Source organism: Ambystoma mexicanum, chromosome 3q, assembly GCF_040938575.1.
Source record: "Ambystoma mexicanum isolate Mex_15411 chromosome 3q, UKY_AmexF1_1, whole genome shotgun sequence".
Taxonomy (NCBI): domain Eukaryota; kingdom Metazoa; phylum Chordata; class Amphibia; order Caudata; family Ambystomatidae; genus Ambystoma; species Ambystoma mexicanum.
This window is the reverse complement of record NC_090926.1, coordinates 87,589,268-87,733,446: the sequence shown is the minus strand read 5'-3', so window position 1 is coordinate 87,733,446 and position 144,179 is coordinate 87,589,268.

Below are 144,179 nucleotides of genomic sequence, written 5' to 3'. Positions count from 1 at the left end.
TATTTTGTGATGGCTCATGTTTCAAATTACCAGACGGCAAATCCACTGCTGCCTATGCTATCACCACTTTGACTACTGTTGTAGAAAGTAAACGAATCCCACATAACTCAGCACAAGCCGCAGAAATAATCACCTTGACTAGAGCCTGTGAAATATCTGGAGGTCTTAGTGTAAACATATTTACCGATAGCCAATATGCATTTGGGATAATTCATAACTTTGGACGTCTGTGGGCTGAGATGGGTTTCTTAACATTGCATGGCACGAAGATCCAGCATGGCACTTTGATAGTGTAGTTGCCAGCACTCGCACCCCCAAACAAACTAGCAATAATGAAATGTGCCGCACATCAAAAAGTGACGGATGACGTGGGAAATGGAAATGCTTTTGCAGACCGAATTGCCAAGCAAACTGCAAATGACGTGCACTCCAAAATGTACATTCGAGATTCAGCAAAATAGGTCACTGACACATGCGTAATGGAGGAAGGGAATGGTAGCGTAAAGGAAATTCAGACAGAAGCTACTCCCGAAGAAATCAAACAATGGTCAGAGGGTCCCGCGGGACTAGACAATAAGGGTTGTTGGCATGAGCATACCAAACAAAGATGGATGTTACCCAACGCATATGTTACCGCCATAGTCACCATGGCACATGGTCTGACACATATACGTGCAAAAAAGATCTGGGCGCTTTTAGACCCTGTCTGGTATAACGAGAACATCCCAAAGGATGCTGAACGAATTGTGCAAAACTGTATGGTCTGTCTTCAGCATAACACTGGAAAGGGAACACTGACACCAAAAGGCAGTTTTGGTCCTCCCTCCATGCCATTTGAAGTGATACACTTTGACTTCTTTGAGATGCAGCGTTGCCAGAAAAACAAATAAGTCCTGGTGGTAATTTGTGGTTTTAGTAAATGAGTTGAAGCCTACCCACTGAAAGATTGTATAGCTATGTCTACAGCCAAATCCATGCTGAAGGAGTACTTCCCCAGGTTTGGGTTGCCAAGAGTAATTTGGTCTGACAATGGCCCGCATTTTGTTGCAGCAGTAATACTGAAAATATGCGCAGGCCTGCAAATTGACGTTTTCACTCAGTGAGGTATACTCAGAATGCCAGACTTGTTGAACGTCACAACGGTATTCTGAAGAATAAACTTGCAAAAATATGCGCCCAAAGCAAATCTAAATGGCCAGATGCCTTGCCCTTAGCCTTACTCTCAATGCGGACAACTGCTCAATCAAGAACAGGTCTCTCGCCCTATGAAATCATCATGGGGAGGCCAGAGAATGTATGGAATGTACCTAGGCCCAAGAAGTTGAGTGACATAGAATACCCTTTGTTGGCCGATTACTGTTATGAGTTGACTCAATACTTGCGTTTGATTCATCAGCAGGTGTGAGAGGCTCTTCCTGCCAAATTCAAAGGGCCAGGTCATCGTCTGCGGCCAGGGGACTTGGTGCTCACAAAAAACTTTGATCGAAGAAACTGCCTTGAACCTCGGTGGAAGGGCCCCTTCCAGGTCCTCATGGCCACGCAGACTGCAGTACGTGTCGAAGGCTGAAAGCACTGGATCCATGCCACACAAGTTAAGCAGATCCCACTACCTCTGCCCTACGACAAGTGGGACGACAAAGACATCGATGACTCCATCTCTCAGAATGCATCGGCACTGATTGACTCCCAGAATGCCAAGCCTGAGTTGAATCTACTTCCTGAGCCTGAAGGGCCTGGGGAGCTTGCAGAGCCATCTTTGCTGCCTTCCCTATTGTGTGCATCATCCTCCGCCAACGCTGTCTCTGCATCTAAACCTGTTTCTGGAGACAACAGCGTTTTGTTTTCTGATCACTCCCTGCTTGTTGCAACCAGGTACAATCTGCGACCATGTGACAAGAAGAATGCTACAACTTTGCAGTAGCCTTTATCTTCAGCCCTGCCACTTGAAGGGCTGGGGAGAGGGGCTAGGGAAAGGGAGCATATGAGCCAGAAGGAGGCACTGACACGCACTTTCCCGGTGCTTTTTGAAGGTGTAAGGTCTTTGGTCCTTGTGGGGACAAGCAAAGTCATTGCTCCGACACCTATGTGATCTACTTGTGTTCTGTTTGAACCAACAAATTGAATGATACCTGAATCACGCCAGCCCCCTCATCAACCCTCTGCTGGAAGTTCAAAAGAGGGCAAGGGGTTGGCAAGGACAGACAAGCTGCCTACAGAAAATACTAACAGTGCGATCAGGTGCTGCCTATGAAGAAACTGTAAGAGTTCAACAGTGAAGCTCTAAAACGGACCCTGAGAAACATTTAGAGAACTATGACTCCGTTTGGGGCCACCCGTACAGACAATGCTGATGACCAGTTTGATGAAATTAGACATGTGCAAATGAAACAGCGGTCCTTGAAGGCCAAATGTATATTGATCACAGTATTTTCATGTGTTGCAATAGCTCTGATAATCCTGTTATGGTATTTGGAGCACTTACACCTGCTTGATACTATGCTACCAACTATGAGCACGACCGCAATGGTTACCCCATGCATCCTTTCTCATACTCTCCATCCTCGGGATGTTAAACATAGAGGGGGTTATGACAACAACACCCTCTTGCTGATAATGAACGCTGCACATGCCATCCTGAACAAAACAAACTGCTGGGTTTGCTCACATCTAACACAGCATGGGGAAAGAGGGCTGGGTTGGTACATACATCCTCTCCCACTGACTACGCCCTGTTATGCCTCTCTTAAGGTGCTACATTTTGGAAGATGGAATGATAGTGCTACAGGGAACTTTGATGGTATTAACATTAATGATTTTGAGAGACTTGTATTGACACCATTGGGTTGTTCGACATATTCAGACAAAAGCAAACCAAACATTCCATCCACCAGACCTGTCGATAGGCTTTCCAGACCCTATCAATCTATGATCACTCTTAAGATGGCTCCCATGGGCAACAGGGATGCCATACCACCCTCCTACACAATAAACCATAGCCCACACTCTGTTCCGTTTTGTATGCAAAAAAATGGCACTCGCCAAATGGGCAACTTTGATCGGTGCGCAAATACTGCTGTTTTAGGGCATGAAGACAGACCATTGTACATAGGGGGTCCCGTTTATTTCATATGCAGGGATGAGGCATACCCATGGTTACCCAGGGATTGGGGAGATACATGCTACTTGGGGATACTCTTTCCAGGAGTATATCTTGCAACTACTTCCGAAATTTCAAAAGCACGACCCCAGGCAGACAGATGGTGATACAGCCTGGGAAATGTTTGGAGATGTGGCAAAATCTTTTGTACCCTTCTGGGGACAGGTAATCAACTTGTACAACATTAGGAGATTGGCCAGAGTCCTGGAGAAGATGATTAATGAAACAACAGACATAATGTATAATATGAGATTAGAGCAAAAGGCAATCAGGCTGGTGGCCCTTCAAAATAGGATGGTGCTTGATATCATCCTGGCAGAGCATAGTGGTGTATGCAAATTAGTAGGGTCCGCATGCTGTGTTCTCGTACCTGACTCCTCCCCCACAATATTTAAAGCAATAAAAAGGTTGCATTTACTAAGTACAGAAATTCATGTCCCCAAAGGTGATTGGAACATTGATGGCTGGTTCTGGAATATGCTAAAATCCTGGGGTTGGAAGATATTCTCATTCTTGGCCATACTACTCAGTATCATACTATTCTGTTGTTGCTGCGTGCAATGTCTACCTGCCATTTGCACCATGATACGGGGTAGCTGTGCGCAGGCTGTCACAAAGATCAAGCTGAAACCCGAACTGTCCCAAATAACCAACAATGCAATGGTAGCATAAGATGCCACAATTAAAGAATTCATGTCCATTGACATTTTTGATGAAAATGATTCAGGTTGTTCTGATGACGACAGCTCAGACACTTGGTCTGAGGAAGATGCAGTTTTTGGGGGATTCTCTTGGCCTAGGCCAAAAGAAGGCTTTGTAGAAATATAAATGCAACTATGCCGTCTGATTATATGTTGGCCTAAGCCACTCGTATCACTTTTCGCATCATGAAACAATGTTGCAACATGTGAACCTGAAAATCATTGCTTGAGAAGCCATTTTGTGTAAGGAGGCCATTTTAATTTGTTCTTCTGCTCTCTGCACATTGAAAATATATAAATTCTGGTTTCAGCTTGAGCACAGTAAACGACCGCTGCTTGAACCTTGAGTTGTTTACATAGTTAGGAATACCAGGCTGCTACATGATTTGTTTTGTCTTATAATGAAAGAACCTTGAAGCTGTACATAAGCATGAATAATCTGCAAAACCAGGTGCCGTTCTGTCTACTTAGGCCATTACAGCAGGCAGCTAGAAAGAATTATACATGGCTGTATGTTCTCCCCCGCGGGAGTTGTTATTAATTTCTGCTTGAGAACTGTCTGACGTTAGCACAGGGAGATAACATTGGATGGCAAGACAAGGAATGCCACCTGATTATATTGATCATGATATGTTTTCCTCCATCCAGATGCACCCGGCTCTCAGATAGTAAATTGTCTTGGCACTGGCAATAAGAGTGTAGAATGTTTTGGTATAATGAATTACGCAGTAACCCCTTGAACCCTAGTCTGATGTCTGGACAAAGGGGGCCGGGCAATACCTTCTAATGCTATATATGCGCCTGATGTACTTGTGCTCGCTCTCTCTCTCTCTCTCTTTCTCTCTCTCTCTCTCTCTTTCTCTCTCTCTCTCTCTCTCTCTCTCTCCTCACTGTGTCCTTTACATTGTTGGGCGCTGAGATCCATTTGATCAAATGCTAATATTGAATAAATATATTTGAGTTTGGATCCTCGTAACTGGCGTGTCATTAGTATATGGTTGGATGCCTTAATTTCGGTCTTTTGATCCGTCATTACAACAACAACATAGAGAGTGCTGATAAAATTGAAATATGTGGTTTGCAGCTGGTCTGCAAGTGGGCATTACAAGAAAACTTTGAAAGCACACAGCATTGTAAGTAACTGCCAATTGATGTCAGGGGATGAGATAAATGAGAGTACAATTATTCAGTTATGCAGGGTAAGTGGCAGGCAGCCTGTTCAAATGCATTTGTGACAGAGTTGCAAATGCACTCTACAAAATGTATGCATACCTATAGTTTGTGCTGATGGATGCAGAGGTGGATGAATATGGAAGCACAAATCTTGTAGAGTTTTGCAGTAATTTTTGATGGAGGTGCTTTTTAATTACAGGAGATCTGTACTCTGAGTGTTCAACAGTACATCTAAAGTGTTGAAATGTGCTGACAGAGTTAGATGTAGAGTTGTTGCCTGTGATTGGTGGATGGTTGTGTGACTGCTTAACAGTAGCCAATGAGGGAGTGCTGCAAAGAGTGAAATGGAAAGGGAAGAAGGGTTGCCCCTGTGTTCCGGGGTCCGAGAACACCACAGTATTTCGCGGATAGGGCGTGCCACATCCGGGGCTTCTCAGCATGCCTGGCATGGAAATGGACTATGGGGATTAGCCAATCAGGTGTTTAGGTTGTGCTTTACAAGAAGGAAGAGTAGTACCTTTTCTCATTGATTTGTTGGTTGTGTAGTGAAGATGGCTGTTGTTGGATGGAGGCAGAGACTTATTGTTCGGATAGTGGGAGATTCATTTGTGTATGACCTGGAGAGGTATGACCAGGGAAGAGGTGTTTCTGGTGATCTTGGGAGACATGGATACTTTTGGTAGTCCTGATGTTTTGGTGGTGCAATGTGGAGGAGAACATTTGGGCTACATCAGTGCTCCAAGTTTGGTTCCTGCACTGAAGTTGTTGGTAGAAGAACTGATGCTGCTTTTCCCTACTGCAAAGGTGTTTTTTTTCTGCAAAATACCACCTAGAGCACAATGGAACAACCCCTATGGCGTTAATCCTCAGCAAAATGCTGAAAGGTGCCTCATTAATAGAGGCATGGGTGTTTTTTTTGGCAACATCCTGAGATTTCTGTTTTCTCTGATGACAACATTGATTCCCTTAGTGTGCACTATTTTACCACAGATGGTGTTTCGTTTTCCATCCTTGGAAATGCTAATTTTTTTGTAATCTAAGGGATGCTTTGCAGAGGTTGATGTAAGGCAGTAAGGAGGAAAGGAGGAGAACCCCCCAGCGCCCCCAAAAAAGGAAAACAAAAGGTGTTTGTTTAATAGCACCTACAAATAAAAAGGCTCTTTTCAGAGCCACCACAATAGAGGAAATGTCCTACCCTGGGTTAAACCCCCCCCCTTGATTTGGACGATTTATCCTCAAACACTGCAGTAGTTCGTGGATCGCACGTGCCACATCCGGGACCTTTAAGGATGGCAGTCATGCAAAGTGGACAGTGGAGGCCAGGGGATTGTCCAGTAAGGTTCCCTGGGCGTGGTGTGCAAGGAGAGAGTGTGGCAGAGGCTCTGTTTGCTGAGGGGAGTGCAGATGGCTATGGCTATGGCTGCATGTTTTAGGAGGCAGAGTGTCTGGATTTTGGGGGACTCTTGGATACATTGGTTGCAGGTGTATGCAGAGCGCTGTGGAATGGCTGCACATCTTGATTTCCTTCATGTGGATGTGCACTGGTATGGAGTGCATGACATGAAGTGGCTGGATTTGCTTCCCCTTTGTGCCACTTTGGTGATGCAGCATCATCCAGCTATTATTATAGTTCATTGTGGAGGAAACAGTTTAGGCCACGTTAATGGAATGTCTCTGCAGTTTGCGATGAAGGAGGCACTTGGGAAAGCATGGACATGTTTCGCAACTCTCGAGTAATTTTTTCACGCATTGCCCAGAGACAGATATGACTGCGCTATTCTTCATTTGGTCCACAAATGGAGAAAGCCAGGCGCAATGTTAACAAGGCTGTTTGCACATTTTTGTGAGACGTTGGTATGTCTTCCTTCCACAATGAAAACATTACATTTTGTAGCACCAACATTTTTCACAGAGATGGTGATCATTTTACTGATGCTGCGGAATTGTCAAAATGCTTTGAAGCCCTTCATGCAAATATAGCAAGCATTTGCGTATTAGGTGTTGGCCACTTCAAACCTTCAAAAAACAAAATAACAAACAAAAAGGCTCTTTTTAGAGCCACCACTTTCTCCTAGAAAAAAGAATGCAATGGGTACATGCTGCCACCACCTGAATGTTTTGGAAGTCTGCAGACTACCGCACTGTCTGTGGACTTCGCCGACAGCGCAGGGGCCTGTCCATTTCATTGGCACTTTTATTTTTAAATTGTGAAAAGCGGCTCTGAAAAGAGCAATTATTTTGTGTGTTTTCTTGTTTTCATATTTGTTTTGGTATTTTTTAACATGACACACAAGGAAGGGAGGGAAATGGAGGGTAGGGAAGGGGCACCAACTACAGGCACAAAGGGGCAGGTGGAGAGCAGAAGATGTTGGGTGGGCCTCAGGGCACTTTTCCTGATGCTCCCAGACCATAGACTCGAAAGCATGCTGGAATTGCTCACCCCTGCAGAATACTGTGTCGCAGTACATACACAATAAAGTGACCTTTGAAAGGTAAGGGTCTACTGTCGTATGTATGGCCTGCAAGGCTGAGTCAGGGATCCGCTGTCTCACAGGAGTGTCCCTTGTGGTGACAGGAGCAGATGGTGAGTATGCTGCAGAGGAACTCAACCTACTACCCTGTTCGAAGCGGACAGCCATCTAAACTGCTGCCTTGTGGTTGGACCTCAGGTGTGCCTGTATGGAGGTGGTGCCATAGCTTTACAGCCCAGGTTTGCAGTGACTGAGTACCATTTGGCACACATTGCAGTGAACCTTGGCTGCACAAGCCTTGGCTACCCCCCCAGTGGTGGTAAAGAGCCTCCACACCCAAGAGTCACCTTGGCAGCTGGTAGTGGGGACTTCCACTACCTCATCCTCTTCTTCTTCTTGTTCCCCCTCTGCATCACCATGCCTGTTCCCCTCCCCAGGCCCTCCAGAAGATGGTGATGATGCTGGTGGTGGGGGGGATGATGAGGAGGCAGTAGCAGCAGAGGCAGCAGTAGATGCCATCCTTCAGAAAATTTGAGTTGAGCAAACAGGAAACCAGGAAGCAGCAATCTGGTGTAACCAGAAATCTGCCACAGTGCTCTGTCCAGGAAATCCCAAAACAGAATGAGGAGCAGCACTGGGTTGTGGCTTTTTATAGGGGTACTTGGGGGCACTCCGCAAAAAGTCGTGCTCTCCACAAACACTTCAAACCACAAGATGGGCTCAAAAAGTTCCAAAAAGTCTCTAGATCGTCAGAGGCATGGTATGGGACCTCTGCAAGGGTGAAGATTCCCAGCAAAAAACTTTGGATTGCTCAGAAAAGCACTTTTTGGTATCCAGGGGCCCAGATAGTGTTTGCGAATAATGATCGATGCTCAGCGTGGGTATGGTCACATGATGACGTCGTGAAAATTTGTGAATGGGACAGCTGTCTGTAGGACACCTATTGCGTGGGATGCAATGTGCGTATGCGCCTATGTGTCCGTAGGGCAGGCCGGGGATCCCCAAACGAATTAAAAGTGTGACACGTGCTGTGGACCTTGCGGACAGGCGTGGTTTTCGGAGGGCATAGGGGATCAGATGCGCATGTGCCCAGGTTTCCATAGGACAGGGGCGGGACCCCCAAACTAATTAAAAGCACGCCACAAATGTATGAACCTTGAGGACAGGTACTGTGTTCGGAGGGCAAGGCGATCAGATGCGCATGTGCCCAGGTGTCCGTAGGACAGGGGCGGGACCCCCGAACTAATTAAAATTTGCGAACAAATTTACAGACCTTGCGGACAAGCGTGGTGTTCGGAGGGCACTGGGGGTCGGATGGGCATGTGCCCAGGTGTCCGCAGGACAAGGCATGGGCCCCCGAATCATATAAAGGTGCGTCCTGATTTTACAGACATGTCCAGACAGGTGCGCTGTCCGTAGGACACTCCATTTTGATTACAGAGAGGCCAGACAGTCGCACACTCCGTGGACTTCTAATGGGGCTTTTTAAAAAATAAAACACACACACACAGCAACAGTAAACACATACAATTTATTAAGCCACATTAAAAACATTCCATTAAGAAAGGGAAGGGGTAACGGAATGGGAAACATACACAGGGGATGTGTGGTTTTCCACAGGCTGGTTATCAGGGGAGGAAGGGAAGGAGATCTTATCATAGCATCTCTGAGTGCAGGACATTTGTGGGGAGGGTTGGCTGGGGAAGGGGTACAGGTGCAAGTGGGGCAGTGGTACTTTATATTTCCCATTATATTTCTCTCTACAAACAGTTTCAAGTCGGCAAAACTGTTGGTGCATTTTTGCCACTAGGCTCACTAGTTCATTTCCCACAGTGGGAGTTTGGGTTTGTAAGTGCCCATTCACTTGTGGAGCAGCTGGTGTATCTGGGCCATTCTCTTCATGCATAGTTTCTACTGTGTAAAAAAAGAAAATGTTTAAGTTACATGTTAAGCAAAGTGCATTAATGTTCCTACTTTTTAAATTGCACTGTGTAACATTACAGTTACTATCTTCACTCATTTAATCAAGAGGGAAATTCTCCTCAAGCCACTCCAGGATGCTTGCCAATTTTGTGCAAAAAAGAGCATTTCACTAGGCATGTACACAGAGCAAACTGCACAGTTACAGGAAGAAATATAGAGCCTAATTCACAGAGTTTTTGCCAAAGGGGTGTTGGCATTATAAATCACTTCTGTGAATTAGTCCCATAGTGTACTTACCACTTTCTAGTATGGTTCTGCTGTTGCTATGTTGCACCTCTCCCATTGGCAGTTTATTCACAGGGTATATGCAAAGCAGCAATGAGGTAATACTGTTGGATGCACAGGTTATTTTACTGCTTGGTGCATTCCATTAAGTTGCACATCCTATGTAATTGCACTGTGTTGCTCTGTACACATGTTCAGTTTCTTTGATGCACGCTACAACAATATAAGGCAACCCCTGAACTTTTGGGCAGCGTGGATGTCCGCGGACAGTCCCATAGTCGGCGGACACTGTGGCTATTACAATGACCAAGGGAGTCAGTATGTTGTATGGTACATGTATACAGATCAAGGGTATACTGGTAAACACCTGTGAAATTAAGTGAAAACTTTGTTAAAAGGACATTATGGTTAAGTTGCACTCATAAAAACCTATCATAACCACTGGAAAACGTACGTGAAAAGGATATTATGGTTACAAGTAAAATCAAAAACCCCCAGAAATTCACCAGTTATGGTAAACTAAGCAACCATAGCTTGCGCCACCACCGTGCACTGCTAAGACTAACACCCATGTCATCAAAGATGACATCACAAATTACATTGATTACATATTTTACTTATTTTGCGCCGCCACTGATTCTACACTACGTACCTCCTCTTCATCCCAAAGAAATAGAGGTGTAGGAGAAATCGTGAATATAGCCAGGTTACATGTCTTGTATACATTGTTATATGCCACATGTAGTACAGGACACTTGATAGACAACACAAAACTACAAGGCACAAAATGCAACAAAAAAACAAGAACTGGATGGGCAACTTCTGAATTACATGGAGACATGCACACACACACACACACGCACACACACACACAAACGGACACTGAAAACTGACATTTGACATGTCACAATGCTCACATACATACACAGGTGCACACTCGCCTTCACAGAGCAAATGCACACTGCACACACAATCCCTCACAAACAACTTTACAACATGTACACGCACACACTAACACAAACACGCACACATTGCATGCACACCCTCTCAGATGACATGCACACCCTCACACCACACCTTCCCCCTTACACTGCACATATATTCAAAAAGAGGACTACACCGCCTCTGGCAACATAATAAAACAGAAAAAAAATATCACATTTATGCTGAAATCGGAGACCCCTGGCCTGAAGAAGTTTGAGACGCAGCACTTAACCATTAAGCTACAATGATGTTGATGTTATTGTTTGTGGCCTAGTGGTTAAATGCTGGGCCTTAAACTCTGGCAGACTGAATGTTTTTTTTTATTTAACTAATTTAATTTAATTGTATTAAATGAAAAGCAACTGAACTGGGAGGTGGCAAGGTTTGTTGCAGTGCAGTCCTGTGATCTTATTTGGCATGAGGGAGTTTAAAAGTGGCTGCAATGTCAGCCAGGTCCAAACATCCCTTGCACCAAAATAACAGCACCGGAATGGTTTTAGTGCTGAAAAGGGTATGCCGATATGGGCGGTGCAGCAGAATGGATGTGCCAAATCGGGCCGCGCCAAAATGATGGTGCCGAAAAGGGTTGTACCGCTTGGAGCATACTGCTTAACTAAAGTGTGTGCTCCATGTTAAATAATTTAATCTCACAGCGCATTGCCTAAAACAATTGTGAGTTCTCAAAGCCTGCAAAAAGAAAGCCAATGGTGGCTGGTCTGGTAGTGTTTTAAAATGGACATTGGGCACGACCAAAGACAATGCCCCTGACCATGGCCGAAGACCATGCCAGTGGTCTGGAAGCATTCTAAACATCTATGGAATAACAAAACCTGAAATTCAAGGAAACATCTTTAGATGTAGGGACGTTAAGGTGAGCAATACATTGTAAAAAAAAACTTTGAAATGCAAGGAAAAACCTTTAGTTGCAGGGGCATTAAGCTGAGAACTTAACACAGCAAAACACCTGAAATTCAGTTAAAGCCACATGACCACAATGATGACATCATATATCACCCCACTGATGACATCACTAATTACATTAAAACAGTAACTGGCATTAAGCAGGGCCTTCAGTGATGGTCAGTGTGCATGGCGAAATATATTTTAACACATAAATGGGTACTAGTCATGGCCTTCAGGTATGGACAGTGGTCACACCCTTCAACCAAGTTCACTGAATATTTGAAAACACTAACAGGCTACCAACCATAGATTTTGGCCTTTGCCAATTGATACAGCTTTCAACTGTGTCCACTATATATTATGTACACTGGTCAGACACTAGCCATGTATTTTAGCTCAATGCTGGCCACTGGCCACAATCTTTGGCTCTGCCCACTATATATTCTAACATATAAATGGTCCATTAGCCATGCCTTTGACCTTGAGCAGTTTGTACATCTTTTGGCCATGTCCACTGTATATTTTAAAATTAAAAAAAGGCAATAAGAAATGGCCTTTGGCCGTGCCCAGTGTGTATTATACAGCACTAACCAGCCACGAGCTATGGCCTTCAGCCATGCTCACTGTATATAATATACACTAACCAGCCAGTAGCCATGGTGTTCAACTCAATACTAGCCAGTGGCCAAGGACTTTGGCTGCGCTGACTGTATATCCTAAGACATTCATGGGCGCTAGCTATGGCATTTAGCCATGGCCACTGTCCACAGCTTTCAATCGTGCTCACTGTATATTTTGAAACAGTGATGGGCTTTAACCATGCACATTTGTATTTTTGAACACTAACCGACCATGAGCTATGGCCTTTGGTACTGACCAGCAACCCCAGCCGTTGGCAAAGTCCAAGACCTAAATTGATATTAAGGTAATCAAACTTTTGATGAGATAACTTATAAATGATGTTATGTCTAATTCCATTATTGATGTAATCAGTTATATTCAATGCAATTAGTGTTGTCACTAGTGAGGGCATCAGTGATGTATTTGTAATGTCATCAGTGTTCTCATACAACATGTAATTAGTGATGTCATCAGTAATGTGATCTTTGATATCATCATTGTGGTCATAGGCTGCACAACTAGGGGCACACAGTTAAAGTGGCTTTAGCTGAATTTCACGGGTTTTGTTGCTTTAAGTTCTCCCCTTAAAGTCCCTGCAGCTGACGTTTTCTTCCCTGAATTTCAAAGTTTTGGTTACAATGTATTGCTCACATTAACGTCCCAGCAACTAAAGTGTTTTCCTTGATATATATATATATATATATATATATATATATATATATATATATATATATATATATATTGAAAAAAGAGAAGAAGTGGGTTAATGCACAGTCCGAGATATTGGATCCACTAGTCTTGTCCTACAGTCCCTCCCATGCCTATAACTATACATCAGTGAGAATAGATCTATTCAAATTCCCGCGCAAGTTGAAACTCAGGAAATGTTATGCTACGCAAGTTAAGGACACCAGACATTCTAAAGAATGGTGATCAAACATATCCACTGATACTTCATTTTGCCAAGAGACATGGAAACAATGTAAAAGACATGACCATTTGTGACTGGCACATGTGCCACAAGGTTCTAGGTCATTTGGTCGAATATAAATGGTCGACAGGACAATTGGTCGACACCAAAAGGTCGACAGGTCAAATGTTCGAATGTTATTTTTTTTGTTTTTTCATTATTTTTTTTTTGGGGGGTCCCCCCCAACCCCTTTTTTTTTTGCTAAAAAACGCTTTTTTCCCTAAACGAAAAACTTCCAAATTATATATAAAGAAAAAAAAAATCGACCATTTGACCTATCGACCAAATTGTGTCGACCAATTGTCCTGTCGACCATTTGTCTGTCGACCATTTGACTAGACACCGTGCCACAACACAAGAGGCTTGGTAATAGAGAGCTGAAGTTGCGCTAGCTGGAAGCTAAACTAATTTGTAAAGATGACACTTGGAAACCAAAAGGCCTTAACATCGACACAGAGTTATATGCTTTCTACATGAATGAGAAATATATGAACATTCATAGCAGTAACAGCTTGAAGGTTTTGAATGACATATATGTGCTCCATTTGTGAATTCAGCATTATATGATATAATTTAATGAGGTTTCTGAAAAATCGAGCTTTGAAAGTTTCGCCCTCCATATATTTCCTTGTATGTGTGTGTATATATATATACATCATCAAACAACTTTATTCAGCCTGAAAGGCCAGCAGAGTGCATCCTAAAAAGCAGTTCTAATACATGATTACAAAAAGACACGTCAAAGAAAAAACAACAAGACCGTGCAGAAGACCAGGCCCTCCATGAGTGCCCCTGAACAGATCTTTTTGGCCAATGATCAGGAACCATCCTCCCCTTCCCTCTGGTAGCTCCAGTAGCGCCTCGGGCCCAGGGCAGTTAAATTTGCCCCTGAAAGGGGACTAAAACCAGAAGGAACTCCTGTGGGGCACACAGAGGCAGATATGGGAGATGCACTGACTGTGATGCCACTTTTCCCTGCCTGCCGGTGGCCGTTGCAGTTGACCAATACGTCCCTTGTCAAATGGGCATCTGCAAAAACCAGTTTGACAATATCCAATTTGGCTGAAAATCTAGACAGTCTAGAGCACTCCAACAGAGAACACCTGGACACAAACCCACACTGTCACACTCATGCTCTTGTCTCACCTGTTTGTCTTTTGAAGTATTCTTTCTTGGATTTGAAGGACTTGCTTTTTTCCTGGTCTTTCGAGACTTGTACAGGAACGGACGATTCTCCTCCATCGCCAGTATGCAGGTGTATGGATGCTGTTCAGATTCCTGCCTTAGAAGGATGGTAAGATTTGAAATGTTCAGAGTTCCAGGAGGGGTTTTGTGGGTATCAGGCAAATTTCCAGGAACAATCCAGGGTCCAGGAAGGAGCAGGGTACTCGCAGGAATCAGGAAGGTGGAAATCTGAGGAGCAGTTCAGAACTTAGCCCAGGATCCGGGAAGGGACAAGAGGCTCGCACCAATCCGTGAGGTGGAGAATGCGAGGAGCAGTACAGCACTGGATACCAGGAAGGAAGGGAACGGTACCACTGGAGCCAAAGGGAGAAGGAGGCGGAATAGGAAGGATAACAGAGTAACGGCTTGTCGGTACAACAATGCGGAAAGTTAGCGTTGAGACACGCAGAGCCGCGGGGGTGTGTATGTTTTCTAGGAAGTGGCAGACATAGCTAGAACACTAGACCGTGGCTTGCCTAGCAGCGTTGACCATGTTGGTAGTATACTGGACATGATACTACGGTGCTTCATACACCATGTTTTCCAGAAAGGGCGGAAATTATAAATCATGACACATACTCCCCACCACCCTCAACCAATGTAGATATTTATTCCGCAGGACGTCCCTTGGCTCTCTTGTGCCAGGCGAAGGTTTTGGGACATTTTACGAATTCCCCTGGCGTGGTGAGTAGGCCCAGGCCCCCAGCCCCCCAGAGCATCCGATCTTTATTTTACTTGTGCTTTAAAAAGCACGTGCAGCGCACTCGACGACTGCTTCTCCCGGCAAGCCCCACTGCTTCCTGACTCCCTGTGCCCGCCTCCCGCACCACCCCCGCGACCGGATTGGTGCTTGGAAGCACCCAGCAACAGAGGCCCTAATGACCCTGCTGGCTCGCCGCACCCGCGCCATTTACGAATTCCCCTGGCGTGGTGAGTAGGCCCAGGCCCCCAGCCCCCCAGAGCATCCGATCTTTATTTTACTTGTGCTTTAAAAAGCACGTGCAGCGCACTCGGCGACTGCTTCTCCCGGCAAGCCCCACTGCTTCCTGACTCCCTGTGCCCGCCTCCCGCACCACCCCCGCGACCGGATTGGTGCTTGGAAGCACCCAGCAACAGAGGCCCTAATGACCCTGCTGGCTCGCCGCACCCGCGCCATTTACGAATTCCCCTGGCGTGGTGAGTAGGCCCAGGCCCCCAGCCCCCCAGAGCATCCGATCTTTATTTTACTTGTGCTTTAAAAAGCACGTGCAGCGCACTCGGCGACTGCTTCTCCCGGCAAGCCCCACTGCTTCCTGACTCCCTGTGCCCGCCTCCCGCACCACCCCCGCGACCGGATTGGTGCTTGGAAGCACCCAGCAACAGAGGCCCTAATGACCCTGCTGGCTCGCCGCACCCGCGCCATTTACGAATTCCCCTGGCGTGGTGAGTAGGCCCAGGCCCCCAGCCCCCCAGAGCATCCGATCTTTATTTTACTTGTGCTTTAAAAAGCACGTGCAGCGCACTCGGCGACTGCTTCTCCCGGCAAGCCCCACTGCTTCCTGACTCCCTGTGCCCGCCTCCCGCACCACCCCCGCGACCGGATTGGGGCTTGGAAGCACCCAGCAACAGATGCCCTAATGACTCTGCTGGCTCGCCGCACCCGCGCCATTTACGAATTCCCCTGGAGTGGTGAGTAGGCCCAGGCCCCCAGCCCCCCAGAGCATCCGATCTTTATTTTACTTGTGCTTTAAAAAGCACGTGCAGCGCACTCGGCGACTGCTTCTCCCGGCAAGCCCCACTGCTTCCTGACTCCCTGTGCCCGCCTCCCGCACCACCCCCACGACCGGATTGGTGCTTGGAAGCACCCAGCAACAGAGGCCCTAATGACCCTGCTGGCTCGCCGCACCCGCGCCATTTACGAATTCCCCTGGCGTGGTGAGTAGGCCCAGGCCCCCAGCCCCCCAGAGCATCCGATCTTTATTTTACTTGTGCTTTAAAAAGCACGTGCAGCGCACTCGGCGACTGCTTCTCCCGGCAAGCCCCACTGCTTCCTGACTCCCTGTGCCCGCCTCCCGCACCACCCCCGCGACCGGATTGGTGCTCTGCGCGGCCATAAGGAACACTCCAGGGCAGCCCCCTGCCTGGCAGCCCCTGCGGCTAAGGGCCCCAAGGCCAAGGGCGGCTCCGACAGAGGCGGCTCCAAGATGTGTCAGCAGGTGTCCGCAGGGGAAGCCAATAAAGCCAGCAACCAACAGACACCACCAAAACCGTGAGTGTGGTATGGGTAGGGGAGTAGAGCAATCACTCCACTCCAGAAAGCCCATGCCACTCTATCTTACCCCCAAATAACATTGATTGCCATAATGTTAGCATGTCCACTCCTAGATGGAATTGTGAAAGTTAGCATGTCCACTCTTAGATAGAACTGTGAAAGTTAGCATGTCCACTCCTAGACAGAACTAAGAAAGTTAGCACGTCCACTCTTAGATGGAATTGTGAAAGTTAGCATGTCCACACTTAGATGAAATTGTGAAAGTTAGCATGTCCACTCTTAGATAGAACTGTGAAAGTTAGCATGTCCACTCCTAGACAGAACTGTGAAAGTTAGCACGTCCACTCTTAGATGGAATTGTGAAAGTTAGCATGTCCACTCTTAGATGAAATTGTGAAAGTTAGCATGTCCACCCCTAGACGGAATTGTGAAAGTTAGCATGTCCACTCTTAGATAGAACTGTGAAAGTTAGCATGTCCACTCTTAGATAGAACTGTGAAAGTTAGCATGCCCACTCCTAGACGGAATTGTGAAAGTTAGCATGTCCACCCCTAGACGGAATTGTGAAAGTTAGCATGTCCACCCCTAGACGGAATTGTGAAAGTTAGCATGTCCACTCTTAGATGGAATTGTGAAAGTTAGCATGTCCACTCTTAGATGGAATTGTGAAAGTTAGCATGTCCACCCCTGGACGGAATTGTGAAAGTTAGCATGTCCACTCATAGATGGAATTGTGAAAGTTAGCATGTCCACTCTTAGATGGAATTGTGAAAGTTAGCATGTCCACCCCTAGACGGGATTGTGAAAGTAAGCATGCCCACTCCTAGACGGAATTGTGAAAGTTAGCATGTCCACCCCTAGACGGAATTGTGAAAGTTAGCATGTCCACCCCTAGACGGAATTGTGAAAGTTAGCATGTCCACTCTTAGATGGAATTGTGAAAGTTAGCATGTCCACTCTTAGATGGAATTGTGAAAGTTAGCATGTCCACCCCTGGACGGAATTGTGAAAGTTAGCATGTCCACTCATAGATGGAATTGTGAAAGTTAGCATGTCCACTCTTAGATGGAATTGTGAAAGTTAGCATGTCCACCCCTAGATGGGATTGTGAAAGTTAGCATGTCCACTCTTTGATGGAAATGTGAAAGTTAGCATGTCCACCCCTAGACGGAATTGTGAATGTTAGCATGTCCACCCCTAGACGGAATTGTGAAAGTTAGCATGTCCACTCCTAGATGGAATTGTGAAAGTTAGCATGTGAAAGTTGCACTTAGAAAGTGTGCCCTACAGCCTCTCTGTCAAGCTTAGAAATGTGCCCAATAGCCTCTCTGGCAAATGGAATTTAGAAGTGCGCCCAAGATCCTCTGTGAAAGATGCATTTAGAAGTGTGCCCAATAGCCTCTCTGACAAATGGAATTTAGAAGTGCGCCCAAGATCCTCTGTGAAAGATGCATTTAGAAGTGTGCCCAATAGCCTCTCCGTGAATCTTAGAAATGTGCCCAATAGCCTCTCTGGTAAATGAATTTAAAAGTGTGCCCAAGATCCTCTGTGAAAGATGCATTTAGAAGTGTGCCCAATAGCCACTCTGTGAAAATTGCATTTAGTAGTGTGCCCAATAGACACTCTGGAAAGCTACATTTAGAAATGTACCCAATAGACACTCTGGAAAGTTCCATTAGAAGTGTGCCCAATAACCCCGCTGTGAATTTAGTAGTGTTCCCAATAATCACTCTGTGAAAGTTGCTTTTAGAAGTTCCTAATAGCCTCGCTGGAAAACTGAATTTGGAAGTATTCCCAATAGCCTCGCTGGAAAATGGATTCTAATAGTGCGCCCAGTAGCCTCTCTGTGGAAAATTGGATTTAGATATGGGCCCAATATCCTCTGTGAAAGCTGCATTTAGAAGTGTACCCATTAGCCACGCTGTGAAAGCTGCATTTAGAAGTGCTACCAATAGCATCTGTGAAAGTTGATTATAGAAGTGTATCCAATAGACACTCTGGAAAGTCGCATTTAGAAGTTTGCCCAATAGCCTCTCTGGAAAATTGAATTTAGAAATGTGCCCAGTAGACGCTCTGTGAAAATTGCATTTAGAAGTGTACCCAATAGCCTCTGCGAGAGTTACACTTAGAAGTGTGCCCAGTAGCCTCACTGATGAATTGAATTTAGAAATGTTCCCAATAGCCTCTGTATGGAAAATTGTACTTAGAAGTTCGCCCGGTAGCCTCTCTGGGAAAGTTGATTTTAGAAGTTTGCACATTGAAAGAGCATATAACCACTCTTACCACACCCCACGCTTACCCTCCCCTTTACATCACCACTCAACTAGAACACAGTGATACTATGACACCATTCGGTATAACTGTTCTCATACGAACATCCGCCGCTTACTCCACATCATTCTTTGTAAACACTGCCGGTCTCACACCCCCAGCCAGGCGTTTTCCTCAGGCCTAACGCAGCCACATCCGTTCCGGATAAATCCTGCCTGAACGAACACATTCTCCTGATCTCTCAACCACCACACCTACCAATAAGAATCAGCTATCACACGTGTACCGCACGAGCTGCACACATATCCGGTGCACACATGCACCTTTTGACTCTCCCTACTCTCTCTACTGATCTGAACTTCGGTTCCCAAGGGCGTTCAACCTACCAGCACCTTCAGACCATACCAATGGTATATAAGTGCAAAATAACAATAACAATAACAATAACAACATCATGGAGTAGGACCGTAGAACTACTGCAGCCTTCAAATGTGTGATGCTCCGACCAAGGCCCCCCCTGACCAGGGGTTAGGGCACCAACCCGCCACCTCACTGGGCGCATGTTTCCCTGGGCTACATTTATTCTTCACTCATTCTGGTTTAGCCAATTAGAAGATAGATTATTTGCCGTTACACATATTTTTTCATGGATTAGTAGTGTGCGGCATGTCCATCAGGAAATAACGATCTATGGAATGCCATTTGAGATTCTAATATTGACTAGTTTTGTTGCACTGTGCACTTTGTTGGGAATAAGAGATTTATTAAGGTACCTGGTCACTATGGATCATGATGTAACTCAAAATGATACATTTGGAGCAACAGGTATTAGTACATGGATGCATTTGCACTTTAGACCCTATAGGCACTATTGTACTTTATAACATTTTGCGTAGCTAGAATGCTTTCCTTAGACAATTGCATCTTGGACATTACTGATTATTAATTGTTATATGGTGTTTTCGATCTGTACATTTTACACCAGTTTCGTTTTTTCAATGCTGTCATCTACACAGGAATAAAACATTATGCTATTTTGCACAGAACATGCATAGAAGGAATATGAGGCAATTTTGCACAGAAGTGCTAGCACTTTAAGTGTTGCATTAGATAATATATACTGTTGTGAATTTAGGAGAAATTGCTATTTATAAAATATATGCACTTGCACTTTATCAACTTTTAAATGCAATATTATGTGATCCCCTCTTTTCTCCCTTTATCAATCTACAAGGCACTTCTTTTTAGAATAAGAGGTTTTAAATTTTGCAGTTTTTGCATATTCCTGTGACTCCATACTTGAGATTTTTAATAACTTTTGTAATTGATAGATGTCGCATTAGATGGTGTGCCAACAAATCAATACTTGAATGTGGTTACAAACTGTCGCTTTACAGCAAAGTCGTTTAACAAACACAGCAACGTAAATAATGGAGTGGTTGCCAGTATGTGAAATAACTACAAACACGATGTTATACCTGCATACTTGCCGACCCTATCGATTTAGGCGGTAGGATACTGCTTTTTAAGCAGTCCTACCGCCTACTGATTTTTTTAAACCAAATACCGATTTATTTTGTAAAAAAAAAATATATATATATATATATATATATATATATATATATATTTCATATTTTTATTTTTTTGCCCACGCCAGCTCGGGTGAGTCTTTCAAGGGCTTTCAAGGGCCGAGCTGGTGTAGCGGGAGAAGGCACGGCATGCAGGCTTTTAATATCAAAGGCACCCACGGCGGTGGGCTAAAAGCACCCCTCCGCTGCGGGTGCCTTTGGCAAAAGGCACCATTAGCCCCCCACCACGCCAGCTCGGGGGGAGTCTTTCAAGGACTTCCCCGAGCTGGCATAGCAGGAGAAGGCACGGCATGCAGGCTTTTAATGTCAAAGGCACCCACGGCGGTGGGCTAAAAGCGCCCCTCCGCCGCGGGTGCCTTTGGCAAAGGCACCATTAGCCCCCCACCACGCCATCTCGGGGGAGTCTTTCAAGGACTTCCCCGAGCTGGTGTAGCAGGAGAAGGCGCAGCATGCAGGCCTTTGATGTAAAAGGGGCCCACGGCGGTGGGCTAAGTGCGCCCCACCGCCGCGAGTGCCTTTCACAAAAGGCGCCTTTAGCCCCCCACCACGCCAGCTCCGGGGAGTCTTTCAAGCGCTCCCCCGAGCTGGAGTGGTGGCAGAAGGCGTGGCAGGTGCCTCATTGTCATTGAATGCACCCGTGGCGGCGGGCTCATTCAATGACAATGGGCTGATGACGCGTCCTATTCCCATAAATGCCAACCCTCCCGATTTAGGCGGGAGACTCCCGATTTTTTTGTGAAAAAATACTGCGATTTTTCACGTTCTCCTGCCTCAAATGGTTATTTCCCCAATGCGTTCCTATGGGGAAATTGTTGTCGCCGGTTTTCTCTGTAGAAATCTCCCTCCCAGGCACGTCAGAATGTTGGCTTGTATGCCTATTCCTATCATTACCTCCTCGTCTGACTATTTTTCAACCTTTAAGATTCCTACAGATTTTTGGTCACAGAATGTTGGCATGTATGTACCTGTAGACATGTGCTCCATTATAATGCATTGGGGGTGAACATCTGCTGGACTCATTCATATGAACTTCACCCGCAGTGTGGACTTTTGCCGTATAGAATGGGAATTTTAATCCCGACACAATACAGCAACAACTATTAGATCAGCGCACTGGCGCTTTAAGATCGTGTTTATTTTTAGAAAGACATGTTTTAGTGAGGCGAATTGGCTGGCAAAAGCCTGTGCGGCAGATTGAACGCATTTTATCAGCTTTATAATTGAAAGCCATTCTATGTTAATCAAATGAAAATATGAGTGCTATTGCACATTATAAGATGGCAGGTCTGTTATTTACAGGGGCCATAGAGTCGAGAGATGATTCTAGCATTGCAGTATACACATGATGTGCACTGCCTAGCAGGGTGGAGCCAATCGCTAGCCTCACGAAAGCTATAAACACACTAACAAACAAACGCACGGAATACTTACAAGACTGAGGAAGCTCACGAGTTGAGCGGAACGCTTGGCGGTTTCCACCCGCTGTGGGTGAGTGCTGCAGAACCCCTGGTCTGCCTAATTTTTGGTAACATGTATGTTGCTTATGAACTATGCACTTTTTTGATTCAATAAAATGATTTTCAGAATACAGCTTGATCTAGAGTGCTTGGGGGATGTTTTGATGTTTTGTTCACAGTGAACCAATATCTCGGACTGTGCATTAACCCACTTCTTCTCTTTTTTCAATATATTGAGCATAGCCTGCTCTAAACCCATTAGAACCAGCCCTGTAAGTAGGTAGAGTGCATCCGAAAGGCTAAAACTTATGTTTTCATACATATATATATATATTCAGTGAAAAAAACGTTGTTAAGGGGACGTTATGGTTAAGTTGCGCTACTATAAACCTATCACCTTTACTGAAAATACTACAATGAAGGAACATTACAGTTAAGGTGGCCTACTAAAAACCTATCAAATTCAGTGAAAAACTTTGCTAAAGGGACGTTATAGTTACTTTGCAGTAACAACAACCTATCCATATTATGCTTACAAGTAAAACCGAAAAACCTCAGTGAACTGGATAGTCCAGCCCCTTTGATGAGCAGCAATTAACCTCGAGATGGATGGGGATGCAGACCTTACTCATACATCAATAATGGAGCCGTATCAGGAAGTTGACAAAAGGAAGACTGTTTTAATGTCAATTATGTAAAACAGGTAGCATAACGAACATCACCTCAGATCTTCAAACTCAAAGTACTTTAAGAAAAAAAACTGCATTTTTATAAGCAAAATGTGTCATCAATGACGTCTAAATCACATGTGTACTAACGTCATCCTACGTGGTAAACTACAAAAACGTATAAGCATGGGCTATTGGTTCACAGTCAACGTCTAAGCATATGTTTATGTTTAGGTTTATTGAATTTATATGCCGCTTTAAGCCTAAGCGCTTTACAATATAACAAGAGGTACAAAAGTGAGAGAAGCATATTTACAAACATGAACAGGTCATTAGAACAATAAGTAGAACTATTTACAAGGGGGGGAGAAGGTGGGGGGAAGGTAAAGGGGGGGTGAAGGCAGTTACAGTGTGGGATTTGAGATGGGGGAGGGGTGCGAGGGGAAGGGAAGGGGGAGTGATCTGGTATCTTCATTGCCCGTAAGTAGTATTTGTTACTAATTTAAGGTCAGAGGGGGAGGAGAGAGGATGGGGGAAAAGAGGGGGCAAGGGTAGGAGGGGAGGGGTAGGGAAGGGAAGTCAGGGGGGAGTGAAGAAGATGGACTTTCAGGGAGTGGCGGGTGGATGAGTAGATACAGTGGTCGAAGTGAGCGGGAGCGGCTGGGAGCGGTGCTGCTCTACTTTCTTAAATTACGTTTTACAGCTCCTATACTTTTATTTTAAAAAGAAACTGTTCCGGAACAGTTTCGTTTTAAAATAACAGTGTAGGAAGAAGTTGAGACTTGCACTTTCAGTGCACTACATTGAACTTTCTCTTAAACAACAGGTGCATGTCTTTCGGGGTTTGTATTGTGTGTGGGAAGCGGTGTGAAGAAGGGGTTTGTGGGGAGTGGGTGCAGGCTGGCAGGGAACATACCTCCACTACTTCTTTTCATGCACTTCGACCACTTAGTAGGTAGGGGTGGAGCGGATAGAGAGTGGGGGGAGTTCCAGTGTAGGGGGGCCAAGAGGTGGAAGGAGTGGAAGTGTGAGGAGGCACATGGGGCTGGGGGTACAGTGAGGAGGTAGAGGTCTGCTGAGCGGAGAGACAGGGTAGTTGAGTAAAATGAGAGGAGGGAGAAAAGGTAGGGGGGCGCCAGGTCATGGAGAGATTTGTAAACAAGTCAAAGGAATTGAAATTTCAGTTGTGAGAGGAAGGGAAGCCAGTCAAGTTGAGAGAGAGAGGAAGAAATAGAGTCTTGAGGGCCAAGGAGAAATAGAGTACGGATAGAGGAGTGGTAGATGGATTTTAGGGGAGTTAGGTAAGAGAAAGGGAGTCCAAAGAGGAGAGAGGAGCAGTAGAAGAGGCGGGAGAAAATAAGGGAGTAGATTAGGAGTTTGGAAGCATGGAATGTGAGAGAGAAGCGGATCTTGCGGCTGTTATAGAGGTGGTGGCGACAGGCTCGAGAGGTTAGAGAGATGTGGTTGGAGAAGGAGAGAGAGGAGTCGAGGTGGAGGCCGAGATTGCGGGCATGGGACGATATGGGGAGGTTGGAGGGTGGAAAGTGGATGAGGGAGGGGAGAGAGTGTTAGGAGGGAAGAAAAGCACCTCAGTCTTGTCAGTATTGAGGGAAAGAAAGTGGGATGACATCCAATCTTTTATGGTCGTGAGGCAGGGAGAAAGAGTGAGGTGGAGGTCAGATGTGAAGGAAGAGAAGGAAAGAAAGAGTTGGTTGTCATCAGCGTAGAAGTGGTGGGAAATGCCGAAAGAAGAAATTACTGGGGAGAGAAGGGAGGTATAGAGAGAGAAAAGAAAGGGTCCCAATACGGAACCCTGAGGGACGCCATAGTTCAGGCTACCCCAGGAGACAGTGAAGGATCAACAGGAGAGAACAGAGTCGTTGAAGCCGAAGGAGGACAGAGTGTTAAGAAGTAAGGGGTGATCTACGGTATCAAAAGCTGCAGAAAAATCAAGGAGGATGAGAATTGAAGATTGCTTAGCCTAGCGAGCAGTGAGGAGAGAGTTGAGGACATAGGTGAGGGCAGTCTCAGTGGAGTGTTTAGGGTGGAAAACCAGATTAAGAGTTGGGGAGGAGGGAGTGGGATGAGACGAAAGCAGAAAGTTGAGAGTAGGCAAGGCACTCGAGGAGCTTAGAAATAAAAGGGAGAAGGGAGATTGGTTGGAAGTTGGAGGCAAGAAGAGGGTTAGCTGAAGGTTTCTTCAGGATAGGGATTATGGTGGCATGTTTGAAAGCTGAAGGAAAGGTGGCGGAGGATAGACAGATGTTGAAGAAGGTGGTGAGGTAGGGAATAAGTAGGGGGCACATTTTGTTAATGAGGGAGGTGGGGATGGGGTAAAAGGGGGCCGCAGTAGGGTGAGTTTTGGACAGGAGGTGGGAGACACATGCAGGTGTGATAGTCGAAAAGGTGGACAAGTTGGCAGAGCTGAGAGAGGGGCAGGGGAGAGGGGGGAGAAGGAAGAAGAGGATAGGAAGTTCTGGCGAAGAGAGAGGATTTTGGATGAGAAGAAGTTGGCGAAGTCAGAGGGAGTGAGGGGAGAGTTCGTGGAAGGGTCCGAAGTTGGGGGAGAGGAGCTGAATGAAGGTCTGGAAGATACGGCGAGGATGAGAGGCTTGTGAGTGGAGGAGGCTAGAGTAGTACGAGCATTTGGCAGATGAGGGGCAAGAGTCGTAGAGAGAGTGATGTGAGAAATAAGAGGATTGATTAGTCAGATAAGGGGATTTAATCCAGTGTCGTTCGAGGCGTCGGAGGAGGATGCGCATGTACAGAAGGTGTGAAGAGAGCCAGGGTTGGGAAGGTTTGTAAGAAAAGGAGAAGGGAGTGAGAGGATAGAGTTGGTCAGGACTGGAGGTTATAGAGGAGGACAGTGAGGTGATGGCGTCAACTGCTGAGAGGGAAGCGAAATCAGAGAGGGGGGAAGGGAGGAAGAACATGAGTCGTGGAAGAGAGTATTAAAGTTGGGGAGGTTGCGACGAGAGAAGGAGGGAGAGGTGGGGGAAGATAAAGGGGGAGGAGTGCGGGAGAAGGAGAGCAAGGCGTGATCGGAGAGATAGTTGGGAAGAGACAATACAGGGGAGGAAGAGTAAGAAGAGAGAAATATGAGATTGAGTGTGGAGCCAGAGGAGTGGTTAGGGGGGTAGGAAGGGGAGAGAGGAGGTAGGAGTCAAGTAATTAAAGAAGAGGAGAAGAATGAGATGTGGATGAGAGAGGGAGGTTGAAGTCGCCAAGGACTGAGAGAGGAGTAGGGGAAAGAGAGATGAGAGAGAGAATATGGTCAAGGTCTTCATAGAAGGAAGAGAGGAGGTCAGGAGGTCTGTAAATAATTAAGAAGGAGATCACGTGAGGATAGGTGAAGGATTTGAAAAGAAATTCAAAGGAAGAGAAGGTGGGGAGGGTGAGAGTAGGGGATGAGGAAAGACATTTAGGGTGAAAAATGAGGCCGACGCCGACCCGCGACCAGAGGGGCGTGAGACATGAGAGAAGGTGGAGGAGGAGGTGGAGAGAGACGCAGCGACTGTGGATTTGAAGAGGGGGATCCAAGTCTTGGTGATGCAGAGGAAGTGAAGATTGAGTCGGAAGAACTGGTCAAGGGTCGCAGTGGCTTTATTGCAGATGGAACATGCATTCCAGAGGGCAATTTTGATAATGCTAGAGGGGCTAGCAGTGGGGAGGTGGATAAGATTGGGGTGGGGAGGAATAGTGCGGGAAGGGAGGGGTGGGCAGGGGGGGAGATGGGAGGAGGGGGTGGACATTAGGATGAGGGGAAGGAAGAGGAGGAGGAGGGAGAGGGGGAGGGAGATGGAGGGAAGACGACAAAGGGAGAGACAGATGGGGTGCATGGCAGAAAGGGGAAGATGTAAATGCTGGTGGATGTGGGAGAAGTGAGGACAGCAGGGGCCAGGAATAGGGGATGCAACAGAAAGTGATCAGGGGGGTTGGAGAGGTCAGCAGAGCAGCAGAGCATCCAGGGCAGAGGGCAGCAGAGCTTCCAGGCCAAAGGGGTGGGTGGTGGAGGCTAGGAGGAGTCCCAAGGGGTAGGGACAAGAACGGCAACAGCAGGGGCCTAGAGTAAGGGTTGCGGCAGGGTGCGGTCAAGGGCAGCTGGAGAGATCAGCAGGGCAGCAGAGAGTCCAGGGCAGAGAGCATCAGAGCGTCTATAGAAGAGAGTTCAGTGGCAGAGCCAGGAGGGGGCAGTAAGGCAGATGCTCCTGCAGGTGGTGGACTCGGGAGAGCTTGCCAGGGGCAAGCGGCTCAGCAGGCGGGGAATGAAGACCAGTGACAGCACCCATACGCTGGTGGTACCGGCGAGGGGCACAGTAATGTCCTGGGAAGGGCAAAGCAGCCTAGAAGGCGGTAGTGAGGCAAAGTTCCTGTGGTCGATGGGCTCAGGAGAGCGTTGGGGCTGGCCCAGCAGGTGGGTGAATGAGGGCCAGATAGTGGCCCGGAGATGGAGCACGAGGGTGCCAGCCACACCCAACTACTGGTGGTTCTGGCGAGGGGCTCTGCAGGCGGACAGTCCTGGGCAGGGTGAGGTGATCTCGCTGGTGGTCGTGAGGCAGTGGCTCAGCAGTTGTTGATCTCAGGAGAGTGCCAGATGCAGGGTGGGGCAGTCCGACAGGTGGGCGAGTGACGCCCAGAGGGTGGCCAGGAGGCAGAGCACGAGGGCACTAATAGTGCTCAGGCACTGGTGGTTCAGGCAAGGCGGCTCAAACCTGGGAAGGTTGAGGCAGCTCAGTAAGTGGGCGACTGGATCCCAGAAGGTGGTTCAGAGGGTGAAGGTGGGAGAGGTTTCTCTGTCGGGTGTCACGGCAGCAGCCATGAAGCAGGTGGTATTATGCTCCTGGATTCTACTGGTCAGTGCAAATCCATATGGGGGAGCACAACCCGCCACTCACCTCACCTGGGATCAGGCAGTTCTTTGAATAGGCTCCTTTGCCTATAGCGCGTTTGCCTGGGGTGCCAAAAGAGGGGCCTTCAAAATCACGTCCAGGGTCCGGTTCTCTTTACCAAGTGCTCGGAATGGCACAGTGCGCCTCCTCTGAAAAGAATATATGTAGATTATGGAGGTTTTGGGTTAGTGCATCTATGAGGGGATCAGCAATGGGCTCCTGTTTTTGTGTTAGCGAGAGCGTGGTTCACACATTCCGGTTCTCTCCTTTTGTTGGTGTCTCTTTCCACATCTTTGTGGGGTCAGGGGGCAAATACGCATGGGGTTGATAGTCTGCATGGCAGAGACGGCTGCAGAAATGTTGTAGAGGGCCGGCTTCCCTACGAGCCAAGTGCCGTGTGTCTTATGGAACTTCGTGGGCGTGTACAAAGTTGCACCGCTTACCGCCGCCTAAGTGTGCACTGTATTTTAGTGATAAGGGTCTTTGCGGGTAGCATTCCAGCAGGGAGATTAGCTATGTATATGATCCATACTAGTCTAAAAAGTGCAACTATGTGATTTGTTACTTAACATCAGGTGGGGCAACTAAGCACTTCCAAAAAATGACCACTAGGAACGTCACTAAATACACAATGTCCCGTTAGTTTACACACTATAGGACCCCTGAATATGCAGGTCCTCTACAATTGGTTGGCACTTTTCCACCTTCAGTACTTTTCCACCTATGTTAGCAGCCTGCAGGCTGGCCATTCAGATGCTAGTGAGGTTGCCTTAACTTTAGCACCACCAATTAGCATATCAATCCATTATCACCTCAGTGTCAACTGTGGCAATAAGACCCGAGGCGACGGGCCAATACCACCCCAGGTAATGCCCCCAGGACCATAGTTAAAGGCCTGAGTGTAGTGATGGCCTTAACGAATCCCCGGGGGCATTACCGTGGGCGGTATTGGCCTGCCGCCGAGGGCCTTATAGCCATTAGACCTTATAGCAATTACTACCTTGGCACGTTAGACCAGGGTACTAATGGCCTTTTTTTCTGTTTCGAAATGCTGCCGCGTTTCGGAACAGAAAAAAGAAAAGAAAAAGAAAAAGGTGAAAAAAAATGCCCACCGGGAAAAGGAAAACATAATCCGTTTTACCTTTCCATGGCAGCCATCGGGAGTGGACGTGCTGGGAACAGAAATGTTTCCAGCGCGTTCACTCCCAAGAAAAAAAGAAAAAAGAAGGTAAGTGGGGTTGGGAGGGTGTGGAGGTGATAGTTTGCGGGGGAAGGGGGTGGAGAAGAAAAAAAACATACCTGAGTCCCCGGCGGGGACGAAGGCAGCCTTCAGCCATGGGGAGACTAGGAGCAGGGATTGCCCCATTTCAAGCCTCCTCATTGGCTGAGGGGCTGCCATGCCCCTCGCCAGGAACAGAGTACCCGGCACGCGCGGGATGCACTAACGTTCACAGGAATACCATGTGGTATGGCTTGGAAAAGAGCCAATCCATACGTAGTATTACCAGTGTACAGCGCTCTTCTGGTACTAATGTCAATTAGGCCTTTGAAACTCATCCTTGAGAGTGTTCTTAGCTCTGAGAAAATTAGGGAGTGAGAAGCACAGTCTGCCATCATGCATAGGTGTGAGCATCTCGTTCATCCAACTCCATGCTTGCTTCTGACTAGAGACCATTAAATCGAGCCTTTTCATGTATTTTGATATTATTTTCTAATTGACCTCTGACGTCTTCCTTGTTATGTTCATTCCTTTTCAACAGGAGGTTTGTTCTGTCACACGATTTTGGATCCAAAACAAGTTTACTCCAGTTTTGATAAGACCTTGGCTTCTTGGCTCTCTCAGCCTCACCTTTCACTAATACTCTGTAATTCAATGTCTGCTTTTAAACTGCAACACACTGAACTGAGGCCTTTTTGCTAATGTCCAACCTGCTATAATATGTTTAGTGCAAACATCCATAATTCTCTCATTCCTATGTATGTATACGTTGGCGCATGCCGCAATATATTTACTATAAGCTTAGAGCTAGCTTCACGATTCTTTTTCTGCTTGTGTTTCTTCTGCATCTGTACACATGTAAAATGATTTAATATCACCATCTTTTTCTGTGGCATAAGCTTCTTCACCTTGAGCCCAAGATGTCACTTATACTTGCTGCTTTCTTGATGCCTTATAGAATATCTGCATTCTCTAGTCACTGCATCTCTTCTATGTACTTCATCTTCAGCTCCACATAACATATAATTGGCAATGGTTAGTGATACTAACATTCATCCTTGCCGTTTATTGGCTCTGCTTCTTCAGGGATTTTATTCAGATGGCCATCATATTTCTTTGTATGCAGATATGGTTTTATCAATGGGTACATTGGCTCCCAGATTTTCTTTGGTACTGTCCCTTTCACTGGTACTGGACTGAGTCCATATTCTGCTCTTTGTCGATTCAGCTGTTCTGTATATGTCGCATACTCTGGTTTCCAGCATACAGATAAAAGGGGTGGGTCGATTGAGGTGGGGGTACTTAGCTCCTCCTCTACACCCCCCCTCTGGGCAATTAATCGACCACTCCCACCTCATCCTTCACATCCAGGCAGCTTGGCCTGAAGAACAACTTCTTTGGGACCCATGTCTTTATGACACCCTTCAGGCATCCTGCAGTTTTCGCATTGTCCACTTGGACTATAGTAGATCCATCTTCCCCTATATTTATTATGATTCTTCGGATTCAGGAACATTGTCCCCTCAGGTGCATGGATACTGCCATTCACAAAATCTCTGATTTCTTCATCTGTCAGGTCTTTGGGATTCCATCCTGATTCGACATTGATCATAATCTTCTTCCCTATGGCTTTCTTTGCTGTGTTCTTGCATTGTGAGATTATTATCTTGATAACACAACATCCAAGCAATATCATCACTACGAGGGATCCAAGGAACTTGTCTGCCATCCATTGTGGAACCCAATAGAAGAGTGATCCAAACCAGCTATTATCAGCAATGTTTTCTTCTTCCTCTATCATCTGTCAAGGTTCCATCTCGTCATCATGAGAAGGTATAAATGTGCAACATGATTCTCCGATGTTTGCACAAACACCTCCATCCATTGCTATAGTCATAATCAGGACGTATCTGTTCCGAAGAGTCATCAATCTTATGGCTCTCATCTCTTCTCTGATTGCATTAAATCATTTTATTGTCAATTTAATTGTCTGCAGCATTTCCCATCTGGTGATTTGTAGCCACTTAGTGTTTGCTCCAACCTGGACAGCTGGCATGAAGATCATGAAGATCATGAAGATCAACTTGAATACAGATGAGTTCTGGCTAAACAGCCTGTGCTCGTATAGAATGGCATCGAAAGCTTCTATTGACTTCGCTGAGAAATAGTTTTCTCTCTTAATCCTCTTTATCAGCTCCACAGATCTCTTCTTCCACAGGTGAGCATCTGCCTTTGGGAAATCGTCAATGTGCAAATCATTCTTTTGAATCACCTAAGCTGGAACATGGACATTCACCAGTGTGCATATGCCTCCTCAATCTGCAGGTAGTATGATATAGGCTCTGGCTGCACTAGCTCAATAATGATCCATGATCACTGCTGTACCGTGTACCATTCCTGGAACATCAAAGATTCGACCAACATTTTTATTTTCTCCAACTTTTCTTGTGCTATTATTTCTGAAGCACAGCTTTGAACTTTTCCAATGACACTATCTGTATGGGTCCTCCTCTGTCTTCGACCCATGTCAGCAGTTTAGCAAGTCTTGGCCATAATGGCTTGCAGCCATTCTGCACGATGTCAATGACTGGTTTATAGCATCCAATGATCACCCAGGCTCTGTAGATGACCACTCCTTCTTCCCATTCATCGGGTGATAACACAGATCCCCAGATCTGCATTTGGCCTCTATTCTTAGATCTTCGAGCATCCTGTGCAGATTATCCTGCAACCTCCAATTTCTTATTCACTTCCCATCTGATTCCAGACCATTTTACTGCACGCTTCTCATATCTGATCACATGATTCTTGGTGTGGCTCTGTTTCTTGTCTTGCTATCTTGCACATAGTCATCTTCATCTGGATATGTCCATTCAGTTGCCCATTTAAGGTAGGCATCTCGACCCATGAACTGAACTCTGGTTTTGCAAAGCGCTATGTGTGAAAAACAATGAGTGGTCTGGTCGTCTATTTCGATAGCTATGAAGATTTTAGACTTTCGCATAGTGTATGGCAGAAGTGCACACACAAAGCATTCCTCATTGGAGGTCCTTCTTTTTACTTATTTCATATTCTGGCTCTCATCTCTTCTCTGATTGCATTAAATCATTTTATTGTCAATTTAATTGTCTGCAGCAATTCCCATCTGGTGATTTGTAGCCACTTAGTGTTTGCTCCAAACTGGACAGCTGGCATGAAGATCATGAAGATCAACTTGAATACAGGTGAGTTCTGGCTAAACAGCCTGTGCTCGTATAGAATGGCATCGAAAGCTTCTATTGACTTCGCTGAGAAATAGTTTTCTCTCTTAATCCTCTTTATCAGCTCCACAGATCTCTTCTTCCACAGGTGAGCATCTGCCTTTGGGAAATCGTCAATGTGCAAATCATTCTTTTGAATCACCTAAGCTGGAACATGGACATTCACCAGTGTGCATATGCCTCCTCAATCTGCAGGTAGTATGATATAGGCTCTGGCTGCACTAGCTCAATAATGATCCATGATCACTGCTGTACCGTGTACCATTCCTGGAACATCAAAGATTCGACCAACATTTTTATTTTCTCCAACTTTTCTTGTGCTATTATTTCTGAAGCACAGCTTTGAACTTTTCCAATGACACTATCTGTATGGGTCCTCCTCTGTCTTCGACCCATGTCAGCAGTTTAGCAAGTCTTGGCCATAATGGCTTGCAGCCATTATGCACAATGTCAATGACTGGTTTATAGCATCCAATGATCACCCAGGCCCTGTAGATGACCACTCCTTCTTCCCATCCATCGGGTGATAACACAGATCCCCAGATCTGCATTTGGCCTCTATTCTTAGATCTTCGAGCATCCTGTGCAGATTATCCTGCAACCTCCAATTTCTTATTCACTTCCCATCTGATTCCAGACCCTTTTACTGCACGCTTCTCATATCTGATCACATGATTCTTGGTGTGGCTCTGTTTCTTGTCTTGCTATCTTGCACATAGTCATCTTCATCTGGAGATGTCCATTCAGTTGCCCATTTAAGGTAGGCATCTCGACCCATGAACTGAACTCTGGTTTTGCAAAGCGCTATGTGTGAAAAACAATGAGTGGTCTGGTCGTCTATTTCGATACCTATGAAGATTTTAGACTTTCGCATAGTGTATGGCAGAAGTGCACACACAAAGCATTCCTCATTGGAGGTCCTTCTTTTTACTTATTTCATATTCTGGTACAAAATGTTATTTCCCAAATGTGCTGTACTGTCCAGGTAATCATTTAGCTTAAAATCATCTTCTTGAGTGTTTCTTTTAGTTCTCATTCTCCTCATGTGACCTTCCATAATCATATCATGAACTGTACCAGCATAACTCCTTCTTTCTGGATAAATCATAGGCACATCTATCAGTGGACGGGTACACCTACATGGGTTCCCTGGGTAGGAGGAAGTTCAGAGAGTTTCATCCTCTCACCATACCATTTAGGCCTAAACATGTCTTTTAAAATCTCCATGTGTGTTTGTCTTCTGGGGATTACCTTTGGGTCATTCATCCAAGGATCAGGTATTTTTGCATGCATTATCTGTATAGGAACATTGGGGGTCATTCCGAGCTTGGAGGTAAGTACAGGGCTTTACCGGCATGGAGTAAAGAACAAGTCCGATCTGGTGAAAGACCGCTAATTGCGGCGCATTACGACATCGCAGTCACAAGCTTTGCGCCATGCCGGTAAAGTACCTAGTGGCATGCCGCAAAAGGGCCCGTAAAACCCCCCACCGGCATGATACGTGCCGTACTTAACAATACCGCCATTGAATCAGCGATGTCTGCAAATAATGATGGCCATAAATTACGGCTACCGTAAATTATGGCCACCGTTAAATAACGGAACCGGAAATATCGTCATCGCACAGAATGGGAAGGAGCGCGGTGGCCATCTTTAAAAACACAATCCATTGCCATCCTCATCAGGCAGCACCCTTGGGAGCATTCTGACCACTGGAAAAGGCAATCACACTGTTAGGGAGAATTCTCTGTTTAGGCTGAATTTCCTAACCTAGTGAGTCCCCCAGCAGCTTTGCTGGATTTCTGGAGTTTGTTTTTTCCATCCTGCCAAGAGTGTGACCCTTTTCCTCTCACTCTTGGACATGTATGTGTGGAATTCCTTTGAATTGTCAATGTGTTCGATGGGCTATGGGGTCTTTTACTCCATAGGGTCTCATAAGTTTTTCTATGTGTGTCATCCCGCACCTTACGTGTCGTGACACGGGGGCACCCTAGCTGGTCCCCCCACCATAGACTCCATACCCGGGGACTGACTACCGTCTCCCCGGGCATGTAAAGTCACCATTGGCTTTACTAGACCTAAATTTGCTAACAGAACTAGTACCAACCATCTTATTATGGACGTGCTAGTAGGGGTAATTCGATTACTCCTGGATCTGTTACTCGAGGGGGCACGGTCCCGTCCCTCCTCGTCGAGTTTTGGCTGGTGGCAGTGGAAACTACTTGTTATGTTCGACCCCGAGCATAACCCTATGGGATTCGTCCCATTGTTGAAGATTGATACTGTTTTTCGTTAATCTCCAACGTACCACCGATCTACTTATCTTAAATAGGTTTATCGAGTGGTATTTTCTGCCAGAACTCGGGTTGTAAAATGGCGTCTGTGTTTTTCTCTGTGACTCCTAAACCAAAGGTTGAGCCCTTTGTTCCACTTTTGGCGGGCCTCTGGACAGAGACCCTCCAAAGTGGCGCCATTCTGTCTGGGTTACCTCAGGGGTTTGGGAGGGGGTTTAGACACCCTGGACCGAGTTGCCTTGCCAACTCAGGTCGCACTCTGAAGTGATTGGCCCAGGTGGTGAGCCTTCCCGCTCACCACTTAGCATGTGTTGATTGACAAGCTAGGCTGAATGAATGGGGGACGTCTGCATAAAAGCAGGGTCTTTGGGACTGGATCTTCAGGAAGTCGCCACTGGACCTAAAGAATCCGACGAGGGTAACGCTGAGTCGACCTGCACGACAACACCTCCGGTGAAGCCCTGCGGAATCGTCTCACAATCTCCCGACGACAGAAGAGATCTCCCTGCCGGAGAGGCTCTTTCCCTGGCTGGTGGGAACAACCAGTCTTCTTCTTCTTTGTGCTTTTTGGTTGCCCAGGACGCAGTGGTCGAATTGCCTGTGCAGAGCACCCGGCAACCGGATAGCCACTACTCCTGCACCGTGATCGAAAGGTGGTGCCTTGTGACGAAGCACTCCGCGGTTGGTCTCTTCCCTGGTGGTGCACCGGACATCTTCTCTTCGACGACGAGAGCATCTCTTCTCTTGGCCAAGACCCGTCGTGCATCCACCACCAGGAACAACTGCCCCCGTCGGAGCTGTCTTCCACAACAAGGTACCGTAACCGCCTGGCTTCCCTTTTCGATCGGTTCGTGTGAGGTATCTGATTCCTCTCTGTTCCGTTGGGTTGCCTCCAAGCTTTATTCACTCTTTGTTCTGAACTGGTTCAACCTGTCGCTAACCAATTTGCTACACAAGACTTGAATGCATCACCCGTAGAGACTTTCCAGGACATCGTGCCTTGCCTCTCACCGAGTGGGCCTGGCCGCCGAACTTTAGTATCTAGTGTGATTAATGCTTTCTTGCCTTGCATTTTTACCTGCTTCAGTACGAACCGTGTTGACTTCGTTACCTGCCTTCTCTTCTCTCCCTTCCTCACAAAATATTCGAGTGTCATCTGGGTTGAGGTATACACCTCTGTCTGAAAATAAGTGGTGCCGTAGGACCTAGAGTTGTCGATATTGTGTTTCGGGGGATTGAGCTGTATTCCATTCTGCAGAGTAATTGTATTTTGATTTGTTTGCCGTGGTTCACTTTAGTATTTTTCGTAGACGTTCTGTTATTAATAAATAACTTACTATCTTTATACTAAAGCCTGGTTGCGTGTTTACTCGTTTTGCTGCGAAGAATTACCCTATCTTGTATACTCCCTATACTGACCAACTTTTCTTGAGAGAAGTCTGACTGCTCAGCCACAGCTACCAATTGGATCTGTGTGGTACAGACTGCTACCAAGTGGGTTCATCGCAACACCTGTAGTCCTAAATCTTTTGCAGTGGTCCCAGAGGGAACTGCACAGGTTTCCGCCTAACACTGGTGTACAGCGGTGGGATTAGTATCGAGTATACAGTTAGAGTGTTTTCGACTCTGTAGAACGACTAACCACAAAACTTTACAAAAGCAACTTTCAAAAAACATGTCTACGATGGAAATTTACAGCCAAGAGTCTTTGTCGGATAAAAATACTGAGAGTCTGCGAGCTCTCTGTAGACAAGAGAATCTTCCTGTAAAAGGCAAGAAGTTAGAACTGATAGAGAGATTGCTGGCGAACCAAAGTCTGGGTACTGGTTCAGAGGAACCAAACTCTCCAGCAACTGTAGATAACAGTAATGGTGTTGATCTGAATCGTAATTCTGATGATAGCGATGAAGAGGCTGACGAGGACGGCGAGGCTAACGAAACTGTCTCACCTGTTCCTCTACCTGCCTTACCAACTGTGCCTACGGGGCCAATACCAGGTCCCACAAGTAATTCTGCTTATTTTGAACTTGAAAAAATGAAGCTCGAATTAGAACATGAACGGTTCTTGGCTCAAGCTGAGCAGAGGCGAGCTGAGTTAAGACTCAGGGAAATAGAGCTTAATCATGAGTTACAAATGAAAAAGTTGTCTATGGAAAATGCTTCTCTCTCCTCTGGTTCCTCTAGGAGCTCCAGTCCCAAAAGACCCCGGATGCCGAAGGAATTAGTGGGTATGTACGAACCGAGATTGGATGTGTTGGATTGGTTGAAACTGTTTGAATACAATCATGGGCTCCAGGACATCACCGGGAATGCGTTGCTTCCCTGGTTGTTCTCTAGGCTTCCTCCTGTTGCGACTGATGTGGTAATGGAATTGGGGGAGGTGGATAAGACGGATTACGAAAGTGTGAAACTAGCTTTGATAGCTAGATTCGGGAAGACCCCTTCCCAGTATCTTAAGAGGTTTAGAACCCTCAAAAAGCATGATGGTACCCCTTGGGCTACCTGGGTGAGTGAAGGGTTGAAAAACTTAGAGGGATGGATTAAGGGTTACAAAGTTGACACTTACGAAGGTATGCGAAATCTTTTTATGTTGGAGTCGATTTATGATGCCTGTTCTCCTGAGCTCAGACAGCACTTGGCTGATTCGAAGGAATTAGATTCCAGGGCTCTAGCTAAGGCTGCTGACTTGTGGGTTGCCAACCGGGCTACTCACAAGGATTCTGGGGTAACTCAGAAAAAGGACGAGGGAAAACAGCCTAAAAAAGACTCAAAGGAGAATTCGAATAACTCACATTCCAAAGAGGGCCCCAAACAAAACCAGAAGGGTAAGCCACCGGGAAAACCACAGCAGAATAGTGTGTCTTCTGGTGCCAAACCGGAAGGAGGTCAGAACAAGCCACCATTCCAGAAAGCATTCGGGAAATGCTTTGTTTGTGGCTCGACTGATCACGTGAAAGGAGATCCCAGATGTAAGGGTAAACCTTCAGGGGTCCAGCTTGTCTCCTTAGCCTTCGCTCCAGAGGAGGAAGTCCAAATGGCAAGTGGAAACTTTCTACTGCTAGCTGACGAACCCATTGGAGTCTCAGCCAGCGTTTCTTTAGTATCTCTGGGGTTGTGGGAACAACAGAATTAAGATGTCTATAATTCTATCCCCGATAATACTAAAGAGTATTATAAGGACAGTGTCCAGGTGAATGGTCAGGAGACGCCTGCCATTAGGGACACTGGGGCCAGCATAACTGTGGTGGATAAATCGTTTTTTCAGGCTGAGGATGTTGCTAAGGCACCCAAACGCCTCACCAAGTTAGCTGGAGGGTCTGTGCAGATGCTTCCCCAATTACCAGTTCTCATCCAGTGTAACAACATGACTGTAAAGATACCTGTCAGCATACAGAGTGAGGTACCAGGACGCGTACTGTTGGGTAACGATTTGAAAACTCTCGGAGTTGTATCGCATACTCCCAGACCTCCTAGTAAACGGTTACAGGAGCTAACCAGACCTGCAAGAGAGAGGACCCTGCGCGGTACTCTCGGGGAGATGATGAAGAAAGAAATCACTCCTGCTCCATTGGAAATGGCGGCCGCTGTCTCTAGGAACACAGAAGTCAAAGGGAAACCTAAAACCTCTAAACCGAAACCAACAGCCCGCATTCCAATGCAGCCGACACGGACTTCCCCGCGGTTGTCCAACGTCGCACCCGTAACTCCACCTCCAGCTGAGGCTGAGGGGGAAGTACAACCCTGTATGGTAGAATTAGACTCTGAAGAAGAGCTAATAGAAGGCCAAGAACTCATTGGAGATCTGGATCCTGTTGACCATCCTGAGCTGCAGTCGTTACTGGCAGAAGGTGGACCCAGCAGGGCGGACTTCAGTAAGGGACAGAGGGAATGTCCAACTCTGGAAGGTCTTCGCCATCAGGCAGAAACTCAGGCTGAAGGGCAAGAGCCTGGGAAACATAGGTTGCACTGGGAAGATGGCCTCTTCTATAGTGAACCGACCGAGTCTGCACCTGGAGACTACAAACGCCTTGTAGTACCCCAAGGGAACAGACCACAGTTCTTGCAGTTAGCCCACGAGATTCCTTTGGCTGGTCACTTGAGTTTCAAGAAGACTAAGGAAAGGCTCTCACTCTACTTCTATTGGCCAAAAATGGGGGCCGAAGTAGAAAAACACTGCAGAAGCTGCCATACCTGCCAGATCTCTGGTAAGGTTGGGTCCAAGAATGTGGCACCGTTAGTGCCTCTTCCCGTTGTGGGAGTCCCATTTGAGAGAGTAGGGATTGATATCGTTGGTCCCCTTGATCCTCCAACCTCCTCAGGCAACAGGTTTATACTTGTTGTAGTAGACCATGCTACTAGGTATCCTGAGGCAATTCCTATGAGGACTGTTACAGCTCCGGCTGTGGCTAAGGCCCTCCTTGGTATTTTTACTAGGGTCGGATTTCCTAAGGAAGTTATCTCTGACAGGGGGTCAAATTTTATGTCCCACTACATGAAAGCCATGTGGAAAACCTGCGGGGTAACTTACAATTTCTCAACGGCTTACCACCCACAAACCAATGGGTTGGTAGAACGGTTCAACCGAACCATGAAGAGCATGATAGGTGCTCTAGAAGAACCCCTTAAGCGTAAGTGGGACCTTCTATTGCCATGCCTTCTTTTTGCTTATAGAGAAGTCCCTCAGGAGGGAGTAGGCTACTCTCCCTTCGAACTGCTCTATGGTCATCCCGTCAGAGGTCCATTGGCCCTGATTAAGGAGGGGTTGGAGAGTGCTCCTTCCCCCAAGCCAGTCAGAGTGACTGACTAGGTGATAGGTCTCCGGAGGAGAATGTCGCACCTGATGACAGAAGCAAGCGATAACTTGAAAGCTGGACAAGCATTGGTCAAGCACTGGCACGATCAAAAGGCTAACATGGTTGAGTTCGCTCAAAACCAGCTTGTTCTTGTTATGATCCCCACAAGGCAGAGGGCCTTGCAAGATAAATGGATGGGACCCTACCGAGTAGTGGGTAAGCTCGGTGAGGTTAACTATCTGGTGGACTTGGGCAACCCCAAGGAGGCTCCGACAGTCTTTCACACCAACCGACTTAAAGCGTATGTCTCACGACCTGACGTAGGAGCGTTGCTTCTAGCATCAGCCGAGGAAGAAGAAGAGAGTGAAACTCTTCCGGATCTCCTCAGAGGCTTACCTTTAGATGAAAACATTGAAGGAGTAAATCTCTCCTCCAATCTGACGCCCGAGCAACAAGAAGAGTGCAAGTCTATGTTGAATCAGTTTGCCTCTCTGTTCTCGCTCTCACCAGGCTTAACCCCTTGGGGCCAGCACGAGATACTTACTGGTGACTGTCTGCCTGTAAAAAGCAGAGGATATCGCATGTCAGAAAACGTAAGAACCCACATCAAAGGTGAGGTCAGCAAGATGCTTGATCTCGGGGTAATAGAGCCCTCTACTAGTCCATGGTCTAGCCCAGTTGTGTTAGTACCAAAAGCCGGATCTAAAGAACTTAGATTCTGCGTGGATTATAGAGCTCTTAACGCAGTCACCACGACTGATGCCCATCCTTTGCCAAGAACAGATGAGTTGGTGGATAAACTTGGCGCCGCCAAGTTCCTCAGCACATTTGACTTGACGTCAGGCTATTGGCAAATAGCCCTGACCAACCATGCCAAGGAGAAAACTGCATTTTCTACCCCCGTTGGTTTATACCAATTTACGGTAATGCCTTTCGGACTAAAAAATGCACCTGCTACGTTTCAACGGATGGTAAACCAGGTTCTAACCGGGATGGAGGACTTCTGCATGGCATACTTGGATGACATAGCAGTGTTCAGCAATTCCTGGGACGAACATGTAACCCACCTGAGAGATGTTTTGCAGGCTCTTGGACGAGCCAATCTGACCATAAAGGCGAGTAAATGCCAAATTGGACAGAGTAAGGTAGTCTACCTTGGGCATGAGGTAGGCGGTGGAGAAATAAGGCCTTTGCTCAGTAAGATTGAAGCTGTGCAAAATTGGACAACACCGACTACTCAGACTCAGGTGAGAGCCTTCCTAGGCCTCACCGGGTATTACAGGAATTTCATAGAGAACTATGGGACCATAGCTTCTCCACTGAATGTCATCTCCTCGCCCAAATTCCCTAAAATGGTTAAATGGAACGAGGAGTGCAATCAGGCTTTTGAAAACCTGAAAAAGGCTCTTTGCCAAGCCCCAGTACTCAGAGCTCCTGATTACCGCCAACACTTCATTGTGCAGACAGACGCTTCCAATGTAGGGATAGGTGCCGTACTCAGTCAACTGGATGGGAAAGGTAGGGAGCACCCCGTTTGCTACATCAGCCGCAAGCTGAAGGATCCTGAAACAAGGTGGGCAACAATCGAAAGAGAATGCTTTGCTATCGTGTGGGCTCTGAAGAGGTTTAGGCCGTACTTGTATGGTTCTACTTTTGTTATTCAGACTGACCACCAACCCTTGAGATGGTTAATGCAAATGAAAGGGGAAAACCCAAAACTACTGAGATGGTCGATCTGCCTGCAAGGGTTCGATTTCACCATTGAGCACAGGTCAGGGTGTCACCACCAAAATGCTGATGGTCTCTCTAGGATGTATATCATTGACTAGAGGTATGAGATTCATCCAGGAGTGGATTAAATCCTCCTGTCCCTTAGTCTGGGGGGGGCGAGTGTTAGGGAGAATTCTCTGTTTAGGCCGAATTTCCTAACCTAGTGAGTCCCCCAGCAGCTTTGCTGGATTTCTGGAGTTTGTTTTTTCCATCCTGCCAAGAGTGTGACCCTTTTCCTCTCACTCTTGGACATGTATGTGTGGAATTCCTTTGAATTGTCAATGTGTTCGATGGGCTATGGGGTCTTTTACTCCATAGGGTCTCATAAGTTTTTCTATGTGTGTCACCCCGCACCTTACGTGTCGTGACACGGGGGCACCCTAGCTGGTCCCCCCACCATAGACTCCATACCCGGGGACTGACTACCGTCTCCCCGGGCATGTAAAGTCACCATTGGCTTTACTAGACCTAAATTTGCTAACAGAACTAGTACCAACCATCTTATTATGGACGTGCTAGTAGGGGTAATTCGATTACTCCTGGATCTGTTACTCGAGGGGGCACGGTCCCGTCCCTCCTCGTCGAGTTTTGGCTGGTGGCAGTGGAAACTACTTGTTATGTTCGACCCCGAGCATAACCCTATGGGATTCGTCCCATTGTTGAAGATTGATACTGTTTTTCGTTAATCTCCAACGTACCACCGATCTACTTATCTTAAATAGGTTTATCGAGTGGTATTTTCTGCCAGAACTCGGGTTGTAAAATGGCGTCTGTGTTTTTCTCTGTGACTCCTAAACCAAAGGTTGAGCCCTTTGTTCCACTTTTGGCGGGCCTCTGGACAGAGACCCTCCAAAGTGGCGCCATTCTGTCTGGGTTACCTCAGGGGTGTGGGAGGGGGTTTAGACACCCTGGACCGAGTTGCCTTGCCAACTCAGGTCGCACTCTGAAGTGATTGGCCCAGGTGGTGAGCCTTCCCGCTCACCACTTAGCATGTGTTGATTGACAAGCTAGGCTGAATGAATGGGGGACGTCTGCATAAAAGCAGGGTCTTTGGGACTGGATCTTCAGGAAGTCGCCACTGGACCTAAAGAATCCGACGAGGGTAACGCTGAGTCGACCTGCACGACAACACCTCCGGTGAAGCCCTGCGGAATCGTCTCACAATCTCCCGACGACAGAAGAGATCTCCCTGCCGGAGAGGCTCTTTCCCTGGCTGGTGGGAACAACCAGTCTTCTTCTTCTTTGTGCTTTTTGGTTGCCCAGGACGCAGTGGTCGAATTGCCCGTGCAGAGCACCCGGCAACCGGATAGCCACTACTCCTGCACCGTGATCGAAAGGTGGTGCCTTGTGACGAAGCACTCCGCGGCTGGTCTCTTCCCTGGTGGTGCACCGGACATCTTCTCTTCGACGACGAGAGCATCTCTTCTCTTGGCCAAGACCCGTCGTGCATCCACCACCAGGAACAACTGCCCCCGTCGGAGCTGTCTTCCACAACAAGGTACCGTAACCGCCTGGCTTCCCTTTTCGATCGGTTCGTGTGAGGTATCTGATTCCTCTCCGTTCCGTTGGGTTGCCTCCAAGCTTTATTCACTCTTTGTTCTGAACTGGTTCAACCTGTCGCTAACCAATTTGCTACACAAGACTTGAATGCATCACCCGTAGAGACTTTCCAGGACATCGTGCCTTGCCTCTCACCGAGTGGGCCTGGCCGCCGAACTTTAGTATCTAGTGTGATTAATGCTTTCTTGCCTTGCATTTTTACCTGCTTCAGTACGAACCGTGTTGACTTCGTTACCTGCCTTCTCTTCTCTCCCTTCCTCACAAAATATTCGAGTGTCATCTGGGTTGAGGTATACACCTCTGTCTGAAAATAAGTGGTGCCGTAGGACCTAGAGTTGTCGATATTGTGTTTCGGGGGATTGAGCTTTATTCCATTCTGCAGAGTAATTGTATTTTGATTTGTTTGCCGTGGTTCACTTTAGTATTTTTCGTAGACGTTCTGTTATTAATAAATAACTTACTATCTTTATACTAAAGCCTGGTTGCGTGTTTACTCGTTTTGCTGCGAAGAATTACCCTATCTTGTATACTCCCTATACTGACCAACTTTTCTTGAGAGAAGTCTGACTGCTCAGCCACAGCTACCAATTGGATCTGTGTGGTACAGACTGCTACCAAGTGGGTTCACCGCAACACCTGTAGTCCTAAATCTTTTGCAGTGGTCCCAGAGGGAACTGCACAGGTTTCCGCCTAACACACACCCTGCAGGAATGCCAAAAGCTCCAAAGAAGACGGCAGACCGGCTCCGCAAGCAGCGATTTAGCCCAGATGAGTTGCAGGCCTTGGTAGACACACTGCAGGAGCACGCTGACATTGTGTACAGCGCGGACATGCGCCGAGAGCCGGTGCTCCGCAAAAAGAACATCTGGGCACTAGTCGCCCAGAGGGTAAGCGCAGTTGGCACCAGCCCCCGCACACCCAAGGAGTGCCGCAAGTGGTGGGATGACCTGCGGTTGAGGGTGCGGAGCATCCTCTCTGCCAACCGCAGGCAGGCACTGCAGACCGGAGGGGGCCTGTAGGGTATTTTGTGGAGATTTGGGGCCTGACGGTATTTTCTTACCGCCGAAAAATAACTTAGCAACAATCACTCCTTGTATTCAGATTGGGCCATGAACAACAATAATACAGTGGACATGCATTGTTTCAGCACCCAGACATGCGTATTTGGTATGCGTGGTTGGTATGCGTGGTTGGTATTTTGGTGAGCATAATTCCCTTGTTTTATTTGTGGCCCCAATATCCAGAATCCCTTATTTTTGCTTAGATTTTTCGTGTAATCACTAGAGAGACCTCAGGCTTGCATTTCTGGAACACCACATTTTCATTTTTAGTGTGCCACCATGGGCAATTTCTCTCTGTCTTATCTACGGCAGCGAGCTATCATGTGGTATTTTCACTATCTTATATACGGTAGTGAACTATGTCCCGGGCCTCCCTTTTTGCCTACTCATAGACCTCCGACAAACTACAACACACACAGTTAGTTATAACTGCTCATACTGAATTACATTGTGCACACGGCTGCAACCAAATTTGATGTTTAACTACCTTGAAAATGACAATTGCACTGTCTAAACATCTCCCCACATCATCAGCACTGCTTTGGTAAATATAAAACACACCACCCGTCTGCTTTCAAATATTTTTGTGTATTATAAAAGTTGCATTTAAACACGATCTCACTCTTTACAGAAATAAATAAAATACCACAGTAACAGCATTGTCTGTGATACACTGAAAAGAGAGTGGCGGAGACAAGAACTCAATTTGCAACATTAACATGTGATTAAAGCACAGGAATCTCCTTTCCTACACTGACTGAATATTCTCGTACACACTCAGCCCCCACACTTCTGTAATTACCTTATCTGTTCAGTTTTCTTCAGCTCTTCTCTTTCTGAATGTGGCTCCCTTGAAGATTAACCCCGGTGAAAACAAGCGTCTTTCGTTCTCAAACCGGGGTTATTGCCTGGAACTCTCAGCTTTTGCAGCAGGAATGCTCCAGCCAGGAAAACAGGTCCTTCTCCCAGCTCTCCAAATCCCGACTGTCCTCCCCCTCTCTTCAAACTCCCCCCAGCAAAACTCTCATCACTGCCTCTAGCATGATACTTGCTATGACGCTGCTCCAATCAGAAATTAATCATGCCATCTCCTCCCTCTCTACACAATGGCTCCTTTTTACAGTAACCATTTGTAACCAACTGATTTCCTGTACCTTCGAGCTCTTGGCTTCCTGTAGTTATGTGGACAGAGCAGCAGAGAAAAAGAAAAAAAAATGAATGTGCGTTTAAAAGTTCACTTTCAGAGTAGGCCTATTTCTGCAGTGAAGACACATTTTTATTAGTGGGTTATGTTAAATGCAGTTTTATTAGTCAGGTTAGTTATTAATAATGTTAGTTATTAATTTTCAAATGTGTCTCTTGCACCATAGGCATTTCAGGTGAAAAATAGTGTGCATTTTTGAATGTGCACCTGTGCTTTTAACTGTAAAAATAGATTTGCATCTTATATGTTAAAATCGTTTTTGACTGAATAGCCTGTATTTACTTATATGTCCATATTAATCTGGTAACACATATAGCAATGCACCACACCCATGTGGTGGTGCTGCATAAAAAAAAATTGCTACCTGTGCAGTAGTGCTGTACTCTGTGCTGTAACACGCCAAATATCCTTACATACCCTCCTTTTGTTTTTAGAACTTGGTTACAATCCAAGCCAATTCCTAAACACAACTTGTTCTTTTTTTTCTTTTAAAATGCATGTGTATTGGGATATCTTTCTCTTCCTGACGTAGCTAGTAAAACCAGTAACATTTTCATTTTTACTGATAGCACAATCAACCGTCGACCCATGATTAGCACCAGGACAGCCAAACCCACTATTGAGCGTTCCCCCCAGGTTCCCCAATTAAATCTTTCCACTTCTATTATCCCCAGATTACTAATTGTAATATTATTTTTTCTCAAATTCATTTTTATAACATGTCTTTCTTTGTGATTCAATAAATATTCCACATCCGGATCTATTGGAAAAGTATCCCTTTGAAAAAAATCGATATTTTCCACTTGGCTTTCCCAAACATCATTTGTTACATGAAACAATGTTAACCCCCCAATTGACACAATTGTATCCTTTGGAACCTGTAAATAAAAAACATTATATTTCACCTGTTTAACCACGTATGTTCCATGGTTTAAATGTACTCCCGTCATGTTCTTTAAACAGGTGCTGATCAACCATTTACCTCTGACCATCTTAGCCTGTGCCATTTCTTCACTACCCATATTGCTAATAATCACTTCACATCCCTCTGATATACTTGGGTCAGATTTCAAACCACAAATAGCATCTGTGGCATCAGGAACAAACGGTTTACCTGGACACATATAATTTTGTTCTTTAAACTTTACACATGTTTCCAGGTTTGGTATTAAATAAACTTCAGGTTCCCATGACTGAAATGCCACCACTTCTGGAGTCTTAATCTTAATAAATTTGTCCTCTTGCCAAAATCCCACGTTGTGTACCCACTTCGTTTGATAAATAAGTTCAGGGGCTACATATGGGATGCATAGCAAAAATCCGATCTCTAGTCTTTCCAAGTCCACATATAACGGCATTGCATTACCCATTTCGAATGCAATTTTTACCTGTATTATATCAATTTCCCTCCTGGTCAATCTTTCTATCATTTGACGAATAATATCCTGCGAAACAAAATACAAGGGGATATGTCCTTGAATCAATTGTGAAACTGCAGTTTGAACTTCTCTCATATAATTCGTTAATAGTCTATCAACAGGACTCATTATGTTCAATATTTCATTTAAAGTTCTGTCATGCTTAAGTATTATTTTAGTCGCCCGTTGCATTACATCCGCTTGTTCATTTAGAATGATTGCAGTTTCATTTATGAATCTTACTTGTTCATCCAGTCCCCCTCTAATTCCATCTAATGTTTTTTGTATTATTTCTAGGTCAATACTCAGTTGTTGCACTTTAGTACTCAGTGTTCCTACCGAAATAGAATTGGATGTTGATATTGTGGTACCTATTATGGCTCCAACTATAGACATTACCAATGATATCGCGAGCATCACCGCACCTCTCTTTCCTCTCCTCTTCTTAATGTCTGCTGAATTCACAAATGTCTTTTTCCAATTGCATTAATATATCTCTTATTGACTGCTTAGTGTCCTCTTTTCTTATTTCCAGCCACTCTTTAGTCTGTTCAATCTTAATTCCGGTATTGTTCAAGTGTTTTTCAATCAAAATCTCAGGATTCAATGGTATGCATATATTTTGGAAAATCATCCTTCTATCACTCATGATGAATCCTGGTGCCTCTTCCACCGCGATACCAGATGCTGGTCCAGGTTCAATGACAACCTGTGCTTCTGAATTCTTGAAGGTCCCTCCAAATATCATCATCATTAACCATATCATCGGTATCATCTTCAATGCTGATCGCTTTGCAGCCTTGGTCTTCACCCCTCTTTGGGGCTTTCCCGGAATCCGTCCACGTGGGCTCCAGGACTCCATCGTCTCCCGTGGGCTCTGATCCCGGAACCTCCTACCAAATAATGTTAATTTTCTAAATCAAATAGAAAATAAACAAATTAAGTACATAGCACAATACTAACTTCACCCTTTTGCCAAAAATAAAACATGCTTGGTAAAAATATTTCGTTTTTTTTTTTTTTTTTTTCTGAAATTAAACACAAGTTAAAAGAAAAGAAGCACATATAAAACAGCATTCAATATTTAATACATTTTCTCTCTCTGCACACCAACCATGAGCTTCCATTATATATATTTGTTTATTTATTTATTTATTTTATATTATATATGTTTACATATATTACAGTGTTTATGTGCCATTATAACAATCAACTTTTTAACTTCTTTGTCACTGCCTCCTGGTTACACCCATTTATTTTCTCTTTTTGTGTTCAAGGGACTTTATCTGTTTCTACATGCTCAAGCTGCCTGATCTCATGTCTGGGATGGCATGGTTTGATTTGATTTACATGGACAAACTGCTCTATTGCCGTTTCACCTTCATTTTTCAAAATTGTATAAACTACAGGAGAGACCTTATCTATAATTCGAAATGGCCCCTGCCAGGCTGCTAGAAATTTAGAATTTTTCTGTTTACTTTTTCCAAAATGAAACTTGTACACCTGATCCCCTACACTGTATTCCTTTACTGATGTCTTTTTGTCATAATAAGACTTTGCACTGTCAGCAGCTCTTTCCAGATTTCTCTGCACAAAAGCAAATGCATGTTGCAAATGCCTCCTCAGTTCATCAATATATTCATGAACTGTGGATGCACTCACAAGTGTCTGCTCATGTGTTCTGTATAGTAGGTGTTGTGGTAACACCATTTTCCTACCTGTCAAGACCTCATGGGGGCTAACACCTGTTGCTTTGGCAGGAGTTGATCTGATTGCCATCAAAACCAACGGTAAACGTAAATCCCAGCTGGAACCTGCTTCTGCCACAAATTTCTTTAAAATATCCACAACAGAACTATTGCTTCTTTCAACTGTACATGAAGACGCCGCCCGATATGCGATATGTAGTTTTCTTTTCACACCTAGTATTTGCCATACCTTACTCATTAGAATACTTGTGAAATGACTTCCTCTGTCTGACTCAATTCTTTGTGGCAACCCAAACCTTGAGAACACATGGTTCACCAGCAATGTGGCTGCTGTTTGCGCACTACAATCTGGTGCAGGAATGCATTCAATCCACTTCGACATCAAACATACCACACTCAAAATATAACGGTGTCCCCTGCTCGACCTTTTTAAAGGACCTACATAGTCTATTTGCAAATCTGACCATGGGAGAGTTAGGCCTCTTTTCATCAATGGTGCTCTATGCATTGGTGAAGCAGGTTTAAATTGGGCGCATACTAGACATCCTCTAGTATATAATTCCACATCTTGGGACATATGTGGCCAGTAAGCATAATCTTTTAGTATTTCTAATGTTTTTTGTGAACCTCTATGGCCTGCAGTTATGGCATCATGTGCATGGTGTAGCATTAGTCCTCTGAATGAAAGGGGTACTACCCACTGTATTTGTCCTGTTATGGACTCTCTAATCATGAGTCCATCCTGTAATCTAATTCGTGTTTTGTTCTTTAATAGCACCCTCAACTCTTCTTTTCCCATACAATCATTTTCTGTTAAAGAATTTTGTTCGGGATCTATCAAATGAATATAATAGATTCCCAACATTTGATCATTCTTTTGTGCCTCAATCAAATCTTGGTCTGGCGTGTCATGACTCCACTGCACCACCGGTTGATCTACCTCCTTTGGTGCTTTAGAACGTGTGACTGCATCAATTTGTATTTCACTCATTAAATAATCAATAGGTAGCAATTCTCCCATCACAGCCCCAATCTTAGCCAGGTGGTCTGCCTTATCATTTCCCTCCTTATCCTCTCCTGGTGTTTTTAAATGCCCACAAATTTTTCTCCAGTATATTGTTAACTTATTCTCTGACACCAATTTGTCTATGGCTTGTATCATTTTTCCATGCTTAAGTGGCTTTTTGTTGTATGTAACCATGCCTCTTGCTTTCCAACCAGGCAAATACTCCACAAAGCTATTCCGTGCATAGTCAGAATCAGTCACCAGGACAATTTCACTGAACTTTTTATCAACTGCAGTAGCAATTGCTTTATAAATGGCTGCCAATTCCGCCACCTGACTGCTCCTATCTCCAATCCTCATCCCTATACTGGGGACACCTTCACATTTCAACCAGACATTTCCTATTCCTGCCACTAACTGTTTATTACTGCCATTTTCAATGTGAAAAGCACAACCATCCACATATACAGTTGGCAAATCCTTGCATGTTTTTTCATCAAAAGCTTTGTGTGGTGATTGTTCAAATTCCTGCAAACTAGTTTCCACTTCCATTTCATTTGGTATTTGTTCAGCTGCACAGTCATGTAAGTCAGCTAACCCTTGAGCAATTGGGTTCTTTTTATTTTGTCCATATCTCACTTCTACGGTAAAACCTTGTAATGCCAGCGTCCATGAAGTGATTCTGGATTGCGCTAGATTACCTGATCTAATTCTTTTACTCTCTAAAAATTGCAAAGGTTGGTGATTTGTTTCAATAATCACCTTTTCTCCCTGAACAATGGGGCAGAAATGTTGTAGCGCCCACACAGTGGTAATAGGGCCTTTTCACATTCATTAAATTTCATTTCAACTTGGGAAAATGCCTTACTTGCATATGCAATGGTTTTGTGATTCAAATCGTGTTTTTGTGATAACACTGCTGACATACAATGTTCAGAAAAACCTATTTCTATAAAGAAATCCCTGTCCTTTATGGGGTATGCTAAACATGGTGCCTTTACAAGACATTCCTTTAATTTAGCCACTGCATCAGACTGCTATTTTTCCCATTTCCAGGGAGTATTCAGTTTAAGCAGTTTAGTCAATGGTTGAGTGATTTCTGCATAATTTTCAATGAACTTTCTGTTATAGCCTGTCATCCCTAATAAACTTTTTACTCCTTTAACATTTTTAGGATCTTTTAATCTTTGTATGGCCTCTATTTTCTTCTTTTGTGGATTTAGCCCATGTTCAGTCACTTCATGCCCTAGAAAGTTCACTTTTTTCTTGCACCATTGTGCTTTTTGCAAAGATACTTTGGCGCCTGCTTTCTGCAATTGGCTAAGTACATGTCTTATTTCATCAAAATGGCTTTTCAGGCTTTTATTTTTTATCAGGACATCGTCCACATAAACTATTGTTCCTCTTTCTGCTGCATCCGGCATGGCCTTTCTCAAAAATATGCCAAATTCACTCCCACTATTGATGTACCCGAACGGAGCTCTAAGCCAGGCATATTGAGTCCTGTCAAATGTAAAGGAAAATAAATGTTGTATCTCCTCTGCCAATGGCACGCACCAATATCCAGAGGTGAGATCTAATGTGGTAAATACATTTGAACCATGTATCTGAGCTAGGCCCTGATCAATGAATGGCAGTGGCCATCTAGATACTGGTACTCTTTTATTTAACTCTCTCAAGTCTGCACACAGCCGCCATTGACCATTTGGCTTTAACACACCTAAAATAGGTGTATTGGATGTGCTATGAATGGGCCTGATGATTCCCCGCGATTCCAAATTTTTAATAATCTCTGCCAATGATTCTAAACATGCCAGCGGTAGTCTATACTGGCGTACAAACACTGGATTTCTGCTAAACCCTTCTGGTAGTGTGGCCACATGTAAATCAGTTAAACCACAATCATAAGCATCTTTTGCAAATACATCCTTAAACTCCATAAATATCTCCCTCAGATTGTCCCTATCTTCATTGCTTTCACACGCATTCGCTAATGAGATCTGCTCTTCTACCATTTTGGAAAATTCTGGAAAATCTTCTGGTAAGGGAATCTCGGCGCTTTCCTCTAACTGTGTGGCTGTGTCTTTTTGTAAAGCTGCCACTTTTAAATATTTTGGCATATCAGTTTCCACTTAAATGGGCTGATTTTCTGTTTCATTTTCATTTAAATTAAATATTATGCAATCCTCTTGATGGCAGCACACTGTCTCATTTGAATCATAAGGATACACAGAATGAATTTTAAATATTCCTTTAGGCTGAGAGTCCAGGTGTTCTGGCAACTCACCCTTGGCATCTACATACTTTTCAGGAATATTTCCAATCACCATGTTATTTAAATCTGCCGTATAATGTGATTTTTGTATGGCCATTCCTAATGGGGAGTTTTCCTCTAAATGAATATCCTGACAACCTTTATTATTTACCATAATTTTTACAGATCCTTCACCAATATCTACCAATGGAATGTATTCATAATCCAGGCCTTGCTGTTTTATGGATTCATTCAGGCATACAAATGCATCAGAGCCTTTCATCTGCTGTCCATTTTTGCATTTCAGTGTTATTGCAAACTGTTTTGTAAATGCAGGAATAATAGTATCTTTCCTCATTTGTAATTCGATTGCATAAGGAACCAGTTGTGCACAATGATAAGCCCTTCTTTTGTCTTCAAATTCAGGTGCCGGACCACCTAGGCGTGACCATATTTTTTGATTAAGGAAATCTAACACCATACACATTCTGTGCATGATGTCATTGCCCATGTAAAATTCATTTTGTGCTCCACTCACTATCCATACATTATGGTAAATTGTTTTCTGCCCAATGCTAATTTTAAGCATGCATCTGCCTGCAATTCGGTTTTCAAAGTCTGGACTGTCCAACCCAGAAACATATTGGTTTTTAATCCTACGTCTCGGGATTTCTTCCCTCTCCATTATTTTTTGCAACAATTTCTCATTAATGAAACTCCTTTCATGTTCAAGCGCTAAAGTGGCTTTTATTGTTTTAAAATAGTCATTTATACCAACATGAACCCATGGTTGCTCATCTTCCATGTGTATTTCTGCCAGAGTGGTAATGTGTTTTTTCTGAATCTGTTTTAGGAGCAATATTCTGTTTGCATGTTTTCTCTTTTAAATAAAAACGTAATGTGTGCTCATCTATGGCAGTCTGCCAATTTTTCCTTGGGTCCAAGTATATTTGTACAGGTAGTTTTTCATCGTCGCTCTGCATTTTGTCTTGACACATTAATATAACAGTGACACTAGGTATGCAGCTATTCTGGAGATATACCTCCACAGCATCATTTGTTTTGGCAACGGTGTGACATTCATTTATATTGCTGTTTTGTGATTTTAGTTTCTTAGGCGTCAATGGTTTTTTGGTTAAGGACCACAGCACTCCATTCACCCCATCTATTAGAGGAGACAATCTTTTCAGACAATCTGTCCCCATCAGAAATGGAATTTCACAAATAGATGTGCTCAATACCTCTTGTTTCATTCTGTGCTTTCCTATTTTTATGTCAACCTCAGTTACACCTATGATGGGCACCTCCTCCCCATTAAAGATATGCACTGGGCCTTGATTTTCCTTCACTGTGATCTGACTCCGTGGGGGTCTCCCTTCATTGATACTCTTTACCAGCTCCTTGGACATAATTGTGGCCTGTGCGCCAGTGTAAATCATAGCAAAGGTGTGGCATTTTTCTTCTACAGTGATGGGTGCATAATATCTGTCCTCAACTTCCTCTAATACACATAGGAAATGTGAATTCTTACTGATTTCAGGGCTCACCTTTCTCAGGTCTTTTTCACTTTTGGCTAAACACATTGGTAAATGGAAAGACATTTTTCCCTCCTTTTTACCCATTTCTGCGCGAGAGACTTTATTCATTTCTCCATGATCAGAGGTTTTTTGGAGTGTGGCCACTGTTCGCCCATCCATCTGGGTAACATCAGAGACCACATTACATACTTCCAACTGAACATGTGTAACAACATCATTCAGCAATTTGTCATTTTTTAATTCTGTGCATTTGTGATCATTTAGTGTGATACCAGCCCTTTCAGCCTCTTCAAAAATATGTGGCTCAAAGAATTCTTCAGGTGATTGACTTGTACCCTCCTTGTGAGTATTTCCTTTTTCTGTCTGTGTTTGGTCATTGTTTTGCTTGCCCAGGGAAGGAGCTATAGCATCCCCACTTACTCCCTGTCCACTGGTATTCCCCATGCATGAGTCATTTTTCTTAAGTCTGTCCCTTTTTTCTTTTGGAATTCCTAATGTTTCTTTTTCATTTGTACAAATCTTTACTGTTTTATTTAGCTCTAGGTTAAACCGTACCTCTTTTTTAGAAGTATTTGCACTTTCTGTCACAAGTTCATTTACTGGCACTTTCACATTTAATCCATTAGGCATCTCAGAGTCATTTTGGCACTGCAGTTATCATGAGTACTTAGTCACTTTTCGGAAGCCCCCCGGTCATTGCTATGGCCATCAGCCCCCTCTTTGGAAGGTTGTTTTTGCGCTGTACAGAGCTTTCCTATTTGCTCAGCTAACATTTTCACTTGGGCCTCAAGGCACTGGAACCTTTCCATCTCTCTAGGATCCTCTTTCTGTGATCTAGGTTGATATTGGTTGTTTTCCCCCTGATTGGATCTATTCTGATACCTCTCAGGTGAATGATGTCAGTTGGGATGGTTTCTGAACTCTTGATTCATTTGTGGAGGGGAGCGGGTTGCACCCATCCTTTGATTATAGTCCCCTGGTGGGGAATCATTGTCCTGGCGTGGATTGTAGTTCACGTTTTGCCTCATGTCCTGTCTCTCAGATTGTGGGTACTGGCCCCTAGGTTGATTTCCATTATCAGTAAATCGATCCACATATCGGGGCCTATCCTGATTACCATATATCATGGTGTTGGGATCAAATCTGCTCTGTGTCCCCAATGACTGGTAGGGACCATCATTTCTTTGATCTTGATTTTGTCTCTGGTTATTGTTCATACCTGCCATATCAGGCCGATATCCTACCCGGGGTCTGTCCCCTAAATACCTAGGGCTGATGTAGCTCTCTCTATTACTAGGATCATGTGATTGGAACATTGGTACAGGAAATGGCGATCTTTGTTGATTACCCCTTTGTTCAGGTGTCACATTATTTTTACCTTGGCTTTGAGCAGACTCAAGGGACATTTTGGCTGACCTGATTTCCATTACTGTGGCTGAGGGTTCTTTAGATTTAGGTCTAGTATCTTTCATTTTATCACTTTCTCTACCCTGACAATAGAGTACCTCATATAGTTTTGTGCTTTGATGTACAATCCATTCAAGGGACTTGTCACGGTCAAATTCACGGACCAATTGTGATATGATGTCTTTCTGTAGCCCATAGAAGTATGCAGTTTTAAACTCATTGGAATTTGAGTCAAAAGATACATCAAAGCGAGAAAATGCTCTTTTTAAGTCTTGTAAAAATTGGCGAGGGGATGTATTAGGTCCAGCAGTAATTGTGTAAGCGACTTTCTTTGCCTCCTGCAATGACTGAAAAGGAGAAAAATGACGCCTAATTTCTTTTTCAAACTCCAACCAAGTCATATTCTGCTGTTCATTTAATCCCCTTATGATGCTGGCCGTCGGGGAATCTAAAGTTAAATGAATATATTGTCTGTACTGTTCCTTAGGTATCTGGAGTGCTTTAAAAATGTCATGCACCGCTTCTAAGTGATCCTCAATGCAGCATTCACCTCCCTTTTTAAATGGTTTGATCAGGGCTTTAATGGATTTCATTATTTTTATGGGGCTACTTGTTGCAATGCATGGAATTGCACTATTTTGTGATTCAATCCTATTTTCAGGTGTATGAGATTGGTGGCTGCCCCCAATGGGAGTATCAAATCCCCCAAGGGCGCTGCAACCAAGTTCAGTCACCGGCCTAGTCACTGGAGCACTAGCCCTTTGGGCAGAGCTAGAATTCACCTCCACTCCATTGAATGTGGTACCCTGCCGCCTCTCCTGGGACCTGGGAATGCACATTTGCTGTTCTAAGTCCTTACACTTTTTAAGGAGTCTGTTGGCTTCATTTTGCAAATAGTTGTTTTCATCACTCATCTTATAAATCACCTCCTGCATGTCGTACATTTGCATTTGGCATTCATTGAACTCTTTATTTCTCTTGTCTCTTTCTTGAATCATTTTAATCATTTCTTGTTCTGCACTCTGGAGATCACATTCCTTTTCACAATGTTCTTTTTGTAAAATCTGCATTTCTGAAACAACCTCATCTTTATCCTGTCTAATGTGGTCCACTAAGGCTTTTAAGTGTACCAATTCTTGCTCACTATCCTCAAATTGTTTCTTGCTTTTGGATAACTGAGTATCAAAGTCTCTGCATTTTAATTGCATGTCTTTTTGGCATACATCCAATTCTGCTCTCAACATTTCCTGATTTTTACTTGCCCCATCTAATTCAGTCTTTAATCTGTTAATTAACTGAGTATCATTCTCCTGCATTCGCAGGGACTTATTTAAAATAAACCATATTTTGCCGCATAGCCGTATTAAACAGTCTTTCTCTGCACTTTTATCGGCTGCATTCAATAATCTTGTAAGGCAGACCTGAATTATGCTGCCTTCTGCAAAAATATTGTCTAGTTTTTCTTTCTGCACCTCACCCTGAATGCGTTCACGCCATTCTAATGTGCTATTCGATGACCAATTTCCATGTGCAAACAACTTTGCCTCTAAATATTGCACTAGATCTGAGAATGTGGTTTCCCTTTGTGACATTCTGAAATTCGTTTTTAGTGGCACACTGCTATTATAAAATGGGTTCCCTTTAATTTGCAAATGGCAGTGTGAGACACGCTTGCCACGCCCAGTAGGTACTCTATGATCACTTTCCCGGCCTGCAACGCACCATAAATATGTAGGGTATTTTGTGGCGATTTGGGGCCTGACGGTATTTTCTTACCGCCGAAAAATAACTTAGCAACAATCACTCCTTGTATTCAGATTGGGCCATGTACAACAATAATACAGTGGACATGCATTGTTTCAGCACCCAGACATGCGTATTTGGTATGCGTGGTTGGTATGCGTGGTTGGTATTTTGGTGAGCATAATTCCCTTGTTTTATTTGTGGCCCCAATATCCAGAATCCCTTATTTTTGCTTAGATTTTTCGTGTAATCACTAGAGAGACCTCAGGCTTGCATTTCTGGAACACCACATTTTCATTTTTAGTGTGCCACCATGGGCAATTTCTCTCTGTCTTATCTACGGCAGCGAGCTATCATGTGGTATTTTCACTATCTTATATACGGTAGTGAACTATGTCCCGGGCCTCCCTTTTTGCCGACTCATAGACCTCCGACAAACTACAACACACACAGTTAGTTATAACTGCTCATACTGAATTACATTGTGCACACGGCTGCAACCAAATTTGATGTTTAGCTACCTTGAAAATGACAATTGCACTGTCTAAACATCTCCCCACATCATCAGCACTGCTTTGGTAAATATAAAACACACCACCCGTCTGCTTTCAAATATTTTTGTGTATTATAAAAGTTGCATTTAAACACGATCTCACTCTTTACAGAAATAAATAAAATAGCACAGTAACAGCATTGTCTGTGATACACTGAAAAGAGAGTGGCGGAGACAAGAACTCAATTTGCAACATTAACATGTGATTAAAGCACAGGAATCTCCTTTCCTACACTGACTGAATATTCTCGTACACACTCAGCCCCCACACTTCTGTAATTACCTTATCTGTTCAGCCTGAGTTTTCTTCAGCTGTTCTCTTTCTGAATGTGGCTCCCTTGAAGATTAACCCCGGTGAAAACAAGGGTCTTTCGTTCTCAAACCGGGGTTATTGCCTGGAACTCTCAGCTTTTGCAGCAGGAATGCTCCAGCCAGGAAAACAGGTCCTTCTGCCAGCTCTCCAAATCCCGACTGTCCTCCCCCTCTCTTCAAACTCCCCCCAGCAAAACTCTCATCACTGCCTCTAGCATGATACTTGCTATGACGCTGCTCCAATCAGAAATTAATCATGCCATCTCCTCCCTCTCTACACAATGGCTCCTTTTTACAGTAACCATTTGTAACCAACTGATTTCCTGTACCTTCGAGCTCTTGGCTTCCTGTAGTTATGTGGACAGAGCAGCAGAGAAAAAGAAGAAAAAAAATGAATGTGCGTTTAAACGTTCACTTTCAGAGTAGGCCTATTTCTGCAGTGGAGACACATTTTTATTAGTGGGTTATGTTAAATGCAGTTTTATTAGTCAGGTTAGTTATTAATAATGTTAGTTATTAATTTTCAAATGTGTCTCTTACACCATAGGCATTTCAGGTGAAAAATAGTGTGCATTTTTGAATGTGCACGTGTGCTTTTAACTGTAAAAATAGATTTGCATCTTATATGTTAAAATCGTTTTTGACTGAATAGCCTGTATTTACTTATATGTCCATGTTAATCTGGTAACACATATAGCAATGCACCACACCCATGTGGTGGTGCTGCATAAAAAAAAATTGCTACCTGTGCAGCAGTGCTGTACTCTGTGCTGTAACACGCCAAATATCCTTACAGGCCCAAGTTCCCCAATGAAGTTGATGGCATGGGAAGAGACATGTGCTGCTCTGATTGGAACGGAATCCATAGAGGGCGTCGGCGAAATGGAGTGCGGGGCACCATCGTCCGCCAATGGAGGTGAGTGTCCATAGTCTACACTGCCAATGCCAATCACATGATATATACACTCCCAGGGGCCGTCCAAGGCATCTTGTCATGCTGCCCACCCCCCATCAAAATCTTGTTGAACCAACTGCCACCCAAGCTACGCCCAAGTGCAAGACATAATGCACATCTCACACAGTGCACAAACTGGCACATCCCATGATGCACACTGTGCAGCTGGGTGGCCAGTGTGCGAGTCAGACTGCAGAGTACCAGGCCTGGATGAGTGACTCCGACACCTACGTACATATCATACACATGATTATAAAGTAGTGCTGTTGCATACCCAAAAGGCCACAAACCCCAAATGAGTGAAATGTGAATGTAGCCATTAATGTCATTAGCGTCTCAAACAATCACTCATGCCGTCCTTCTCTTTTACCCCCACAGGCAGTGACAATTGAGAGCGGGGAGCCCGAGACCAGCTGTCCCTCCACCTCCAGGGGCAAAGGCAGGGTCTGCCGCATACCAGAACGGAAGGACACACCCACCCCGGCTCCTCAAAGGCCCACCACCCCCATCCCTCCCTGCATCAGCGCAAGGTATATCGACCAGCCTAAGGTTAGAGGAGGCTAGCATCGCTGGGGAGGTGGCAGCCAGGGCCCCCCTTGTAACCGTGGACAGCCCCTTGTCCATCTGTGGAGCATCAGAGGAGGAATCAGACCCCACCGTCCACACTCCAGAGCCCTGCAATTACCCCCAAGTGTCGTGCAGTGACTCATGGGAGCCTGACACACCTGGCAGATGTGCACGTGGTGAAGCACAGGAAGACGCCAATCCCGTGCCCAGTCTCCCAGTCGAAGCCCTGTCAGAGCATGTAAGCCCAATCCCCTGCAGGGATGACACCACGTCAAATGATGCACGGCGTGCGGCACAGCTCACTACACTCATTACTGAGCTGATGGAAGACAACCGCCAGAGCAGGGTGGAGTGGATTGACGAACTAAGGGCAATGCGTCAGGTGGTAATGGAAACTACAAACCGCCTTTGCAAATTCCTTGGACGCATTGCAGATGCCCTTGAGGCTGCGCGTCCCACTCAGCCTCCTCAGCAAGAGGACACCCCCTCATCCGGTCGCTCAACCCCGGCAAGCCAACTGCGACGTTCTCTACGAACACTGCGCCGCTGGGACATGCCTCCCCCGGGCCCCGGGAGCATGGAGTAGTTAGCATAGCTGCCACATGTGGCCTTGATGGACTGTGGCATGGTGGTGAGGCACAGGCACCACCTTCAGTTGAGGGGGGATAGCGGTGTGCATTTCGTTGATGCTCACTATATCATCATTTCTCAGGCCAACTATGGTGGTGATGGTTTCACAGTCAAGCTGGTACAGGGTGTGGATCTGCTCAGGGGTAGCTTGAGGCACCAGACCTGATGCGTGGGAATGGAGGCTGCTGGGGTGGTGACGTTGGCTGCACTGCTGCTGTATGCCAGGCCTGTCTCACCCTCCTTCTCCTCCTGTGTCTCCTCTGTGGTGGGGCCTAGTGTTGTTATTGCAGTTGTGCCCTTGTAAGCAGGGCCTCCTGCTTCATGTACTGCTACCAATATTGTTGTCATCCTGATGTGGGAGGGGGTGTGGTGTGTGGGTGTCAACCTTTTCTGCTGTGGCAGACTCCATTGGCTACACCAGTGCTGATTGTGTGGACCTGTGGCTCTGGAAACTACTGCTCAGGGTTCTTTACACCTTCTCTGAGATGCCTGTATGTACTCCATGCCGATAAAGTACTTAGCGGACTTGAGGAGGCCGTTATTTACGTGTGCGTGTTCCTTGTGATCAGATCCTGTTTACGTCATGCCGCTAATTTCGGCATGGTGTAACGCACGCGTGACCCAAGATCGCTATTTACTGCATCGTACTTTACGGTCTGGTTGGTCGGAATAGGCCGTAGTGGTAAAGGATGCCATAAATCACTTACCGGCATCCTTTTTCCCTTACCTCCAAGCTCGGAATGACCCCCATTGTCTGGCAACCTCTCATCTTGCCCATTTTGCCAGGCCTGTTTTTTTGTGTTCAGATAGAATTTCTACAACCTTTCTCGCATGTGAATGATTGCTAATGATACTTATCTCAGACTCAGGTAATTGGTCATCTTTCTTTGGAACAGGAATAACTACATAGGGCCCACCTTTTTCTTGTTTGTTTCCAAATTAGGACCTCATCTCCAGCGAATAGTTGGGGAAGATGAAATTCTTGAGATTTACTTGTTGAAGCATTTCCTTCTGTGTTCCGTACTGCCCTGCCCCTTGTTGCTGTAGCTGTCCTGAAATGACAGAAATACTGGAAGTCATATAGTTCAAATAATCATGCATTTCCATTCCAAACAGATCTGCAGTTGACTGAGCATCACTTCTAACTCTGGATGGGGGCTTTAGGGGTGTTCTCATTCGCCTCCGAGTCCCAATTATGTGAGGCGTGAGATGGTGGTCAGAACCCGGTTGGTTCCTCAAAAGATATGATGCCAGTGGTAGGCAATGCAACCACCCTTTCTTCAGAGGAAGCTTCAACGTGGCTATCCTTTCCTTAAGCAGGACGTTGAGCCTCTCACAGATCCCATTACCTTGCGAACGATAAGCTGAGGAAAACCTGTGCTTTAAACCAAGCAACAAGCTGATCTGCTCAAATGTCTGGTTCACAAAATGCAGTTCATTATCTGACCTTATTGCCTCATATACTCCCCATCTAGGAAATACTTCCCACACTAAGAATTTAGCTGCACAGGTGGAATCTGGATGTGTACAGAGACCTGTCTCAATCCACCTTAAGAAGGGACCCACTACAACAATCATGTATCTATATCCATTACATACTTGGATCATATCGACATAGTCAATATGCGAATGCTGAAAGAGGCCAATGGGTCTCGGAATAACCCCCGTAACTGTGCGCAGTGTATGCCCAGCGTACAGTTTTGACAGACTATACAATTTGTCATAAAAAATGCAACATGCTCTAACAGATTTGGATCAGCACAAAACAAAAACTGATTACCCCCCTCTCTGCCCAGAATGTTGCATAGATTGGTACCTCACACACAATGATTCATCACATAATCATTTTAGAGATCACTGCCATGAAACATCACACAACTCATATGTTTGCTTCAATACACTTAAATTTTATTCAAAACATATGAAAAATGTATTTTACAGCACAAGTGTGATGTCAATAAACAATCATTAAAAAACTAACACTTACATGACATAATTTTAATCAAGTGTTACAAAAATCAAAAAGGGATTAAAAAAAAACATTAAAAGGGGAAAGACTAGACAAATGGGATGACCATAGCTTGATAGATTCTTGTTATCAAAAAACCTTCTACATACATTTCTGAAAGGAGCTATAAGAGGATTGATGAAACTCTTTTACACTCTTTTGTACGACATCCAACATTCTATATGCTGCTAGACTACAATTACTGTTCCAAAAAAAAACCCAAAACCTTACAGAATTTTGGTATGGTCTTTTTTAGATAGTCGACATGTTTTGGCCACTTTACCAACAAAGCACTATTTCTAATGGCTTTTTACATCATTCTGTTGGCCTTCTTCAGGATAAGGACATTTCTTCAGTTTTTGTATTAATCTTCTATACCCCTATTGTATATGCTAAGAACATACTACATGAAAAACAAAAGATAAAGACAAACAGCTTAATGATTCATGGTGGGACTTGATGTTACCACATTTCAACAACTGTTCTATAAAGAATTTGTTTTTATTATTAAACTCATTGCCCAACATGCCTCATTTTGGGGCAGGTGATGTACCAAACAAAGATTCCACGTTTTAAAAAGAAAAGAAAATTAAGAACAGGAGAGTTTTTCATGTAGTCCGTTTTTACCATAAACCATGGGGGTATAGAAGATTAATACAAAAACTAAAGAAATGTTCAAGTCCTGAAGAAGGCCAACAGAATGATGTATAATTTGTTTCCAAATAAACCTAATATGAATGAATGATGTAAAAAGCCACTAGAGATAGTGTCTTATTGGTAAAGTGGCTGGACATTAAATGGGGCAAGACTAGAAAAAATGGGATGACCATACCTATTTCCAAATCCAGTACTCTAACTATACACCTAATCTATAGACCCCAAGGACCTATTGGATCCTTTGAAGAGGATATCTCTACTTTATTATCGGAAAATACTAAAGTCTCAGCTCAAATACTTTTACTAGGGGACTTCAATCTCGGGTTTAATGACCCCAACGACTCACAGGCCTCATCTATCGCAAACACACTCTCTGAGCTTGGCTTCAGCCAAAGAGTGGCACAAGCCACCCACGACAAAGGCAGAACCCTTGATTGGGTGGCGAAACTAAATTGTAATATAACTATGTTATCGATCACTCCTCAAATGTGAACTGACCATTACCTCCTAACCTCCTCTCTCTCTCAAGCAATATTCTCAGTCCAAAACCTAACACTATGGCCCCCCACCCTCACCTGCAACAAAAAGAATGTCACAGCAGACAGATTCTCCCGCTCATCATCCTAGCCTGAATGCTCTGTCAGAATCCTCTGACCTTGACACCTTGGCCACCACAAACAACTCTGCCATAACAAATGCACTAGATACAGTAGCACCCCTCAAACTGTGCAAAAGTAAACCAAGAGCACATCTGAACTCTTGGTTCACGACTCACCTTAAATCATTAAGAACAGAAAAAAGGAAGTTAGAATCCACTTGGAGACTCCTTCCTACAGCAGATAACAAAACCAACCTGGTCAACTGTATTGCTCATTATAAAAAAGAAATACTGCTATCTAAACAAGAAATCTACAACAACAGAATTCAGCAGGCCAGTTCCAGTTCCAAGGAACTTTTCATAATCTTAAGAGAACTAGAAGCACCCATCCTGCAATCTGATGACTGCATTAAAACAAACTTTGGTGTACTAACACCCAAAATGCCCTCTCTAACAAAATTTCCCTTTTACAGAAAAAGATTGAAATCAAAAAAACATCCTTATCCACTGTCGATAACAATATCATCCCTCCAGAGTGTGGTAACGAATCTGCTCAAAGCTTCAAATTCTCTAAAGTCTCTACAATGGATGTTGAAAAAACGATCATTTCACTCAAACCCTCCAGTTGCAAGGGAGATAGTTGCCCTGCCCAATTTATCAAAGATGTCGCTAGAGACCTACGTCCATTCATAACTAATTTAATCAATGCTTCCTTCACCTTCTAAAAAAGCAATCCCTGCACCCTACTATACCCACCAATTACTGCCCCAACACTATTGTACCATTTCTTCTCAAAATACTGATAGAATGGCTTTTATCCAGATTCAGAAATACCTTGAATCCAACCACCTACTAGGCGTTTGCCAACCAGGTTTCAGGGCACAACATGGCCCAGAAACAGCCCTATTAGACCTTAAGACCCAAATTGGCACCCTTAAAGACTCTGGTAAAACATCCCTCTTACTTCTCCTTGACGTTTCGGCCGCTTTTGACCTGGTCGACCACAAAGTACTGTGTCAACACCTGGCTAGTGCTGCCCTCTTCTCCAAGGACGCTATCACATGGATTAAATCCTTTTTTGAATAATAGGACTATAAGAGTCTTCTCCAACTCTGACACTGCTGATCCTATTCCCATTACCTGTGGTGTGCCACAAGGCTCATGTGTCTCACCCAAAGTGAATAATGTCTTCACGAAACCCCTGTTTTGACAAGCTGGACCATCTGGGTGTCACCTACACTAACTATGCAGATGACACCCAGATTCTCATTCCACTCAAGGGCGACTAGACTGTGGACTTGACCTTGGTGAACAAAACGTACCTAATCATTCAGGCATGGATGGCTGCCCATGGCCTATGCCTGAATGATGATAAAACAGAACTCCTCATACTTGGGTCGACAGCCAACCTAAGCAAACTTGACCCAATCTACTCCTCATTCAATATTGATGGAAATACAATCAAAGAGGCAAAGGAGGTAATGACACTAGGTTTCTACCTCAAAACCACATTCTCTCTAAACAAACAAGTAGGCGCCATATCATCCTCTACAGCTTACACATGTAAATTGATTAGAGCATGTAAACCCTTTCTCTACAAAAATAACTGCTTGATCCTGTCAAGGGCTCTTTTTTTATCTAAACTGGATTACTGTAACGCTCTTTATTTAAGAGCTAATAAAGGCATCATTAAGAAAATCCAGATTCTACAGAATAATGCGCTGAGATCTGCATGTGGGGTTGCTCGGAGAGAGCAAATTTCACACGTAAGAAGACAGAATAAATGGGTATCTACCACAATAAAATTACCCTTAAAACACTCTCCCTCACCTACAAATGCCTGAACGGTGTGGCCCCATTCTACCTAGCTGACAAAATTACCAAGAAAGTTACCTCCCGACCGACTAGAACAGCCAACTCTGCCAAACTGATAGTGCTGAGATTCAAAGTAAAAAAGGCAGGAGGGAACAGCTTCTCTGTCCTGTTGACACAACTATGGGCAGCCTACCTCTTTCACTGAGAGTGGATCAACCCTTCCCACACTTCAGGGGCATTACCATAAACTGGCTTGTCACCAATGACTCTTGACTTTTATCCCTCTTACGACCATTACTGCAGCCTCCATGAGTGAAATAGTACCCTCCTGAAGTGCATGACTCGTGCTCCCCTCAAGCACTTGCCCCTTTGCCTCTATAAATGTTTTGATATATGTTACATATACACTATGCTACCCTATCTTTTACTACCTCTTGTAATACACTTTGACTTGTTTTTCACTATGTATACTGGATATGTCAATCACATATCTTGTCTTCTCTATAGCTGTCTGTAACATCAGCCTAACATATACTTGCTGTCCTGTGAATTTCTGCACCCAGATACGGGTTTGGCGTGCATTGCAAATAAATAAACTGTACACTGTCACTTCCTGGTCTGCATGATTCTCGAGCGCGACAATCAGCGCTATTAACCCTGCAGCTTGTGCTGAATAGTGAGACGGTAGTCATGCACTTACCAATGTCTGAAACTCCCCATTAGCTCTGTATTTCACCACAGTGGAACCCGTATATCTCTGTCCATCATTTTGTTCGATTCTTGAAGAACCGTCAATAAAAACAATTTCTCCACCTCGCAAAACATATTCTTTTACTCTTGGGATTTCGTCACAGAACTCTTCATAATTCGAATGGTCATGCGCATGCTCGTCCTCTGCCATGGTTCGGCTACAAACATGGCTACAAAAAAGGCTATTCAATTTACTCAGTGAGTCAAGATAAACAAAATATCACCTCCACTAGATTTACACAAGTTTCAAGATGCAAAATCCTACCTGGTCTTCAACAGCCAATAGTGGATAGGAGCGATGCACCTGGTGGATTTCCACCGTGCATTGTAAGAGAGCACGGTGTGAAAACACCAGGGAAACCCTTGAGGGGAAGAAAACCCTGATGATGGTATTTGTCGAAAGTAGGATGCCGAGTGGTTTGGATGGGCGTCTTCAGAGGGAAGTTAGTTACCGTCTCGTCGTCCTTGGGATGTCACAAAGTCTTTCCAGTTACGAAAATAGCTACAATGAGAAGGGACAGTTAATATTCAAACCAGAAAACAGATAAGTGGAATAACTGTAGGAAATTCCTACCATGTATGCTTTAGTAGTAGTCGGAACTGTTGTCGGTTGTGATTTCAAAGGTGGGAGAGAGTGGAACACCAAATGAAACAATAAACACTTAATCCTGTTCAGTAAGAACAGAGAATAAATGAAAAGAGAGGGGAAGATTGTCGTACCAAAATCCTACAAGGAGGATGGAGAGAGAGATTCTGTGAAGTGTTCAGCGATCGGGTTGAGGTGGCTGCTGGTTGTTGTAGTTCGAGCCTGACCGAATCACGTGAGTGGCTGAATAGCAGGAGAAAGCGAATTAGTGATAGGAAACTAGGCTGGGCTCATGTTAAATAAGAAAGGATAAAGGATATACTCCTACCAAAGAGGCGCGATTCTCGAGAGAGAATCGGGGAATGTATTTCCGGGGAAAGCGAGCAGAGTTGCTCGGTCGAAGTGTTTGAACTTCTAAAAATGGGAAGGAAGACAAGGAAGACGTGATCAAAGGGTAGGGGGTTAGTTTAGAATATAGGAGTTCCTAGTAGCGATACTCACGCAGCATAGCTTCTGTGAACAGTAGCGATGCGATGCAGTCCTGTGTTTGGTGCCAATATACTTTTGCGTTGTGGATGGGTGGAGCAGGTTCTATCCCTTTCGGAAACTCTAGACCTGCACCTTGTGATATAGTGTCATTTTAGGAGTAGTGATTTGTATGCTTGAGGTATTATGCCAACGGCGCCACAAGGAATGTTGCCGAAAAATCCTGTGAGGGTTTATAACACATGGCAGGATTCACTAATCTGCATCAATCTATTTTGATTGCTTGATTTGATATGACTACCTCGTAGGCAGAAGCCCTTTGAGAAGTCAATGTGCCCTTAGGTTTGCCATGGAGCATCCCATCACTATGCTTGCAGCTTCTTCTATGGCGAATGTGGCGGCAGCCAGAGACTGTTCCCATGGAAAGTGACCTCTCATTACTGGGTCTAAAATCCCACTTTAATATGCAAGGAGCTTGTACCCCAATGTGGTTCTCTGCGTGAGTGCTGCTGTCATAACAGTAACATCTGTGTGTGAGAATAAAAGGATCCCTCGCATAATTAGGAATCCCTAAAACTGCAGCTGTGCAAATTGCTTTTTTCAGCTCTTCAAATACTTCCTTCATTCTCTCAGTCCATACGATTTTTTCCTGTGTTGCCTATGATTTCTTTAAAGCCTGCAGTAAAGGCCTTATATATGAACTGTAATCAAAGACCCATGCACTGACGTAATTACATAATACCAAAAACCTCTGCATGTGTTTTATCGTGTGTGGCTTTGAAGTTTTCAAAATAGCGTCAGCTCTCTCAGGAGTAAACTTTTTTCCTTCATGTGAAATAAATTGGCCAATATACAACACTTCTTGTTGACAATACTGTAACTTCTCTTTGTCAACCTTATATCCTTTGTCAGCAAGTATTATCATCAGCTGAACAGAATCGCGTCTACACTCTTCCTCTGAAGTGCTGCAAACTAGAATGTCATCTATGCATTGCAGAACAACACTTTACAAATCAATATTGCGTAAGTCCATCGGTAGGACTCTATTGAAAATCAATAGAGAATCGCAATACCCCTGGGGCAAATGAGTGCTTTTCAGTCGTGTTTGTCTGAATGTAAATGACGTTGGATCCTGTGAGTCTTTGTGCAATGGGATTGAGAAAAACACATTTTTCAAATCAATCACAGTAAAATATCATGTTCCAACTTGTCTATTACATAGAATTGTAGATGGGTTAGGGACTAGAGGGAACTCAGCTTCTACATTTTGGTTTATTGGCCTTAAATCTTGGATAAGTCTCCAAGGCCCCCCTTATATTTTTTGTTAGGGTACAGAGCAGTATTACACGGTGACTTTGATGTCACTAAGATGCCCTGTTCAATCATGGTGGAAATTGTCTTGAAAATACTTCATCTGCTCTTGAGACATGGGATACTGTCGTGCTCGAGGTAAAATTGTTCCTGGTTTCAGTTTAATCTTCACTTCTCTGACTCACTTCAATAGGCCTACGTCATAGGGGCCTGTGGTCCATAATGAAGCTGGCACTTTCGCCATTTCTTCCTCAAAATACTCGGGACGTTGTTGTGATATCATCATTTTCTGAGGTAACTCCCGTTTAATTTCCTTTACCCAATAAGTTATACTCATCTCAAATATCACTTCATCATCAGATTGCCAAATATGTCCTCCTCAGTGATGTCAGTTAATCTATAACCGTCTCCGATTGCAATCACTGCACACCATTGTTTGCCTTTGTCATCATTCCCTTCAAGCAAAGCCATTTCACCTCGCACTATGGCTGCTTGTAACTCTAAAGGAAACACTTGCCCTTCTTCTTCACGCATTGGTATCTTTGGTCTAAACAGAAATTGGTCTAAACAGAAATTCATCAGGTATTCTCATTGCTCTGCCTGCTAAGCCTGGCAGATTTGCCAACAGAACACGTACTCCATAATGAAAAGCTTCTGACTCTAAAGGTATTGCTATCATGGCTACTTGTCCTGCAAATGCTCTGATAACTTCGCACATGTTTAAGTAATGCATTCCTGGTGTTGAGCACACTATGCCTTCATCTGTAAATGAAATTGTCATATTGAGCTTCATCATCAAATCTCAGTGCAATATATTGACATGTGTCTGCCTTGAGTATAGCAAAGGCACCTTCATGTTACATTCTCTTATAGAGACTGGTAACTCTTCAGTGAAAGGAACTCTGCTTGTAGCTCCTGAAAAGCCTTGAGTATTGATGGCAGACATTAAAAACTTTCCCTCACGTCTACATGAGCGTGTTCTACCGGTGTCTATGAAAAACAAAAAACTCTTGCCCCCTACAGTGATGTCTACCCTTGGTTCCTCATGAGGATTCAGCATCACGGATAGGACTGAACACAGCAAGTCTCCCAGTAAGCTGTCCTATTGCGGGTACAGACTCGTTCCGTTACTGTAAAAATGGATTCCCTCCACTAACTGTGACACTCCCTATCCTAAGTGTTATTAACTGCCTTGTACTTTTACTCTGCTGAATCTGCATGTGCTCATGCTGTTACTGCCCTTGTGGTGGAGCCACTGCTGCCTGCTGTGTCTGCAAGCCTTGCTGCACTCTCAGCGATTGCTGCTGCTGCATCGTTTGATTCTGAACAAACCCATCACTGTACTGCTGTGAATATGCAGGCAGCCTTGAAATCCCCCCTCTTGAAAATTGGTTGTTTTGCACAAACCCTTGTGCAAATGCGAGCAAAATGCCCTGTCATCCAGAATGTCCAACATATAGGTGCCCTCCTAATCTGCCCATCCTGTATGTTCTGACCGTCATTTTGCATATTTTGAAATCCACCTTAATTGTTCTGAAAGCCTCCCCGATTATTCTGCCAGTTTCCTTGATTATTCTGAAAACCTCTTCCTCGAAATCCACCCCTTCCACATGGAGTAAACCTATTATTACTCTGGTCAAACTGCCTTTGGTTATTCACCTGTGGCATACTTGCATTTTGCTGTTGATTCGATCCATCTACACAATTCAACATCGCCCCTTCAATGGCATATTTAGAAAAAAAACTCTGCACTAATTTTGCCTCCTCGCCCTTCTGGGCATCGTCTTTTTTGCGATTCTTTTCCTGCAAGAGCCTGCAATAGTGCGCAGCTGAATCTCTGACCACAGTTTGGCTTCTATACCCACTAATTTCTTGAGCTGCTTCTGTACAGGTTCTGGCAGCCCCAAGCATAATATATGATAGAATACTGGTATGGATTTTGCACAAGACTTGCGCGTTTCCAAAGACCAGGATTCTTGAAAAGGTTGAATGTAAATCAACAAATCATCTCCGTCCTTTATCTTTTTCATCATTATAGCTCCCATTTCGGATGTGTCTGGATACAGTACTCTAAACGCTTTCTAGACTGTCACGCTACCGTTATTGAATGGTGCTCCATCATGAGCTGTATTGACTATAGTCACACCAGGGTACCCTGCCCTGGTCCACACGTCATCAGCTCCCTCATCAAGTATGGTAATTAAGAGACCCTTAATGTCCCCTATAGCCAACGTGTTTCCTTCCGTCATTTTCTCTAATTCATGTATCCATTTCCCAGCCCCCGAAGTTAAACCGGGGAGTTTACATCTTAAATTATCCTTGTCCATTTGGGGCCACGGAATATACTGTGGTCTGACCCCTCCTTCCTCTAGAAAGGGGATCTGTGATGCCCCAAACTCATTCTCATCTCTCATTGTTTGTCTGTCCAATGCAGGAATGATATTACCACATCGTCTTCTATGAGGTAGCGATCTTAATCTGCTCACATATGGTGGTGATTCTCCCCTTTCACTGTGGAATTGCCCCCTGGGTCGATCTGACTGTATCAGTGGTTCTGACACCCTGGTTACAAGTGCATTTAAATCTGACCATCTGACTTATTTCTCCATTGAAAAAAATCCTTCAGGGCCACATATGTCCCTTCTTCCTTCCCCATGGAAGGTGTCTCTGTCTTCATCTGACATTTCCTGCCCCCAACTCGTGCAACTTCACTCCTCGTCATCTCTGCTCAGACAGCTCCTTCTGCCTCGTACTACATGAGGCTCCTTCTGTGTCATATAACTGAGTACTCTCGAGTCGATCGTTTATTCCTTTCCCCTTTAACTCGTTCTGGGCTTTCATTTCATGATATTCTTTATCAATCGCCTCCCCAATGCTCCTAGAGTCAAACTCGTCTTCTAGATGTACTCTAGATGGGCCTGGTAATGATTTGTACTCTTGGAAGAATTCCTCTATGTAATCCCATGCTACTTCTGGCTCAGGATCACTTATCTCCTTTGCCAGGCGATCGAGATTGCGTGCTCTCTGCCTTCTCTTACGTTCCATATCATCATCAAATTCACTTCATTTCCTTGCTTCCTCTCTGACTCTGTCTTCTTTTTTCTTCAGATCCCTTCTCTCATTTGCCCTGCGTATCTCCTCATTCTTTCGGCTCTGTATTCTTTAACCCTTAATTTCTGTTCCTCTGCTTCTATTCTTTTTTGTTCTAAACTCTCCTGCTTATCAATCGCGTTCTGTCTATTATCGCATTTTCTTTGCTCTTCTGCTTTCTCTTGTTTTCTTGAATGCTCTTCTTGGTATAACTGCTCTCGTCTTTGCCTATCCTTTCTTTTCACTCCTTCATCTTTCAATCGTTCCTCTCTTTTCATATCTTTTCCATCGTTTTATTTCTCTTCCTATATCTAGAGATTTACTTCCTTGATCACTTCTTTCCTTATCGCGTCTCTCCTTGTTCCTCTGGACTTTAGAGATTACATCTTTCCCAGTATTTTTCTCGGTGCTCTCGTCACTGCTTTGCACAGATGACTCATATGCCGGATTACTATAGCCTGTTGCTGCTTTAATCTCCCTCAGTGGGTATAACCCATTGTCTTTCTTGCTCTCATCTCCTATATTAGCTGGGGTGGGGAGAGCAGAGGGCTCCTCACCCCATCTCTGTGTATATTAAGAATCCAATCTATAGGAGGCTCCTCATCTTACTCTTGTTGATACATTTTCCAAAGCTCTAAACTAGCTAATTGCTTCTCTAGGTTCTTCCCTGTGTATGCTGCATGCAGATATGTCGTTATATGCTGCAGGACTGCCTTCGATAATAAACCTCCTTGTGGCCACGGCATGAACATTTTATCTGCAGTTCCTTTAACCCATTCCGCACTATACTGTTTGAGCTTAGGTGCATGCTTCAGTAACTGCTTACAGAGATGCACAAGTGGAGTAATATCCTACATTCTTGACTTGTCTGTTCTTAACTCAGTGTAACACTTGTTTATTTTCAATCACAGATTTAAAAGGTATTTTTCATAAAAATAATATAATATGAGCGAGCACCAATCGTCGCAAGCTCCAATCCCACTAACCACAATTATTTACTTTAATCTTACTAAAAATAACCATCAGGTTCAATTCTAATCAATCAAATAATATGTCACACTTATGTCTTCATCGTTCACAAAACCACATAAAACAAACATACAAACTCAACCGGTTACAAAAAATGTCTTACGATCTTCTCTGTAAGACTCGTCTTAACCTCTAAAAATACTTCAAGTGAAGTTTAAATTCCGTCTCCTTGCACTCCACTATGGAACTCTGGGTTCAAACTTCTTCTGTTACGTTGTACAAAATGCAAGCCAGGGCGTATTCTCTTATTGTGACCTCTCTCACGATTTATATTATTGCTCGGCCCCACTCGAGTCAATGGGCCTCATTACGAGTCACCCGGTCTGGAAATAACGGTGGCGGTAAACCCGCTGCCACCTTTGTTTCCAGACTGGGTGATTTTGAGTTCTGCAGACGGGAGGTGTCATTCCCACCAAGTCTGACCTGGCGGGTTTAACACCACCCGCCTGGAGGCGGACGTGGAAACACCGGCACCATCACGAGATGGTGCCGGTGTTTCCACTTCCCCATTCCCATTGAGTCCTACGAGATTCAATGGGAATGGGGATTTACCGAATTCAGCCTCTGGAATTCCCGGGTCACCGGGGTCGTAATGCCCTGGTAATTCCGGGAATCACGGAGGCGGAATGGTAATAGGAGTCCAGCGGTAACCTGCCGGAATTGTAGGCACGGTTACCGCCGGACCCGTAATAAGGCCCAATATCTCATTGTCCACATATATTATACACTTATTCTCACATTATATTTTTTCCCGCCACCCTCCATTACTTTGTTTTTTCTTCACTCATTACCCAAGCGTTTGTCAACTCACTCAGGTTTTTACTCACCAATATCAATTTTTGTCTTCTGAATCTCAGGATCATCCGCTTTTTTACTGCCTTTACAACCTTCCAATCGATCCGCTTCATGTAGAAGTGGGAGGGGATTCTATGCAAACTAGGGGACCCATCACACCCAATGTTGCAGGATTTTATGAACTTTACACTAACCGCTATCCACGGGGAGCTTCACGTCTTTTCAGTCTAATGGCAAAGGTCGTACGATATTGCCGAAACTCTAAAGTCTATTCAGATCGATGGCTCTTAAACCATCCTCTCTCTGCTACCAAGCGACCTGGATAGTCCAGCCCCTTTGATGAGCAGCAATTACCCTCGAGATGGATGGGGATGCAGACCTTACCTACACATCAATAATGGAGCCGACTCAGGAAGTTCACAAATGGAAGACTGTTTTGATGTCAATTATCTAAAACAAGGAGCATAAAGAACATCAACGCAATCTCTCGATCTTCAAACTCAAAGTACTTTAAGAAAAAACTGCATTTTTATACGCAAAATGTGTCATGAATGACCTCTAAATCACATGTGTACTAACGTCATCCTATGTGGCAAACTACAAAAACGTATAAGCATGGGCTATCGGTTCTGAGTGAATGTCTAAGTATATGACCCATACTAGTCTAAAAAGTGTAACTATGTGATTGGTTGGTTAACATTAGGTGGGGCAACTAAGACCTCCCTAAAAATGACCATTATGAACATCACTAAATACACAACGTCCCATTGGTTTAAACACTATAGGACACCTGACTACGCAGATCCTCAACAATTGGTTGGCACTCTTTCCACCTTCAGTACTTTTCCACCTATGTTAGCAGCCTGCATGCTGGACATCCAGATGCTGGTGAGGTTGCCTTAACTTTAGCTTCCCACCAATTAGCATATCAATCGATCATCCCCTCAGTGGTCTACTGTCAATTAGGCCACTGATCTTCGTACTTGAGAGTGTTCTTAGATCTGAGAAAATTAGGAAGTGAGAAGCACAGTCTGCCTTCATGTGTAGGTGTGACCATCTTGTTCATCCAACTCCATGCTTCCATGTGACTAGAGACCATAAAATTGAGCCTTTTTGTGTATTTTAATATTATTTTCTAATAGACCTCTGACTTCTTCATTGTTATGTTAATTCCTTTTGAACAGGAGGTTTGTTCTTTCACACGATTTTGTATCCAAAGTCAGTCTACTCCAGTTTTGATAAGACCTTGGCTTCTTGGCTCTCTCAGCCACGCCTTTCACTGATGTTTGTAATTCAATGTCTGCTTTTAAACTGCGACACACTGAACCAAGGCCTTTTTGCTAATGCCCAACCTGCTTTAATACGTTTAATGGAAACATCCATAATTCTCTCATTCCTATGTATGTATACGTTGGCGCTTGCAGCAATCTATTTACTATAAGCTTAGAGCTAGCTTCACAATTACTTTGCTGCTTGCGTTTCTTCTGCATCTGTACACATGTAAAATGATTTAATATCTTCATCTTTTTCTGTGGCATAATTTCTTCACCTTGAGCCCAAAATGTCACTTATCCTTGTTGCTTTCATGATGCCATATAGAATATCTGCATTCTCTAGTCACTGAATCTTTTGTATGTACTTCATTTTTCAGCTCCATATAACATATACTTGGCAATGGTTACTGATACTACCATTCATCCTTGCCGTTTATTGGCTCTGCTTCTTCAAGGATTTCATTCAGATGGCCATCATATTTCTTTGTATGCAGAGATGGTTTTCTCAATGTGTACCTTGGTTCCCAGATTCTCTTAGGTACTGGCCCTTTCACTGGTACTGGATTGAGTCCATACTCTGCTCTTTGTCCATTCAGCTGTTCTGTATACGTCACATGCTCTGGTTTCCAGCATACAGGTAAAAGGGTTGGGTCGATTGAGGTGGGGATACTTGGGTCCTCCTCTAGACTAGAAATTAGCAAGTAATGGTAAACTAAGCAACCATAACTCGCACCACCACTGTGCACTACTAAGACTAACACCCATGACATCAAAGATGACATCACAAATGTCATTGATGACATCACTGATGACATCACCTGTCTGGCTCCCTCTTTTTTGTTCACTGACATATCTAGGCTAGGTGGTTTTCTTCACAGACAGTCAGGAAATAAAAAAAGTAAAAGGTACTATATTTGTAGATCTTACCCTTCTCATATGTTCTTACACTACTTTCCTTAGGGATCAGCCACATCATGTGATACATAAAAATAGGGGAAGAAGCAATAGTGAAACATAGCAATCATTTCTGTGCAGGAAGATAATCAGCTAGGTTATGAATTCTTTCTGGTAATACTGCAGCTTTTTTGCTTACTTTACTTGTTCTATATATGCACATATGTATAATTGTTGTGTGTTTATGTTTTCTGAGTAGTAGTAAAATTATGCATTAAGTGAGGCATTAGTAGCTACTTATTAAATGTTTCACAGTTCGCAAAACTGTGAAATGAAAGTATTTATCATTTTACCATCCAACATGGTAAGATTTTCAATATTGAACCTCTATGGTGCATTCTGCAGACAATGGCTATGTTTCAACATGACAAGGTTCATGTACTGGAAAGAACAGTGTAATGCAATGGTGTGTACAACAATGCATTGCTTAATGAACTTTCTATGTCATGATAGTTCTCCCAATGAAATGTGATAGTTTTCTATTTCTAGCAACATTATAAACTCAATCCTTGGTGAGGCTGTTAATGAACACTAAATGCACATGTGATGTCATCAGTGATGTCATCAATGACATTTGGATGTCATCTTTAATGTCATGGGTGTTAGTTTTAGCAGTACACAGTGGTGGCGTGAGTTATGGTTGCTTAGTTTACTATAACTTGCGAATTTCAGGGGGTTTTCGGTTTTACTTGTTAGCATGATATGGATAGGTTGTTGTTACTGCAAAGTAACTGTAACGTCGCTTTAGCAAAGTTTGTGCACTGAATTTGGTAGGTTTTTCTTAGGGCAACTGAACCATAACATCTCTTTAACAACTTGTTTTCACTGAATTTGATAGGTTTTTAGTAGGCCAATGTAATGTTCCTTCATTGTAGTTTTTTCAGTAAAGGTGACAGGTTTTTAGTCGCCAAACTTAACCATAACGTCCCTTTAACAAGTTTTTTTTCACTGAATTTCATAGGTTTTTACCAGGATACTCTTAGTTTGTATGGATGTACTGTACAGCATACTTAACCCACTAGCTCCATGTTAATGGCCACAGTGGTCATGGACTATGCGTCTGTTTGCAAACATCGGGTGGCGTCCAACGTGCCGAGAAATGCAGGGATGCACTTACATAGTGGTACCATTCACCACTATTCAAAGACAAGGAACATATACAAACAGCACCATGTACGAGAATCTGAAGGGAACATGCAGTAGGTCTGCAAATGGTGTGCTTTTGAAAGAAACAAAGCAAAGGCATACGGTATGCAGTATAATGGAATGCACCAACAAGAGAAGTAATGTGCGCCTTCTGCAAGCTTACAGCACTGCTGCTTAAAGCAACAATGGCCATACCAATGCAAGAAATACGCAAATATTATTAAGTACACCCATGGTGCTCCAAAGGAACTTCACATTATTGAAAAATGTAAATGTACCAACAAGAATGCACGTGCTTCAAGACATACCTTGTAAAAATGAGAAACTGTAAACAGTTAGAATATGCCAAATGGTATCTAACTGCAACCATAATACTTCAATATTACTGGCAGATTTCAAACTGCCAAACTCAACCTTCAGCAACCACAGTGCTACAAACATACCCCTCAACAACTTCCAAATTATCAACAGTTAGAATACGCCAACAGGTAATTAACTCCGACCCCACAATTCTGCAATATTACAGTGCAATGCCACAATACTTACAAAACATCAACAACAACCAAACACATAAAGAAATACTGCTAAAAAGAGGAAACAAATAAACATTTAGAATACGCCAACTGGTATCTAACTGCAACCATACTACCACCACTCCCAAAAGACAAATCATACACCATTTCAATTCCTCCTACTGCAACACTTAAACATTGCTGTAAATAGTGCAAAAGTCACTGAAAGGGACTGTGCAACATAACAACAAACACACTTAGAAGGTTTTTTTTTTAATCCTGCATGAATTTCTTTTCTCCCACAGACCCAATGATTATGCGAAGAAACACAAGAACTGCACACATTGCACAGTACACTTGTATGAAGTACTAATTATGAGGGTCCACAAAGTATACACATGTCTGCAATGTAATGAACTACAGCATCACAAAGTACCTACCCTAACATGTTATGTTTTCTTTCATCACAGAGAATGGAACAACGATTACTCCTACATTTCCACATACCATGCACAAAAACTGCATAGGCCCTCAACAATACAAACAGTAAGTATAACATTATTGGTGTCATACTTGTTTATAATCTCCAAATTGTAATTTGTACATATATTTATGCTATCCATATACCAGCATCACATTCTTGAATGCATAGGTATATTATACTGTGGTGCTGGTACCCAGGGCCTACACTCTTGAGTGCATATCCTACAGTCTACGGCCTCCAGCCATGCACTCTATACTCTAGACCCTGGCCACAACCACCACAGCATAATACAGCCATGCATGCAAACATCTACCCACTTACCACAAACCACAAACATATCTCAGCCACCTGACCTCTATCCACTTCAGTTCACATAGTATTGCAGTATTTCCAGCCAATGGACAAAGTGATGCATGGCCTCAGCACCCAAGGCTCTCATAACTGCCCACAACCAATACATCATAATACAATAAGCTACCAAATTATCTGCCCAGCGGCCACAACCCAAATACAGAATGCATCCATATCTCGTGCATAACTGTAGTGTCTTCTGTAAGATTTGCCGCCTTGCATGCCGGTGGCATGGTTTAGCCCATTACTTGATCTTTCTTCTTATGTAGGCCATTTGAGTGGAATGGTTAGGAGACAGAATGGACTAGATCAGATGGTGCATGTTTTTAGGTCTGCTCTACTTTTTAAAGTTGTAAACTTCTACTTTACTCTTTTGATATCTAATGGAAACACTATTTGAAAACAATGTCCCACAATCTTTTTAATAGTTTTAAAGTAATTTCTTTGGTTTGGTGGACGGGGGGCTCAAAATGTCTGTGCCCAGGGCTCCAAAAGTGCTTAAGATGGCCCTGCCACCCACTTATGTTCAGCAGTCTGACACAAACAGTCTGTCACACACAGTGTCTAAACATGCACTGTTGATTCGTAACACACTGTACATAACAGTATTACATAAGCAGCGTATCTCTACAATTATGTTTTGCTCATCCGTCTATTCATTGCACCGTGTGTGAAGAAAGATCATCTCTCCATGTAGCTAATGCTAAGGTCTATGTAACTACACTTGTTACATTGTGAAATACACGATAATATCCTAACAGTGCCCCAACTCAATGCCTTTTTTTCCTGCATTCTTTCCGGAAATTAAAACCTAAACGTGCCTGCCTTTGAATAGGACAAGTGCTTATTGTAATTTGGCCTTCAACGCTATGCATCAATTTCTCTAAGGACATACATTGTGCGAAATAGAATAAAAAGAAAAGATAACTTTAACTATATTCAGACAGGACATATACCACCAAGTTACTCTGAAAGTGTGTGATACGTCGTACAGAGCGGTAGCCCGTGGAAACAATCTAACCATGGAATTTCCAGAAATTATGTAAATTGAAATTTACATAACATTTTTATTGGGATTAAAAATGAGTAGGATAGAGTGCTGTATGCATAATTATAAATTGACGGTGGGGTAAACGTTGTCCACGTGCACTGTGCTCGGTTGTCGAACAGTAATCTTGCATGCTTCGTTACAATGACATCTCTCCGGGGTTCAAGCTGAATGATTGTTATGATTGTTTTTTGTTTTCTCCATGTGGTTTTCCATCCCGTTCGGAGCTATATCTAATTCACAGCGCTCAAATTGTATGCAACTCGTTGTCTCAAACAATACACCTTCTTTTCATTTGTGTGTTAAATATTAGTTGTATTGTGCTTATGATTAGGTTTCGAACCATTATGAGTTATACACTAACTTATTATAATAATTAAAGAACGGCTACTTAAATGTATTGTTATTGTGTTTTGTTCGCAGATACTTTCTGCCGTACTGCCCGTGTCACAGCTTCCAAGTGCCAAAAGACGTATCCTGGAACTAACATTGGAGGGTTGTAGGTCAAAGGATCGAATCAAAAGGATCTAAATACAATAGGGTCGAATCAAAAGGACCTAAAACAAAAGGGTCGAATTTTTTAATTTTTCTTTTCAAATCCCCGTTTTTGCTGTAAAAATCACTTTTTTTTCCTATATGGAAACAAAAAAAAATATACATTTAAAAAAAAAATGGACCCTTTTGTTTTAGGTCCTATTGACTCAACCATATTGCATTCGATCCTTATGCATTTGATCGTTTGACCGGACACCCATTGGAGGATTACCATAAGCGGTTTTTTTTCGCTCACCAGTATCTGGGATGATCGATATGGCCCTATATGTCCATTTGCGTTTCCGGCAATAAGGAGCAACATGTCAGCATTCATGATGTAAAAAGCCACAGAAACAAGAACTTTCACCTTTCAAAAGGCAAAAAAGACTTATGTTCTCCCACCCAGACCACCAAGGACATCATTGAATTGCTTTGCTAATGTGCCATATGGCAAGACAAGGACACACAAGGACAAAAAACATTGTCACCTCTATTTTACCCACAAAATTAAAAAATCATTTGTTTCATGGAGTTTACAATTTCTTGTGAACATTCTTTCCAAAATAAAAGCACTTGCAACATTGCACACTATTATTGATGAATTATTGAAATATTCACTTACAAAATACTATTTATGGCAAGACACAGAAGGTACAGTGTGTGTGAGCAGGTCTGTTTTATCTTTTGATCATCTTCCTGTTTAAGCGGGCATGGGTGATGCTGTGGTACATTGGGTTACGCTGGCCACAAACGTATTACAAATAGCTGGAGCAGACCGTTGGGACAACTGATGTCAGCTTAGGGGGCGGGTGTTTAGATTTATTGCCACAAGCTTACCTAAAAGTAGGGTGATCAATCCACGCATAATATTAGCACATGATGGCCACACCCAACATGTTCTTTTCGCACCTGTAAAAGTGAGGAAAATTAAGGTAAGATGCATAGGAAAAATGTTTACGATTGATCAAGGTATGCTTGTAACGACTTGCCGAAAAGATCGGTACAATAAAAATGTTGAGTGCACTACTCCTTTTACTCCAATAAGCCAGCCACCTGACAACCTAGCCACTTTTCTACACATACCATTACAGTACTTCAACCAGTGGACACACTCTTGGACTCTTATATGCATCGCCTTGAACCATACACCTAAAACTATAGTAGCTAGCACAATTACATCCCACTGTATACAATCTAGTACAAGCAAGAATCTCAAGACAGTCCAACAAACCACCTGATACACACCCTATCAACTTTTGTACACCTAGTATTACACTACTTACAGGCAATACACAAACTCTTGGGTACATGGCCTCCAGTCTACATCATAATGCAGTAAGCTACCAAATGATCTGCCCAGTGGCCATGCACCCAAGCGTCTAGGTGCTTACCAACACAACACAGCATAGTACACCCTATACAAACATTCTCATATCATCTGCAATCCACTCCACTTCCCTAATTAAGCCTGCCTGCAGTCACCACATAAACTGCGTGTCTCAGGACCTATCCTACCCTAATGAAGAATGCCTGCAGTCACCACAGAAGCTGCTCGCATGAGGATCTACCCACATAAAGCCACAGTATCTGCGGACACCGCAGACACCCCACCGTCTTCTTCCACCTAAACAAATAAATCATATGAACCATTTTTCACTCTCCCACCCTTTCCAGCCCCACTTCACACCACCAGATGCCTCGAAGCATGTTTTCAAGCCCCTTTCACTGCTGCACTATCCTCGGATACAACATGGCAGGCGGAAATTATAGTGCACATCACGCTTCCCTCTAGCCAATCAGCGGGTGCGTCGTATGTCCGTGGACATCACGCCGCCCTCCGGGCCAATCAGAGTTTAAATAAGTATTTTTTTTTATATGTGTCGTAGTTCACGACAGGTCTCCCAATCTCCCTTGATATGTTGCTAACAACATTCTAAAATGAACCCCTTGTAAGGACTTTGCATCAGAATTGATATGATATATGTTGTCATCTTTCATTTCCTGGGTGTTAGTCATAGCAGTGAATGGTGTTGGCACGATGTGGGTTTCATAACTTACAAATCAGACGCACTATCCGCGGACTAATTAAAAGTGCGTCATGCAATTCCAAGATGGCCGCCGGCTTAGAGTGACCCCGCTGACCGAGCTCCCGTACCCCGAAGGCAAAGAGGTGCCCACCACCCCGCCAGCGGGATAAGCTACACTGAAAGGGCCCCCCGTGTGAGAGACTGGGAGAGCTGGAAGTGGCGAGTGCCAGTGGGCCGGCATCAGAGGATCGAAGAGAGGCGGCTGGCGGCCGCGGGTGCTCGCGACTCCCCGGGCCCGATCGCGGGGAGAGAAGCGAACTCCCGAAATTCGAATCCCTGCAGCAGAGGAGGAGCTGTCGGTGCAGCCCCCTCTCCGGCGTGAGACTTGCGGGGGGCTGCCCCTGTGGAAGCGGCAAGCCCGATAGCTGGTTCCGCATTTAACAGAACTATTCAACACATTTCGCGGTGAAGGTGGGATCACCCCCATTATGGAGGAATCCAAAATCTCTCTTATCCATAAAGTGGGGAAAGACCCGGAGGACTGCACCTCCTACCGCCCGATCGCTCTTATCAACACCGAGGCCAACATGTTCACTAAGATATTAGCGAGGCGCCTGGAAAAGCATTTGCCTTCTCTTATTTACCAGGACCAGGCAGGATTCGTGCTGGGAAGACAAACTTCCGATAACATCAGGAGAGTGGCCCATCTGGTAGAGAAATCCCGTAAAACGAACACTCCGGCGATCCTGTTGGCGCTTGACACAGAAAAAGCGTTCGATTGGGTGGAGTGGTCCTTTCTATTCCAGGTGATGGTGAGAATGGGCCTAGGGTCAGGGTTTATAGACTTGGTCGCTGCCAACTATAGAAATCCCACCTCGCGAATCTTGGTGAATGGTGAGATGTCTAGGTCATTTCGGTTACGGCGGGGGACAAAACAGGGGTGTCCCCTCTCCCCTTTGCTTTATGCAATATATCTGGAACCGCTTCTCCAGGCAATAAGAGAGGCGGACGACATTAGAGGGATACCGTTCGGGGGGGCCCAGCATAAGGTAGCAGCGTTTGCGGACGATATGTTACTCTTGTTAACAAATCCTAAGGGGTCCATTATGGCCAGCCTAGAACTACTTGCCAAATTTGGGGAGGTGTCTAGGCTGCGTATCAACCTGCAGAAGCCCGAACTATTGAACTTGTCTTTGGGGGAGGGGGAAGCGGAAGAGACAAGAGCACTCTCTCCGTTTAAGTGGAGTCTGGCTGGGCTTCGTTACTTGGGGGTTAGGATAACGCCCTCATTATCGGGTTGGGTTGGGGCAAACTATGAGCCCATATTAGGAGCAATCAAAAAGGATTTGAGGAAATGGGGGGCCCAGAAGATTTCCTGGCTGGGGAGGGGGGCGGTTCTAAAAATGGTTACTCTTCCCCGTTTTTTTTCAAATTGTTCCAGGCTATTCCCTTACCGGTCCCAGAAACGTTCTTTAAAAAACTGGATCGGGCGGTCAAGGACTTTGTCTGGGAGGGCAAGAGGCTGCGCCTGTCCAAACGCCTCCAAAGGCCTCTAGGGGAGGGGGGGGCTGGCTTTCCCCGATTTTCATCGCTATTACGAGGCCGCGCAGCTCAGAGTAATCAGGGAGTGGTTCTAGGCGGAATATCTCAAACACTGGGTAAAAATGGACAGAGCTGTTGCTCAGCGCCATTTAGGAGAGGTGTTGTGGCTCCCACGAAGATTGAGACCACCCCACCTTTACTTAAGCACAATCACGGAGGGTGTAGTGGATAATTGGGATAGGGCAGTGGTTAGGAGAGGAATCACGACCCTCTCCTCTCCGTTTACCCCGATCTTTAAAAATGGTGACTTTACCCCAGGACTAGAGGAAGGGGCGTTTTGGAACTGGGAGTCTGGGGGTTGTAGCACCCTGAGGGACATGTTCAGTGGGACAGGAATTAAAACGTTTGAAGAATGTAAGCGGGAATTAGGGATAGGAGAGCGGGAGAGACACCGATATTTCCAAATCAGGCACTGGGTCATGTCTACAGAGATAAGAACGGCTGCAACCCGGGATCTGACTGAATTCGAAAGATTCCTTCTTACTCACGATGGATCTAAGGGGTTAATATCCGACCCTTATAGGCAGCTAGAGCTCACCGGCTCGCACCCTTCTTGGGCATATATGAAGACCTGGGAACAACAATCAGGAGTCAGTTTAGGGCTTGAGGGATGGGAGAGGCTGCGTAGACAGATCCTGAAACTGGCAAAAGCGGTGCAGCTACAAGAGGCATGGTATAAGTATATATACGGTTGGCATTACACCCCGGCCCGCTTGCACGATATCTATCCGGCTACTTCAGGGGAGTGCTGGAGAAGGTGTGGGGGGGAAGGTACTGCGGCACACATATGGTAGGATTGTCCGAAGCTCCAGCCGTTCTGGAATGATCTCGCATGGGCCCACTCCCATTATCTGGGGGCGGGCGATCGCTATGATCCCACGGAGATACTTTCGGGTAGGGGTGGTCAGGGGGAAGTGGGGGGGGGGGCAAGGTCATCCTAAAGCGAGAGTGATCTCTACATTGGCGGCGAGGGCCCTCATTGCACAGGGGTGGAATTCTCCCTCGATCCGGACAGAACAAGATTGGCTGAGGAAAATGTGGGACATTGTCTCGATGGAATGGGCTGCGTATGCAGTCAATAATAAGTTGGAGAACTTCTCAGTGGAGTGGGGAGAAACGCTGGCCTATTTGAGAGGGGAATTTAGGGAACAATGGTGTCCTCAAAGACTCAAACTGTTGGATATATATGGTTATGGGGTGGGAAAAGGACGAATGGGGGGGGTCCGGAGGATGCTGTGGAATGGGTGGGGAGGGGAGGGGGTTGTTTGAATTGGTTCACAGTTCATTTGTATGTATTACGGTGAACATAATAAAGAGAAGTTTAAAGAAAAGTGCGTCATGCAAGACCGGACATGTGCAAACATGTCACGATGTTCACCGGCCTCCCTTTTATGAACTGACACCCCGAACAGTCATGTAGTATGTACACTATTCATTGTTCTTTTTTTTTAAAGGAATGTATCACAGAATAATATACAAGATATTTATAGTATAAACAATAAATGTATTTATGAAAGCAATGGGGTATCGGAATGGGAAACGTAAATGGGGGAATTTGGAATTTTGAGAAAGTCATCATTAGTGTAGGGAGGGAGAGAAGTTTCATCAAACTGTCTATTATTTATATTTTGTGAATTTGATTGCGGTGATTGCTGGGGGAAAATGAACAGGTGCAAGTAGGACAGTGATAATGAACATTTCTAATAGCATGATTGTTAAGATAATGTCCAAGTTCTTTAAAGTGATTGCTAAGTTCATCCAATTTTCAGACAAGATCATGATTTGTGTTGTAGTTTCTTCAAGTAAAGAATGTACTATAAGAAAAGAAGAAATTATTATTTCAATGAACTGTGTATACATTACATTGTTTATATTCAAAGATGTATTGTTTGCCATTAGAGATTTCATCATCAGTCATTTCTTCTTTAGGAAAGTTTTCTTCTAGCCACTCAAGTGTGTTTATCATTTTGTCAAAATAACAAAAATGGTGATATTTGCTTATGAGAAATGTTTATATGATGAATGGTAATAATATCATTGGTTAAGTTGCTTAACTTATAGAAATAGTACTTTTTTGGGCATCTTAAAACTTCGGAGCCGTTTGACTAATAGTCACCAAACTTTGCACAGAGAGGCATACTGATTGAATTTTTGGGGGTTTTATATTCTGAACCAACAAACATTCTATTTTCACAAAAACTGCTTCTAATTTCTTTTCTGTTTTTGTTTATTAATTACGACAGCTGCTGAAAAAAATGCTTCACAACATATTTCAAAAGTTCACAAAAAATGGTGTCAGTGCATTTTGGATTTTCAAAAGAAAAATCAGATTTTCGACATCAGTCAAATGCATTCCATACCCTCGAAAAATATTTATGCCATCCAACTTGATATTTTCGTTGTCAAAAGATGCCATTCCTAAAGCATATAAAAAAGCACATACACCTTTATTGAAATGTTGTCTAGCATCTTCCATTTGAGGACAAATAAATTTTGGAGTCTCCATATTGTTTTTGATTGATTTCAGAAAAAAAAAACTTTGCAGCTAGAAAAAGTTCCATTAGGCTTCAAAACATATCCTTGATGGCAAACTGCAAAGTTCCTGCAGTCACATAGCCCAAACTGTTGCCTCCAAAATACACAATAATAATATCTGGATGTTTAAAGTGAGCCATACTCTCACAGAATGGTAATAAAGTTACCCACTGTAATCCACAAACTGTTTACCATGAAACCTTCACTTCACCCAATCCAATAGCAGCAGGGATGCCACGAGATTCAGTATAAACCTTTAATGAATCGATCCAAGAATTCTCTCACCATCCACACACTCTGCATTTACATAGCCATATACTACTGTACACTTCCACTACTCCTCCATACCCATAAAACCTGATTGGCTAGTCCCCCTATCTCCTCTTTCCATGTCAAGCATCCTTCAAAGAGCCAGAAGGCACGTGCTGGTCCGTGGGCTACCGCGGGGGCTGTGGACACCATCACACAGGACAGCCCTTCTACCTACATTGGCCAAAACCACCAAAATACAATTAAACCATATAACAAATACGTAAAATACACCTTCAAATAACAAGACTCACCTTGAACCGCCTCACTCCCAATGGTGTCAGCGGAAAGCAAAGATGACTGCGGTCTTAGCGGCACCAGCGACACTTTTATTCACCTATGAAAACTGCTCCCGATCAACTTTTTTCCACTCCCCATCCTTTCCAGGCCCTCTTACGGCCCCAAAATAACTCCAACTGCATTTTCAAGACCTATTTCTCACCATACTGTCCGCGTCAGCGGCAATGTCCACAAATCCAACATGGGGACTGTTCCAAAAAATCTGACGCATCTCACATTTTTCAACATCCAAACAGTGTGCATTTTTGGTGTCCGTGGAGATTGAGCAGCTCACTGTCCCAGTGGTGTCCACGGACTCCGAATCAGGAAATTAGTCTGTGGACAGGACCCAGATATCACTAATTTTTTTGGCCTAATTTTGGGCATTTTATAAAAAAAGTACTGGACGGTTTTTACACCAAATTTACAAAAGCATGCTTTTGGGACCAAGCTGCCACTCCTGGTGCAAATTTGGTGAAAATCCATCCAGCAGTTTGGGCTGCAGGCACAAGCAAACATTTCTTACCGTTATGCGCTATGATGATTTAAAATATTTTGGGACCCCTCCTATAACTTAGCCCCCCCTTGATGAATCTGCACCAAACCTCACAGAATCATTCCGTGGGGGCCAAATACTTTTTTTGCAAGGTTTGGTGAGGATTAGTCCAGGGGTGAAAAGTTATAAACCACCCAAAAAGTGCTCTTTCTATGAGTTAAGCAACTTAACCATAACCACAGGGCGGCTACCACAAGCCCTGTAATATATATACATGTATATTTCTACTTTGCTCTCTTATTCTCTGTCTCTCTGTCTTGGCTCTCACTATACTCTACTTGCCTCCAATTACTCCAAGCTCTCCTCCTTCATCACCTTTCTTTGTATTGAGGTATTTTTCTCCACTGACATAACTTTTTAATATGCCACACCTGCTCTCCCTGGTTCCATCCCTAGTCTTGCTGGGACTATAACCGTGACCGGGGGTGCAGAGCTCTTCCTGTTTTCTCTTTTTGATTAATAGAACTTGACAAGGAAATGGCATCAGCAAGGTCGCTGGTGTGTTGAAGAAACTGGCTTTATAAAAGGAATGGGGATGGAGCCCGGGCCTACTGTTGGATTCGATGTGGCCCACTTCCATAGCAGAAGTAATATGATAATTAGCCTAATGGCACTGGGCTTGTAGAAGCCCACACATTAAGCACCTGGGACATCCTGATAACAAAGGAGGAATGGCACTGATGTTCAGATGCCAGTAACCTTCAGTGGCAGATTGCACTGAAACTACGGGAGGCAAGGTAAATATCACACTATATTGAATGATCCTAGGGCGAACTAGGGAGTCCCACGTTTGAATACTGAGTCCTACTGATGCTAGCTGTCCTGTTATTGCCCTTAGGCTCTGAGTACTATCAGTTTGGGAGTTGGGCAAGCTGCTAATATGAGCATCCTTGTAGGTCAATGTGCTGTGAGTATTGCACAGACCGGAGGAATGGTTTAGAGATTCTCTTCAGCCTCCTTCTCCTCAGGATTTTGGCAATTTCTATGATTACAGGTGAGATCCAGTGATCCTTTGTAGACAAGTGGGGTGGCTTGCGTCCTGAAAGCCTACCATAGATTTTCAGGTGTGTGAACAATATTGAATGTAGAAGTTGGGGGTACTCAAGCACAACATTCCAGCCTTGGTAGCATGATGAGTTTATAAACATGGGCCCTCATTACAACACCGGCGCTAAACCATGGCGCTATTAGCACCAATGGTTGGTGCCGGTGTTGTAAGGAGTCTGCCATGGGGAAATGGGGAAATACCGCCCCATTCCAAGGTTGGCGGGGCAGTATTTCCCCATTTCCCCATGGCCCTTCCCCATTCCCATTTTTGCCCCATAGGGCTCAATGGGAATGGGGAAGGCGGCAATTACGGTACCGTAAATTGCGGTACCGTAATTGCCTGCGAGGTCCCTTTGCGGGTCCCTACTTTAACGGCTGGTCCAGACCAGCCATTAAGGTTGGGTCCGCAAAGGGAGCTGGTAGTAAGGCACTAAGTGGTTAACGGCGCTGCAGCCTTTTATTGTCTTTAATCCCGGTGGTGATGACTTAGTCCTTTACCATCCCCATCTCCAGATAAAGTATTTACACACCAGATGTGAGTAATGAAGATGACTGAAAATGTATGTCACTTTGCCCTTACACACAACCTCATCGGATCTGGAACTATGCAGCGTGTGACCTGCTTACTACTTGGCCAGGGACTTGGTCTATGGGTCCATTGATAGGAGAATGGAGTTACTGCTGTAAAATGGCTATGCCGGACTGACTGTCTTTTGAGCACGTTATTATCTGAGGGACAAAACTCAAGCTATACTGAAGATTCTTCCATCCATATGTGCCACCCTAAAAAAGTAATGTGACTGGAATACTGACTCCAAAAATGTCATGTTGGTCAGATATCAATCGGGAGCCTGTGTATGGTCTATTATACATGAAGTGCTGCAGTTGCTTCTGCGGGTCTAATCATTTCTGGCTTGCAGAGCAGGTTTTTTAAAACTAAATTGGAGGATACTGCACTACATAATATCAACATCTTTCTTATCATACTTGTTAATGCCCTCTGCCAAGGAGGAACAGTAGCAGAACACTGGGTTTTAGTCCTTGTGCAAGTTGAAGATTCAATCATAGGACATATTGTAACAGACTGATAAATGTATTACTAAATTGTGGTTCCCGATGCATGTTTTGAACTGCAAAGTTCTTCTTCAAAGCTCTTGTCTACTTTAAATTACTGTGGTTTGGTCTCATTAGTCTCATACCTCTGTCATCTCTATCTGTTATGCTGGTTTATATCACCTCTAAAGTCTCTTCATGTAATAGATGATTCATCCCAACAGGGCAGGAGATACACTGACCTTGGGCATCTGGACAATTTTGAGATAGATTCAACAGGACTGACCAATGGGTCTGAAATATCAAAGGACAGGCGTTTATGCATGCATCCAAGCTTCTATATCATGAAGCGATTCTAGAGTAGAACATGGGTACTGCTCATCCAGTTCTAGCACTCTGTGGTGGCATAGGGCATAGCCACTATACCTTGTGAATGCAGCAGTCCCACAACTTGACAACTTCTTGATATCATAATTGGTCACCCACCACTGTTACGAGGTGGCCTCCATGCCCACTTTATTTGTTTAACAGCTGCAGAACACTGTCATGGTGGTTCCTATCAGAATGATAGATGTAACCATATTAGACACAACTCTTCTGAACACACATCAGTTACAAAAAGGTGCTCAGAAATGTTTTTTGGGTGTGTTGCATAATTCAAATTTAGGTGTTTCTTTTTCGCTTGCACCATCTGTATTCACTGATTACTGCATTTAAAAAGTTTTGGGTGTGTGTTGCATAATTCGAATTTGGGTGCTTCTGTTTCCCTTGCACCATCTCATTCTCTCTCACACAACCTACTATGCCTCCTAATGAGTTAGCCAGAACTGTACAGTACTTTCTTGCCTCATTCCTTGATTTAAACCTCTGCCTTCCTATGGCTCTCTCCATCGGTCATATAATCTCTAACTGCTACACTATCTCCTATCCCCCATCTCTCTCCAAGTCTGGCACGAAAAAGCATAAAAAATATATCCTGAGTGCAAATCCTGGAATTCCCATTGCAGACACCTATGTCAGTGCTTTCTCGAGATAGGTTTCCACTGATATCTTTTTCTCTGTCCCCTCTCCAGGTCATTGGACTCCCCATCTCATCTCCACTCTCTCTCCTTCCTCACACTCTTCTATTAACAGTAGCACCAAGTGGGAAGTACTCTTGGCGGGCCTCGCATCCTCTTATTGCTTCATTAATGTCTATCACACTGGCACCATCCTGGTTCAGGGCCCACAACACAACCTCCCACTCTTTGACCGCATCCTGCCTTCTCTCATTAACTTCCTTCCCTCGCCTGCATCTTCCCCTTCTACTCTCTCTCCCTCTCCTCCGAATGGTGTACCACGCCCATGCGTCCCACCTCAGAAAACCTTAAAAATCACTGACCACCGCCACCTGGCGACTCTTAATGACCGCTTAGCCAGCAAACACTCCTATGACATCTGTCTTGTTCTTGAAGACATTGACCTTGACATTCTCAAGCTTATCGAGACTTGGTTCAATGCCAGCTCAGTCACTGCCTTTGACTCCCTCCTCCCTGTCGGATTCAAATTCATCTCCAAGCCTCCACCTCAATGCACTGGCGGAGGGGTTGCCTTAAATTTCCCTGAGTCGGTGCCTACCTCCATCTCACCTACCCAGACCTATTCTTCCTTTGAAAGCCTGCTCTGCAAGTTGGTCACCTCTCCCACCTCCACCCTGACCATTGCACAATCTACCGTCCTCGTGGGGCCGTCTGGCTATTCCTCTCTTAATGGGCTGACTTCTGCTCTTCTTTACTTGCTTCCACTTCTCACCTTCTCCTCCTGGGTGACTTGAACATTCATTTGGACTCCACTGGCTCTTCAACTTCTATATTCACTGATCTCTGCTACTCGCTTTCCCTCTCCATTCTCCCTTCCTGGCCGACCTACACAGCTGGACGCACTCTGGTTGTCCTCATACACTCGGACCTCTCGCTTTCCCCCCGAATAGTCACCCGTCTATCCTGGTCTGACCACTCTCTCCTCTCCACTCACCTGGGTGCCATTGGCCCCCTGACCACCTCCCAAAAAGTTGCAACAACCTAGTTTCACAGACACTTGCCCGATGACATGAGTGACTGCGGCTGCTTTCGCCTCCACCTACCTACCCCCTCACCCTCCCACCTCTGACTCTACCTTTGACTATCAGCAACCTACACCTGCCCATCCCCAATGCCCTTGACATTCTTGCCCCAGTCATGAGGATTCGTCTGAAACCTGCCTCAAAGTGTAACACTTGGCAGCTCTGAAATGAAATTGTAGGGCATAAGAATGGAAGTGGCCAACCTCATGCTTATCCTCTGACAAACTGGCCTGCCATCTGCTCTAAATGCAATACAGACTCACCATCCGTGCAATGAAAAGAACACACATTTAGGCACGAGTGTCCAACGCATCCAATAACTTGGCTGAACTTTTCAAAATCTGCAGGGAACTAACCATCCCCTCCGCAGTCTCCTCCTCTTCTTCTCCTTCACATGCCCTCTGCAATGCATTCTCCTCACACTTTGCCACCAAAACACAAGACATTCTGACCTCCCTCTCTACAATCATCCACTTCCCATCCCACCCCCCACACACCTCTCCCTCACTCATCCTTCCTCCTTTCCTTCTTTCTCACCTGTCACTCCTGAGGAAGTTCCCAGTGTTGTCCGCTTCTAAATAGGTCTCCCCTTGCTCATTCAGGACCATCAAGGATAACATTGGCTCTCTTGCCCCTGCTCTCATTGAGTTCTGCAATAACTCTTTTACCATGGGCTCTTTCCCCACTCCCCTAAAGCAGTCCCTTGAACACCCACTCCTGAAAAAACCTTCCTCTGACCCTACCTGCCCTGCCAGCTATCGCCCTATATCCATCACCACTTTCCTTAGGAAGCTTCTTGAGAAGCTGGTCTTGGCCCAACTTAACTCTCACACTGAATTTGTTGGTGGCCTCCATGACCATCAATCTGGAATCCGAGCATCAAGAGGCACAGAAACTGTTCTGCTGAACACCTGTGAAAATCTGCTTGCTTCTCTTGACTCCAACTCCCCAGTGGTCCTTATCCTTCTTGATATGTCCTCTGCTTTTGGCACAGTTAACCATTCCATTATCATACAAAGGATCCTTGATACACTTGGTATCCTGGAGCGGGCCTGGACTGGATGTCCTCTTTCCTCACTAACCGCTCTTCACCAAGTCACTTCACCAGCCCCTTTCCCCTCCTCTCCCTCCCTTTTTCTGTTTTGTCCATTAGCACTTACTCCTCTCATTTGTCTCATGACTTCTGATATCAGCTTGTCTGTCCCCTCTTCCCTCCTTGTCTCATCCTCCCTCTCCCCTCCTTTGACTATTCTTTATCATCGTCTGAGCTATTATGATAGTTGTTTGTTTGTCTCTCTCCTCCTCCCTCTCTCCACCCTCCTCTTTCTCCCCCTCTGCTTGTTATTCATGCACTACAACAATTGTCATCAGGCATAGTAATGTTACTGCTGGTTTGTCTCCTTTCCTTCCTCCTCCCCTTTTTCCCTAATTGTTCCTTGCACTTGCACGATCTGAAACATCTACAGGCTTAGTATGATAGTTATTTTCACATTCTAATTGTTTCAAGGACTTGTAAGAATGTAACTGTTTTCCTCCCATGTTTCCTCCCTCCTTGAAGCGCTTTGAAAACCCTTGTGTATAAGCGCTTTACAAATAAACATTCAATACAATACAATTCAAAACATTATGGGCCCATTCTCCTCTCCTACTGCCATCTCCACCTGTGGCTTCCCCGTGGGCTCTATTCTCTCCCCATGGCTCCTTAACATCTACCTTGCTCTCCTTGCATGCCTCATCTCCTCCTTCTCCTCCAACTTCAAGTGTCATGCAGATGACACACAGCTCTATTTCAGACACCTTGCTGACCTTCTTGCACCCTCCATCATCCCTGGCTGCCTTTCTGCCATCCAATCATGGTGCACCTCTAATGATCTCTGCCTCAACGCTTGTAAAACTGAGATCCTCCCCATTGGGACACCTGCTCCCTCTCTCTTCCCATCACTCTGGCCCTCCTCCTTGGAGACTCTCCCCCTGCTCCTTCAACTGAAGCCATAAGCCTTGGAGTCATCTTCGACTCCTCTTTCTCCTTCCTCCCTCATGCTCAGGACATTGCCAAGAAGTTCACCTACCAGCTTTTCCTTCTCAAAGGAATTCTACCTTTTCTCACTTTCCTGCAGAGGCTCATTTTGACTCAAGCCCTAGTTCTCTCTAGACTTGACTACTAATCTTCTCTCCACCACTCTGCAACCCCTTCAGCTTATCCAGAATAGAGCAGCAAGACTTATCCTTGGACTTAAGCCCAGGGACCGCATCTCTCCTGCTCTAAAATGTCTTCACTGGCTACCAGTTGCTGCACCGATTAAATTCAAATCCCTCTGCATCATCCACAAGGCTGTCTGGGGCCGGGGACCACACTATCTTCAACTATATCTCACTAAATACTCTCCCGCTAGACATCTTCACTCCTCTGGCACCAACTCTCTGTTTGAAAAGCATTTTGCTAAAAAGAGGGCAGGGGGTCGCTCACTTTCCTCTGCAGGCTCCCTCCTTTGAAATAGCCTCCCCCTCCCATGCGCCTTCAGCAGGACCTTCTCAAATTCCGGAAGCTCATTAAAACATTCCTCTTTTTCTCCTCCTTCCCATCTTCTCCCCTCTGCTTGTCCCAGAGTTGCTGAATCAGTGTCCTTGGCCCTTATGCCTTGACCTCCCTCATCGATTAGTCTCAACTCCTGTCTATCTACAGCACTTTGCATCTGCACACCCTCAGCTCTGGAGACTTGCACTTACACCTCCTGCAGCTCTGGCCGCATTGCACTCAACATTTATAGCACTCCTCCATGGCTCTCCCAGGAGCTCAGACTCCCTAGCAGTTACCCCCTATTCCCTCTTCCTTTCTGCATTTGCACTCTCTGAATACTCACAAGGCATAGTAGGTATGTCCCTCTTCCTCTTCCCCTCAGCTCTTATCTTGTGTTGTAATGTACCCTCCCTGTCTCCCTGCCCTGTGGGCGCTTTGAAACAGTATATTCTTTCTGTATAAATGCCTAACAAGCAAACAAATAAATATGGTGAATACTGCTGTTTTGCCTGTGTAGGTACAACTATAGCTGATTGCACACAACTGGAGGAGGATTGTTACGGACCTTGTGAATAACAGAAGAAGAAACACTTGCTTAAATGAGGATCTACCGCAGTGGTTTATGCAAAGTGAAAATCTAGAATTCTGCTTCCATTAATAGGGAGCTGGTCCATTTTTGGAAACAGGGTCAGTTCTTTTGGGGCAAAAGCATGTGGGGTATATGTTGATGCTCATCTTTAAGAATCTCAACAAGTCTACACAGGTTTTCATTTTATAGTAGTGTCCCTTCATGAGGTTCTACCTCCATTACAGCAAAGGTTGTCTGGATGGCTTTTTACTTGCAGGGCCTTTACCATCTCATCCTATTAATCACTCTGCTAGATCCACAGGGTTCTCATAACAGTCATCATAGTGGTCCAGACACAGTACTGATAACCATGATAATGTGTTTCCTTCTCTAAGAGGGATAATAAAAAAGTGCTTTCTTGGGAGGCAGGGTGGACTTCAGAGTCTTACATATGGAAGTGGTCTGAAAGATAGTATTTCATCCTGAGTAGTAAGGGGAGTCATTGTGGCAATGCCAGATGGATCTGATATGGATGCTAGAAGGACTGGTTTGAGATTGCCGGATGGGAACAAATGTGGCTGCTATCTTCCTGGAGCATTGATCTAGTTATCATCTGTTGTTTTTGGATCAATCATGTTTTAGGCAATTGGTCACCCCAGGACGTTAGTGAAAGTATTTCTTCCACTCACTCAGAAGGTCAGTCACAGTGTAATTTGGCAAACTGATCCCAGGATCGAGGGACAGGGGATATGCCTTGTTTCCTCCCGTGCCCTATGGTGGCATCATCAGATACAGGTGTTGGGGGTTATAAAGAAGAAACAGCAGTTGGCAGTATCTATAGACTCCAGCAAGTTTGCTCCAGGATGTGTTGTTAGTCTTCAGACTCACAGACCAAAGAGTGCTTTCTGTCTGGGAAACGTTTTCCTGTTGGCACTGACAGTGTTACACTTTCATGGTATTCTGATGGTGAGGACATTACTATTCTATATTACCGGCCAGCGGTGCTTTACTTCAGGTTGTTAGAGGAAGACGTGTAACTCACTTAGTTAACTGTTTGACTTCCCACAGTAGAATGATGGATTTAGTCTACTCGACAGCAGTCATTTTTGCACTAGGGAGTAAGTGTCACACTGGGCACAATAGTCCAGAAAAAGTCAGGGCATCCATCTTGTTCACTTCTCCAAATGGAAGCACATTGTAATTCTTCAATCATGTTCTCAGTCACTAGAGGAGTGGGTGTGGGGTAGCTATGTCCTGGACAGGATGTGACCATGATTATTGCTTTATTATTCCACCATTGACCTCTACATTTTGGAGTCATCCAAGGCAGTATGGGAGAAGAGGAAGGTGGCACATTTATAAGCACTTTGAGGGTCCTGGTAAACATGATCCATCTTATTCCAGATGTATCAGTGTCCCGGGATTTCTGTTTCTCCCATTGTGACTTTCCAGGTGACAGGTTCCTAAAGCAGTCACTTCTCAACCTTTCAGCTTGTAGGCTTAATGCCGGGGTGTGTGGCCAGGGGGTTATTGGCTGATGAAGCATAGGTGGCCCTGGTTTCTAGGCATGCTTTGTGATGTGGTCTCACTCTCCTAGAATATTCATCTTGGTTATGATATACTTCAAGGTAACATCCTTCCATAGTGAACACTTTAAGTTTGTGAACTTCTTGCTGGTGGCATGATGCATCAGGTTAGCATGCAATTGATTAATGGTGTACTAGGATTCCATCTAAGTCATTGGGAGAAGGTGCAGAAATAGACTATTTTTTCCTGAATGTTATGCTCTCATCCTAATGGGAATAAAATGGTGGTGTAAACAAAGTATGCAATGGAAGATTGTTTCTTTGATGGTATATATGGTTCCCAGCTCTCCTACAAGATTGTGTTATTTCAAACTCCTTGGAAGGGGGGTGAGGGGGAGAACCACCGTTGGATTGCAAACTTTTTAAGAATCCAGGCTTTGGGGGCACCCCATTGACCATTAAACCAAGCTGTTGTCTTCCTTGGCTGGCTCCTGCAGACCAATGGCCAGCAGGTGCCTTTATATACTCTTCAACATGGTCACTGGATACCGGCAGAGCTCATTCAAAACTGTTCTACTTTCCATACAAGGGATGCTGCAGTTCTTCCTTCTGACATGGCTGGGTTCTGTTTGGGACAAGCTACATAACATAATGCTGCCTCTGCAAGAATACATTGTAGCTCTTCCTTAGCATCATTTGCTATGTTATAAACATTCATACATAAACACATCTTCCCGTCATACTCTCAACACTTTACTCTGGAGTTTGAGTCCCCAAAATGTTCAATGATTGGAAATAAATACCTCAACATAGGTGCAAATTGACAAGTAAGAAGACCTGGCATAATGCGGATAATTGGGCATAATGTAGGATTTTACACTTTTATCTTTGTGGCATGCATGTACCAGACTTTTGCAATATTTAAAATTGGCACTCAGATGCTGTAATCAGTCTCTGCAGTCTCACGTTTATCATCTGAATGTGCGGTGTCAAAGTATCCCTTCCAGTTATCCATTTTCAAATCATTTGAACAGGATCCAGTTGCTCCGAAATTGACATTACTTTATCTCTTTAAAGGGGAAGTTCGCTCAAAAATGTTACTGTCCTGATCGTTCGGGCATGTATTTTGAAGCATACTGTAATCGATCTTACTCATTTTTCCTATGCATCTTACCCCAGTTTTCCTCACTTTTACACATGCGAAAACAACGGGTTGGGCGTGACCATGGTGTGTTAATCTTATCCGTTGATGCATCGCCCTAAAATCAAGTGCCATTGTGGCAAGAATACAGATTGCCCGCCCCTCAAACTGACATGATTATTCCAAATGATATGCTCCACCTATTTTCATGACGTTCATGGCCCCGTCATCACCCACACCATAATGTTACTTAACGTAGAACCAGGAAGATAAACACACATATCCTCTCACAGCGCATAACTTTTCTTTCTTGTGCCAAATAGGAGAGCAAAACATAATTTTTTAGAAAACATCAATAGTCTGCAATGCAACAAGTGCTTTTATTTTTCAAAGAACGCTCACAAGAGAATATTAAGTCCACAAAATGAATGATATGTTTTTGCCATACAAGTTATAGCTAGCGAGCATTGCATGATTCAAATGTTCTTTACAACATCTTCATGATACGCTGAATACGATCAGCGATAATCAATCCCTGTACTCCAATTCTTGTTTGTCCTTATGTCACACCAGCAAAACATTCTAATGACGCACATGGTGTTCTGTTCAAGAGAAGATATGGATTCTTTGCCTTTCAAGTGCAACGCTTTCGCATCACCACATTTTCACATCAGAAACAATGGCAGGTTGCTCCTTTTTGCTGGTACCGCCAAAGGGCAGATTGGTCCCTGTCGGTCGTCCTGCATTACGGTGATCAAATAAGCACCATTGATGTTTATCTGCCAATGTTGGTTGAAGAATCCATCCGACAATAACTGTGTAGAAAACAGAATACAATAATATATTTTAGTAGCCGTTCTGTAATCGAATATAACCAGTTACTGTATAATTCTGAACCAGATTAAACCTAATCATAAACACAAACCACACAGAATGAACACACTCATGTCAACATGGGGGAGTATTTGAGACCATGACATGCATAAAAGTTTAGCGCTGGGACATAGGTATTGCTCCCAATGGGATCTAGAACCAGATGCACCCGCTTCAACTAGTGGGCCCTACCAGAAAATAAGGACAGAGAAAGTAATGTTTTATGTTGAACCACAGATAGATGGCATTGTAATGGAACTGGTAAGATTAGTGATCGAAAAGAGAACCAAGTGCCCACAGAAAAGGTTCAGCCCCATTCCCCCATCGCCCACTTTATGGTGCACAAGAATGCAACGGTGGCAGCACACCATGATATTCCATGGGACAAAGCGGTTTGGATATCATTAGTCTGCATACAGGTTATGGTTGCGGGTCTTCGAGGAATAATCATCACAATATGTTCCATATTACAACCCATAACTCTGCACAGAATATATTGGTGTGCAAGGCCATTAAGCAATATGTCCCAAATAATCATACCTCTATTCACTCCACTTTGAACTATACACAAATAATCATTACTAGACCGATAAACAAACTGTGAGTTACGCACTCGGTTTTTTATAGTGTGTGGTATAAATATCATTCAACATAACATAACGCACTTTGTCAATTCTTTTGGTCAAATCGCACATTTGCACATCACTGAATTAGTCGTTATGCATACAGTACACATGCTATTTTTAATCGCACAAATATTATGGGCCTCATTAGGACCCAGGCGGTAAGGGGTTTACGGCAGCGTAAACAGCGCCGACCCTTACCGCCTGATTCCGAGGTCCCTTAGCGCCATGGAGGATTTAACACCTGCTTTTAGCAGGTGTTAAAATCCATGGCGCTAAGGGACCTTGTTGTTAATTACGCCACCGTAATTTACGGTGGCGTAATTAACGCCTTCCCCACTCCCATTATGCCCTATGGGGCAAAAATGGGAATGGGGAAGGGTAAATGGGGATTGGGGACTTACCGCCCCGCCAACCTCGGAATGGGGCGGTAAGTCCGCCAACCACCATGGCGTAAACCTAGTTTACGCCATGGTGGTAAAGGTACGACCCAGGCGGTAACTTACCGCCTGGGTCGTAATGAGGCCCAATGTATATTTGAGCGTACATAATTTCTGGAAGTTCCATTCTACCGATGTCACTTTGACTAACCGCTCCGAACCACAGATAGCAGAAATGGGAACAACATTTTCATATGTCCACTTTCAGTATAATGAATGTTATCATTTTTGGTGTGTATTCTAAACATTGTGTCCTTCGAACAGTTGCTGACTTTTGCTCAAATCCAAATAACAATAGCATCCTGTTCTCAGTGACTGAAGCCAGAGACGTGTAGGTTTCGATTTTGTGAAAGAATGCCAAAAAAAAAGAAAATCTGCCCAAGATGCTGTTTAGGGCAAGTGGTTCAGAAAGTCGAGAACAGTTACAAACAGCTATGTAGAATATGTTTCGCCACAGGAACGTAAGAACAATCCAGAAAGGTATGTGTTGCTGCTACCTCGGAGGATATATATAATCTCTGTTAAAAAATTCAATCGAAACTCCACCTCTCCCTCTTCCAGCACTGTTTCATGGCACAAAGCGCAGAATGCGTGAGTCAGTGTGACTGTATTTCTACTTCCCTTCCACCTAGCACCAGCCCCCGAGCCTCCCAGGTGCATTCCATAGTGATGTAGTAGTAGGCTGAGCATATTACCATAGTTTTCACAATGTAACATATGAGAGTCCTGACCTTCACTCCATGGAGCGATGAGCCCAGCTGACCCATGTGGGAATTGACAGACAGCTGAGAAACAAACCAATTGTAGGCTGGCATCCCCTATGGAGCGGGATTATGTATACTGTCTTGACAAATCAGTTGTGCGGGTCCAGACCCTATATGTGATGTCATTACTGATGCTGTGGCCTCTGAAAAGGCAACAACATTCATTCTGGAGTCAGAACGTTCTCGAGCAGCAGAGTGCTTTGCTGATATATTTTGTATTCTGTGCAATTAAACCTTGTTATCCATGCAAGCTATCTCTTGGCTTCTTTCCTTACAGGGTTGTATTCATTCTGGCATGAGCGTAACAGGGGACTGCCTTCAATTGCGCGGTGCTTACTACAATTATTATGCGAGACAGGTGACATTGCATGCCCATACTAAATAATTTACATTCATGCTCCGACTATGCCTTGCGCCAGTCGGCAGCACAGAGCATAGGGGATGGAAGGGTGACCCTATGGTTGTACAAGTGCTGGAGGAGGGTGTTAAGATTGATTTCTAAACTCCTACCTGATGGGCCAAAGTTTAGGAGGCCACCTTTGGTTTAGCAAAACAGGGGAACTTTATGGAGAAGCCAAACCAATCTAGATAGCTTGGCAGGCGGTCAAGACTAACTCTCAGATAGTGATCGGAAGCCCACAATGAGCACACACAGCAACAAACCACAAATTACTCTTAGACAAGTGTATATGAAAGATATCTATACATTTATTGTCGACAGGACCAATTGATACAAGTAAACTTTAGTTATGCGAAAAGAGTTACCATACACAATACTCTACTATACAGCATGTATACAATGCGTTTCCTAATGCAGCAAATGAGGATAACACAGCAACAACCTGTAAAGAGAAGGGTTGGTGAACACACTAGGAATATTAGACAGGGAAGGCTGTAAAAAGTCAGTAGGGGGGCATGAGGCGATGAAGAAGTGGTTTCCACTATTCGAGAAGGATGTGCCCTTGGCGGCAGAACACTTTTCAAAAGGTGAGAATAGCTGGGGAGCGCAGGCTAACACATCCAACATCAAATAAATGTATGGGATATTCGTGCATAAAAGGTAGCGATTGTGCCAGTGGGAAACCGTCAACGGATGCAAGGGCTTGATCCATGTAGCCAACTGGAGCCATGGGATAGATTTTATGCCTGCAATGACATCCTTTTTACCCCTTTCCATTGCCCTTTCATCAAACTTATTGTTGACGGGACGTACCTCCACTTCGTCCTTATAAAAAGCATATACCTTATTGGAACGACTTATTGTGTCTGTTAAGGGGAGGCTGTTAGGAAAGCTTTTTTGAAGTCCAACTAAGGGCTTAGTAAAGTCATTCAACTGAGTCAGTCCAAGACTCCACTCTTAGTATACGGCTGTACCGCCTGAGTTCAGAGTACCGTAGCCAGAGCAGCCAGGCTTATTTTAGGAGGGAGAGAGGACTGTAGAATCAATACAAATGAAATTTTAATACAAGCGGTCCAAAGAAACACTGAAACTCTATGTATTGTAAAAAATAAATGATTTCTTTAAATACGAGTGGCCGGCTAAATCTTGGGGGAAATAAGTACTATCACATTAGATATGACCACATTTATAAAAACACAACACTTGTGCTTTAAGGTACACAGACCAAAGCATATCACATTATTTTGAACACCCAACATGAGTTTTTGGGAAGTCAAAACCAATAGTTACTTTTAGATTAATTTCAGTAATACCAGGGTAGTAGACACTATCAGTTGTACCATGACGCTCAACAAGAAATCACATAGTAATTTCAACTGGACAATATACTTTTCCGTTCCAGTGAAACACAGATACTACACACAGTATAAACCTATAACTCTGATTCAGGATAACACATTTATTCTAGGGGAGGTGGACCTTGGGGTGTAATATTCAATCACAGTTGTTTTTCAGTTCACAGACTAAGGGAAGCAATAACTCTAACTTATTTTAGGATAACGCAATTACATTCAAGGTAAGTAAAACCTATACACTTTTTACAGGAGCTATATGCAACTAAAAGACATGTGTAACCTAAGACTCTTGTTGTGTCTGTCAAAGTCAGGGGAAGCAAAACCCAGTTGGGGGATACTTATACAATTATTCTAACAGCAAGTAGTATATTACTTTGAAAAACCGACTGGTAAAAAAATCTTTTCTGGGGATCGCACACCTTAGGAGTACCAATTATACTACTTGCTACTTTGGTCCACATATTGTTTCAGCCACAATATAGGCACTCCATGTGCAGACCCTGGAATCACTAAATTCAACTGGCACAAAGGATTCGCTTTGGAGAGGATTTAAGGCTGACACAGGCTGAAAAATCTGTTTTTCAAAATTATTCTAACAGGAATATTAAAGTGAAACCAACAGCATTACTTGTGTGGATGAGGCACAGCAATTCATAGGTGAGTAAAATAACTTTATATCTACTTTCCAGAATCACAGAACATGTTTAAGGCAAGTAAACTAACTTTTTATATACTTTGCAGAAAGGTTAGAACATAATTTCCTATACTGTGAAGACACTTTAAAGTCTCATGAAGTCTAGGTAAGCCTTTCACATCAGTAAATGTGTTCAACAAATGGCTGCCACCAGCCATTAATGGTAAAGGTGGATTGGTGCTGGTCTCACTTAATAAAATGTAAAAAGGGATCCAAGGATCCTTTCTAGACCCTTGGGAACTGTAGTTCTCTCAAGGTTAGCCAGAGAAAGTTCAAAGTGGAGCCCCTAATGCAACCCAGCAGCACCAGGCACTTATTGCCAACATGTTGTCAAAGAGGACACATTTTAAAAGACACTATGGAGAGCCCAAAACATCACACCCATAAAAAGAGTAAAATATTCTGTGAGTGTGGAAAAAAGGTTCCCACTCACAGAGGTATAAGAAAACATTATCCACCATTAAAGCTAAAGGTTCTGGGGTTGACACAGGAGGATTTATCATTACTATGAAAATATTACCTAACAGAGACCATCAACGCAAGTGCCATGGATTGCATGTGTGCATGGGGTTTGGGTCTAGCAGAGGGTTCGACCGACACCAAGCCTCAGTGTACCTTTCACAGATGGGAAATATTGATTTGCATATCAGTTTTTCTGCCACCCAAATGGGCAGTCCAGCACCGAAGTGCTAGGGCAATTCTCTTCTGAACAATAGTACAGATAGCAACCCACAAGTGTCTTCTAGACAGAGGATAAGCAATATAAATGAAGGAAAGGTAAAATATATACATTAATGCATCGTAAACCTGATTATATAGGCGCAAATAAATACTTTGTATTACCTTATCTAGCATTGAAATTGCAAGTGTAATAGCATTAGAATGTTTCTATACAATGTCCAAACAATGGGCAACATATCTAAAACGTTATTGTGAGCAGATTTTGAAGACAGCTATAAATCATTTAAATCTGGAAGTCAACCTTTCAACAATTTCTGATTTTGGAGGACAAGGCTTGTTTGCAATTTTTTGTGACATTGAATGTGTCCTGGAAATAAAATCAGGATCCATTCCCTGGTATATTTGCTTGGACAGCCATTGTTTACTTCATTTTGTAACGTAACATCCCGAATGTTCCAGCAGTTTTCACTTGTTCCCTCTCAATGTTCTCATTGTTCGCAAGTACAGCTAGTCTTGTTCTGGCCTTCATACCGTCTATGCTAAAAACAACTTTTTGAGCCTGTAGTAGGCACATATTATGGAACACCTCAAAATCTCCAGTATGACAGAATTCAGTGAGTCCCTGCACATCTCTTGAAAGAGTTTTATTGTACACAATCTTCTCAAGTGTTTTATGTGGAATGCAACATGGCACCAACCACTTCTTCTTGCATTCCTGCTTCTTCAATAAAGGTCCATGTGCAAATTCTTGGAAATGTTGGTTTTCTGTCCATGCATATACGTTAGGACAGTGGTGCATTAATAAACGTCATATTTCAAATAGAATTTCTAAAGATCCATCACAAGTTATGGAGCCCCACCAAAGATGGTTGCTGAAAGACTGAGACCACTGTATCAGGTTTTCTTACCCCTTTTTTTACCAGCAGCTGCAATTTTCTTATTGATTGATTTGGCAGCGTGCCATACATCAAATTGATGCTGAATGTGTGGAAACTGTTCTTGCGTGGCCTTGGCTATTGAAACATGCTTATCAGTAGCTATCAGGTCTATTTGCATTCCCCTGGATTCCAGTTGTTCAATGGATTTAATGAAAGCATGTTTCTCCATGGCCACTGACGATGTACATTCAGACACTTGCATGATGACCGAACTCACAATTTGTTTTACTTTCCATGTCTTGAAAGTGGTATGTGCAGTACTTAGCGGAAAATCCTAGATCATCACACTGTCCATCACCAGCTAGCCTGACACATTTACCAGAGAATGCACTGTCTATTGACATCTGTTTTTCCAGACTTGACTGATAGCGGGGAATAAGAATTCCCTCTGATATTTGCAGTGCTGGGTTTTAGCTAGGAACTCAAGTCCCACAAATTGACAGAAACTGGATATCTTCCGGGAAGTGGATCCCCTGAACAGTAAAGCTGCTGAACAAGGTACATTTCCCGCAGGCACTTTTCCGAGCATCGGTTGAGCAGACCATGAAAATGTATTATGGAGGTGGACACAGCTGGCCTGGATTTTCAGGTTGGTGCCTTGTAATACATGAGACAAATTTACCAATGGCTCCCAGCATATGTTCCCTCTTAATTTATGATCATATTTCAGCCTTTGTAAAATCTCGAGCAAACAGCTGTCGAATACAATGTATTTCTGCTCCTTTAATAGCCAATTGTTTGTTTGTTTGTTTATTTATTTGTATCCAGACCCAGGGGTATATGGGCGCTCAAAGATATGGTTACAGGCAATACATTGGATCAGTTGTGCAACATATATACAATTACAGAAATAATGTGCAGGACTTTGTACAGTATACAAAAATACAATTACTGCAGATAGCAAGCAAACAGAATGATAGAGGCGTTGAGCAATTAAATAGCAGGTACACAGAGATGCAGGAGCTGTATTAGCTAGTGGCGGCAGATACACGGTAGTGGTGAGTGAGTGCTGGTGTAGGATCCCTGAATTATTTATTTAGTAGCCAGGTGATGATCTGGGTTCTGAAAGGTTGAAAGGTGGGGATGGATTTAATGTTCAGTGGAATAGTGTTCCAGAGTTGGGCGGCTAGAACCGGGAAGCTAGTTCCGCCGGCTCTTTTAAGGGTGCATTTGGGCACCATCAAGTGTAGTGTGTTGGTGGATCTGGTGATTCTGGTAGCAGGTTTTAAGGTGAATTTATTGGTTAGGTAAGGCGGGGCAAGGTGATTAAGGGATTTGTAGGTGAGGCAGATAGTTTTTAGATCATTTTTTTGTTGGATTGAAAGCCATTTACATGATATTCTAGTGGCCGAGATATGTTCTCTTCTAGGAATATTAAGAGCAGCAAGGAAGTGCATTATTTTTGAGGACCTGCAGTTTGTTGATTACAGATTTATTTGCGCCTACATATAAGCCGTTGCAGTAGTCCAGTTTAGACTGTATAAGTGCTGTGGCTAATGTGAGGCAACTGCTGGAGGATAGCAGGGGTCTACAGGCCCTGATCAGCTTAGCTGTGTAAGCAGTGGCTGAGGTCGGTCATGTTGATTTGTTTGGAAAGGTTGGTGTTGGTATCTAGATAGAATCCAAGGGTTTTTACACTTTTTGCGATAGGAATAGTGTTTCCATCAATAGTGAAACTGGTGTAGCTGGGGCTAAGCTTCAGGATAGTGTTAGGGGAGCCAACAAGGAGCAATTCAGTCTTGTTATCATTCAGGCAGAGGCCATGTGTGGCCATCCATGCCTGAATTATGGAGAAGACTTCATTAATCTGGCTGACGTCCGAGTTGTAGTTACCGGATAGAGTTAGGAGTATCTGGGTGTCATCTGCGTAGTTGGTGTAGGTGACATCCAGATGGTCCAACTTGTCGAATAAAGGCTTTGTAAATATATTATACAAAGTAGGCGAAACACAAGAGCCTTGTGGGACACCGCAGGTGATGGGAATCGGGTCAGCCGCTGCTAACGGTGAGAAGGCGCGCATGGTCCTGTTATCGAGGAATGATTGGATCCATGTGACCGCAGAGTGGGAGAAATGTGCTGCCGATGACAGGTGGTTGCATAGGATTTTATGGTCCACCAAGTCAAAGGCAGCGGAGAGGTCTAGGAGAAGAAGGATGGCAGCCTTACCTTTATCTTTGAGATCGTCGATCTGGCTTTTGAGATCAACAAGGGCCGTTTCTGTTCCATGTTGAGGGCGAAAGCCAGACTGACGAATTCCCAATAATTGGTTTGTCTCAAGGTAATCTTGAATTTGTACGTCAGCCACTCTATCAAGAATTTTTAGTAAGAACGGTACGGTGGTGATAGGTCTATAATTGGTAGGTATAGATGGGTCAAGTGTTTGTTTTTTTAACAATGGTAGAACCGAGGATTGTTTCAAACTGCTTGGGACTGCATTGATAGTGAGTGATAGGTTTATTAGTTTGGTAATGAAAAGGGAAAGATCCCTAGCTGCGTCTTTTATGACCTGAGCAGAGCAGCTGTCCCCCTTACAGTTTGATGGTTTCAAGGAGGCTATAAATGTTTGTACTTCTAGTATAGTTACCTTTTTGAAAGTGAGGCCTAAGTTGTTGGCAATGGGCGAGTGTAAGGTTGGACTAGAAGTTGTGCCATGGGTAAGTTGTTTTCGTTTATTTTATTTTAGTTGGCGAGGGCATTCTGGATACCTGTGCACCAGGGTTTATCCTTAGTACAGGTATCTGTGGGAGGATTAGGGTTTTCTAATTCCTTTAAAATGTTTCGAGTAGAGTTGTGGGAGGCCATGCTCAGCTAGTGCAGTAGCCAGGGAAGTAGCTGACGTGTCATGAGGGTCGTTAAGGGGTCATGAGGGTCGTTAAACCCAAGATTGAAATCCCCAAGTATGATGATTTGAGCTGAGGGTTTAGAATTTTCGGCAACTAAGGATGTAAAATCTTCCTCAAATGAACCAGGCGGTCCCGGGGGCCTGTATATTAGATGCATCGTAATTGTACTCTTAGGGGACGTTTGCAGTTTGACTGTGAGATGCTCACATGATTTTAGTGTAGAGGAGGTGGCTAGTCTAATGTCAACTGATGATTTAAAGATGATAGCTACACCACCTCCTCGAGCGTTATGTCTATCTACGCTGAGGATGGCATAATTATCAAGGATATCTACGGTAAGAGAAAGTCCTGCAGCGTCATGCAGCCATGTTTCAGCCATGTTTCAGTCAGCAAGGAAGTCCAGGTTGTTGGTCAGAATGATGTCGGAAGCCTCTTTGGAGTGGGCGACTAAGGATCTAACGTTTATAAGTGCTCCTTTTAACGGGAGTAGGTTGGGGTTGTTAGAAACTTCATTCTGGTTGTTGGTCTTGTTGGGTAGTTTGGCTAGATGGTTGCTATTCATATGGAGGATTCTGGCACCTAGTCTATTGTTACGCTCGGTTAAGTCGAGAGTGGTAGTCTGTGTGTCTGTTTGGACAATGGTTCTAATAGGGCTGTAACCAGGATAAGGGCATGATGACCTCATGCTAAGGTGGTCCCACTTGGGTCTATCAGTGTTGCTATGGGCTAGGTAGTCAGTTGAGTGGGCGCTACCATGAGAAGGATGGGCGAAATGGGAGACTGGTGGGAAGGCTGGTGTAGTGGGCAAGAAAGGTGTGGGGCAGGCGATAGGGTGATGTCTTGGGCAGGCAGGCCTAGCTAGACCATTTTTATGGGCTATGTGGCTGTTACCGTAGCAAGGTACATTGTTTTGTATGATACAGAAATACAGAAAGGGACCATGACAAAGGTGAGCCAGAGTTGCATGGTGGTGGCAAAGAGACAGAGGCACAATATCTAGACCAGGCCATATCAGGCAGAGGCACAGTGTCTAGATCAGGAACAGATCTAGACCAGGCACGTATCAGGCGGAGGCACAGTATCTAGATCAGGCACATATCAGGCAAAGGCACAGTATCTAGACCAGGCACATATCAGGCAGAGGCACAGTATCTAGGACAGGCACATATCAGGCATAGGCACAGTATCTAGATCAGGCACATATCAGGCAGAGGCACAGTAACTAGATCAGGCACATATCAGGCAGAGGCACAGTATCTAGTTCAGGCACATATCAGGCAGAGGCACAGTATCTAGATCAGGCACACATCAGGCAGAGGCACAGTATCTAGATCAGGCACATATCAGGCAGAGGCACAGTATCTAGATCAGGCACATAACAGGCAAAGACACTAAGCAGGAGCAGTCACAGAGTCAGGTAGAGGCAGCAATACTATGTTTAGGTAAGAGATGCAGGGTTAGTTGTTGAAAGGTCACGTAAAGGCAATGAGGACAGTGCAATGTCAGGGTGATGGGGACAGGCCTCGCAGTTAGGTGCGAAGACCGAAATGCTGATTCAGTTTTAAACTAAGGGCTGTATGGGCAAGCACATTAGGGAGGGTGTGGTGCTCAAGGATCATTTGCAAGTGGCTCAGAAGGGGGCAGATTGCAACCAAGTGGACAAGGTAATCCGTAAATGATGCACGATTGGGGATGACAATTAAGCCATAGTGGCAAGGCAACATTGGTGGCAAAGCAAATTCAAGCATTCAAGTACAAAATGGGCCTCATTACACGGATGGTGGTAAGGGATTACCGGCACCGGTAAGGGCACTGGTGCCGGTAATCCCTTACCACCCTACTACGAGGTCCCTCAGTGGGTCCCGTCCTTAACGTGTGGTCAGACAACACGTTAAGGACGGGAACCGCTGAGGGACTTTAGAGAAAATAACGGTACCGCTAGTTGCGGTACCGTTATTCTCTCCTTCCCCATTCCCATTGAGCCCTCTGGGGGCTCAAATGGGAATGGGGAAGGGCCATGGTGAATGGGGAATTACCGCCCCTGCCAACCTTGGAATGGGGCAGTAATTCTGCCATTCACCATGCTGGACTGCGGCGGCAACCATGGCGCTAGTAGCGCCATGGTTACCGCCATCCGTGTAATGAGGCTCAATGTATTTGGTTAGCGGGGCTGAAATGCAGCTTTGCAATGCAGCGTTAATTGTCATGCAGTACTGTGTTTTGCGACTCGACAGTGGTGGACAATTCGCCCATACTTGGCAAGTCGAGATCTTGAGCAAATTCATCAGTCAGTTGCATTGAAGCTTCAGCCTCTTTTAGTTCAGGCTGTAATATTTCCGCATGAATTGGAGAAACAGGTAGCATTGAATGTTTGGTGGGTGGAATATTTCACGAGGGTGTAGATTATGTCAAAGCATCAGCGAGCAATTTCAATGCATCTTCATAATCTTCAGTTTCATCTGGTTGAGTTTGCACAAAGTAGCAATAGTCCATGGTAACTTTGTACGGTTCGCAGGTGAGATTCCATTCATTTTCCGGCCACTGGACATGTGCATCTGAATATTGACTGGACCACGCTGTGCCTCAAATAGTAGTTGCTCCATTGTGAAATCCGTTTGGCAAGCAACATCTTTGGTTTCAGTTGTTGTCTGAGTCTTTATACTCCTCTTCCTTCTGGGCCACTAAAAGATTTATAGAAACATATGCTCAATGTATAGCACACATAAAGAAGATGCGGTTTTCCAACTGAAAGCTTAAAATGACTAAAACATCCCCTTTAAAACGTCTCTAAAACAGACTAGTTTGTTCTACACCCTTGTTTTCTTAATTTGCTTAAAAAGCGTGGCCTTCTCTTTGCCAACCACATCAAGCTGAAAAAGAGCATTTCATATGGTTTAAATCAAGCAAATTCTACTTCCACTCAAGCAAACATATGTACTTATCTACAAACAGAACCAACCTGACTGACTTCAAAACATTACAACATTATATACATGTATTCCCGATCCAATGTGATGCCCAATTGTATTTCATATTAGGTTATGTATTCCTCTGGTCCATGTACCTCCTCGAATTCCACATCTTGAGTACATTCCTTGAAGAGAAAAATCATTCAAAAAAAATGAAATGTCAATCGTACAGAAATTTAAAATCTTTCATCACACAGAGCACATCTGCACAAATTATTTTAAGATGATTACAAACCATATACTCTATATAAGGTTTGCTGTTGCAACATGAATAGAACATTGGTACGAACATACCCTCGAAAACAGTGTACGTGATTTGGTCACAATCAACATTTCAAATTTCACCTAATAGCCTTCCGAGATGACACATGGACTTGATCTGAGATCTCCCTGCAAAACATAATGATTATAATGTCGCCTTCAAAAGTAGTTTGTTTTGTAATGTTTCCTTTCTAATCTATTCTGCAAGAGGGAGCAATTGTAACATGAGAACCAAAATCAGAAAAGTTTGAAACAGTGCAAGGTTACATGCATTTCAGTCTCAAAGTATATCCTTTGTAGGATTTACATTCATTCTAGTAAGGAAACTGTAAGTACACATACCACATATTCTGGCCCTGTTGAAAAGGAGGAAGTGATTGTGGTCAAAGTTCCAGCATCCCCCTATTACATAGTACTTGTTTTAATATGGATGAAAAAGTCAAATGAAACTGAAAAAGTTTGATGCAGTCAATGGTACATACAGAGAGATACCCATACATGCCACTTTGTGTAAATCACCAATACTATACATAATAATTTTCAGTGTGTTGAAATTCCAAGCATAAAACATGAATGTATTGTTAATTCGCATATAAAGGACTAGTACAATATAATTACTTGATAGGCACGTGAGGTTGATATTGAGCACGGAAAAGTAATTGATACAGAATCTTGCTCCTTCATTTTCAGTACATTGTCAGAAAATAGTACAATGGAAAAGGTAAATTAGCATTAGAAATGTTGTCACATCCAATGCTCTAAAAAAGAAAATGTTGCTAGTCGTTAGGGCTCGCCATTGGGATACTAGACGTGTCGGTGGTTTCATCACTGGTGAGGGAGTGTGCATCCATCTGTGTGCTCTATGTAAAGAAGAACATGTCAACCAACACATTTCAAAAACATTATGGGTCTTTTAAAGGGAACTATGGAAGATTTTACTCAGGGTCACATTTCATTGATTTATTAGAGGGTCCATAAAGCGGGGAGAGATAAAGTATACTAAAGTGAAACATTTTAAAATTCAGGTGATTCTGGTAACTATGGAAACTTGAGTAATACAACATTGATGAAAATAAACCCCAACAATTCTAAACCATTCTTGAAGTTACCTTTTTAATACACTATTTTATATAAATTTGAGAGATCATAGAGAATACATGTTTATACGGAGCTCTGTCCTACATAGCAACAAGCATAACAAATTCATCGTCCACTACTCACCTGAGCCAATGTGTGCCGAAATTTAGTCAGATTTGCATTTGGATGCAATTTACAAAGAATTCTTGGTCAATGCTTTTTTATGTACTTTGATTGTTTGTACATATCATCGGTGAAGTACAGGCTGCAGACACTGAATCGATTGGCCCTCACGTCTCCCAAGACAGTCTGAGCTCTACTTTCAATCTCATCCACTGGAAAACCACAATTTGTAATCCATCTTCTAATTAAACCAATATCCTCCGGGAAGATATGCAGGACTGTGCCCTGAGTTTTGGCATGGCTCACCGAAGGGCAACCGATAACGATACATGAAGGCATTATTGAATAGTCTGATCTGTATACAAAACCAAATTAATTATTACTAATAATACTATATAAATGTGAATGAATCAATTATTACACAGCTTTCACTGTAAAGTTTGTTTTAAATAAAGAAAGAAAACCCGTGTAACCTAGTCGAATAAACACAGAGATAACTTTCTTACAGAATTGATTGTTTTACCGCTAATCGTAACGTATTACTCGTCCATTGAATGAACTTTCAAACATCAAAAGAAAACATGCTTTCAAACATGGACCACAAAACATTCCATTCTATTACAATGTACAGTGATGCAATGTGCTATATACCTAGATCAAAACACATAAAACATTTCATAATGGTTAAGTCTTTGAGATAAATGAACATTAGAATACTGGGTACATTAGGTGGAAATCGATATAAACGTTCAGAGCAGTGATTGATGAACAAGCAAATAGGTGACCTACCCTTACTTGCACGAACAAATGAGCAAATTCAACAAGTAGGGGAACAGGTATCTGGGGAACAGGTAGCTCGATGATGACATACCTTGTAGATCTCAGAGATGTTCTCCTGGTAAATGTCAAGGTGTTTATAAAGGCTTAGAAAAGTGGGTGTGTATATGAATGTGTGACGTGTTCATTGACACCCACTCAGCGTCGATGCCAATGTTTCACATCTGCCATACCCACCTGCCCAGCTCCCTTGCAAGCGCACAGGCATAGGCCTGCTCATGCTGCCTGTAGGGCAATAGGACCAGGGTTGAACCACAAATGCAAAATGCTTGTGTGGGTCATTTTTATTAGGAAAGTGGCCACATTTTGGGGTAATGTGGGCCAGTTTGATGAGCTACTTCAATATGCGGCTAGTAGTAGTAAACCCTGTTGCTGAATATATTTTTTTTAAATGAACAATTGCACCACCTTTTCATCAAAATATTCACCTTTGGGTAATATTCAAACAGTTTCCGAAATGGAATGAATAGCGACGTCCAACTGTGTGCCACGTTTTCGTTGGTGCCAAAGACAAACCTTTGGCCCTGTATGACCCTGTTCATCGGTGCCAAATGATATTGATACTAAGGAGGAGGATGGATAGGGATGAGGTGAGCACAAAAGTCCCGGAACACTGCTCAATGGACAAAAACATATGTTGATTGCAGGGACGGGGTCTTGAAGAGGGGATTTAGGTGACGCTTGGTCTGGCCTGGCCATGTGGATAACGGATATCACAGAATGTCGGATGCATTCTTTGAGGATAGTCACAGCCACATCAGAATGGTGTGGAGGCATGTGGACAGAACTAGTCAACAAGATAAGAGGCTGGACATCACATTGTTTCACAAGATGTTTGGGACCAGAGCTAACATGAGCAATATATTTTAACAAATAAGAGAAGCCCTATGAATCATCATGTATTGTGGGACATTCTTTTGTGGGTAGTGGATCCCTTTGAGTTGTACATGGTGTTTGGCACCTTGAGTGTTCCCACCCACCCGCTACTGGAGGGGGGATGAATGGGGACGAGGTGGGCGCAAAAGGTCACCAACCATTCTTTCATGACCATCATAGACAATTGAGCGTATTATTGGCTCCCTGAAAAATTCAAACAACTATTTGTATATGCTCATTTGTATTTTATATAGTTTGTGATGTTGATGGCACAAACAAACTACAAATGATATACTTGTGGTTGCAGCATAGTGTGTGAAAATCCCCTTTACTGTTCACTGTCATGGGGAATTTGGCGCTAATGGCTCAAACGACAACGTTGGGTATTACTCGTTGAAAGCGAAATCCAAGCCTGCCATAAAGAAACCATGTAAATGAACGGTAGGCCACCAATCTGTAGCACCTGTGAAAGAGAAACATAAATATTTTTATTGCATGAACCAGATATGTGTACCACCTTATTCAAAAATGCATCCTAAATTCTATGGCATAGTTGCCCTTAGAAAAGTAACTTCCTGGAAAAATGTACTTGGGCTTTGAAGTATCGAGACATTACAAAAATGAACACCCATTCAAGCCAGAACAGTTTGGGCCATAGAGAAATATTGTTTTTTAGTTGAAAGTGAAAGACACGTAAGTGATAAACACTTTGATTTGCAATAAGCAAGAGAAATGTATTCAATTTACATACTAAATTCATTTGTCAGTGATCGATCGAAATTATGACAATGTTGGAGAACAACATGAAATGTTAGTCGTCTCAGTGGTCAAAATTACACCACGTCTAGAGTATACTTACTCGTTAACTGTTGCGTGAAGTTCGTGCATAAGCACCATCATAATCCTCAACAACACAGACCTTGTGAGGCAGGCTGCCCTGAATTCATGCAGCTCAGTAACGCATAGCAGTGGTGTGTCTTCTTCAGCTATGGAGGCCAAGCATCCATAGTTTTCTTTGCAACAGCTGTTCTCCACCTCAGTTGGTATGACCTCGCAACGATTGCAGGTACACCAGGTTGAAATGTTTTCCATGCGACTATGCTCAGGATCATGCTCCAGTGATTAATCTTCCCAACTATCATCCAGTTCCCTATCGTTTCCAGTTCTTTCTCTTTCTCTTTCCATTAGCTCCTCTTCAGAATACTCAGGCTCATACGGGTAGGGCTGTATTGTTGCCATTGTATGGCAAACATTAAATAAAACGCAAGTACCAAGTTAAATCAGTGCTGCTAGTGTAAGTACCTGTTTGCGGTGCTTCATACAAGGAAGATAGCTGAACAGAGCAGAAATGAGTCATGGGCGATCAAAACTAAATACAGTGAAACAATTGAAAAAGCAATGTTCTCTGCCCAGAAAGGGTCTGTTTATACTTGTTGAGGAAAGAAGTGTCCTGGCATTTCCATGGAGCCACGTCAATAGCTTGCGCACAAAGAACGTTGACACAAGACGTGCATTGGCGTTGTGAAAAGGGGCGTAAGCGTCTAGTGATAACAGTTTGAGGGGCGGGCAATCTGTACTCTTGCCGCAAGGGCACTTGAACTTAGGGCGATGCATCAACGGATAAGAATAGCACAAGATGGCCGTGCTCAACCCATTGTTTTCGCAAGTGTAAAAGTGAGGAAAACTAAGGTAAGATGCATAGGAAACATTTTTATGATCGATTACAGTATGCTTCAAAATACATGCCTGAACGATCAGGGCAATAACATTTTTGAACTAACTTCCCCTTTAATGGTTATTATGCAGATTTCATGGGCGGTTTTATTTCTAACACAGCACCACAGTTATGACATGCTATACAAAAATCCTTTTGACTATATATTTTTGCATACATCGCTGTAACACACCAATCTATGAAAATGGTGTGGAATTGACTTGCTAATATGATACACATATCTATCTACAACCGCTGCTCAACCAACAGATCAATGATATTGGGAAAAGCTGCCGTAACCTGCAGGTAACACACAAATCTCTGCCGTACTCTAACTATTTGCAACCCCTGTTTTTACTCAGTTGCTGCCCTGTCTGTTAGGCAGAATTATATGCAGTAGTATCCATTAGGAACACCACACAAAATTAAGGCTACAAGTCACAGTACAATTTCACCTTTGGTAGAAGCCTGTACTACACAGCAAAGTGGTAGCGACGGCTGAGCAGCCAGACGTATCTCAAGAGTAAAGTGAGCAGTATCAATAGTTACACAAAGGACAGCAATTACTATGGTTTAGGCAGACACGGACTCAAGGTTTCTGAGTTAAAGAATATACATTTATTTACACATCAGTTATAAAACATTTCACTATTATCAAGCAGTTGAAAAATCACAATCTTAATACACTACACCACACCCAAAAGATTCTGGACAAGTTAAGCTGAAAATGAAGTGTGAGCAAAATGGCACTCCAGTAATTTAAAAGGGAGGGAAAGACAAAGGTAGACAGAGGTTGAGCAGCACCAACAAGTAAGTAAGCAGGGCAATCTAGAAAAAGGAACTACAGTGAGGAAATCAAATCAAGGGGACTGTAACGCTCACCTGATTCCCACGGAGGCACAGGTCTGGCTTCGAGTGCTGATGCTTCTTCAATGGTGAAGCGCAGGACTCTGAAGATGGACAGGAAGGGCCCCTCTACTCTGGCTTCCCCGGCTCGCAGAAATATTCCCCTGTGCGTGAAAAGGGAGTATTACCTACTGACTGAGTTATGCTCAAGCCTCCCACTCTCTTCCAACCCTCCACGATACCCTTCCACAATTCCCCGTGAAGTCTCACCTTAGGGTCAGGAAGGATGAGCTCTCCATCCTGCTTCTGATGCAGGGGCGCGTTGAAACCCAGTTACTTCACTGGATTGAGGATTATGGGAGTTCAGGTAAGCTTGACTATTCAGGTAAGGCTCTGTAAAAGTTCTGTTGCAAGTTCAAAAGTCCAAGCTTAATAATAATGTTCACTGTCTTTTTCCCCTTAGGGGCCGGGGTTCGGAATGCCGGCGATATGGCGCCGACCCGAAGTGATACGTGCAGTTCCAGTAAATGACAGGTAAGTTCTGGATGAGCGCTCGGGTAATGTCTTTGCATTCGCTCATTCAATGTCTTTGTCTTTTTTCCCCATAGGGGCCGGGGTCCGGATGCCTGGAAGCGGCAAGACCCGAAATGAAATGGGAATGACCCAACAGGTAAGACTTAGAAGGAAACTGAGCTTTTCCTATTCCCTTCCTTCTCTCACCTTGTTCTTGTCTTTCTCTCTAGGTTCTGGGAAGTGGCTGCGGATCCGGATGATTGCTGCTGAAGATGGTGGCATCCAGGAAAGGTGAGTGAAATGCAGCGCTGCAGCGATCGTAGCGAAATGCTTTTAAAATGATGTCTTCCTTTTCAGGATCGTCGGTGTGATGTCTCTGTGGTGCTGATTTAGCAGGTAAGGTCTTTTGTCTCCCTTTGCAGGTGACCCAGGATACTGACAGGCGTGGCTGAGGTCCAGATGCAGGAGCTGACACGGTGAGCGTCCAGCTGCGAGGAGCAGAACAACGCGAAGCGTGAGTTGCTGATCGGGTGTGGTTTAAATAGCTTTGGAAGAAGTTCCAAGTGTGTATCCTTCCTCCGATCAGGTATGTATCCTTCCCCGACCACACCCGGGTAGAAAGTAATCCCACAGGTAAAGTAGTTCCATTCAGGCCTCAAGAGGGCCTGGATGTGGCAGCATGGTCTGCATCAGGTAAGTGCACATTAAAACACTTGAACACATGTCTAGCTTTATGAGCCTGGCGCCTAAGGCGCCAGGACAGGGGTCCAACATGAGCCTGGCGCCTAAGGCGCCAGGACTGCGTCCAAAGGGCCCCAGCTTGGGCCCGCTGGCACTCCCCTGGGGGAAATGATGCCTGCCTCTGGGGTTGCTGGGTCGGACCTGGCTCCTTGGAGGTAGGCATCATGACAGGGACTGGGCCAAAGTCAATGAACCAAAGTCTTTGCAGAGGATCACACAGTTCAGGGTAGTTTGCGGTTAAGTCTTTGCCAAGAGTCCAGAACGAAGTTGGTCGGACAAAAAGTTACTTTAAAGAATAGAGAAGGACAAGCCCTTGGATTGGCGAAAGATTTCAAACACTTTCACTGTGGTTGGACAAAACAAACAACCGGGTTAACACAGTACTTTTAGAGCAGAAGAATGCTGTAGCTGAGGCAGACGTTCCTGGCAGGTCCTGCAGGCTCATGGTTCCTGAAGAGACTGCCAGACTGACAAGAAGGAGGAAGACTGGAGGGTCCTGCACTGCCCAGGGAAGAAACCATCAGCGGAGCAAAGCGACAAATAAAAGGTGCGCTCCTTAAAATCCAAGCAGGGTCCGATCCTCCTGGCTATCAGGTTCACTGTAGTTGTGCATAGCAAATTCGACCAGAGGAGGGAGGCCTGGCTTGAAGTTTGGCGAACTGGTTGTTCCCACCAGCTCAAGGGGAGAAGATTCCTTGCTAATCTTCCCTGTCGTCGAAGTTTGGAGATTCGGATCCTCAGCAGGGGCTTCACCAGGAGGTTCAGTCGCGCTAGAGGTCCTCTTCTGTCAGCTTCTCTTCGGCTCTCTCGATCCAGTGGCAACTCTGCCTTCTCAGTCCCAGAGATCTGCTTTTTATGCAGTTTTCCCCCATTCACACAACCTGGCTGTCAATTACACAGCAGGGTGGCTGTCCTGGTGGGACAGTCACCTAGCCAATCAAACAGGAGTGCAAATTGGGTTACCAAGGGAACCCATGGCAGGGGTCCTAAAAACCCTCCCTCACATCCTGCCTACCCAGACTTTCAAGCCCCTTAGGAGGGTTTTTGTGCAGAAGCCCGCCAAAAGGACGGCAAACAAAGGAACGAAACCTTGTTCGGCACACAGAGTAAAACAGGAGAAAGACCTTTACAAAAAGAAATGGCGAATAAACCCAGCCGGAACCAAATAAAAGTAAATGTGGTCCAGCGGATTTAAGTTTGAGGGTACTAAGGTAGCCTAAAACAATACCAAGCTATTTAATATAATCGCTGTAGGAAAAATAGGGTAGATACCACTGCCACCAGCCAAATCTTAATGAAAAGGGAACGAAACAATGTTCCATGAAAGACAGACAAAAAGGGATAACTATTAACCCTTTCCAGAACTCTATGCAAGATAGGTTGTACTGGGTCTGTGAATTTAAAAAGACTAATAAAGTCAATGGCAACTTTACATGTTCTGGGAGACAGTAGTCAGTCTCAGAAAATTGAGTTTGAAGTGGGAAGCCGGAAAAAGACAACCCTGTGTCACTGCACTGAGGGTGCTGTGTAACACACAGTAAAAAGATGATGCCTATGGAGTAGGTGAGGCTCCAAAGTCTATGAACACAAAAATGTTAAACACACACAGCAAAACACATGTAGGAGTGGGAAAAAAGGCTCACACTCTTACCAGGTGAAACAAATAAATCCTCAAAATCCAGCAAAAGCTGCTGAGGGACTCAGTAGGTAAGGGAAATTAGCCATTCTGGAGAATTCTCCCTAACACTATCTTTCCTTCAAGTGTTCTTGCCTCTCTTTCTCACTGTATTCCTCTACAAACCTTATGCAAAATCAACAAATATTGGTTTTCCCAGTGGTTGTTTAAATATAGCCATCCAACATTTAAAATGAAATATAGGTCTGCGAAATATAGATGATCCAGAATCTCGTCTTCATCAGATTACACAATAAACCCTTACTGCTGTGATTGCTGTCTGAAAGCTCCTAAGAATAGAGCCCAAAAAGCATTGGTTCTACTGCAAATGTACAGGTGTATAACCCATTAATTGATGTATAAATAACATTTTCTTGAAGTATGCGTTTTCGACTGCCAGGACAATTGCGTCCTAGAAATGCATCCCTAAAATATACAGTGTAGCTATGACAACTGTAAGATTGGTTGCTCTGCATTTCATTTACATTTTACATTTCAACATTATGCTTTTAGGTCGTTTCCTTTTCTTCTAAGCTGCTATATTTGCATTAGCAAGTACATTAACAACAGGCCTTCCCGTCTGATATTGTTTTAAATGCATATATGTTATTCAGCACACTGAACATAGAGCCATGCACCTTAAGGTAGTAATGTGAAGAAAACAAAAACTAGAAGAACAAGTCAGCACCCATGGCAAGAACCGCGGTGTCCATTAAACTACTCCGTTATTTGTGACCCGTAATACATTTTTATAAACCCTTCTTTGTGCATTTCTATTCATATGAAAACAAAATGGCCAGATTCTCAAAAGAAATGTTTGCACAAGAACTTGCACCAAAAAAAGAGCCGGCCATTTGTTAAAGGGCATCTGAAGGAACTCATCTTAGATGCGCTCATTCAGATGCCCTTTTTCCCCACTTTGCACATTTGCACAAATAAGAGGGAGTTTCGGGGCATTTTAAAGCACATCCTGAATTTACAAATGGGATTTGCTTTAAAATGCCTTTTGGAACAGGTGCAGGGGGAGCCACAAATTGGCCCTCATTACAGGTTTGCCGGTCCGGAAAAAAATGTTGGTAACAACAGTTACCAGCACACTTTCCGGACCAGCAAACTACAAGTCTGCCGGTAGGGGATGTGTACTTCTGACAGTCCTGGCTTGCCAGTAGTTCTGGTCCCTACCGGCGGATTTTTCACTGAAGCGCCGGCACCGTTACTAACGGTGCCGTGCCATGGGAATGGGAATTTACCGTCTTTCTGCCACCAGTAATATCCTGTATTACTGGGCTATCAGGCGGCAGAAACAGTAAGGCGAGTCTGCCGGTAACCTGCCGGTACTACCGGCAGGTTACCGGCAGATTCGTAATGAGGTCCAAGGTCATTTCTGGCCATCAGGATTTTTTATTGAAGTGTGACGGCTGCGGTATAAACTGTGGCTGTCACACTTACATTTCTATCCTCAAAACCTGGGTGGAAATGTTTTTCTTTTTTTTACAATCATTTCACAGAGATGGCCTTTAAAAGGCCTGTCTTGGTGAAATGCTATCCCAACAACCTCATCCTTGCAGGGAGCTTTGGAAACATTAGTGTCGGGATGCAAGGGTGCTGGGTAGCACATCCTTCCCTGTGCAGCGTGTCCAGAAATGCTCACCTTTGAGAATAAGGTGAGCCGAGCATGTCTAAAAGTAGAACAAATGAAACAATTGCATTCTCTGTGCTCCTTTCATTTGCACTACTTTCCGAGAATCTGGCCCAAAGTGTTTAAGCTAGCAATGAGAAGAATTGAAATAGAAAAAGGGCATTACAAAATAAAAGCAGAGAGTAGAAATATTGGTTTAACTGACCTACATCACCTAACCCATTCACGGTGAGAGGTGGTGCATGGAAATGGAAGAATCACTGGGTACCCATCAACACGCACAGAAAGCAGGGGGCGTTAGCTCTGGGGCAATAATGGTGTAAAACACATAAATTGAATGTATTTTTGTACCAGGGCAATGTGTTTCCTAGTGCTAATTATTTAGCCTGGTGCAAAAAATGGAGTGAAAGAATTACTTTTTTTGAAGCACGCTGACCATTACCAAGTGCCAACTGCACTTTCACCGCTCTGTAATACCTCCCTTGACTTCTCAGATCATGCTGCTTGCTAGCTACAAGCATCTCTCATTATCCAAAACAAAATGGATCCCTACGTTTAATAGTATGATTTTTACACATGATTGTAGTATTTTGAAACAATACTTTTCCCGATTTTATCCCCCTACCCCGTTTCTCTCGATGCCAACTTTATCTGAGACTATGCCAAGCAGCATCGTCAAGGTAGCACCCACTCAAATGTTCCCTCTAGGTTAATGTAGTGATTGGTAAATTTAAAAGGCAGCGTGAAAGGCACGCAAGCCCCCCTTCCATTTCAACAATAGATTATGGACAACCACAGGACACTGAAGGCGCCCATGGATTTCGACAGAAAACTTTTAACAATCAAGAAAACTACACAAAGAAGGCGAGGGTGCTGAAAATAATAATTTCGTGAATTAATGAGGATATCTAGCAGTCCCTTGCATGATTTCCATCTCTTTCTTTTGTAAACAAAATAAAACCAATTGATTAAAATCAAATCTACTATTCATTTGGATATGTCACTCCAGATGTTTTACAATAACAAGTAGAGCAATCAAGCAATCCTGTCACGCGCAATATAGCAGAGCAATGTACTGACTCTGTGCACTGTTTTGGATAGCGCGTGCACAATTTGTTTCATGTATCTGTAATTGTTTGCAATAAATAAAAGAATCTATACTTTGCAAATATAAAAAGATCACAATAACATACTGGCCACAGCGGCTGAACGAAGAGGTATCCAGTGGAACAGGGCCATGGAAGAAAAAAATATGTCAATTCTCAAAGGTTCAACTATGGATGATTCCCCAGCACAAATAACAAGGGAAAGCTCCACAAATGGGCAGATCCTAGACCATATATTCATCTCAGACACTTTGACCTCTTCAAATAACAACATGAGAGTAATCCAAATGCGAGATAGCGATCATAACTTGCTATCTGCGACATTGTTGCCAATCTCTCGCAGAGATGATCATATGGATCCATTATGTCTTGAAGTAACTATAGGTAAAAATCAGCTGAGAATACCATTGTCAAAACTACCGAAGCTAACCGATGCTCTGATTACCTCAATTAATTCGCCACAAGTCAAAGGGTCAATTGACACACCTGAATACATAAACCTATTCAAAAACTTTGAAATTACCAAAAAAGGAACAAGAATTATGTATCGACATTGGACCCACAAATTTGATGCTCAAATTGCAACAAAAAAAACACGATGAGGCAGCAATTGAATGCATTAAAACATGACAGACCTTCGACAGCCTCGATCCAGAAACATAGAATTTGCCAACAGTATCGAAACTGGACACAGCGATACAAAAAGATCGTAATCCATAAAGATGCTGAAACCATGCTGTACACATTAAAAAATAGGAACACAGCTGAGAGGTGGAAAATGATTAACAACTCAGAAATAGAACAAGATTCAATACTTATGACACCTATGGCGCCGGAGAAATGGATTGCTCACTTCAATTCCTTCTTGGATAAAACTGAACATCCATGCCCCATGAACAAAAATGAATATCCATTCTCAGCACCAAAATCAGTGGAAAAATGGCAATTAATAGACACATCCAGTCAAACAATCAGGGAAATCATTAACAAGCTATTGACTTCGCAAGCCTGTGGTCCAGACGGCCTCAGCAATGTACCACTGAAAACAGATGCTGCCAAATGGGCACATTTTTTCTCAATCTTGTTCACTCACATTGTCATTGTCAACCAAATTCCATCATCTTGGAAGAAATCCATTATAGTCCCTGTTCACAAAAAGGGCGATAGAGCTGAACCATCAAATTATCGTCCTATAGCATTACTTGATACCCCTGGCAAGATCTTTGGCACTCTGATTCTTAAAGCACTACGCAATTGGGTGAAAAAATCCAACCATATAGACATATGGCAAGCAGGATTTGTTTGCGGGATCGGAACGGCCCTCAACATATTCATTCTATATCTACTGAAGACCAGAACTGAGCGAAATGCGAACTACAAAATCTACGTTGCTTTCATTGATTTAACACAAGCATTCAACAGTATATCACGACCACGACTTTGGGCAAAATTACAACAATGGAGTTGTCCCCAATCCATACTAGCCCCAATTCAGGCATTTCATCAAAACACCACAATACAAGTCAGACTCAATAAGACAGGATTGCTTACTAAATCCATACCAACTAACAATGGACTGAAGCAGGGATGCCCTATGGCATCCAAACTATTCAATCTCTTTACTTCAGATGCCGGTGATAGCTTTCAAGATGTTAGGCACTTTCCACCATCAATCGCCGCTACAAAAATCAACAGGTTTATGTATGCTGACGATGTGGTCCTCATAGGCTAGACCCCAGTAGGCCTCCAAAGACAACTGAATACTCTTAATAACTACCTACAAATTAATGGCCTCACAATCGACCCAAAAAAATCAGCCATCTTACCCATGGGCTTGCAACATCATCAGACAAAATCTAAAAATCTAAGCTGGTCGTTACTGGGAACTACTATTCCAGTAGTAAAGATGTTTGTTTATCTGTGAGTCTGCTTGAATACTAGCAAAATAGATGCACCAAGATAACAAGCCTTGACCAAGAAAACCGCAAACTGGGCAAATTTGGCTAAGATTTTGCTAAAAAGGTACTGCAACTACAGTCTCATACCACTAATTCAATTCTACAAAGCCAAAGTCATTCCGATTCTAACATATGGCACTGAGACATCATTCCATTTTTAAATGAAAAACTGGGCCCTACTGGAAGGACGTTTTTTGAAAACGGTGTTGAGACTTCCAAAAGGAACCCCAATACAATCAATAAGAATGGAATTGGGTCTGAGTTCTTTAGCGGTAATTGTGGAATAGAAGATGCTTGCATTTTACAGGAAATGCAAAGATGATCAACCAAAAGGAGGCTTCCTACATTTACATAATGCACTGGAAACTAGATCTGAGCCAATATTGAATGAATGGGAAGAAAATTGGCTAACCAGCATACATTCCTTACAAGAAACCAATGAAACCTTAATGAACAATCCTGATAAAAATCAAAAAGAAACTTTATTCATTAGATTGGTTCAATACCGAAGAGCAAAGACCCAGGTACAAAGGATATGGCAAACTTTGGGAAATCAGTCAGAAACCATATTCAATCCAGAACTATTTGAAGATAGTCCCTCATTGGTTCTTCCGAGATCAATTCCTATGATTCAAGTTAAATCTGATTCAAACTAAAGAAACTACATGGTCCAAAACCATACAAGCAGAGCCCAAACTTGCTGTCTATGTAATGAAGGAAAATCAGTTGAAAATCTACAACATCTGATAATGGACTGTTCAACTTTTGAGAATCAAAGAACATTGATAATGTGTGATGTCATCAAAAAATATGGATACAGACCAAAGGACATGTGGTGGAAAAGGCTACTAGCCAATGAAAAAACATCAATAACCATAGCATTGATCAAACTGTTAATCATCATAAAGAATCACCTACTAAATTGGACTAGAGGAAACTGTTATAGCCTACATGACATATATACAATGCTGAGGTCTCTGTATCCATCTTGTCTTATCTTTTCTCGTTCTTTCTTTCTTTTTATTTTCCAAATATGAAGTTAAAACATGTGATCAAAGGTTGTCTAATGTATAACCGTAAAATCACGTTAAATAAATAAAAATAAAAATGATAATATTAAAAGATCTGCAAATAGCAGCTGGGACGAACTCCACAGATTCATTTAGACTTAGGTATAACAGAACACTGCATCCAGCTTCTGTGTCATAAATACATTGTGATTATAGTTTGTCACTATGAATGGGGACCTTTATTGTTTTTCTACAAAGTGAAACCACTTATTTATACAGAACCATGCTGTATTTGAGAGACCACTCGAGCTAAATTGCCTAGGTCAAATACCATGGGTGCAAGTAGAGTTCATAATTAATACCAGAGTAGTCCTGCTACTCCACTTTAGACATTGTAGACAATCCTGATAGGCCTGTCCCTCAGCTGCTCACTGTCACATAGATTTTAGAGGTGACTGAACCGTTTCCCTCCATTTATGTAAGTGACCTCTAGATCCTCCTCCACATCTCATCCCAAAAGAACCTGAGCATAGTTCAACTTCGTAGACTATATTGCAGTTCCTTTACCAAAAATGAAGAACAAATACCTTCCTCTGTCTTCCATTATCAACCCCCAACCTGGATGCCCTTATACAGTTACCTTGAAATGAGTGCTACATATCTGCACCAACATTTGCATAGTTATCTGCTAGAACCCTCTGGACATTATCGGCTACATGACATTTGGACATGCCACCCCATTCCCCGGATTTCAGCACATGTCAAAATGTATTTGTGGGTTTGTGGCTTGGTGAAGCATTGATCCTTATTCAATTCCACCTCATTTAACCAATCTGCACCACATTTTGCATAGTTACCTGTTAGGACCCTCTAGACATTACTGGCTACCTGACATTTGGACATACCACCCCTTTCCCCGGATTTCTGCACCTTCACACAAGAGACAGTTGCCCGAAATCAGCAAAACAACAATGTGGTTGGAGAAGGACCGGTCCCGACATGAGAAACAAAACTCAAGGTCCAGGCTCTAGGATCAGATGCAGAATATGCTTCCGGGCATAATTACTGAGTACATCTCAATTAATACGGTGGTGGATGCCGACAAAGCCGTAAACTATCCAACAGATTTCCTCAACTCACCCGACCCCCTCTGGAATGCCACAACATCACCTTAGACTGAAAGTTGGGTCTCCCATCATGCTGCTTCCCACTCTCGACCCACCTAGACTGTGTAATGACACAAGGCTATGCGTTAATAAATTGCTTCCCAATGTAATTGAAGCAACAGTGTTCACTCGGAGGTGAAACAAAAAATCTTGTTCATAACCAAGCCTTAAAGTGAACATGTACTTTAGCCGTATCGAACTTTAGGTCCATAGTTGGCATCATGTCACCTATCATGCTGCTCAGAACTCTCCATGTTGTTCTCATGTACAGTTATATGTTTCAGAATGCGTTTTTAAGAAGAACAATAAATTGTGTTGTGTAGTCTTTATAAGAAAGCATTTGTAAAATGAGAAATAATCAAAAAGTTTTGCACATTTTTCTTTTCACCTTTCTTATGGAGCCTCTCCGAAAAGTGTAAAACTACCTTAAGGTATTTCTAATAAATAGTTCCTATAAGAAAATACAATCTCGGGCACCACCAGGTATATCAACTAGTATCACAATAAACAAATGTTATTACTGCTCTGTTTTTCACTTACTCAGTATATCAACCTTGAAACATGAGGGGCTGAGTTGGGTCTCGTTATCTTTGCTCAGTTCAATAGCAGCAAGGGGAAGCCCGGCTGTGGTGTCAAGGGCGGCGCGTTAGTGGGAACAGAGCTGTTAGGCTGCTGTGGCTCTGGTGCATTCAGGATTGCATTGGTGCTTCACTATAAAACTGTATCCTGTATCTATTATTCTTCAGCCACGAGCGACGTGTGAGACAGTGTGAACAGTTTGAACAGTTTGCTTTGAACAGCCGGAGCGGTGTGTTTCTTTAACACTCCTGAAGAGCGTAGCCTCGCCCCCTGCCTATGGAGCAAACCAGGAAGTTAAAATCCCGTCACCCAGCCCTCACGGCGTGAAGCCCGGCTGCGGTGTCAAGGGCGGCGCGTTAGTGGGAACAGAGCTGTTAGGCTGCTGTGGCTCTGGTGCATTCAGGATTGCATTGGTGCTTCACTATAAACCTGTATCCTGTATCTATTATTCTTCAGCCACGAGCGACGAGTGAGACAGTGTGAACAGTTTGAACAGTTTGCTTTGAACAGCTGGAGCAGTGTGTTTCTTTAACACTCCTGAAGAGCGTAGCCCCGCCCCCTGCCTACGGAGCAAGCCAGGAAGTTAAAATCCTGTCACCCAGCCCTCGCGGCATGAAGCCCGGCTGCGGTGTCAAGGGCGGCGCGTTAGTGGGAACAGAGCTGTTAGGCTGCTGTGGCTCTGGTGCATTCAGGATTGCATTGGTGCTTCAATATAAAACTGTATCCTGTATCTATTATTCTTCAGCCACGAGCGGCGAGTGAGACAGTGTGTACAGTTTGAACAGTTTGCTTTGAACAGCTGGAGCAGTGTGTTTCTTTAACACTGCTGAAGAGCGTAGCCCCGCCCCCTGCCTACGGAGCAAACCAGGAAGTTAAAATCCCGTCACCCAGCCCTTGCGGCATGAAGCCTGGCTGCGGTGTCAAGGGTGGCGCGTTAGTGGGAACAGAGCTGTTAGGCTGCTGCGGCTCTGGTGAATTCAGGATTGCATTGGTGCTTCACTATAAAACTTTATCCTGTATCTATTATTCTTCAGCCACAAGCGACGAGTGAGACAGTGTGAACAGTTTGAACAGTTTGCTTTGAACAGCTGGATCAGTGTGTTTCTTTAACACTCCTGAAGAGCGTAGCCCCGCCCCCTACCTACGGAGCAAACCAGGAAGTTAAAATCCTGTCACCCAGCCCTTGCGGCGTGAAGCCCGGCTGCGGTGTCAAGGGCGGCGCATTAGTGGGAACAGAGCTGTTAGGCTGCTGTTTGGCTCTGGAGGCGAAGGAAGCGTGAAGCGTGCAGCCCTCCCTCCGTGCCCCAGCCGGGTTTTGACAATAGCGGGCAATCCACCTCCATCTCACTAACCCCTCTGGAGGAAGCAGAATTGTATAAGGTCCCACATTGATGCGGGAGTCAGCGTGAACTTCTGGAATACAATTGAAGACCAAAACAGAAGGTGAGCGATTCTTGAGCAGTTCGCCCCATCAAATGATCTAATGAACCCCCATTTTCTGCTTCGTGCACGATAACTCAAACAATCCACAAGGGCTGTAGTAGTCCATTACTGTACTCTATGCAACTGCAACTGCAACTGCGGAACTTGATGCATTGAGCAGGTGTGTCTACACACACAGCCTCCAGCCAGATTGTTAGGCTTGACTGTGACTGTGGGGTTCTACCCTTTGAACAGTCGAGCCAATTGGTGTGCCTTGGACACTTGGGACAGCATACATACAGCATCCAGCTAGATTGTTAGGCTTGACTGTGACTGTGGGGTTCTACCCTTTGAACAGTCGAGCCAATTGGTGTGCCTTGGACATCTGAGATGGCACACGTGTGGATTCTGTAAGAGCCTTCATTTACTCCATTGATTTGAATTCCCTCTAAAACACTTTGTGACATTTGCTGACTTACACTTGCCATCCACTTGTGATCATTAACTATGGTACGCAATTCTTGGAGAAAATAATCTGTTGAACTGTTGGGAGACATAAAGACCAAAGCATCACAGTGGATTGGCTTAACAACCTGATTCATCTTTGATTTTGGGAAAAAAAAGCGCATTATGGCATACAAACTAACAACAAGTATGCCTCAGAACATACCGCACTTAGCACTAGTGAGGAAGCCATCGAACACAGGTGATTCAGAACCCATTCAGCAGCACTTTTACTCAGCCACTTCAACCACACCAATGCGAACATCATCCATTTCAAAATCAAAATTCACTTTTGCGAATCAAATGAATGATTCTATTGTTTCAATCTCTTCTATGTCAACCTCCCATTTAGTTGTCTATAACAAATCTAGTGGGTCTGTGATAAATAATTTGCCACCCCCCTGTGAGCACACCATGTGTGAAGGTCAACCCACATCTGCTATCTGATCACACAATGCTTGCATCTACGAATCATATACCAAGACACTCCTCATCCCATATTATCACTTCCCCCATAAAGTTTCCCTCTTTATGTAACGATCATACTTATCTGTCCATCCATGCAAGCCAATGTGAATTTCCAGTATTATGGAGCGATAAGAATTGTTATGATGAGGTTGTTCACACGAGAGAGGAGTCTTATATCCAGGTAGACTCACGAGAACAAACGTGCAAATCGATTCTTCAATCCTTTGCACTTCCTACACCTAGAGCCACCAAAATCATTCCAGCTGATCTCCTTCATCAGCACACAACGATGATTCAGCCGGCTCTTATTGCCATTAATACCACTGTCATGAGTCTATGCAAATTATTTGAGTCATTGGATACAAATGTTTCACATCAGTCAAAACAATTTGATGACTTAACAAAGTGGTTGGTGACATATTTTTCCACTGTTCAGTCGAAGAGTATGTTGGTGCATAATGATTCTTCCACTGTTCAGTCAAAGAGTATGCTGGTGCATAACGATTTAGGCACAGCGACCAATTCAAGTGAATGTGTTGATGTAAATGTTGATAGTATTGAGCACAATCAGATCAAGATTAGTGAACAGTTAGATATTGCTAATCAAAAAGTGCCAATTGGGGTTTGTACATTGCCTCTGATATCTGGAATTATATGTTCTAACATGAGCCCGTGCTATGGGCCAAGTGAGCAAGCACAGCCCACTCCTATACCTCAAAAATGTGCAACTGTTGAACCTCAGGCTATTATGGTGTTACCACCCGAACGGCCAGTAGGCCAAGGTTTAAGCCACTTGGAGGCTTTAAAAGTGAAAAATCTAAAAGCAATAAAAAAAAAACGCTCTCTGTATTAAAAACAAAACGAAGAATATGGTGAATGTTAAACACACCAAAAAAACACTTAATTCCTTTTTAAAGGCTTTGAACAAAACGTCTGTTCCCCAAACAAAAGAACATGTGACAAGTGAAACAGCTCCTATTGCCACCTCAGTACCAGAAGTGCCCCCGCTCTCATCTTTAGCACCTGTAATCACAGAGAGACCAGGTAATAAAGCTGAGCATAGTGGCCCAATGTCCCCTCTGACACAACTTGTACTATCGATAGCCCGTAACAATGAAGCTGACAAACAACTCGCTACGTTAAAGAAACTCAATAACGAGTTGTTTGGTCTAACTAAAGTCAAGTCTATTGACGAGGTGTCAAAGCATCCAGCAAGTGATCCATCTACCATGTTTAACAAATTGTTCAGTGCACAAACATGTGAACCAACCACTTTGACTGTTGCCACCAATGCTATTGCTTCTCTTTGAAAATTGCATTTACCGTTAACAGATGGTTTGATAACACAACATGTGTTTGAGAATTTTAAGCAGAAGGTAGATGAATACTTGGCTGTGAATATTGCCAGGGTGCAAAACACCACACCTGCAGTGGTGGCGACTGTAAATGAACATAATTCACAACGTTTCAGTCACAAAGAACAACAGATGCAGGAGGAAACACATAATGATCACTGCCATACAAACACTGACAATTCGAAACTAACATGGAAACCACCAAACCACAATCTCCAATCAGTGTCACGCCATATACACCCATGCAGGGCACACTTCCACACCTTCATCTTGAAATGTAGAGATGGGAATTTCCCATACTATGACTTAAATCGTCAAAGTGTATTAAACATCTTTGGGGACATCCCTGATCTATGCAATGTATCAACACAAGATATTGATTAAATTGAATTCATCTCTGAGATATCTCGAGCAATTGTCAGGTTATGGCTCCCTTCTGGTGTGGTTCGTGACTCCATTTGGAGATGCAGAATGCAACTGTTTGAAATGGGTTTTCTTCTAGCAGAAGATCCCTGTAAGGGTCACCCCAAAGTTCAAAATGTCTATGTGAAACCGAACATTTATCGTGGAGTAAATTTCAGATAATGTAGCTGTTCAAAGTGGTGTGACTCATGATTATTAACCACCAATAAGTGCAGCCCTTTTAAAATAGCAAGTTGGAATACAAGGGGCAATTCCCACTTGCAGTCTTCCATTTCCAAATTTGTTCATCATCCAGAAACCTGGCTCATTGATTGCCCACTGTGGGAAGGATATGAGATTGCACTTCTTCCTGCGCTTCCAAGTGGGGGCAGACCGCCTTCTGGTCTCCTTGTCGCAGTGCACATTGAAAGTGGGCTGCATGTCAAGCCTTGGTCATCTGTTGGGGCGCAAATACAACTAGTGCAAGTTGTCAGTCACACACAAATGATAGCACTCATTAACATCTATAGAAATACCATTGTTATGCCCGATGACATCTTCTATGATAGTCTATCTGGAATATTAGACCTAATAGCGATGCATAATATCATCTCAGAAATTATCATTGCGGGTGATCTCAACGTGGACTGCTTGAACATCACAAACAGCTCTCAGAATGCCCAGAGATGGAATAACTTCATGCAAGACCATCATTTTCATATGCTTAATGGTGCGATTGCTGGAGATATCCCTTCTCAACACACTTGGCAGCGTGGGTCTAGCAAAAGCACAATTGACTACATCTATATGAGTGCTCGTTTATTTAAAAATGTAATTAAACTTATCTGTGACCATGCACATAGCGATCATAGGTTGTTAATTGTGCACTCTACTTGGAATGTGGTACCAATTAGAGATAAGCTAACCCCACATGCACAGGTAACTGTTAATGCTGTTAGAAACCATCTTTGATGGAATTTTAACACTCTATCTAGTTTTCAGAATAGTGTGGAACAAAATGCTTAGGAAGACCATCACAATCCCTCGGACCAACAGAATAAGACACCCACATATTTTTAATGCAGACATACATCGCATTAAAGCAGAATACAAAAATCTCCCAAACAAATTTGCGGCGTCCATGGATCCATTACAGTGGCAACACCTAAAAACAGCCAAATGCTGCTACAAAAACTGGCTGAAGAGTAGAAAGGCAGCTCAATTCCAACGAGACAGTGAGGCCATGTTAAAAGCCATGTCGAATAAAAATTCTGCCAATATGTGGCAGTTACTGAATGACCACAAATGTCATCTGCAAGGTGACGCACAAATCAATGGCGTTAAGGAAGTGAACTGGATTTCCCACTTTTCTTCTCTGTATGCAGACTCTGTATTTTCACAAATTGTCTATTCACCTTCCTCTCTCTCCATGTTGCAACTACATATCTCTACGGATAGAATACATGATATCATTATGCAAGCAAGTTCCTCCAGGGCGATGGGTCCAGGTGGACTTTCGAAATGTATGTTCAAAACCCATCCTGATGAATGGGCGGATATTCTATATTCCATCTTTAAAGGAATCTTGTCCACTCGAACCATCCCCCTCTCTTGGAAAACGTCCATTATTGTTCCTATTTTTAAAAAGGGGGATCAAAGTACACCTGCCAACTATCGGCCGATCACCCTATTAGATGCGCCAGGAAAAATATTCACTAAACTAATCCTTCGTGAATTTAATGCCTGGACCCTCCAACATCATCTACGAGACCCACACCAAACAGGTTTCGTTGCAGGCATGGGAACCACTATAAACTTGTTTGCTCTCAATTCTATCAAGTCACAATGCCAGAAGTTTAAACAACAAGTCTTCTTCACATTTGTGGATCTAAATGCCGCTTTTGATTCAGTGAGCCGGGTACTCCTGCTGATTAAATTGTCTAGAGACAATTGTCCAGCGACACTATATGATATCATACACTCATTACACTCTCAAACCTCTATTAGAGTCCGACTAACCTTAGATGGCTTGTTGTCTGAACAGATTAGTACATTTTGAGGTCTGAAGCAAGGTTGTCTTCTAGCTTCAGCAATATTTAACTATTTTATTCATGACGTCCGAACTGCTCTGATAAATGTAACGTCGGACTCTCCTAGACTCCAAAACCAATCCATCCAATCGCTGATGTATGCAGACGACCTAGTTCTAATATCTTAAACTCAAGCAGATCTTCAGCGTCTACTAGAGGCGTTTTACAGCTATACTCAAGACAATGAACTGAAAATCAATTTGAGTAAAACTCAAATTGTAGCTTATTCACCCAAGCGGTGAGGTGCATTATCATATGTATGGGCATTTGATCAGCTTCCCATACAAATGGTACCCCAGTACACTTACCTAGGAATCATTTTTGAAGGCCAGTACAATGCAAAAGCTCATATAGCACAAGTAGAGACAAAACATATATCACTTGTCTCCCAAGCCAAAAAAATAATGTTTAAATATGGCAAATTTTCTATAAAGCCAGCATTGTTGTTATGGAACATGAAAGCTATTCCGGCTCTTTTGTACGGCCTTGAAACACTAAATATCAGTTTGAAGCTTCCGTTTGATAAATGGGAGGCTAAATATTGGCACCGTATTTTACATCTAACAAATTGCGTACCAGTAACCTGGATTAGATATGAACTGGGGTTGATCTCTATGAATGCAATATATCAATGGCGTCTGTGTGCTTTTTTAGGAAATGTTTGATTTCAACCACAATGAATGTCCTATTGAAAACCTTGACAGACTACATATTTACCACCAGTCAACCACACATTAAACAATGGCTTACAAAGGTCTCCCACATATTAAATGCAGCAGATGTGTCATTAGAGCTATTAATCCGGAGTCCCAATAAGGCCAAATCAAAATTGTTTGATCTGGACTGGATAACTACCAGAACCTTAAGTTTCTCATATTACAATGTAGAGTTATCCCGATTTCCTCATAAAAAAGCACGAACCTTGCCACCCTATTTGATTCGGTGTCCCTCTCATAGAATTTGTAATGATATTCTAAGACTACGTTTCAATTTATGGAACACCAGAGATATGCAAACAAAGCGGAAACAAATAGCCATAATTGACAACTACTGCCATTTTTGTTTGATGGGAGACGTTTGTGAAACTCTGGAGCACATCGTTTCAGAATGTTGTGCCCTACGAGCTTTGCGTGAAATACACTACACAAGACATTGTAAATATTTGTGTCTTACACATCAAGAACTGTGTTGGTCATTAATTCTGAGTGTTGGCAACCTACCCTTACAAATCGCAACCATCAACTTTTTAAAATGTTTAAAGTTGGAGACCATTGACAATCATAAATGACATTGTACAGGGCACAACATGATCACTTATGTGATCTCATGTGTTGAATTAAATTAATAACTTTAGGTATGCTACATAGGATTGATGCAGAATTAGGCACTAACGGGAATTCTTTCTGTATGACGTCATTAAGTGGGCGTAGGTCCTGTATCATCCTCCAAGCCCTGCCCCTTACTTTTTTGATCAGAAAAATTGCAGTTTTACATGGTGAATTGGACGGCACTATTATCCCTTGGTGTAATAATGCATTTATTGTTCCTCGTATCCCTTCCTCTGCCTCTCTTGATAGTGGGTACTGTTTTACTCTAGGCGGTATTGCACCTGGTTTCAGTTTTATTTTGTTGGGCATGACCTCTTGGAATAGCCATATGTCATGGGGGCCTGTGGTCCAGTACCTTTTCCATGTCTTCCTCAATTATAGTGGGTGGCACATTAACACCAGCCATGAGAGGGTTGTGTATTTCTCTGTGTTAGATCATGATGTCACATGTTACACTTGTTTCCATTAGTATTTCCCCATCAGTATCACTGTCAGTGAAGAATACTTCATCAGTTAAATCATGTAAAGTTATGTTTGAGTCTATGCACAGCACTGTTCTCCATTCGCAACCATATGTGTCCAGTCCTATCACTGCAATATTTTTGCTTTAGACCTGTACCCCTTCCAGATCAATAGACAAAATTGTGCCGGGCACAACAACTGTATTTACAATTGGGCGAAAGACAAAATCAGAAGGCACATTCCATTATTTTCTTGTTATTTCTGGTAGCACCCTGGCAAGCACCCTGATCCCATATATGAACATGTCCATATCTATGGGCACCCCCCCCCTTACAGCAATTTAGTTTGTCATGGTGCTTATCATCAACATCGCTTTTACTGGGCACACCCCTGGAGTGGAACACACTATTCCCTGCTCAGTGAACGAGATGGTCATGTTCAATTTACTCAGGAAATCTCTTCCCAACAAATTTATTGGCGAGTCTTCATGAAATAGTATAGGTGCTTGCACTGTTTCCCCCCTCCACCATTATGGCAAGATCTTTTGTGCAAGGAACTTTCAAAATAGCCACAGAGAGCCCTTGCGTTTCCAAATCTTTCCCCGAGAGCGGGAACTGGCCTTCCATGAGACACAATTTTTCAGCTCCCCAGTCCACCATAAAGATGAACTGTCTGTTGCCATTGGCCATATGCCATTGGCAGAAGTTGCAAAAATGTTGGTGTTCACGTTTCCTAAAGTGTTCTGCCTTGCCATTTGTTGCTGCATACCTCTCTGCTGTGGTTGCTGTCTTTGTTGCATTTGTGGCTCTCTCTGTTGTGGTTCATTATAGCATTGTTAGTTCTGCCAACTTCCTCCCATTGGTAATCCATAGGGACTGCATGGGCGTGGGTGGACATACTGATGTTCGTTTCCCATAGGGTGTTGCCCTTGGTAATAACTCATGGGTCGCATTCTGCACTCTCTCATAAAATCTCCCTACCACCCGCAATTCCAACATGACCCTTGTGGTCCTCCTCTCATCCCTGGCCTTCCAAATCCTCTATTTCTCATTCCTTCAAATCCCCCTCTCTGTCCTCGGTACCCACCTCGTCCTCTTGCGGGCCTGCCCTGCCATTGGGGGCCTCCGCACTGCTCCTCTCCATCCCATTGCTCTTGTCCGTTTGCAGACCAAATTGCGACAATCCTTGCTGGTGTGTTTCCTAACCCCTCCTCTCTGTCCCCCTGCCTGTCAGTCGATGTTGTTGCATTCATTGCCACGACCTTCACTAATTTATTTTGTACTAACTTTGCTTCGTCTGCCAACCTTCTCTGTGCTATCTCTCTTTCTCTTTCTTTGATCATCCAACAATGGTGCACAAATATGCTCTAAATCTCTGGCCAGCCTTTGCTTCTATCCCAGCTATTTTATCCAAGGCCTTCTGTACCTCCTTCGGGAGCCCTTTTTTAATTATAAAGTAGAACAAGGGGGTGGATTGGTCCCACGCCGTGCCCGTTTCAGATCTCCACAGGTCTTGCACCCGAAGGATGAATTGCGTAGGCTCCTCCTCCTCTCCCATAGTGCATTGCATCACTAAGTGTAAATCTGGAGTGTCTGGAAAAGTTCTCCGCAATGCATCCCATACTTGTGCTCTAACGTTATTAAATGATGACCCATCATGGAGGTCACAATTCATTGTAACCCCCGGGAAGGCAGCCTTCACCCACACTGCGTCTGCTTGGTCACCAAGGGCGGACACTAATAAACTCTTTGCATGCCCTATAGCTAATGGCACCCCTGCTGTGTTCTTTTCAAATGCATGTATCCACTTCCCCGCCCCACCCAAAAGTGGCGGGAGAAGTTTCAACAAGTTATTCTTGCCCATTGGGCCCATGGTATGTAGTGTGGTTTCCCTGCTCCCTTATGTATCAGGGGCATTTGTAGTTTCACCTTTCCTCCTTTCTTACTTACCGTTCCCTTCTTTATTTTACTTACCAGCATGTACCCTACTCTTTGCCTTAACCTCTCTTGCCATCTTGGGGCGGCCCTCTCATCCTCTTGGTCAAACGGGAATGGTAGCAGAGACCCCGTTGCTGCTGCCCCATCTTCGTATTTGTCTAGGTCGCTCCATACTTCCTCTATCTCTTCCTCTGACTCCCTTTCTCCCTGTCCCTCCCCTCTTTGGCTGTCTGGGTTTCCAGGTCGTATTATTCTTACAGGTTTGCCATTTAAATGGAAAAGGAACTCTCCTGATTGCCACTCTTGCTCCTGCCCTTTTGGTATAGGTGCTGGTGGCGGCGGGGACGGTGTAGATCCCCCCGCTACACTTGGTGGAGGTGTGAGATCAACTGCTGCTAATGGTGGTACGTCCCCTCCCCCTGGATATATCTGGCCCTTATTACACAAGGCCCTTATTCGTGTTATTTCCATTTGGCATGTGCAAGCTGCCTGTCTAAATTTCTAGTCAGCTGCGCTAGATTCACTGGAGGGGCACTAGTCAGTCCGTATAACCCTCGTGTTTCATATGGGGGTGGGGCTGTGGCAGCTGCTTCTGCCGGGGTGTTTGGTGCATTTGGTGCCAGCACATAAGTGGGCTCACTGTATCCCAACGTATCCCATGTCAATTTCAGGTACATTCTAGTGAGGTCATTCTCTCTTGTTTTTATTGTACATTCTTCCCCTGCAGCACCCCCTGCCCCCCTCCGGGCCCTTCTCTTTCTCTGTGGATGTATCTTTACTTACCCCGCCACTAGGGGTTACCTCTTTGAACATTTGCCATAAGTCTAGTACTTCCCTCCTGTTTTGCAATTGCTTTCCCCTGTATTTTGCTAGCAGATGTGTTGATACAAGATCTAATACTCATTTCTCAAAAGACCTTCCCTGAGGCCATATTGGCGAGACACTCTCTCCTTTTATTTCAGACAACCACTGGTCGTGGTATTTTTGTATTTTCTCAAAAGGAGGTGTTGGCAGATATGCGGTAACGGTGTGGTTCCTCCCATGATACTGTATTTCTCGCTCTTACCAGTGTTCACTCCATTTCTAGGTATAATTACCCAATGTCAGTCACCAAATAAACTCCTTTCTTTGACACCTCTTTTTGACCTTATTTTACTGTCAACATCAAAAAATATCAACAGCCTTTTTTACTTACACCCTTTTGCAGGAATCACAAATTATATATCAACATTTCTCATCACACCTTATATTGGAGAATACACAGATACACATGCACTTATTGACAAACCAACATGGAAGACTTTAACACGTTGAGCATGTACATTTCAGTTTTACTCCCCCTCTTAATTACTTTAGTTTTCTACCCCTTGTTCTTATCTTCTCAGTCACTCCCCACCTCTGAGCCCCCTTAGGCTACCTTTCAAAGAATTCTGCTCACACGGAAAAAGAATATTCTAAATTGCTACTCCGAGTCTACTAAATATATGAGACTCCTACTTTTTTTTTTTTTATCTCCACTTGTTCCCTGCACTGGTTGAGACAATACTATGCGGCGCCACCTTCTACCCCCCTTCCGAGGTAGGATCCTGTATTCCTTTTTATCTCTTTTTCCACAACAACTTAATGGCCATATAAAGGATAGATAGGAAAAAGCCTCAGTTACATTCACACAGGCCCTGAACCTCACCCTCAGTTTCTATGTTCCCACTATTTTGTCCCTCTTGTTTTTTATACCCCTTTCCCAATTTCTTCTTTTCTCTCCTGAGAGTCTCGCAACCAGTACTCATGTGTTCAGAAAGGGTGGTCTGAGACCCACCGTTCACGGTCTATCCACAATCTGGTCCGCACCCCAACCAAGCCGTGACCCGCCTTGGTGAGCAGTTAGTTGGGTATTTGCAAAGATGACTGGAACCTTTCATTTTGCTTGTGAACTGACTGATCAACTGCAGAGTCGATGGTTTTGCTGGCGGCGTCCCGGATATCGCGGTATGGCACAGGGCCTCGGCGCACCTGTCCCAATCACCTTGCGGGGGTCACCAAACGTAAAGGCTCACTCCCCGTTTTACACATGCAGTACTAAAAAAATATGAACCACCACAATGGGGAATGAGACTAAGAGAACAGGTTGCAAGAGTTAAGTTTTGTTTATATGAAATTGGCATCCAGAGAACTCTGCTGCCTCGAGAGCATCTGGCAAACATTTTTACAAAATCTTGAACTTATAAAGGGAAAAAGCATCATCGATGACATCACTCTATACGGGACTACAATTGCTTGGGATTGGATTAATGAAATGGACAGATATGGGCTGTGGGCGCTGCTTCATCCGGATTGGTTGCTCCGTTGCCGGTAGGGTGCACATCACGTGGTTCGGCTGGTAGTGTCCATGAGGGGTGAGACTCAGGTATTGGTGAGGTAGGGCAGACACTAACTAAGCTAGCATAAAAAACTACCATTAGACATGTAATAAACAATGATCATTATTATTATTCTTAAGCAAATCCTTTTGAACCTATAAATTGCATGCATACAATCAGAACATCACTCATTGGGGATTACATGGAGTACCAGGCTTAGGGGTCTTGGTCAGTGTGATAACATTGATCATGGGGTAGGTCTGTATGCATCAAAGCAACTATAGGACACGCTGACATTTGTTAGTTCTAGGGTGCAATATACTGTGACAGAGGTCTAGTTTTAGTAGGGGGCACACTGGGTGGGCTTCACAGCAGGGTCACACTTCTGGTACATCAAGGGAATACCTTAAGGAGCACAGGGTTATCGTGGCAGTAATTTTCCAACAGCAAGGGTAAGAGGACAGAGGCAGGTTTGTGGAGATGAATGAGCTACAAGTCATGGTTCGGGCCGGTTCACACACAGGACAGTGATCTCAGAAGAAGAGTGAGATGTTACATTAGTATATTTGTTTCAATTGTCCCCGGCGCATCCGTGAGAAATTGAGCTGTGAAGCTTTCAGACAGAGTGAGAAAAGGTGTGGGCCATGAGTGCAGAGTGTGCAGCGCTGCAGAGAGGAGAGAAGCCTTTTCGTATTATCGCAGTGAGGCCTAGTCCAAAGACGGAGTCGAGGGCACACAAAATGGGAGCCAAGTGTCCCTCACAACAGCCCCACATCTGCTACTGTTAGCATGCATGCGAGCGATGGAGGCGTCCCCCACTATTGTACGAGCAAGTGGTTTACATTGTGCTGAATGTATGAGGGGGGCCTAAATGACCCCTCGCTCCCACACCCAAAGTTCAAACCTTTGCTCTGCAGGGTGAGCACAGATGTCAGAGGCTTGCACTTAACTCACTGAGCTATCTTTCTGGGTTTGATGGCATTGAGGTGGTCTATTTCTGTAGGACCACTACAAGGAAAATCATATTTTAGGAAATTAATTGCACACTGAATATGCTTCTGAAACAAAATAGGGAAAACACTGAATTGTAATTGGGACAGTGTTGCATTTTGGTGTGTTCGGCTGAAATGATTTAGATTGAATGCAGCACTGGACATGCTGTTTGTCAAGATCAAGGCAAGTTCCTTTACAGTTTTGAAATGCAAATGGGCTGGATGAGATATAGTTCCTTGAATATTTTCTTTTGACAAGTGTGCTTATCTATTTCACATGCAGCCCCATTGAGGCTCAATTTTGGGCGACAAAGCCTCCTGCAAGATGTCTCCAACCACTGGCATCACCCACAAAACGTTGCTCCATGTAGATGCTGAAGACGAGCAAGATGCAGCGCCCGATGGGTCATACACAGTTTTGGCATGGTGGATCTTCCTTAAATTGTGTGGAAGGGATTGTGACTGCATAGTGCAAGCATTATGGGGGGAATACATTAAATGGGGCTGATGCAGGTAGTCCTAAAGTAGGCACAGAAAGGGGTCAGTGGGAAGCCCTGAGAAAAAGAAATGCATGGAAGCATAAAGGTGGTGCTGGGGGCTGCGAGAATGGGATAGGACCTTTATAGGCGGGAGGGAGCATCAGAGGTGCTCCCCTAAAAAGAAAAACGTGAGGAGGAAAGAAGGAGGCTAGCATATAGTTGGAAAGGAGACACAGGCTGCATCATATATGCAGTGTTTCCTCGGCTGAATGCAAATGGCTTCAAGAAATCTCTGGCAAGAGGACCTAGAACCTGAAACAAGGCAGAATTTAGAGCTAAATGCATTGGAGTTTAAAGCTTAAGCATGTCAGTCAAAGTCTCATATATTTATAGAATTATAAGATTAGGTGAAAACGGAAGTCGAAGTGGCCATTCACGAGGACTCCTGTTCAATCACACCTGGGTCAGAAAAAACGTTTAAAAAAAACCCAAAACATTTTCCCTGGTGATTTTCCCATTCATTTCCTTTGGTAACTCCCCAAAACCAAAAAAAGGAACAGGCCTTTTCCAAGCCGTTTAATGTTTTGGCGCAAACATTTTTTTTTTGTAATTAAAATAAAAAAGGTCCTTTCCTTTGTCTTCCTAGTATCTAGTGGCTGTGTGCTTCTATTTCCAGTCATTGTTTGACTTTTCCATTTGTTTCCCTTACTTTGCCTTTTACACAACACTACACCCAGTTGTTACCTTTTGCATTCCCATTGGTTTTTGAATGCTAAAAATCTTCACATTTGCTTTTGAACCAGAGAATTCTTCCTGTATTTTAGTCGTCTTCTTTTGTATATCAGAGAATCTGCTTTCCAATCCAACCTCCAATTCTCATGTCAATCCATTTGTTTTCCCTAGTCTCTAGTCTTCGTTTTAAAGACATTGAAATTATGAATCAAGAATGGGCATTGAATTAGAAGACAGAGGTGTTGAAGGAAGAGGAGGTGCCCTTCTCAAAGATCAAGGATGTTTGCTAGGTCTTGGAGGAGAATAGCGTGGCTCTTGTGTTTGAGAGGAGCAGTTGTACTGCCAGTTGTCCACACTCACAGCATAAGCTATCTGAGATGGGAGAGACATTGGGGATGGCTCATGAAGAGGAGAGGAGGCGGGACAAGGGAGGTTCTGCCACAGCCACATGAGGAAGACACATCATTGGAGGCGAGGGAGGAGAGGATAGAGCAGGAGAAAGACGTGCAGTAGGAGGCAGAGCTCTCAGATGGGGCTATGATGATGAAGTTAGTCATTGGGCCTCATTACGACCCAGGCGGTAAGGGGTTAATGGCGCCGTAAAAGGTGGCGGCGCCGTTAACCCCTTACCGCCTAATTACGAGGTCCCTTTGCGGGTCCCTACCTTAACGGCTGGTATTTACGGTACCGCAATTTGCAGTACCGTAACTACCGCCTTCCCCATTTCCATTGAGCCCTATGGGGGCAAAAATGGGAATGGGGAAGGGCCAATGGTGAATGGGGAATTATCGCCCCGCCAACCTTGGAATGGGGCGGTAATTCCGCCATTCACCATGGCAGAATTGGCAAAATACTGGCGGCAACCATGGCTAGTAGCGCCATGGTTACCGCCTGGGTCGTAATGACCCCCATTGTGTCAGAGATGGTGGAAGGAGCTGGTCAGGTGCATGGTAAAGGACGTTTGTAACTAATAATGAGACAATGCAGGAGGTCTTGGTAGCGGCAGAGAAACAGCATGACTTTCTGGGCCTTTGCTCTCAGGTTTCTGACCAGAGAATTGGAAAGAAGAGTTGGTGGTAACTCAGCAAGAAGAGGTAATGCAGAAGCATGGCATCCCAAAGAAGGGCAAGGAGGTCTGCATGTTCTTCTGCTGCAGGGGACTGAAGGGCACGAGATGAAGGAGAATGAGGTGGATCTCCAGCACATGGTTGAGGAGGGTCAACAAAAATAGGCTGATGTAGGTGTTCTGCCCTTGCAGATGTGGCAAGGCAGGCACATTCTTCCCATGTCAAGTTTCAGGTGGGACATGGGACATTCTCACTTATGAAACCACAGACCGTGACATGGGTCTGGCATTGCCATTTGCTTGCCAGAGGGGAAGACTGTCCAGGGGAGAAATGCAATGCAAAAATGTCAACAGCTAGAGAAAAGGGTTCTACAAAGAAAGGACTGAACAATGGGAACCATGGCAGTGCCCAAGCACATCCACCAATGCTCTATCTCATTCTAGTGAACACAAATCAACATGAACCCTCTTCCATAGCAGACTTTGGTGGTGGCCAGGACAACTTTTGATTACGTTGCATGAGGCATTTTCCATACAGCTACAGCATTTTAACTGTGTACTTTTTCCTTCATCCATGTCAGAAGAATGTTGAAAAACACTGTTTCCTATGGGCTGGGAGGAAAGCTCAGGGGCAACGCGTTTGTCTTGGAAGCAAGACAAGGTAGAGCAAAAGCGGGTTGAATCCCGTGCCTAGAGACACTTGTCTAGTATTGAATGTGTTAAAAAAAAAAAAATAATGAATTCCTAGCTGACCGTTTTTTTCATACTCGTGATTAAAATTAAAACCAAAAAAAAAAAAAAATGGGAACAGGTGGAACTGTATTCATTTGATTGTTGCCTTCAGATGACATTATAGCCGTAGTAGGGGTAAGTTTTAACATTGGCCAACAATACATGTCATTGAGTGAATTGTGAATCATGAAATTGATTCTGGACCTTTTGTAATTAGGAAGACAGTTTTGGAACTTCTAGTGTCAAGTATGTTTGAATTGCTATTTTTAAAGTACAATAAGGCATCTGCAACTGATTCGGTTTGTGAGATTCTTGTACAATGTAAGTGACTCTCCCAAAGGATAAAGCCACTTCTCCAATATTTGAGGAATATCCCACTAAATCTGTGGACAGTGACTCCACAACACACGGTCCTTTGCTAAGTTCTTGTCCATTCACCTATTAAAGGGTAGGTGGGTGCAAGAGTATGAGCCTTTTGAAGACATTCTCAACTGCTGTGGGGTCCAGCTCCCCATGAATGATGGTCATCTGGCAATACAGGGACTACTGGCCCACATGGCATATCAGTCTCTCCCTATTTAATTGCCAAAATAGCACAACACCCACCATGCTAGCACCACCATCAAAAACAAGCTACTTTGGTGGTGATTGTTGTGGCAACCCTTTTGTGCCGGTGGAAGTTGCAAGTGGTGCAAGTTGCATGAAGGCCAGAAATGCCAGGGCGGGATCAGAAAGTGCAGTGACTGAGGGCTGCCTGTGGTGGTGTGTGCTATAGGGAAATGTATGTTTTCATGAGAGCAGACACTCACCTATTATTTGTATTTATTGTTTTTATATAGTGCTTTAATCCAAAGCGCTTACCCAATGCATGAGGGTGCTGTGGAAGATGTGGCAATCAAAGGTAAATATGTGCAAACTAGGACCGCTCAGACCCTGCCGTTGTTTCATGTGCTTGCGTGTTGCCGTGGTTTACACATTGCAAACCTTACGTGTTATACTTCACCTGACTAGCATCTTGCATAGGTTAAATATCCTGGTACATTCATCCCCACTAAGCAATTATTATTATTCACCCAAAGCCAGCATCACATGACTTTTCACTGCATTCGGGTGATTCAGCTAAGGCCCAGTCTTTGAATAGATTCAGATGTTAGAATTAGGTTTAGTTAATGAACATTTCATGCTGACGAAACGTTGCTGTAAACATTGGGTTGAAGAGGTCAAGCCTTTTCATGCCAACAAAGCAACCAAAGTATAAAGTTAATGGAATAAGTCTGACTTTCCGGCCACGAATGCTCAAAGAAAGTATGATGATGACTTGCACCTGCATATTTTATTAATATAGAAACCAAAATTAAGGATTTGTTTGTAGCTGATAAATAATTGTAATCTTAAAAAACAAAGTGCAACATTCAGTAAGTAATGAACCTTAAAAAAATGCAGAGAGGGTGCTTTTCTTACTTTGGGAAATGCAACGGTAACCTTATTTACAAATGTTGTGAATAGGGCATACATTTTTTGGGCACAAGTAATGAGATAGACTGGTGCATATTACTTGCGCCAACACATTTATGAAAATAGACCTCTTACTGTACCTATATTGTATGTTTTTTCCAGCTATAGTGCTCATGAAATGGTATTCCCTTAAGTAACATCAGAGTATACATCATGAATGCTCTTGACATGTGACTTACTCTGTCTCAGTCCTACAGGCAATTCTGAGGTTATTGACCTCTAATATCCATTATTAAATAAATAACATCAGCTGTCATCATAGAGTCAAACTCAGCAGGTTGAAACGTCATGCACCCCAAAATAATGCCTTAGTTGCTCTTCCGTAGCCCTACTGGCTTTTCTGGGTCCATATCTGGTATGAATTCCCTATATTACAAGATTAAAACCTCTATGATACGCAATGTGTTGACAGTTGAATTAGGAAAAACAGACCCGGGCATCTCTGGCTTGTGACCAACTCTGCTGGTCTGACATGCATTCTTACGATTCCCCACTTCAACTTTACTAATTTGAGCAACTTCAGAAGGTTGAAAGGCAGAGTTTTCATTACACAGAATGAAACCTGGGACTTGGGGGTTAAACATAATAATAATAATTAAGCATTTGTGTAGCGCTACGAACCCTCAGGTATCTGAGCACTGATTATTATTACCCACGGTGTGTGGTGCTGATTTATCGACCTAGGAAGGATGAAAGGTTGAGTTTGTGCTCTACTCGTTGTGCTATCAGACCAGCTAACAGAGATCTCAGCAGTAGGTGCTGTAGTCTACTGAGATATATTATTGCAGAGTTTAATATGCTGTTCTACATATTTATTTTTTATTTATTTATTGGGTATTTATAATGGGCCTACACACTATGTGTATCAAGGCACAACAAGACAAGAGGGCGGGAACAGGGATGACAAAAACAAAAACGGTCCAACTGTAACATTCAGATCGTGCAATGCAGTAACAAAAAGTGCAGCAGAGAGGGGAAGGGGGAAGTGCTGATCAGGGCGGAAGGGCCCATGGGTTAAGTGAGTGCCAGGGGAGGCTAGTTGGATAGAGCTAGGGAAATGCAGAGAGTGCACAGGAAGAAAGTCAACGTGTTAAGTGCAAGGTACGAGGCTGGAAGGGCTCAAGGCGTGCAGGCTGAAGCCAGGCTAGTGCTAAGGAGGGGGCCCAGAAGGCAAGTGCAGGTGGGGGATGGACGGTCAGGGGAGACCAAGTGCAGTGCTAGACTGGTCGAGGAGGGCCTGGTGCCATGTAAGAATCTGAGGGAATCAGGCAGCCAGTCAAGAGGCAGAGGGGTACATTGGCAGGGGTTGGGGAGAGGAGACGAGGAAGAAAAAAGGAGGGTCTTGCTAAGCTTACGGAACTTAAGGAGATCGGGTTCACATCTGAGAGGGGCAGAGAGGCCGTTCCAGAGCGAGGCCTCTACGGAGGCGAGAGATCTACCACCCACTCTCTGCTTGGCAAAGCGTCTGATCTGCAGAGAGTTGGATCTAGAAGACAGAAGGGCTGTAGCAGGGAGAGAAAGTTGGATGTAGCAGTGTCCCAGGTCCCATAAAGCCTTGTGGATGATGCAGAGGGTCTTGAACTTGATCCTCGCAGCAATGGGGAGCCAGTGAAGATATTTTAGGGCTGGAGAGATACGGTCCCTGGGCTTGAGGCCAAGGATAAGTCTCACAGACCTATTCTGGATTAGTTGAAGCGGGTGAAGGGAGGAGTTAGGAAGAATGAGGAAGAGGCTGTTGCAGTAGTCCAGCCTGGAAAGGACCGGAGCTCTGGAGACATTGAGTTTCTGGGAGAAGGTGTGGAAAGTGAGAATACCTCTGAGGATCTGGAGCTGAAAGTGAGCTTTCTTGGCAAGGTCTGTGATGTGAGGAGAGAAGAAGAGAGAGGATTCGAAGCTGACAGCAAGGTGTTTTGCCTCACAGGAGGGTGTGGGGAGGGTGCCCATGAAGGGCAGCCAGAGTGTAGGAGGGAAGAAGGGGACTTGGGTCCCACTGAGAAGGATCTCAGTCTTACTGGCATTAAGGAAGAGCTTGTTTGCAATGCACCATGCCTGAATAGCAGACATACAGTCAGGAATGAGAGAGGGAGGAAGAGGAGGAGCCAGAGGAGGGAAGCTGGAAGTAGAGCTGTGTGTCGTCCACAGCTTGAAGGAGAGATG